At 33.5% G+C, this 144179-nt stretch overlaps 1 protein-coding gene across 1 annotated transcript; it reads left to right on the top strand.

Moving 5' to 3' along the window:
• Positions 1-44506: 44506 nt before the first annotated feature.
• On the top strand, positions 44507-130636 carry MINDY3 (MINDY lysine 48 deubiquitinase 3). Its single transcript, XM_051961842.1, has 15 exons — positions 44507-44873; positions 53718-53797; positions 55252-55312; positions 58730-58903; positions 62366-62417; positions 63454-63568; positions 65833-65906; positions 66801-66880; positions 81609-81679; positions 88260-88340; positions 106989-107061; positions 122560-122632; positions 125584-125671; positions 128263-128334; positions 129507-130636. Exons 1-15 carry the CDS (start codon positions 44780-44782, stop codon positions 129654-129656), a joined length of 1338 nt encoding a protein of 445 aa, XP_051817802.1. The 5' UTR covers positions 44507-44779; the 3' UTR covers positions 129657-130636.
• The last annotated feature ends 13543 nt before the right edge of the window (positions 130637-144179 follow it).

The raw sequence follows: 144179 nt of genomic DNA, 5'->3' as shown, positions 1-144179 counted from the left end.
AGTAGTATAACCTAGTCCAATGTAATAAGTATGTATTAGATGCCTGCTATGAAGAAGTGGGGGACACAAAGACAAACCAAGAACCACTCTCTGATCTCAAGTAGCTTATATTCTATTAGCCTAGGAAGCAACAACATAGAATTGGATGATACGGTAAAAATTTTTAAAAAGAGTTTTATTTCTTCATGATCTTCAGTTTATCTTGTCTATATCTTATTTGTACATAGCCATTTTCATGTTGTCTCCTCCATTACATTTTGAGCTCCTTAAAGCAGAGACTATCTTTTCTCTTTCTTTGTATCCTCAGTATTTAGCAAAATATTTGGCACATAGCAATAAATGTATTGCCTATTGACTGGCCAGCAGACTGGTAGTGATGAGGTTCAGCACAGGGAAGAGAGTTGTAGGAACCCTTTTGATTGGTGCAGATCCTTCATAAAAGAATTCACAAACCTGAAAAGTTAGACTAGCAAAAAGTTTGTTGGCATTGAGAAGTCAGCTTTTGCTAGGAGGCTAACTTCCTCAGTGGCAAGGTCCCGACAGAAAAGTAAAGATCTATCAGAGGAGTCCTGGCAGAAAGATAAACAAGGGGTATAGAGAAATCCTGGCAGAAAGACAAAGATGAGAGTTAACGCTGAGAAGACAATGTCTTCTCAGGAGGCAGAGGGTCCTCACAGGCAGTTATGACAAGGAGAGGTCCCTTGGCCTGGCATGTTCCTGCTTTGGGCCTCTGCAGATCCTGACAGAGACGTAGGTGAGAGAGATAAAGAGGGGTTAGCACTAAAAAGAAACTGTCTTCTCTGCAGGCATGGAGTCCTGAAAGGCAAGTCCTATGCCAAGGGGAGAGAGAGAGAGGTTGGTCCCTTGGCCTGGCATGGTCCTGCTTTTAGGTCCTCTCTGCAAAGAAATGAGGGAACAGAAACTTATTTTATTTTGGCTGGGGGCTGGGGACAGTTTGAGTTGAAATCAGACCAAAATCTTCCAATTGAATAGAAAATTTCCAATTTAATGAGTGGCCTTGGACCAATCTTCAACTCAATAAAGGGTATAATCAGTAGTGAGTGTTATCAATAGGGGATGTGCCAGTCTCCTCCAGGATAACAGAATGAAACTACTTATCTTGATTCCCTGGGGCAGGTCTTTCTCAGAGGAGAGCTTCAAGGAGTTTCTCAAGTGTTTACCTCATGGTCCCCCCCAAATCAGGACAGTTTTGGGATTCCCCCATCAGTAGCATGTTTGAATCCCACCTCAGACAGTTGTATAACAATAGCCAATTCATATTACTTCTCTCAGAGCCTCAAATTCCTCTTCTATAAAATGGGGATAATAGTACTTGTACTCTAAGATTGTTGTAAAGGGAAACATTTTATAAAAGTATTATATAAATGTAGAAAGAAAATTGGACCTGAGATCAAATCCCACATTTGACACTTATTATTTTTGTAACCATAGGCATCACATAACTTTCCCGAGCTTCAGTAAACAAGGCAGAATGGAGTTGAACTAAATGTCTGAGGATCTTATGATATAGTGAGTATCTACTATGTGCCAGGCACTGAGTAAAGCACTCAGGATAAGTGAATCTTTCTTCTCCCTCACTTCCCAAATAAAATCAGTCATGACATTCAGTTAATCCTCCTTAGCTATTTATCATATCCACAACTAACTGCACTGTTCTGGCTCTCATTATATGGATTTCAAGAACTATCACAACAATCTACAAAATGACCTCCCTTACACTTGTCTTTCCTTCTTCCATCTGAAACACTCTGGCCTGAATAATGTGCTAAAACATTGCTTTCATTTTATCATACCTACAGTGGATGGAGTTTTCAATTGTTCCCAAGACAATCCAAATCAACAAGCATTTCATTAGTCTATTTATTATGTGTCAAGCCCTGGGCTAAGAACCAGGGATACAAATAAATAAAACAAACAAATATTAAACCAAAATAAAATAACAAAAACAAAACAACAACAACAACAAAAAAGATATTCTCTCTCTTTTTTTTAATGAGTGAATTCCATTAATTTCTTTTTTTTTTAAATAACTTTTTATTGATAGAACGCATGCCAGGGTAATTTTTCACAGCATTATCCCTTGCATTAACTTCTGTTCCAATTTTCCCCTCCCTCCCTCCACCCCTTCCCCCAGATGGCAAGCAGTCCTTTACATATTGAATGGGTTACAGTATATCCTAGATACAATATATGTGTGCAGAACCGAACAGTTTTCTTGTTGCACAGGGAGAATTGAATTCAGAAGGTATAAATAACCCGGGAAGAAAAACAAAAATTAAAGCAGTTTATATTCATTTCCCAGTGTTCTTTCTCTGGGTGTAGCTGCTTCTGTCCATCTTTGATCAATTAAAACTCTCTTTATCGAAGAGATCCACTTCCATCAGAATACATCCTCAAACAGTATCGTTGTTGAGGTATATAATGATCTCCTAGTTCTGCTCATTTCACTTAGCATCAGTTCATGTAAGTCCTCTCTGTATTCATCCTGCTGGTCATTCCTTACAGAACAATAACATTCCATAACATTCATATACCACAATTTACTCAACCATTCTCCAATTGATGGACATCCTTTCATTTTCCAGCTTCTAGCCACTACAAACAGGGCTGCCACAAACATTTTGGCACATACAGGTCCCTTTCCCTTCTTTAGTATCTCTTTGGGGTATAAGCCCAGTAGAAACACTGCTGGATCAAAGGGTATGCACAGTTTGATAACTTTTTGGGCATAATTCCAGATTGCTCTCCAGAATGGCTGGATGTGTTCACAATTCCACCAACAATGTATCAGTGTCCCTGTTTTCCCACATCCCCTCCAACATTCCCCATTATCTTTCCCTGTCATTCTAGCCAATCCGACAGGTATGTAGTGGTATCTCAGTGTTGTCTTAATTTGCATTTCTCTGATTAATAATGATTTGGAACATATTTTCATATGTTTATAAATAGTTTCAATTTCTTCATCTGAGAATTGTCTGTTCATATCCTTTAACCATTTATCAATTGGAGAATGGTTTGATTTCTTATAGATTAGAGTCAATTCTCTATATATTTTGGAAATGAGGCCTTTATCAGAACCTTTGATTGTAAAAATGTTTTCCCAGTTTATTGTTTCCCTTCTAATCTTGTCTGCATTTGTTTTGTTTGTACAAAAACTTTTCAATTTGATATAATCAAAATTTTCTATGTTGTGGTCAATAGTGATCTCTAGTTCTTCTTTGGTCATAAATTCCTCCCTCTTCCACAGGTCTGAGAGGTAAACTATCCTATGCTCTTCCAATTTATTTATAATTTCATTCTTTATGCCTAGGTCATGAACCCATTTTGACCTTCTCTTGGTGTACGGTGTTAAGTGTGGGTCAATGCCTAGTTTCTGCCATACTGATTTCTAATTTTCCCAGCAATTTTTGTCAAATAATGCATTCTTATCCCAGAAACTGGTGTCTTTGGATTTGTCAAACACTATATTATTAAAGTTATTGGCTGTTTTGTCCTTTGAACCTAACCTATTCCATTGATCAACTAGTCTATTTCTTAGCCAATACCAGATAGTTTTAGTAACTGCTGCTTTATAATATAATTTTAGATATATAATATAATATAATTTACAGCTAGGCCACCTTCATTTGATTTTTTTCATTAATTCCCTTGAAATTCTTGACCTTTTGTTTTTCCATATGAATTTTGTTGTTATTTTTTCTAATTCATCAAAGTAGTTTTTTGGGAGTCTGATTGGTACAGCGCTAAATAAATAGATTAATTTAGGTAGTATTGTCATCTTTATTATATTTGCTCGCCCAATCCAAGAGCATTTAATATTTTTCCAATTGGTTAGATCGGACTTAATTTGTGTGGAAAGTGTTCTGTAGTTTTGCTCATAAAGTTTCTGATTTTCCCTTGGCAGATAGATTCCTAAATATTTTATACAATCAGTAGTTACTTTAAATGGAATTTCTTTTTGTAATTTTGTAACTCTAACTGTTGGGTTTTGTTAGTGATATATAAGAATGCTGATGACTTATATGGGTTTATTTTATATCCTGCAACTTTGCTTAAGGTGTAGATTGTTTCTAATAACTTTTTGGTAGAATCTCTGGGGTTCTCTAAGTATACCATCATATCATCAGCAAAGAGTGATAATTTGGTTTCCTCATTGTCTATTCTTATTCCTTTAATCTCTTTCTCAACTCTTATTGCCAAAGCTAGCATTTCTAATACAATATTAAATAGTAACGGTGATAGTGGGCAACCTTGTTTTACTCCTGATCTTATTGGGAATGGTTACAGTTTGTCCCCATTACATATGATGCTTACTGCTGGTTTTAAATAGATGCTACTGATTATTTTAAGGAAAAGTCCATTTATTCCTATACTCTCAAGAGTTTTTAATAGGAATATATGTTGGATTTTATCAAATGCTTTTTCTGCTTCTATTGAGATGATCATATGGTTTTTGTTAATTTGATTATTAATATGGCCAATTATATTGATAGTTTTCCTAATATTGAACCAGCCCTGCATTCCTGGTATAAATCCTACTTGATCATGGTGTATTATCCTGGGGATGATTTTCTGTAGTTTTCAAAAAAGACATTCTCAAGGAGCTCAAAGTCTGAAAGGAAAGACAATAAGAAAATAACTATGGACAGTAAATATACAATGGGACTCCCAAAAGTCTTAACTTTGTTATACAGTTTTTCAGCTTTAAGACTTTTGGGGGACACTGTATGCAGGATAAAATGGGTTAATCAACAAAAGGAAGATACTAGAACTAAGGGAGGAGGTAAAATGTCAGGAAAGGCTTGCTGTAGAAGCTGGGATTTATCTGGGACCCAAAGGAAACTAGGGAAGCTAGGGGGGCAGAGAGAAGGTGGGGGGGGGAGTTTTCCAACATTCTAGATATTGAAAATTCCCAGAGCTGGGAGATGGAACTTATTGTGTGAGTAAAAGCAAGAAGGTTAGTGTCATCAAATAATAAAGGATGTTGGGGAAGAAGAAAATGCAAAAAGATTGGCTAGGTAGGAAGGGGTAAGGTTATAAAAGATTTTGAATGCCAAAGAGCAAAAAGATTTTATATTGGATCATAGAGGTAATAGGGAGTTGCTGGCATGTTTTAATAATAATAATTAATAATAACTAACATTTATATAGTGCATACTATGTGCTGGGCATTATTCTAAGTGCTTTGCAATTATCTCAGCTGATATTCACAGCAACCCTTGGAGGTAAGTGCCATTTATAATCAGTATTTTACAAATGAAGAAACCCACGGCAAACAGAGGTTAAGTTACTTGCCCAATATCACATAACTAATAAGTGTCTGAGACTGGTTTTGAACTCAGGTCTTCAATACCAGGGCTGGTGTTTTATTTACTATGCCACTTAGCTGCTATTAAGTAAGGAAATGACATGATCCACACCACTTTAGGAAAATCAATTTGCCAGCTGAATGGAGGATGAACCGGAACAGGGAGAGACCTTAGTCAGGGACACAAACCAATAGGTTATTACAATAGTCTGAATCTAATGTGAGAACTTGCACCAGAATGGTAAAAGTATCAAAGTAGAGAAAAAGGCACATATTAGAAGTGTTATAAAGGTGAAATGACACATCTTGATACATGATTGAATATGGGTGGAGGAAAGGTAAAATAGAATGAAAAGGTAAGAGTGATACATACTTTGTGGGAGAATATGAGGATGACGATCCTCCATAATAATAGGAAAGATAGGGTGAACAGGCTGTTCAGGGAAACTAGCACCTCTAGTATGAGCTTGTCGAGCTCTGGTATCCTCCCAACTCATCCAACTTTCGTCTATGGCTCCAAGAAACTATAGCACACAAAATGGCCACACCTCACTAAACTGTCTCAGCAGATGGGCAAAATCAGTTCCATGATAACCAACAGGCCTCAAACCTGTCAGTGAGTTGGGGAGAATGCTTACCCCAACTATGTGAAGACTTTCCCCCATGGAATGGGTAAATGATAATAATTTGTTCCAATGGCCAGGAGGGCGGCTATGCAAGTGTTGTGGGGCACTTAGAGTTTGGTCATACGTCAGAAACACCAAGGTATTCCAATGCCATTACCAGTTATTTTGACTTCTGTCCGGCCACTGGACTTTGTTAACTCAGGGAGAGTGAAATTAATAACTTTGTGCAACACTGACTCACTTAAATACAATTCACATACAAATCAAGACATCACCTATAATGTCACTGGTCCTCTTTGAAAATGAAGAACAAGAAACAACAGTAGGAAAGAGAAAAAAGAGAGGGCATGGTGGGAGAGAAGGAGAGATGAGAACAATTTTGAACATGTGGAGTTTTAGATGATTGTAAAGATCTAATTTAAAATGTCCAATAGGCAGTTGGAGATATGAGTATGAAGATTAAAAAAAAAGTTAGGACTGGATAAATAGAAGAATCATCAGCATAGAAATGATCGTTGATCCATGATCTGTTCCAATGGGAACAAAAAAGGGGGCGGGGAAGAGGTCATGAGTGGGAAAAGTTTAAGAAGCCCTGCTCTAGAGAAGAGGTGATGAGGGTCTAAACAAGGGTGGTGACTGTGAATAGAGAAAAGGAGAAAGAAGTAAGTGATATCTTACAGACAGAAATGGGAACTTCTTGGATATCTGAAGGGAAGAAGAATGAGGATCACTAAGGTTCTGAATCTAAATGACCAGAAGAATTATGGTATTCTTGACAGTAATAAGAAAATTTGGAATAGGTGAAACTTTTTGAAGGAAATTTTAAAAATGTGAACATCACAGGCCATCCATAACTGCTTAAATTGTGCAATCCTATCCTATACAAATTTAAAAAATAAAAGCAGAGTTCTTACTTCAGATCACTACTCTAAAGCTTAGAGTTTGACATCAGAGGAATATCTGCCGTAGCCAGTCACATGGTGATCTTCAAATAAGGGAATATATAGGGACCTTTGGAGGGACTTTCTCTACGACACCTTTCTAGTTGCCATTAATTCTTGTGTGGCACATAGGTTATAATTTCCCCACAGACCCAATAGAGTTCAGAAGGTAAGAAAAGTTGAGAGTTTGCAATGTGAAGAGAGTAAGTAGAAGTTAGAGTGTGCTAAGAAATTAGTATTACAATAACTATATTGGACACATCCTCCACTATTGTGGGGAAAATAGGAGGTAATCCATTTTCTCATTCTCAAATTAGTTGATCACATGCCCTTTCTGGTCATATCACAGCCATTTAGGATTTAGCTCCTACTTTGGATTTAGAGTCCACTGATAAAAGAATTAAATGTAAATTCCTTGCCTTGATCTGGGCCCAAATGATCTTCCCAAACTTATTTTTCATTGCTTTCCTTTAATAATCCTTCACTCTAATCAGATTAGACTCTCAATGTCCCTAAAAATGTCACAATAACACTATTTCCACTATCTAAAATATTTCCCCACTGTTCTGCACATCTCTAAATTCAAATTCTATTGCAAAGTCCAATAGAGATATCAAATTCTCTATGAAACTTCCTTTATCAGTACAGCCCCAGTGCAGTCTTTCTACTTTCTGGCTACAGTAACACGCATAGCATATTTTGTTATACCCCAAGAGAACCCAAGACCAGAAGGCTTAACAAGGAGGATAGTTTTTGCCAGTAACCAGAGAGCTAAAGCACAATCTAGATTTCTAACAGTCTAGAAATTCCTAATCTTTTTGTGGCATGAATTCCTTTGGCAGTGGTCCCCTATTGGTCCACTTCTCAGAATGACTCTTTTAAATGAAGAAAATGCATAAAATTACCAAAAAAAAATCATGTTGGAATATAGTTATGACAATAAATTCCTTACTAAATAAACTCCAAATTCATTAATCTCCTGAAATCTATCTATGGACTCTTTAGGGACCTATGGACCTTCACGTAAGAACCTCTGATCTAGATGATAAAATGCTCTTCTCCCTTTTAGGTGAAGACAGAGCGTGGCACATAATACAGTTACCATCTACCTGTCTGTCTATCTATTTATCTATCTATCTCAAGAATCACATATAAAATGAATGAAAAGATGCTGGAATGGAGCTACATCAGAACAGAAACAAAGATACTGACAGTTCCAGAAGCCAAAGGTCTAATAAGAGAGGGAAGAAGGTGGGTATAAATCATCAGAATTGTCTTTAAGTATTTAAAGAGCTGTCATGTAGAACAAGGACCAGCAAACTACAGTCAGAGGGCCAAATACAATAGGCTGCCTGTTTCAAAGTCATTTTTACATTTTAAAAATAATTTAAATGAAGTATTTGACAATGTAAAAAAAATCTTAGCTGTGGAAAGGTCTTTATAAAAACAGGTATGTGTTTAAGGATAGGAGAGAGATTTGGAGAAATATGGCATCCTGGCTATGGTCTGCTGCTCTTGACGTAGAAAATAGGTAAGAATTGTTCTGTTTCCCAATCACCACTACTACCACCATCAACTAGAGCAAAACTAAGAACAATGAGGAAAGTTAGATTAGATGTCAGGAAAATTTTCTGACAATTGGAGTTGTCCAAAATTTGGAACAGGTTGTCTCAGAAGGTAATGTGTCCATTAATATGGGAGGTATTCACGCAAAGCCTTGATGACCACTGGGGGAGGGGGGGGGAAGGTGCTACAGAGTAGATTGTTGGGTAAAAGGTTAGACTAAGTAACTCCTAAACTCTTTCAATTTTGAGATTCTATGATTCTGTAAAAGTCAAAGGAAAAGATCCTAGGAGAGAAATCAAAGAAAACATGCATGAAGTAATCAGCAGAAATAAGTTGAAATTGTCTGAGGCAGTTAAAAATGACAATATTTGGGGAAAGGAAGGGAGATTGGAAAGGTTGGGAGCTTTAGCAATGTCCCAGAAAACCTATTCTCTTCTGATTCTAAAGGGCAACCCCTATTTAGTTAGGTGCTGCTAACTAGTCAAGATTTGACTTGCCTATGGTGTACTGACTCGTAACATCACTTAATTTTTATGTCATCAATAATTTTTCCTTTCTCCCTCCCCATCCCAGAGAGGAATCCACTTATATCCATGTAGAGTTCAGTGGTCTGGTGCTAAAGACTTCTTTTAAGTCATCTTGATAGTAAAAGATGAATGCACTTGAGTAAAAAGATTGAAGTGGGCTTCTGAATCTTGAGTAATATAATAGAAATACAAGACACCACAATGAAATTGTTAGGCACCATAGCAACCTGGCACTCAGGATTTGTCAAGCCTTATTTTAAATGCCAAGACTCTAAATTTTAACTACTTTGGATGGTAATGAATTGCATAAAAATGAATTGCATACTTTTCTGTCTTAATAAACAGGGAATACTGAAAATAAATTTACCTCTCTTGATGACTCAGGGTCATCATTTGAGAGAATTGATGTAAATAATTTTGTAGAACATAGAAAGCTATGTAAATGTCAGCTATTAAGATGATGATTAGAAGCACCAATTATTGTGTGCAGCTGTAATATAGTATTGTCTTTGAGGGCTATGGTAGTAGAAAGACAAAATGCCTACTAAGATACTCTGGTCAATATATATACTTCGTCATTCTCTATCTGCCCTGTTATCTACCCTGAATCTACTACTTAATGTCACCTTTGCTACTGCAGCATTCACCATTATCTTTACTTTTTTGTTGCTTTCTTCTTATGGGTGTCTGCATTTCCAGACATATTTTTGCCTTGGTATTTTCTTCGGGATGGCAAAACGATTGCATCATATCTTCTGTAACGTTTGTATCTTTGTTCTTCTATCTTTGTCTCTGAAACTACTTGAAAACTGTTTAATTTACTGAAATAACTATAAGATTTAGAACAATAAGAAACTTTTTGGGGTTTGCTGGTTTACTATTCTCATTAAAGATGAGAAAACTGTCTTTAAAAAGTTGACAAAGTCAAGAGAGTAGTAAAAAGTGGAATCAAGATTTGAATTAAGGTCCTATAATTTTAACTCACTGTGTGTTGTTGTTGTATTACTTCAATAATATGAATAATCTTAATGACCCCATATGGAGTTTTATTTGCAAACATACTAGAGAAGTTGGACATTTCCTCCTTCAGCTCATTTTACAGCTGGAAATAGAGGCAAAGAAGGTTAAGTAACTTGGCCAGGATCACATAGCTATTAAGTATCCAAGGCCAGATTTGAACTCAGGAAAAGAATCTTCCTGATTCCAAACCCAGTGCAGCAATTGTGATATAAGAAGGAGGAGCAAGGAGCAATTTCTATTGGAAAGATCAAGATCATCTCCATTTTAGATATGTTGATTTTGAGACCATGGTTGGATATCCAGGTAGAAATATCCTGTAGACAACTGAATATGAAAAAAAAATGTCACAAATTTGGAGTTATTTGTCTAGAAATGGTCATTGAACTCAAGAGAGAGAAAAGGAGAGAGAGAGACAGAGACAGACATATAGATAGATATATAAACACAGAGATAGAAAAAGAGAGAGAGAGAGAGGAAGGAGGAGGAAAAGGAAAGAATAAACTTGCCAAAGGAGAAAGAATAAATGGAAAAGAGGGTCCAGGAAGAACTCTTGGAAAACACTCAGGCATATAAACACATACCCATTTAAAAGGAAAGGAAGATGATGAAGATACAGTGAAGGAGAGATAGAAGGAAAACCAGGATACTTATGTTTCTAAAGAATACAGTATCAAGCATGGACCTACACTTAACATCGTACATCAAGATAAAATCAAAATGGGTCCATGATTTAGGCATAAAGAACGAGATTATAAATAAATTAGAGGAACATAGGATAGTTTACCTCTCAGACTTGTGGAGGAGGAAGGAATTTGTGACCAAAGAAGAACTAGAGATCATTATTGATCACAAAATAGAAAATTTTGATTATATCAAATTAAAAAGCCTTTGTACAAATAAAACTAATGCAAACAAGATTAGAAGGGAAGCAACAAATTGGGAAAACATTTTTACAGTTAAAGGTTCTGATAAAGTCCTCATTTCCAAAATATATAGAAAACTGACCCTAATTTATAAGAAATCAAGCCATTTTCCAAATGATAAATGGTCAAAAGATAATGAACAGACAATTTTCAGATGAAGAAATTGAAATTATTTCTAGCCATATGAAAAGATGCTCTAAATCATTATTGACCAGAGAAATGCAAATTAAGACAACTCTATAACATATTTAACATGTATAAGACTGCCTGCCATCTAGGGGAGGAGATGGAGGGAGGGAAGGGAAAAGTCGAAACAGAAATGAGTGCAAGGGATGATGTTGTAAAAAAAAAAAATTACCCATGCATATGTACTGTCAATAAAAAGTTATTTAAAAAAAAAAACAGTATCAAGAAGGAGTCAACCGAGGTGAATGTAAATATGGACCAAAATAAGTCACTGCGACTGTTGATTATGGGGAAAAAACAGAGCAGAAGTTTCAACAGAATTCTGGGGATTAAAGCTAAAATTCAAATGAGTGAGGTGGGGAAATAAAAGATATTGTACATGAATGTTTTCCAGAATTTGTTAGTGACACTAAAGGGAGAGAGATGGTAGTAAGAATGCATAGATAGGAGAGTCAAATGAAGGCTTCTTCAAGACCAGTGAAATTGTTTTTAGATTTGCCTAAGGAATTTCAGATAGCTCTCTAATGGAGATTTACTATATATAAATTGGGATATTCTGGCTGCCATGGATGTAAACTAATTCTTTTTTTAAGTATTGTTTTTATACAACTATCATTTCCCTCTAAGCATCCCTCCATATTAAATACTCCTACTCTTATAATACTGAAACAAAAGCAACTCACATGACAATAACTGACAACACAAACCACATCACATATCCAATTGAGGATTTCATTTCATCATCAGTTCTCTAAGACTGAAATTTGTTTGTTACAATTAATCCATGTTTAATCACCTTTTAGTGTTATCTACATTCTGACCGTGGGCAAATTGAATAATCTCACTGACTCTCAGTTTCTGCCTCTATACAATGAAGGAGTTGGACCACATAGTGTCTGAGATTCCTTCCAAGACTAGAACTATGAACAGTCTACAATACTCCAGTCCTTGAGCATCTTGTGTTCTTAGCTGTGCACTTTCTTTGCATCACTTCTCACAATAAACCAAGTTGCTGCTTATTCATTCAACAAATATTTATAAAATACCTCCTAAGTGCAAAGCTAAATACTAAACCTAATTCTTAATGCTTAGAGGGACTGAAGAGGTTACTATAACTTGGGGAAAATGTAACTTATAAGAAACTAATTCTGGCATTGGGACAATTTTATTCAATCAGATTATTTGCATACATCCTATCAATACTCTGGTGACAGATTTCTCCTGACTTATCATAATCTTCCATGTCATGCTTCCAAACTCCATGTTTTTCCCGCCTACCTTCTGCCAGTCTTTTCAGTTCCTCACAAAAGAGCTTTCTTTAACAGACTAAAATTAAAGCTTTGTATACAAAAATTTGTGCAGTCCATATTTGTCAATTGCTTCTTACAGGAAAAAAATTATAGGAATTACAAGTAGATTTTAATGAATTAAACTTTCAAGTTCCAAAATTTATTTATGTAGAGAACCAGGTGATTTTTTTTTCATTTTATTGTATGCCAACAAACCAATAAGCATTTATTAAATTCCTAATAGGTTCAAGGTACTATGCTGGATATTGAAAATACAAAGACAAAAATGAAATAACTTCTTTTCTTAAACATCTTAGATTTTATTGGAAGAACAACTTATATAAGGTAATATAAACTATCTACACAGTAAGTTTTAGGGGACTTGGAAGCTAGAAGGGTCAAAAAATGCTTCAAGTAAAAGATGCCTCTTAAGCTGAGTTTTATAGAGAACAAGGGAGTCTGAGAAGCAGTATCAAGGAAAGGGGGCATTTCCTGCATGGTGGAGAGACACTATAAATGCACAAAGAAAGGAAATGATATGTTTTCATATGTGAGGAATGGTCAGTTCTTCAGTGGGCCATTCTGACTGTGCTGTAAAGTGTGAAAAGGGGAGTGAAGCATAATAACCTAAGAAGGATAGATTCAAGTTAAATTGATAAGCATTTTAGATGCAGAGTTAATATTTCAACCTAGAGGCAAGTGAAACACTAGAGCTTTGTGAGGAGAAAAAAATGTAGTCAGACCTTTATTTTAGGGATATCTCTTTGAAAGCTATAGATAGGATAGTTTGGAAAAGGGAGAAAAAGCAAGAAGAGCAAATACAAGCCTAATGGGACAATACTAATAAGAGGTAAGAGTCTAAAGTTGGACACTGGTCATATGACTATGGAGAAGGGAACAAATGCAAGAGATGATGTGGAAATACTATGAAGACTTACCAATATATGGGTTATGGTAAATAATCCTTAGAAAAGACTCTAATGCTGAGAAAGATTAAAGGCAAAAGAAGAAGGAGATGGTGGAGGGTAAGATGGATAGATAGTGTCAAGGAAGCAACTAAAGAAATGAGCTTAGACAAATTGCAGGAGATGGAAGAAGATAGAAGGGTCTGACTGACATACCATAGTGTATGAGGTCACAAAGAGTTAAACACAACTGAATAACAACAATAATGAGCATGAAAAAAACAATGACAATGAAGTTACAAATTCCACTGACTGGAAGGATGACAATAAGGAAGTTAGGAAGAGGGGAGGGCTAAGGTGGTGGTAAAAATAATGAATTCTGTTGAAGGTATATTGAGTTTGAGATTTCCATGGAACATTCAATTCAAATATCCAGTAGCCAGTTCATCATGTAAGACTGGAGCTCAGCAATTTGGAACTATGCTCAAAAAGTTATCAAACTGTGCATACCCTTTGACCCAGCAGTATTACTACTGGGCTTATACCCCAAAGAGATCTTAAAGAAGGGAAAGTGACCTGTATGTGCAAGAATGTTTGTGGAGACCCTGTTTTCAGTGGCTAGAAACTGAAAACTGAGTGGATGCCCATCAATTGTAAAATGGCTAAATAAGTTATGGTATATGAATGTTATGGAATATTATTGTTCTGTAAGAAACTACAAGCAGGATGATTTCAGAGAGGTCTGGAGAATCTTACATGAACTGATACTAAGTGAAATGAGCAGAACCAGGAGATCATTATATGCAGCAACAAGACTATAGACAATCAATTCTAATGGATCTCTTCAGCAATGAGATGGTTCAAACCAATTCCACTTGTTCAGTGAAAAAGAGAATCATCTACACCCAGATAGAGAACTATGGGAAATGAATGCGGACCACAACATAGCATTCTCATTTTCTCTGTTGTTGTTTGCTTGCATTTTGTTTTCTTTTGCAGTTTTTTTCTTCCTTCTTGATCTGATTTTTCTTGTGCAGCAAGATAATTGTATTAATATGTATACATATATTGAATTTAACATATATTTTAACATATTTAATGCTTTGGACTATCTGTCATCTAGGGGAGGGGGTGGGAGAGAAGGAGGAGAAAAGTTGGAACAGAAGGTTTTGCAAGAATCAATATTTTTAAATTACCCATGCATATGTTTTGTAAATAAAAAGCTTTAATAAAAAACAACAACAACAACATGTGTCAGATGCAAGAATTGAGTCTAGGCATTTTGACTTAAAAGTATAAAATTCAATGTAATTATTTTTTTAAAAAAACATGGACTCATTTTTTATGTTTTTTTACATGGGAAATGCATATTATGTTTAATATTCACATCAACAATAGGGCAACTCAAAAGAAAGACTGGCAGAGTTAAGGTAAATAGAGTAGTCATGTTATACAAATAAGGTACAGAAGAAGAATAGACACAGAGACATTAGAGGGGGTAGAAGGGCTCATAGTTTTGAAGGCTTACCTCACATTGGGAATAGGTTCAATAGGCAGCACTATATATATACCATGAAGGATATAGCACCCTTTGAAATCTGTAAAGAAACAGGGGGAAAGGGATGTATTGATGAGGAAACAAAGGGTTTGGGAAAAAGGAAAGGGAGGGATCCTTGGGTAAGGGAAAAGTAATAGCAAGGCAACTTGTGGAGCAGAATTTAATTAAAGAATCAGCAAGGATAGAAAAGACATGTATATGAGGTATGTTTATATGTGTGTGAGTGTGTATATGTATGTATATATCTATGTATGTATCATAAACACAGCTTGCTTGGGGGTGATGAGCAGGATGGAAAGAGAAAAAAAAGAATAAAGTAAAAAAGGTGAGTAGCAGAGATCCAAAGAAAAATTTACAAGGAAGTAAAGAAAAATGGACATTCATGAATATAAATTCTTCTACTAATGGATATACTTTCTTGATCTGGTAATATGTTATATACTTTGAATCTTCCTTGATGTTCTGCTGGGCACATGACAATGTTCTCTTTTGTTCTGCTTTATTTTGTTTTGCATTTCTTTTCATATTTCTTTTTTTTTCAAATAAAATAAAATAATAATTTTTAAAAGACTGAAGCTCAGTAAAGTGTCTAAGTTCTTTCTCTGAATCTCTTTCTGTCTTAATGTTTCTCCTTGTCTCTCTGTCTCTGTGTGTGTGTGTGTGTGTGTGTGTGTGTGTGTGTGTTTCTTTCTGTCTCTCTCCATATGTATGTATGTACATATGTGGTTTTATGGGTATGTATATATGTGTGTGTATACAGATTTGAAGTCATTTTTATGAAAAGAAATTATAATTGAATCCATGAGAAAAGATTATTGAGAGGATACAATGAGAGAAGAGAGACCAATATAGAGCTTTTGAGTATACCCACACTTAGCAGATGAAACATGGATAATGCACCAGTCAATGATACTGACAAGGAATGAGCAAACAGATGAAGGCAAGTCAGAATAAAGGAAGATCTTTAAAAGTCAGAGGACATCTAAGAATAAACATTCATCAACAATACCAAATGCTGCAGAAAGAACAAAAATTATAAAGAATTGAGAAAAGAACAATGGATTTGGGAATTAGGAATTGTCAGCCAGGCTAGCATCAATTATTGTCAGATCCTATCTTCTATTTTAAGTTTCACTGTATATGCAATTGACCCTGAGCTTTTTAATTCTTAAAGACTACATACATGGAATTTCTGCTCTTACTGATCCACTATCCAAGCTGTAAAGTTTCTGAAAATATGTGAAGATTTAATTTATTACCTGAATTTCAGAGGAGATAAATTTGAAAAGGCTTAACAGAAAAAGATTGGCTATCAGATAACGACCATATTTGACCACAGAAACTTACAAAGACTGTCTATTAAAGAGAGATTTAAGTTTCAATTACTGAGCTGTTTTTTCTTTTCAATATTTTATTAGTAACTTTATTTTTTAGTCAGTTATTTCCTTATAGAAATTGTTTGAATAGATACCCCTGCTTACCCCAAGCAGAAGCACTTTAACACTGCTCTGAATACTTAGAAATTTCCCTGAGTACTCTCTAATGTCCTAAGTGAACTCTTCTGGACTCAGATATCAAGTACCTAAAGCAGATTATCTTAATCAGCACTAGGATGTAGTTTGAACTTACCACCATTCTTTCATCCCTACCAAGGTCACAGTTTGTTTTCCAATCTTTCAAGGATATGTGCTCACAAGGTGAGTATGCATAGCTTTCTAGGAAGCCCACTTTCACTTGAATCACTGTTCAGATCATCACATTCACGCTAACAAAGATGTCTGTGCTCATATCCATGCAAACAATCCACAGGAGTCCTGCCCCTCAAGCCTCATTCATCCTGTACTTAGCTCTACAGAACTCCACTACAATGCTCAGTCCCACTCACTCATCATTCCTACTCTATAATTTCCAATAATTAGCTATGGAAGAGATGTTTCCTAGAAGAGGGGACTAGATAGCTCAAGAGTGGGATAAGAGGTAAAGTGGAGGGCTTCAGGGAAAAAGAGCTAGTTCTTTGTTTAACTTGTTATCTAAATAAGATCTCATCAAATTATTGGCTGAACTATTTATCTGCTTCATAATTGGTCTCAGTAACTCAAATCTCAACCACACTAATTCATGTTCCACAGAGGTGTCCAACAGTAATCTGATAGTATCATTCTCTCACTCGATAAACTCCAGTAGCTCTCTGTTACCTCTAAAATCGAATAAAACTTTTTTGTGAAGCATTTAAGTTCTTTACAATCTATCCTTAGTCTACCTTCTCAACATTATTAGACATTACTCATCTTCTTATACTCTGCTGACAATTAAACTTGCCTCTGTACTATTTTGCATACACAGTATCAATTTTCCTCCTGTGTACTGCCTTTCCCTCATGCCTTAAATGCACTCCCTCCTCACTTCAGTGAATCTCTAGTTTTCTTCCAGACTCAGTTCAAGACATACTGAGTTTGACATGCCTAGGAATAGAGCTGGAGATGTCCAATGGGTAATTAGTATTGTGAGACAGAGTCTAGGAGAGATTAGGCCAGAAAAATCAATCAGAAAGTTACTTGCATAAATAGAATGATTGAGCCCATGAGAACTGATAAGATTACCAAAAAAAGATATAAAGACAGAAGAGAAGAGGGTCCACACCAAAGGCCTCAGGTATAGGCACAAGTAGGAGACTAAGTGATCAGAATAGAAAGATAATTAAGAAAAAGTAGTGTCAGGAAACCCAGGAAGGAAAGGATCCTCGAAGGAAAGACTAGTAAATAGTGTCAAATACTACAGAGGAGAAAAAGGATAAAAGACCAATGGATTTATCAGTGATGGAGAGATGGCAGAGAAATGTTTCAGCAGTAAGATGAGAAGCCAGATGTCTAGGGGGGAGGGATGAAAAATGAGTGGAAGGAGAGGAAAATGGAAGCAATGAGTTGAGAGAGCTTTTCTCTAAGAGTTTGGCTGTGAATGAGAGGAGAGACAGGATGATAATCATGAAGGGAAGGAAGGGTCAAGAAAAGAATTTTGGAGGGGGCTGTTTGTTTTGATTTTTATTTGTTAGGTTATCTTTTTTAAGGATGAGGGAGATCTTCCTATTTTATAGGTAAAAGTAAAAGTGATAGAGAAACAATAAAAATTTGTTGAGGAAAGTTTCTGAGATAGTTAAGGAAGGAATTAGAAAAAGAAAACGAGATATTAATCATTGAAAGTTCAAAGTGTATGAGAGTGATTGGGTGGAAACTGTTTATTCATCTAGTAATTTTTTAGGGCTCCACCAAGTTTCTGTTAGATTCCTTGGAATACAAATGATGCTTCTGATGCTGAATATTTTCTCCTTTTTTTATTATCCAAGACACTCATTTCACTCTCAAGATTCACTCCAAACCTATTTGACCACTTCTTTTAAGTAATCTTTACCATATCATCATGCATCTCTTGCCCCCTAAATTTGGTAATCCACAAATATTAATCACTTTCCTAAATGCTAATACCATATTGACCACTGCCTACTGGCCTTTTCTTAGAAGCCATATCAGACTTTATGTCTCCAAAATTTAAATCTAACTCCACTCCTCTTCAAACTTACTTGTTCTTTTGAAGGCGCTACTATCCTCTTAGGAATCTGGGTTATAGAATTACAAGAGTAATTTTTTATTCTTTTCTTCCCCACTGGCCAATCAGCTGCCAGATTTTGTTGGTTCTACTTGGATAATTGATTGGATATCGGAGAGGGGAGGGAAGGAGAGTGAGAACAAAGTAAGCATCTAGGATTACTCCAAAATTGCAAACTTGGATGACTAGAATGATGGTTAACAGAAATAAATAGAACAAAAATTTCTTAATAGAAATAGAGAAATTTAAAAATGGGTACAGAAAAGAAGAAAGATAAGGAGTAATGTTTCAGACATAGTGATACCTGTGGGAAATCTTGTTAGAGATGTCAATAGTAATTGGTGTTTTTCTACTAGGGTTGGTTGTCTTGGCCCATAAAGCCATCACTATATTCAAACCCTTAGCATCTCTTGCCACTCACTTATTTTCCCCAAAACCTTCTTCTCTTTTGAACTTCCCTGTTACCATTTGAGGGCATCAACTTCATGCTAGGCAATCAGGGCTCACAACCTCAGTATTATCCTCAACTCTTCATTCTTACTCACCCCACGTAGTTTAAGCCCTCATCACCTCTTTTTGTATTACTGTATTGTTGTTCACACTTTGTTCTCATGTCTCTCAATGACATTAGGAAAGTGATGTTTTGACTTGAAAGTAAATTGGATTTAAGTGAAGCAGAGCTGTACAAAGTCATCAGCTCCTCTCTCTCTTTCAGAGTCATCAGAATCCAGTGATAAAACATAGATCAAAATGACTGGTGATGGCCCTGGATGCAGTGGGAGATATTGGCCTGTTTAAAATAAAGTCTCAGTTTATCTGAGGCAACACGCTTTCAGTAATTAAAGGTTAGGTAAGGATTGAAGCAAAAGATGGCCCGATTTGCTTTCACAAAAGAATTTTTCTCAATGGACTCATTCCTATTTCATGTCTCTCCTACTCCTGTCCATCCTTCACTCCATAGCCACTCCTTTTCTTTTCTTTTCTTTTCTTTTCTTTTCTCTTAAATATAGCTTTTTATTTACAAGATATATGCATGGGTAATTTTTCAGCATTGATAATTGCAAAACCTTTTGTTCCAATTTTTTCCCTCCTTCTCTCCACCCCCTCCCCCAGATGGCAGGTTGACCAATTCATGTAAAATATGTTTAAGTATAAGTTAAATACAATATATGTATACATGTCTGTAATGGGCTGAAACTGAGCAGATGCACTGAGGTTCGGACAAGCAAGCACTTAAGGCTAATTACCAATTGCTTGGAAAATGGCCTGCCCCACCATTCTGTGCAGGCTCAATCTGTTGGTGTATAGAGAGATTAGGAGGAAAGATAAGGGGTGGAGTAAGAAAGCCAGAGTGACCCTTGGCCAGATTCATGTGGCCATTCCTCTCATGTCCACAAAGAATAAAGATCAAGGACTTCTGCTTATCCTGACTCTGGCTGATTCTAAAGTATCCAGGGTGCTAACGCAGTCATCACACATATCCATACAGTTATTTTGCTGTACAAAAAGAATTGGACTTTGAAAAAGTATACAATTAACCTGTGAAGGAAATCAAAAATTCAGGCAGACAAAAATAGAAGGATTGAGAATTCTATGTAGTAGCTCACAGTCATCTCCCAGAGTTCTTTCGCTGGGTATGACTGGTTCAATTCATTACTACTCTATTGGAACTGATTTGGTTCATCATATTTTTGAAGAGGGCCACATTCATCAGAATTGATCATCATATAGTATTATTGTTGAAGTATATGATGATTTCCTGGTCCTGCTCATTTCACTTAGCATCAGTTCATGCAAGTCCCTCCAGGCCTTTCTGAAATCATCCTGCTGGTCATTTCTTACAGAACAATAATATTCCATAATATTCATATACCACAATTTATTTAGCCATTCTCCAATTGATGGACATCCACTCTGTTTCCAGTTTCTGCCCACTACAAAGAGCTGCCACTCCTTTTCTAAGGAGTAGTTAGACAATGAGATAAACCAAATCAGTTCATTTGTTCAATAATGAATATAACCAGCTACACCCAGTGAAAGAACCCTGGGAAATGAGTGTGAACCACTACATAGCATTTCCAATCCTTCTGTTTTTGTCCTCTTGCATTTTTTATTTCCTTCTCAGTTAATTTTACATTATTTCAAAGTCCAATTCTTCTTGTGCAGCAAAATAACTGTATGGATATATATACATATATGGTAGTTAACATATATTTTAACATATATAACATGTATTGGTCTACCTGACATCTGGGGGAGGGGGTGGGGAGGAGGAGGGGAAAAGTTGGAACAGAAGGCTTTGCAAGAGTCAATGCTGAAAAATTACCCATGCATATATCTTGTAAATAAAATGTTATAATAAAAAAAGAAAGAAAAAAGGAGTAGTTAGATAAGGACATACTCCTTCTCAAAGAATTCAAGTATTTCTCTCTTACCTACAGGAATAAATATAAAATCATCTCTCTGCAACCTCTTTCCTTCCTACCTTTTCTGTCTTTTTATACTTTATTTCCCTCCAGGTACTCCACAATCCTGGGCCACCTAGGTGGTACAGTGTTAGAGCACCAGGCTATAAGTTCTCCATAAAACAGTCTTTTAGGCAAGCATTTGAACATTGTGGCCAAACCATGAGAGTTGTGCTCTCTGCAGTAGAGTTGGGTTCTTTGGCAGTTTAGTTCAAGAAAGGATATCAGTATTTGGTACCTTATCCTGCCAGGTGATATTCAAAAGTTTCCTAAGACAATTCAAATGGAAGTAATTCAGTTCTTAGCATGGTGCTCATATATTCAAAGGCACGACAATAAAGTCAGCAAAACACTCTGTAGTCCTTCAGTTTGGTAGTTAATCTAATACCTCTTCTCTCCCATGATTTCCTTCAAAACTTCCCAAACACTGAGCTAGTTATGACAATGTGGGCATCAGCCTCATTATCAATGTGTACACCCCTGGAAAATATAATGCCAAGATAAGTGAGCTTATCCATAGCATTAAAAATTTCTCCATTTGTTATAATCTATGGCTCCACATATGGATAGTGTGATGTTGGCTGATGAAGTACTTGTAGTTTCTTGATATTAATTGTCAGGGCAAAATTATCATAAGCATCTGAGAGTTGATCTATACTTTTATTATATCTTGACTTCATAGACTGCATTGAGTGCACAATCATCTAAAAATAAAAAATGAAAACTATGCACTTTAAACATCTCCACTATGGTTTTGGTTTATAGGCTTTTCAAGTTGATTAATTTATTATCAGTGTTTCAGCTGACCTTGATGCTATGTTTATCCCCATTGAAGATGTTTGACTATTAACATGGTTGAAAACATCATGCTAATAAGCATGGAAGCAGCTTTGTTTCACTCTATTGGTGATTAGGAAAGCACAAGAGCAATGACCATTGTCCAGAACCTGGGCAAGCATGCCATTGTGAAATTGACATATACTACTGATAAACTTTTCTGGGCAAATACATTTTGACATAATTTATCATATTTCATAATCCCTTACAACTGACAGTATTAAAGACTTTGCTCAGATCAAGTCCATATCAGAGACATAAAACTGAACTACTAGTTGTTTTCTCAGCTTTTTTCCTAACCCATGCATAATTGAACCACTGTCCTGATCGACAGTTACCCCATATCTGACGTACTATCATTGCTCCCTCTCAGGATCTTTCTTTTCTTTAATTTTTTAAAATTTAATTTAATTTATCCAATTTTAATTTAATTTAATTTTGTTTTATTTTAATTTAATTCATTTAAATTGCTCATTTTTTTTCCTCAAAACGTTCCTGAACCATCATTAGTGGTCTGAGCCTTTACAAATCACCTTGTATGTTTTTTGTACCTATGCTATATGCCTGAGAATGCATGAGAACCTCTCATGATTAGGACTATTTTTAGTCTATTTCCTATTTAGTTTATAATCCCTTTCTCAGATTAGATGCCTAATGTAGGCTTAATTGAATCATACTCCTGCTAAGGCCTTATAAACATATCAAAAATAGCAACAATGAAATCTTCTAAAATAACATACTGCTGATCGAGTACTAAGACTCATTTCATGGGTACAAATAATCATATCAGAATGTTATAACAAGAACTGGAAAGAGGCATTTGTGTACCTCAAGCAAGTTTTGAAAATTGTGCCCTTATGTCTATCCACAATAATCTACAAGAGGCTTTGAGCTTTTATTATTACATATTAAACTTGATTTATTACAAAATAAATATGTACAAGCTATAGAGAATGGAGTTTTCTGGAATGAAAAAATGCATTTGTTATAAAAGTAATATTAAGAAATAGCTCTTGTGCCTCCCATCGTCTGTTATACCCTAGGTAGATGTCTACTCCTAGTAATAGTTCTGGCTATAACCCAAAGTCATATTAATATAAATTAGCATTCAAATTAATAAATGCTTTGAAAATAAAGTCTAAAACCAAATATGAATGTCTTTTCTTAATAAGCAAAACATGCCCTCAAGCAAAGGTTGTCTTTTAGCTAGATCCATAGTATCATTTGCTATAGTAATGTTACAACATGTTTGTCAAATTTGTATCCAATTCTTGCTGTGTAAATAGGGATATTAATTTTTGTCAACATTTTTGAAAATGATGGAGTTACTTCTTGGTAAGAATCAATTTTACATGATGGTCTTTTTGTTTTGTGAGCTTTGAAAAAAAATATAGCCTTTGGTGATGTGAATATTGTCGATTTCCTACTGAGATTATTCTGTAAATTATAGCATTAACTTCTTTTTATTAATTCATCCAGCAAATATTACTGATTACCTTCTATGTGAATGACACTGTCATAGAAGTCACAGCAACAATGACATAATGTGAATTCTTGGGGGCTTATAGTCTCTTTAGAATGCAATGGAATTGTTTCTCAGTATTAATGGAAGTTATGGTATATGTTTTGGGAGTCAACAAATATATTCCTTTACTATAAATATTAGATAATTCAAACAATTAATGTTGTAAGAATCAATGCAATTTGGAGGCTTCATTTAATAAGAACATAGAAGATGTTTTTTTAATCTTTTCATTTCCACTTTCTCCAAAAGTGAAGTCCATTTTAAAGAATTTTGATTCCATTTATCTAAAATGCTCTAGTAGTATGAACAAGATTAAGAAAACTTGACATATTCCAATCTTCTGAGCTTCAACTCTGACTTATCTGATCTTCAAAAAGACAATTAAATTCTTTATGTTTGTTTCCCCAGCTGTACAAATCTGATAATCAGTTTCAAACATTGCTTAATGGTAAACTGCTTTTGTATGAAAAGGTTAGAGAAAGAACTGAAAACATAATTTTGTAAATCAAAAGCATTCTCACTACTTACAAAGAGCTTAAATTCTTAGAGGAAATGGATATATAGCTCACTGTGCATTAAAAATAGGATTCATTTTTTAACAGAAAGAGAAAGGACCAAATTCATCATGTAATTGATATTTATTAAGTACCTACTTTGTGCTAGACACTGTGATAAGTGCTGGGTATAAAAAGAAAAAAAGGAGGCAAGACAGATCCTGTTCTTAAAAAGCACCCAGTCCAATGGAGGAGAAAACATAAAAACAATAATATGAAAACAAGTGAAGTAGTGAGAAAAAGTGAAGGTAATCAACATCGAGAGATGTTTGCAAAGAGCTTACAGAAGAAGATGAGACATTAGCAGAGACTTAAAGAAAGTCCAAGGAAGCCAGGAGGTAGAGATAAGGAGGGAAAGGGTTTAAAACATAAGGGAGAGCCAGAGAAAAATGCCCAGTGTTGATATAAAGAGCTTGTATAAGGAATAGCAAAGAAGCCAATGTCACTGGATCACAGAGCACATGCTTAGGAGTAAATGATAAAAACACTAGAAAGGGAGGAAAGGTCCAACTTATGAAGGGCTTTGAACAACAGAAGCTTTTATATTTTATCTGGAAGTTGATAGTTATTAGAATTGATGATCACCAATCTTTAATTGAATGGTCAATAAGTGTTATGATAAGTCCTGAATCTTAAGAAGATTAATTTAACAGCTCTATGAAGACTGGACTGGAGTAAGAAAAGATTGCAGGCAGTTAGTTCAACCAGCAGGATATTGTAATAGTGGAGGCATAAGGGTCTGCATCAGAGTGATAGTCATATCAGAAAAGGGGGCATCTGTGAGGTAATTACCTAAGAAGCTGGTACTGCCCTCTATAATAATCAGAAAAGTAGGAAGAGGAAAGATTTGGGAGAGATGGAGATAATGAGTTCAGTTTTAGAAAGATTAAATTTAACATTTATAACTCAAAAATTACAAACACCACAAATTAGGGCTAGATTTATTGTTTTATTGATTGTCTAGATTTAAGAAAGTAATAGGAAAAATGTTAGTAATATACCAGACTTCAAAGTGTTATCTTTGTTTTGATGGCAAATTGTTAAATATTTATTAGAGACATATGGAGGTTAGAGTCTTTAAGAGAATATCAATCTATATGCTGAAGTTCCCTACTATAAAGACAAGAGCTGTTGGGAAAGAAAGACTGTAAGGCAGGCATTGAACAAATTTAGGAAAGGAGAGTGTAGTAGAGATCAATAGATAACAGCCTCCATAATCTTGATTGGGTAATAAATATGGATTGATTTAACCTCAAAGGAGAAAAGGTTACTGGGTAATCATAGTAGAGGAATAGCCTGGAGGTGTTAATGGGGAGCAAAGGAACATTCCAACTCCTCCACTTCTGCCAGGGAGTTAGGAAGTAAGACTGAAAATGAAACTAGTTACTAAAAGATGACTAAGGTGAAATGGAAAAAGGACTGGTCTCCCCTCCCCTCCCTCAGTCTTAGGTTAAAGGGCCTGGGACTCGCAGAGAAAGGTCTGCTTAGCTAGATTAAAGAAGGTATTTTGCACTTCAAAGTGTCTGCTCAACAATGAGGGGTATCTGTTCTATAACCCTGACCTATAAACTATGTTAAACATCTGCCATTGTATCTTTTGTCCTGTAAAGTTGAGTCACTGTTTAATGTCAAAATGTGCCAGCAAGGGTGAACAAGAATGCTTATAAGGCTGTCCCTACTTCAGTTGGGCACGGAACCATGCCAGAATCCTACTGGAGGTCTGTCCTGGCCATGCAGACCATCTAGGCCAGTTACAAATAAATTATTTCTAAATTATGAACTACTATGGCCATCCTGAATTTTGTTGCCTGGGCTATTTCAAAGGTAGTCTTTGACATCAAGAAGGAGCCAGGTCTGAATAAGAATCAAGAAATAATGAAAGGACAATGAAATGAAACTGTTTAAAATCAAAGAAAATATTCTAGAGTGCATAGTGAAAAGTGTAGGTAGCTTTAGAGAGGAACAAAGGCAGTAGTGGGGTATGAGAAAAATTGAGTTAAGAGGGATGAGAATAAAGAAATGGACAGTAGAGAGTGGATAACATGGATAGAATAAAGACTTCCAGGGGTTCAGAATCACTGCCTATGTCTCTATACCCATCTCTGTTTCTGTCTGTCTCTGTTTTCTTTTTCTCCTTTTATTCCTTGTCCCTCTTCCTTTCGTTTCCCCTGATCTAGTCTTAAAAGAGCCAAAACTAGTTAACTATCTGCACTCAGAAACTCTCTCTTCTTCCTCTGTGACAAAGTCATCATGGACTAGCTCAGGCTCTTAGTTTCATGGATACTACCACAGTTTCTTAAGGAGTCTTCCCATTTCTAAAAAGTTTCTGTTATCCTCATGATACAATCACCCTGTGTTTCAGTTACACAGTCCTATGGCAAATGAATGAGGACTATCTTTGTGACCTGGGACCTTCTGGGAAATGCAGTTCTTATCTTAGATATATTGCCATAAGATTTAAAGATATGATAAATCTGTATAAAGAAATAAAATGGTTGCACTGATATTGTTGCATTCTAAAGGCATTTAAGGATTTTCCCATTCTGTGTTCCTATAAAAATAATAACAGTGATTATTAGAGGATTTTTAAAGTTGAGATGGACCAAAAAGATTATTTAATCCAAATGATTCATTTTCACAGCTGAGAAAAATAAAGGTCCAGAGGTGAAGGACTTGCCAAACTTAAATGGATAAGCAGCAAAGCCAAAACTCAAAGTGAAGCACTTAGAGTACAAATGTAATGTTCCTTTTTAATACATTATGGGTACCTACCACACTAAAAATGCAAACTATGTTGAATGAATTTTTTTGTTGTTGAAAGAAAAGATTCTTAAAATATCTATCAAAAGAGCTGTCATTTTGCAAAATGTTCATAAATGCTGACACATCTAAATTAGGAAAATTGAGATGACTACATAGAATTAAATAGAAAAGAATGCTTCTATTCAGAATCAAAATAGATAAGTTCTGTTGTGCTCAAATTGAACTTTCTATCTACCCTTCTCAGAACTTCAGTATTCTGTCTACTTTGGACTATGTTTGCCATCAACTGGTCCATTCATATAAATGATACAATGTTTCTAAATGCAGTTGCTTTTAATTCTTGATATTTATCCTGATTGTAGTTTAATATTAGTTAGAATTTTATCCTATTCTCAATATTCAATTCAGTTCAATGAACATTCATTATTCACCTACTATGTGCAAGATTAGGATTGTCTACCAGTCAATATGTAATCAGTAAAGCCAGTCAATTTAGCACAAAAGTTTATTTTGCATGAATATGTCTGACTCTAAAATAAGCCCTTTGTTTTATTAATGAACACACAACACTCCTCAATCTGTTTTTTACCCTGCTTCCCTTTTTACCCCCTAATCTTTATAAATGGTATGATTTTTAATATTTACATTATTTAGAAAGTCAGTGTAGTATAGGGGAAATGACACTAGATTTGAAATTGGAGTGATTCAGGCATGACTGTGAATTTAACCTTTGCCACTTACTATTTGTGCAACCTTGGACAAGTTATTTTGCTTCTCTGAGTCTGTTATCTTAAATATAATAAGTTGTCCTAGATGATCTCTAAATCACTTTCCATCTCTCAATCTTATGATCTATTTGTTATTTCTTCTCAGATACAGTAAAAAATGCTTATCTAAACTAATTTTTTTTTTGCCAAACTGATTTTGATTTTTTCCATTATTTCTTATTTTAAAACGCAATCATCACCATTATCATCATCAAAATTACAGAAACAATAGCTAGTATTTTACATAATGATAAAAATGAGAGTTGTATACATATTTCATTTTTATTTTTCCAACACTCCTGCAAGATTTGCAGATGAGGAAACTGAAGCAAACATATTCACTGACTTGCCCAGGGTCGCACAACGAATCTAAATTCCGATTTTCCTGATTCCAAGTACAAACACCATTGGGCCACCAATTTGTGCTTTTGAGTATACTGAACTTTAGATGACTGTTGGAATCCTTACAAAGTGTTAACTCATTAGAGTTGATAGAGACAATAATTATCTAATTTAGCATTGTTCAGTATGATTGATCTGATCTTACAAGGAGATGTTATGGGCCAGAATTTGAAATAAGGTACTAAGTGGAACTGATAGAAACAATGCTTGTGTTTACACCTTTAGAGAGCTCATATAAGCAAGCAGCTCTTAGGGCCAAATAGAACTCTGGGACAGACATGGAGGCCCTCTGGGACAGACACAGAGCACTCTGGTAGGAAGCCCATAAGCCCACTCTTGGAGATGGAGTCAGATTCATTCCATTTTCCACCTTTGTGCTGGCTGGAAGCTGAAGGACAAACCTTTGGATTTAGAGACATTCAGAGGGAATTCTTAGAACCAATCAGAGAGATAGGCCACCAAGAAAACTAACCAGGCTATTTTGGAGGAAGCTATAAAAGATCTGAACTTTTAACACCTGGCTGCATTTGGAGTGATTATTATTCTGAACTGAAACGAAGGCTGCCTCCAGAAAACCTCCCCAAGAAACCTGCTCCCAGAGAGAATTCTTATATTATAAAAAAAAAAAAAGAGAGAGAGAACACCACAGATGACCATGTTCTTTTATAGTAATTTAAGATCTTGTTCATCTAATGGTTGTGAATTTCATCTCATTTATTACACATTTTAAAAATACAATGCCAGATTGTTTTTGCTAAATGTGTTTTTTCTTATACTTTAAAATCCTCCTTTCTATTTTTTATCATTTCAGCTAATTTCTCCAGATAAATTTTGCTATTATTTGTTTAATCCTAAAGCATATTGGTAATTTAATTAGGATAACACAAACATTGCATTTGGTTAGTATTTTCATTTTTTTATTATATCAGTGTAGCCCAACCACAAATACTGAACATCTCTACAATTATTTAGGCCTTCATTTGTTTCTTTAAAAAAAATCTTGTAGTTGTATTTATAAGTCATGTGTATATCTAAATAGGTTAGCTGCTATGATTTATTTTACTACAATTTTAAGTGGAATTTCTCTTTCCAGTTTTCTCATTCTCCTTATTTATTATCTCCAAGATGAAATATAAAATCCTCTGTCTTTTAAAGCCATTTTCTGGTCACTTCCAAATTTGATTATACTTAAATCTCTTCTATATACTTTCAATCCAGTGACAAAAACTTCCTTATTGTTCCCACACAAGACATTCTATCTCCCTATTCTATATCTTTCCCCTGGCTGTCTCCATTTCTGAAATGTTCTCCCTTTTTGCCTTTAGAGATTAGATCCATTTTATCCTTTATATATCTTGTATGAACTTGGTCTTTATCATGGTATAAACTATGAACTCTTTGAGGACCAGGACAGTGTTTTTGCCTTTATATGTGTTCCCAGCACTTGGTACAGTGCCTCAGCAATAATAAATACTTGCTTACTTGTTTAGAATATATAGAAATGATAATAATTTAGAAGAATTTATCTTATATTCCTCTACTTTGTTAAAGTATTATCTCAATTTCTTGATGATTATCTACCATAATATCTATAAATAGTTCTCTCCCTAGTTATCTTATTTACTTTTAAAAAATTTTATTCTTATAGCTAGCATTTCCATAACTATGTCAGATAAAAGTAGAAACATATTGCTTTATGCCTGAATTTATTCAGAAAACTACAGATGTTTTTTCTATTATAAATAATACTAATTTTTTGTTAAATAAAGCTGTGGACTAGCTCATGGGTCAATAGACTATAACTAGAGTGCCAGAATTTATCCCTCTTTTTGACCAAGTTAAGAATGGCTTTCACATTTTTAATACAATAAAATTTTATCTTAAAGTATTTTTAAATAATTTTAGAAATTTAGAAAAATGTTTTTGATCATATTAAGGATCTTTTTTATTCCTAAGCTTCTTAGAATGGTTTTTCTTTACACAAGTACTATATTTTGTAGAATATTTATTAATGTTTTCTCCCAAGGATTGTTTTAGTGACATCCAACACATTTTGATGTTAATTCTTTGTTATTGTTCTCTTTGGAATAACTATGTATCATTTATAACTACATTTATCATTAAGTATTATTTCTCTGATTTATTCTTTGATCCAGTAATTATTGAAAATATATTTAGTCTCTATCAATATAGTTTGTTCTCACCTTTTTTTTTCAATTTTCTGTAAAGGATATGTTTAATAATTCTGCATTTATGATCTGTTTATATCATTTACATTCTAAATTGTCAAAGGCACTATGTTATGCTATAAAATGTAAACATTTTAAGATTTGTATTCAATAATCATAAAAGTCTATCATGTATAATTTTTGAAATTTGTGTAGAGCTATAATTTCCTTCAAGTCTGTCAAGTTTCTTAAGGTTCAAAAGAGTAATGTTAAAAATCACCTATTTAAATAAGGGTTTTACAATCCAGTTAGATTTTTCTTTAATTATTTACATGCTTTCTCATTTGGTGGATTTTTATTACTATTTAACATTGAATTACCTTGTAATAGTAGAAGAACTTGAACAGCTCAATGAAACTATGATATACATCATGTAGGATTACCCAAAATTTAAATTTTTTAAAAGTAGGGGAAAGTATCACATCATATCAGTATGACCTAAGTAATATCCCTTGATAAAATGAAGTAGAAGTGATGACTAGATTTAAGGGATTATATCTGGTAGCATGTCTGTGAAACCATAGACAGAGATTTGCAACATTGTACAGAGATCAGTAGCAACAACAACAAAATTCTGAAGAAAAAGAGCAAGAGAACAAAGTGGCTGTCTGATGAGGCTCAACAAATAACTGAAAAAAGAAGGAAAGTGAAAGGTAAAGGAGAAAGGGGAAGATATACACAACTGATTGCAAAATTTCAGAGAACAGCAAGAAAAGAAAAGAAGGTTTTCTTACACAAGAAAAGGAAAAAATAGAATAGGAAAGAAAAGACATCTCTGCAACAAAATTAAATATATCAAGGGAAAAATTTTGTGCAAAAAATGGGCATGATAAGGAAAAAATTGTAGAGACAACAAAAGCAAAAGAAACTAAGAAGAGGTGGCAAAAATATACAATAGAACTATACAAGAAATATCTTTAAAAGACCAAAAACTGGCGTAGTTACTGGATCCCAAGGCAAATATCCTGAAGAATAAAGTCGATTGAAACCTTTGGAAGCATTGCTAACAAGAGTACTGCAGATGATGCAATTCCAGCTGAATTATTTAAAATGCTCAAATATGATGCCATTAAAGTGCTACACTAAATATAGCAGCAAATTTGAAAAACTCATCAATGACCTTTGGATTGGAAAAGATCAATTTATAGCCTAATCCTAAAGAAGGACAATTCCAAGGAATATTCTAATTATCAAACAATTGCATTCGTTTCTCAAACCAGTAAGGTTATACTTAAGATTCTTCAAGCAAAACTTCAGCAATATTTAAAATTGCCAGAAGAACAGGTTGGTTTTCAAAGAGGCAGAAGAACTAACGAACAAATTGCCAATGTTAATTGGATTATGGAGAAAACAAAAGAATTCTAGAAAAAAAAATTTTTACTTCTGTGTCATTTACCACACTAAAGGCTTTAACTACGTGCATCACAACAAAATGTGAGAAGTCATCAAAGAAATGCAAGGATCAGATCATATTACTTGTCTCCTAAGGAATGTATACATAAACCAAGAAACAAAGTCAAATGTAATCCATAAACCATTATGGAACTGAACATAGAATAACTGATTTTAAGATTGGAAAAGGAGTATAACAAGTTATCTTATTTATTTAACTTATACACAGAGTAAAACTATTTAACTGATAAACATGTGAAAAATACCAGGCTGAATAAATCAAAAACTGAAATTAAGGTTGCCAGGAGAAATATCAACAACCTCAAATATATAGATGATACCATTCTGATGGCATAAAATAAAGAAGAATTAAGAAGCCTCTTGCTGAGAATGAAAAAGCAGAGTGTCAAATCTGGCTTAAAGTTTAACATCAAAACAAAAGCTAAGATCTTAGCAATTGGTTCCATCGCATTCTGATAAATAGAGAGAGATGAAATGGAAGCAATATTAGATTTTACATTCATAGCCTCAAAGATCACTGTATATGGTGAACATAGTCAAGAAATTAAATGATGCTTATTCTGTGGAAGAAAAGCTGGACTGAATACCAAAAGCAGAGATATCACCTTGCCTACAAAGATCCATATAGTCAAAGCTGTAGTTTTTAGTAATAAATGTATTGTTGGACTGTAAGGAAAACTAAGTGACATAGAATCAATGCTTTCAAATTGTGGTGCTGCAGATTTTTGAGGAATCCCTTGAACAACTAGATCAAATAAGTCAATATGTAAAGAAATTAATTCAGATTCACTGGAAATTCAAATACCAAAACTGAAGTGTATGTACTTTGGTCACTCAATGACAAGAAGGAGCTTTTTGGAAAATACCATGACATTGGAAGGAAGGCAAAAGAAAAAGGGGACAACAGAAGATGAGGTGGATAGATAATATCATGGAAACAATAAAAATGAGCTTGGAAAGATTTCAAGAGATACTAGAAAATAGAAGGTCCTGGCATGCTGTGGTCCATGAGATCACAAAGCATCAAACATAACTGAAAGACTCAACAACAAAAACAAAAAAATTCCTATTCTACTAAGTTTGACAAAAAAAAAAAACAGTATTAATGTATGTCACAAGATTCCTACTAAATAACAAAGAGAATACAAATAAAATTGGCTTAAAACAAAAAATTAATTTTTAAAAATGGAAAATTAAGCTTATTTCAAAATGAACTTATTTTCTAAACAATGAGAGTCTTTGTACCATTATGATAACTAAAGTACTGTATTTTTCCCTTATAATCACTAAAGTATGAAGTAAAAGAAAAATAGGGGAAAAAAGGACTAAAAGAAGGAAATAAGTCTGTAGTTACTAAAATTGGACTCATAGAGGAGAAAAAACAGATTTCCAGAACTATTAAAAAACTTAATGAATATAAAAACTCAAAAGATAAGGAACAAAATTAGAATTATTAATGGAGAATTAATTCTAAAAGAAAAACAATGGCATAGAAAAAATAAAATTTTAATAAATAGTTTATATTCTGGCAAAAGAATGGTAGCAACAAGACACAAAAATCCAGAAATGCAACAAGAGATTTTTTTTCCCACAGTAGTATTTTATTTTTCTAAATACATGTAAAGATAGTTTTCAACATTCATTTTTGTATGACTTTGTGTTCCAATTTTTTTCCTTCATCCCTTACCTCCTCTCTCCCCAAGACAATGAGCAATTCTTTTAAACGTATTTTCATATTTGTCATGTTGTGCAAGAAAAATCAGACCAGAAGGGGAAAAAACACAGAAAGAAAAAACAAAGCAAAGTAAAAAGGTGAAAATACTATGCTTTGATCCACATTCAGAATCCATAGTTCTCTTTCTCTCTCTCAATGCAGATGGCATTTTCCATCCCAATTTGGAATTGCCTTCAATCACTGCATTATTGAGAAGAGCCAAGTCCATCAGAGTTGATCATCAAATAATCTTGTTGGTGTATACAACTTCACTTAGCATCAGTTCATATAAGTCTCTCTAAGCCTATGAAATCCCCTGCTGATTGTTTCTTATAGAACACCAATTTTCCATAACATTCATATACCATAAGTTATTCAAACATTCCCCAACTGATGAGTATCCACTCAATTTCTAATTCCTTGCCACTACAAAAAGAGCTGCTACAAACATATAGGTCCTTTCCCCTATTTTGTCATCTTTTTTGGGATACAGACTCAGCAATGACATTGCTGGATCAATGGGTTATGCACAGTTTTATGGCCTTTTAGGCATAATTCCAAATTGCTCTCAAGAAAGGTTGGATCATTTCACAACTCCACCAACAATGTATTAGTGTCCTAGCTTTCTCACATTCTCCCCAACATTTATCATCATCTTTCCCTCTCATCTTAGCCAATTTAACAGATGTGAAATAGTGTCTTGGAGTTGTCTTAATTTGTATTTCTCAAATAAATACTGATTTAGAGCATTTTTTTCATGTGACTAGAAATGGCTTTAATTTCTTCAACTAAAAATTGTCTATTCATATCCTTTGACTATTTGTCAGTTGGGAAATTCTTACAATTTATTACAAATCTGAGTCAGTTATCTATATATTTTTACAATAAGACCTTTATCAAAAACACTAGCTGTAAAAATTGTTTCCCAGCTTTCTGCTTCCCTTTTAATCTTGGCTGCATTGGTTTTGTTGGTGCAAAAACTTTTTAATTTATGTAATCAAAATGATCCATTTTGCATTTCATAATGTTCTCTAGTTCTTCTTTGGCTAGATATTCCTCCCTTTTCCACAGATCTGACAAGTTGACTATCTCTTGCTCTACTAATTTGCTTATATCACCCTATATGTCCTAGATCATGAACCCAATTCTATATATTTCTTGGTATAGGGTGTGAGATGTTGACCAATGCCTAGTTGCTATCATATTATTTTCATATTTTCCCAGGAATTTTTATACAGATAGTGAGTTTTTATTTCAGAAGTTGGAAACACTAGATTATTATAGTCATTAACTAGTATATCTTATATATGTAACGTTTTCAACTGATCTATTACTCTGTTTCTTAGCCAAGAAAAACCAAATGGTTTTGATGGCTGCCACTTTATAAAATAATTTTCAATGTAATAAGAAATTAAAGACAAACAATAATAATGTTAAGTCCTATTATTTCCTTATGCAGCACAATGGAGGCTATTATATAAAAGTTGACTTGTATTGGCTCCACTGTCATTAATGAAGAAAAAAGTTTGTTACAAAAATCCTGAATGATCTTTCTTATATTTTTTTAATTTGAGGGGCTTGTTTAGGGTCATAGACTTACTAAATTTCTTTGATAATATTTCTACCTAAAGTTTTTTCATTCCAAGTCTAACATAGCCACCTGCTACAAGACATCACCAGTAGTCAGGATTACCTAGAATACATTTGGAAAGAATAATTATAACCTTGTTCAGATCATCCATAGCAATGGAAGAATATTCATATTCATATTGTGCATATATTACATGTCTATGTGCAATTTTAAATAGCATTCTCATTATAATGGTAGCTTATTATTTGTAGGTACTATTCCTTTTGGCCTGTATCCCCAGCATTTAGCACAATGCCTGACACAGAATAAGTGTTTAAAATATGCTTGTACATTAATTATCACTGAATTAACCATATAACAAGCCTCAAACCATTCTGTGTCACAGTCTTGTCCCCCATTATTTTGCACAGTGATTACAATATGATTCATAAGTCACTTTGAGTAGAAGTTACCTATTCAAGGTCTATGGCAGAAAACAGCATAGGATGAAACTCTTTGGTCATCCAGTGTGTTATTAATCTGAAAGACAGTAAAGGAATAACTATTTCCAATAATCCCATTGTTCTCTCTTCCATTTTGAATCTAATTGTAGACAGCATATACAAAGAAAAAGAGCCATGTTTTTGATTGGCTTATTAAAGTACAATCATGGAATAGTGAGTATTTAGAGGCAAAAAAAACCAAAACGATCTGATCTGTCCAGCACAATGTACCATTAGTGGTGGTCTGGTGGAATGGCACTCTGTATTTGTTTCCTTGTCAGTCACTCAGTAACCATTTATTAAGCACTTTCTATGTGCCAGGTGCTATGCTATGTGCTGGAGATAAAAAGAAAAGTAAAATAGTCCCTGCTTTTGCGGAGTTCATAGTTTAATGGGGGAGATGACATGCAAACAACTATGCACAAACAAATATAAGGAATAAACAGGAAATAATCAAGAGGAAAGCACTAAAATTAGTAGGGATCAAGAAATGTAGGATTTTAACTGGGACTTGAAGGAAGTTAGGAGGAGGAAGTACAAAGGGAGAGCATTCTAGGCATGGGAAAGACCTAGAGTCCAGACATGAAGAAAAGCTAAGGATGTCATATCACTAGATCAGAATGGGATAGCCTTTCTCAGAACACACACATATATACATATGTGTGTGTGTGTGTGTGTGTGTGTATAAAATATATATGGGATATATAAGAATTATGGGATAGTACAGAGAAGTGGAATGAGAAGGGCTAAAGTATTAAAAAAAAAAAAAAACCCTAGAAAGATTTTGGGGAATGACTAGCAAGTTTGAACAAGAAGGAATTTATATTTGATGTGTCCCTAGAAAAGTCTTTCGTTAAGATTTGGATAGCAAGTGAATTTAATTCTTAGGCACAGGGAACATGAAAGAGTCATCTGATTACAACTCAGTCAGTGAAAAATCAATGCATCTACATCCTTGTCGGCATCTTTTAAATCTTTTCTTTTTCTCTAAGACATATCTCCTTCAGTTAGGAGCTTCAAAATTTAAATTTATGTTCCCATTTTATTATGGAATAGCCTTTCTCAGAACAGACATACATACACATATGTGTGTGTGTGTGTGTGTGTGTGTATGTATAAAATAGATATGGGATATATAAGAATTATGGGATAGCCTTTCAAAAAGGCTATCCCATAATTCTTATGTATAAAGATTTATGTCTGCATTTTTTCTGAGATGCAGTGTGACATAATAGAGTAGGAATAAAGGAAATCTGGTATAAAAGTTCACCTTATATACTCAATTGCAATAGTACCATCAGCAAATCATTACACACACACACACAAACACACACATACATACATAATGTTGACTAAATTTAAGAACTTTCTGAAAATTCTCAGTTTCTTATTATAAGGAAAACTTTTAATGCAATGATATTAGAAAATTATCTTCAGAATCTTAGATCTATGGTGTAAAGGGGCCTCGGAGGCCTTTGAGTTAAACCTCATTTTAACTAAGATCCAGGAAAGTTAAGTGACTTCACAAGTTACCAAGTTAGTAAACTCAGATCAGGAACTGAAATCTGATTTGCATTCCATTGTCCATCCTCTTTTCACTATTCTATACTTCCTTTCTTTGTGTCATTTTAAAGGAATTAGAGATGGGGACAAAATCTATAGTGCCTTTCTAACCTGACAAAAGATGTTAATATATACATATTGTTTCATTATGTCAGGAAGTATAACCATTAGATCCAAATATCTATTGCTTTAGCAAATGAATAAATTAAAAGTTTCAAGTACTATTAAATAAACTGAAAAATGAAACAACCTAACTCAGTAGTAAGTAACTCTTAAGTACCTTTTTAAAAGTGTGTATACATGTGTGTACACACATATATACATATAAAAGATTGCTTGGCACAGTGGACACAGGGTCAGTTTTGAAATAATAAGGAACAGATTGTACCTCAGATGGACATGTACTATGGTATTCTAGGCAACTCTGTAATTTACTCACCTATTTGGTTGGAATAAGTCCCTACACTAGGGGTTTCCTTCCAAACATTACAGATACCTAACAATGTGACATGTGATATACATAAAATAAATTCAACTGTAACACAATGGCACCACCTGTTGATGTATTGGCAGAACTGAAATGAACCAGAACTAAGAGCAGTGTTGTCTATCGAGATACACTAAGAATGTCAGTAATGATCTCCTCCCCTTCTCCCTCCCCAATAGACCAGTTTATATACCATAGTTTGCATTATGGCTAGTGCCTTATCTCCTTACTAAATCACAAGCTCTTAGAGAGCAGGAGTCATATCCAATTTCATATTTCTCTTAGTGCCTAGCACAGTGCTCTCTGCATTCTGATAATCATAACAAATGATTGTTTTAGAACATTAATTTGGTACTTAATATTCAAAAGAATATTAAATAAGAAAAAATTGGACATGGTGAATAATGAATATTATCATAGCAAAATGAAACTTAAATGAAAAAAATTAAAAGGTGACTGGTAATTGGCCTGAAGATAATTCTGTGCAACAAAATCAACAAATTAGAGTAAAAATCAACATCAAAATCAAATTCAATTATATCCCATTTTAAAGGATTTTAAAGGAGGGAAAGGAACCCACGTGTGTAAAAATGTTTGTGGCAGCATTTTTTGTAGTGGCTAGAAAATGGAAACTTAATGGATACCCATCAATTGGAGAATGGTTAAACAAATTATGGCATATGAATGTTATGGAATATTATTGTTCTGTAAGAAAAGATCAGCAGGATGATTTCAGAGAGGCCTGGAGAGATTTACGTGAACTGATGCTACATGAAGTGAGCAGAACCAGGACATCATTATACATGGCAACAACAAGATTATACGATTATCAATTCTGAATGGACGTGGCTCTCTTCAACATTGAGATGATCCAAACCAACTCCAATTGTTCAGTAATGAAGAGAGCCATCTATACCCAGAAAGAGGACTGTGGGAACTGAGTGTGGTTCACAGAATAGCATTTTCAGTCTTTTTGTTGTTGTTTGCTTATATTTTATTTTGCTTCTCTTTTTTAATGGTTTGATTTGATTTTTCTTGTGCAGCACGATAATTTTATAAATATGTATACATATATTGGATTTAACATATATTTCTATCTTGTTTAACATATATTGGACTACTTGCCATTTGGGGAGGGCCTGAGGGAAATTGGAACACAAGGTTTTGCAAGAGCTAATGTTGAAGAATTGTTCACGCATATGTTTTGAAAAATAAAGTTTTAGGAAAATGAATGGGTGCCCATCAATTGGAGAATGGCTGGGTAAATTGTGGTATATGAATGTTATGGAATATTATTGCTCTGTAAGGAATGACCAGCAGGATGAATACAGAGAGGCTTGGAGAGACCTACATGGACTGATGCTAAGTGAGATGAGCAGAACCAGGAGATCATTATACACTTCGACAATGATATTGTATGAGGATGTATTCTGATGGAAGTGGATTTCTATGACAAAGAGACCTAACTGAGTTTCAATGGATAAATAATAGACAGAAACAGCTACACCCAAAGAAGGAACACTGGGAAACGAATGTGAACTATTTGCATTTTTGATTTTCTTCCCGAGTTATTTTTACCTTCTGAATCCAATTCTCCCTGTGCAACAGGAGAACTGTTCGGTTCTGCAAATATGTATTGTATCTAGGATATACTGCAACATATTTAACATATATAGGACTGCTTGCCATCTTGGGGGGGGGGTGGAGGGAGGGAGGGGAAAAAAACGAAACATAAGCGAGTACAAGGGATAATGTTGTAAAAAATTACCCTGGCATGGATTCTGTCAATACAAAGTTATTATTAAATAAAATAAAATTTAAATTTAAAAAAAAATAAAAAAAGAAAAAGAAAGTTTTAATAAAAATATTTTAAAAATTCAAAGAAGGGATTAACAAGAGAAAAACTGCATACAATGAGAATAGTCTTATCTTAACCTATCCAAGCACGTTCTTAATGCTAAAAAATGAGAAATTTATAAACTGAAATTCAAGAAATCAGACTATCACTTTTCTTACAGAAGTTTACCAATATCATCACAAGAAAGAAGTCAGTAGAGCCCAGAAACTATTTCAGTCAAGAAACACTTTTTTTTATTATACTTTTTTATTGACAGAATATATGCATGGGTAATTTTTCAACATTGTCCCTTGCAATTACTTCTGTTCCAACTTTTCCCTTCCCTCCTTCCACCCCCCCCCACAGATGACAGGCAGTCTCATACATGTTAAACATGTTAAAGTATATCTTAAATACAATATATATGTATATACTTTTACAGTTCTCTTATTGCACAAGAAAAATCAGATTTAGAAAGGTAAAAATAAACTGGAAAGAAAAACAAAAATGCATGCAGTCCACATTCATTTCCCAGTGTTCTTTTTCTGGGTGTAGCTGGTTCTGTTCATCACTGATCAATTGGAACTGAATTGAATCTTCTCATTGCTGAAGATATCCACTTTCATCAGAATTGATCCTCATATAGTATTGTTGTTGAAGTATAATGACCTCCTGGTTCTGCTCATTTCACTTAGCATCAGTTCATGTAAGTCTCACCAAGCCTCTCTATATTCATCCTGCTGATCATTTCTTACAGAACAATAATATTCCATAACATTCATATACCACAATTTATCCAATCAATCTCCAATTGATGGGCATCCATTCAATTTTCAGTTTCTAGTCACTATGAAAAAGACTGCCACAAACATTTGTGCACATATGGGTCCCTTTCCCTCCTTTAATATCTCTTTGGGATATAAGCCCAATAGTAAAACTGTTGGATCAAAGGGCACAATTTGATAACTTTTTGAGCATAGTTCCAAATTGCTCTCCAGAATGAGTTATATCCATTCACAACTCCACCAACAATGTATCAGTGTCCCAGTTTTCCCACATCCCCTCCAACATTCATCATTATCTTTTCCTGTCATCTTAGCCAATCTGACAGGTGTGTAGTGGTATCTCAGAGTTGTCTTAATTTGCATTTCTCTGATCAATAGTGATTTGGAGCACCCTTTCATATGAATAGAAATAGAAGAAACTCTTTTTTTGACAAATAGAGAGACAGAATAGCCACATACCACTAATTGGTGTACTCAAAAACATAGAGAAAAGCAGAATATTGCAAGCAATATCATCTCACAAAACAACAAACAAAAAAGTGGAGAAGTAATATAGGAAATATTGGTCCTCCAATAATTTAGATTCAATACTAGAATTAAATGTAAATGCTCTTATAAAATTTGACAGCTAATAAAGATATACTTAGACACAGCAGCAAAGGGATATTGAGTAGGAATATTCAGTGAGGACACTCTCATGGTTAAGAAGAGGGCAGTTCCTTTGCCTCTGTGCTACCTATGTCAGCCTTAACCATTAAACCTCAAGACCCAGTTTGTTACTCTAGGAGACTAGGAAGCCAAATTAATATCCTGAGTCAATTAAATCTTAAGGAAATCTATGATACTTTCTAATAAGTAAAACTAATCTAGCCTGAATGGAACAAGGCCTTAGAATAATCTTTCCACCATAAGCAAAAAAAAAAAAAAGAGTCTGGGAAATAATTAAGGAAAATCATTCCAAGATAATTATGCCCAGAATTAGCGTAAACGCAATGAATAAAAAGTATGGACAAGATTCATCAGCATTTCTACAATTATCTATTCTTGTTATTGATCTCTGCCATATTTGAATTCTAAAAATCTCAGAACATGATATTCAACGTAAAGAAGGAAAAGGCAGTTAGGATCATATATTTAGAGCTCAAAAATACCTTTAAGGTTGAGTCCAATCCCCTTTTTTTATATGAGGAAACCATGGCCCCAAAATTAATATATTGTTCAAGGTCACACAGCTGGTAAGTAGCAAAAGTAGGATTTTTATTCAGGTGTTTTTACTACAAATGCAATGCTTAACAAGATGAAATTGAAACAATCAGCTCAAGCACACACAAAAGGATTCTATACATTATAGGAAGGAAAGCTAACAGATCAGTTGTTACTGAAGGCCTTGACTAATTTCTTGGCATCATTTTCCTAGTTTGCTCCAAATTGCTTCTTTCTATGTCTATTATAAAGTGAAATGATACTGATTTACTTTGAAATATAGTCATTAACATAAATTAAGAAAATAATTATAAAATGTGTATATGAATATTTTAGCTTAATAATAGCTGTATGATGTTGATATAGAGCCTTCTTTCACTGATGTAGATTATACCAAATATGTCTTATATTATATGACTTTTGTATATATCCATAGATCAATTTGTCATGCTTAAAGTCATCTTCAATATATTTTTCTGTCTTTTGATCCAATTGTAGCATTGAATTTATCTCTCAGTTATTCCTTGTTCTCTATTTCATAATCATCTCACCTCTTTTTCTGGTCATATGTTTTTTGTATGGAATCTCTTATTTGCATGCAAATCATTATTCCTAACATGCTAAAACTTATGCCCACCAACCTGACAGTTTTTAAAGCACTGAGGAATCACTTTTCAAGATATATTAAAGAAGATGCCAAATAATGAAATTATAATTTGGTGGGGGAAAATGTTTGAAAGAACATTAAGAACCACTTGTCCATGTGACAATTTTCTCATCTCAATATAATTATGAAAATAGGGTGCACACTAATTTAAATTATCTTTGATGAAAATGTAAGCCTGTTGTCAGGCTGTCTGAGATGATTTGCTACAAAAGACCAAATCTTTATATATTTGTGACTGGAAAATATACATCATGCAAGATCCTACTATGTTTAGTAATCATTTTTTACAAAAATTATTTGATTAAGAAGAGCAAAACATAGCTGCAAAGGATCTCCTCCAACAAATTTTCTACCATGCTTATGTTAACATATAAAATACTTGGAAAAAGTAACTGCAGAGATAACTGATAGTATTTTTTTAAATTATTTTTATATCAGTCAATATATAAAATAACTAGGGACATGCTTACCCAATGTCTGCCATTGTCATGGAGAATGTCCTACTTTTATAATCCAGCCAAAGGAGTAATTCTATTTAAAAAAAAAAAAAAGATTTTAAAAAAGACTGTTTGAAAAAAAGTGGCAAACCTATCCACAATTGTCACTGATTCTTACAACTCAATAGCTATGACCTCAGGTTCTGCTCCAATTTTATAGAAGTAAATATATACACTAAGAAAATATAAATTATCTGGCCCTCTGTGAGTTAAGGGGTTGAGTATAAAATATTTTAATTGAATTAATCTAATTTAATTATAAATTTAATCATCATATGTAAAGGAGGACTACAAAATTATATGAGGTGGGAGGATAACCATTTAGGTTATAGGTTAAGAGATAGAATAATGCTTTTTTCATATTATCTTCTTATTGCTTTGATACTTTGAAAGTGGTAATACTCTGTCTTGAAATGGAAAATGAACAAAGAGAAACTTCATTAATATCTACTGACTCATATTTTCCTGGTTCCTACCAACCCAATAGTAAGGAAAATTATAGATCAAATGTTTTTCCCTTTTGCTCCCTGACTACTATCATACCTTCTTGTTGGCCTCTCTGCTTCAGGTTTTCCCCCTCTCTAGTTCATCTGTCACTCAGTTGTTGTCACTCAGTTGTCTAAAATATAGATCTGATCATGTCACATATTACCTCCCACATCATAATTCTTTTCTTCAAAGCTCTCTTCATATCTTTCTAGTCTTTTTAGACTTGCACATACTTTATGAGTCAATGACTCTGAGCTTCTTGCAGAAGACATTTCATCTCCCTTCTATCCATTTTCACTAACTATTGGAATCCTTACAAACTGCTAACTCATTAGAGTGGTGATCTTCTTCTTCTCAAAACACAACTAACTATCCTGTGTATCTGAAATTCTTTACCTCTTCACCTCCACTTTCTGGTCTCTCTGTCTTCCTTTTTTAAGTATCAGAAAAAATCTCTTGTGCAATAAGCCTTTCCTAGTCATCCTTAATGTTAGTGCTTTCCCTCTTAGAATTACTTCTAACTTGTTTGTACATATTTCTTTGCATATCATGTCCCCCATTAGATTGTGAGTTTCATGAGTGTAGGAACTTTTTTTTTGTTTTCATTTGTATCTCAGTATTTAGCATATCTATCATGTACTAGGGATTTAATAAACAGTGACTATGTGACTTTTTTTAGAATACTTTCATTTCTCATATTTGCCTATCTATAACAACTGCTTTTTAATTAACCTGTCATTTAACTAAATGTCAATATTATTACCTTATAGCCACACACTAAACTGATAATTCACATTCAAATTTAAACAGGAAATGTAGAAACATTCGTTTTGCAATTTATAGGCTTGTAGAATTAGACATGTAAACCTCAGGGATAGGTCACCTAGTCCAAATCCCACTTGAGGAAGCAGAAGTCCAGAGATTTGGGGACTTGTTCCACACAAGTACGCAAAAGGAGAGCTTAATTTGGATTCAATTTCATGTGGATGAGGTTTTTCCATCAGAATTATCTAAGGATTCCTAGAGGCTTTGAGCAGCCTAGGTTCAACACAGAAAACAACAGAGCTCAGATTCATAGTCCCATGGCTCCAAGTTTAAGGCTTGTCCAGATTTATAACAGTAGGTCTTCTGGACTGCACCTGGCTGGCTCTCTCCCACTATAAGTCACATTACTACTGCTACTACTACCACCCCCACCACTCCTGTCACTGCCACTGACAATACCTAACACACAATACAGTAAGAGGTGGAGAGAAAGAGCACAAAAGACGAGTCGGATTCTTCAGGGACTGGGAGGTGTCCATTCTTTGGCGAGGTTAAAATGCCCAATTTTCATCTGCTTATCGGGGTTCCCCATAGACTTGACAGAACAACAATGTTGTTTTATTATTATTGAATAATACTTTCACAGACAAAGGGAGCTCGGACCTTGCCTCCAGGCGAGCCTTGGAAAGCCCTCTTTAGGGATATGACTGAGGCGCTGTGGGATGGGGAAGGGAATAGGAGACACATATAAGGGGAAAAAAGGACGGTGGCTGTCTTCTAAAGAAACTTCCCCAGCAGGTGCCAGTCTCGATTCACCCACTAAACCAAGGATAAGAACTGGCTGGACAGCTCCCCAAGTTCAAGAAGGAAGGAGCGCCTCTAGCACTCCGGCCACTTCCGCTTCCGGGAAGGGCTCCCCGAAGCCGTCCCCGCCTCCCAGGCTCGGACGGGTGGGTGGGGCCAAAGGGAGGAAGTAGAGAAGAACAACTTCCGGTCCTGCGGAAACTCGGCGCGGTGCCTTGGCTGACAGGCACCGGATTCCGTGCAGAAGTGCCCGGTCCCTTCCATCCTCTTCCCGGTCCTCGTCTTCCTTCTCCTCCTTCTTCTTTCTTTCCTCCTCTTCCTCCTCTTTCTCTTTTTTCTCTCCCTCCTCCTCTTTTGCCTTCTCCTCTCCTTCGCCTCCGCTGCCTCAGCCCGAGCCTTCCCAGCCTCCCCAATCCCCATGTTTCGGGGCGGGAGGCCTGGAAGCGAAAACCCGTTCGCCGGCACTTCATCATGTCCGAACTGACGAAAGAGCTGATGGAGCTGGTATGGGGCCCCAAGTCCAGCCCCGGCCTCTCCGACACCATCTTCTGCCGCTGGACTCAAGGTACCGCGGGGCCCGCGCCCCACCCCCGGGTCCCGCGGGGCTGGTCGCCCCCTTGGCCTGGGCCCTTCGGGCGCGGGGCGGGCAGGTGCCAGATCTCGGGGACCCTACTCCACTGGGGCGGGGAAGTCCCAGCTGAGGCGCTCCCAGAGGGCGGTGGTGTGGGCTGGCTCCGAGAGCGCTGCTCCATTTACCCGGAGTCCGGGAACTTCAAAAGAAAGATAACTTATGTCCATAGGATCGGTTTCCTTTGTAATCTTACACTGGGTAAAGCATTTTATCAAGTGAACAAGCAGAAAACTAAGCCCTTGTGATGTGTCTGGCACCTTGTGAAACGTTAGGAATACAATGAGAGACAGCCAAACAAAATGACCCTGCTCCCCAGGGGCTTAGTTTATGGAAAAACGTTACGAGAAAGGGAAGTGGGCTTCTTCAGACTGCCAGAGTGGAGCATGGTACAAAAAGATGAAAGATCTCGGGTGTACACTTTTCATCCGCGTCAGTTTCCTAGAAAAGGTCGATTTAGTTGGATTGTTCTAGACTAAGGTTATGGAGCCTCATGTCTACCCTCCATTCCTGTCAGTTTCAACTTTTAAAAGGGTGACCTCATCGAATTATTCTAGGCTAAGGTTAAGAACCCCTTGACTACACTTAAGTCCTCATTAGTTTCCTATAAAGATTCCCTTTAGTTGGATTATTCTAGGCTTTGGTGAAGATCCCCTTGGCAACACTTTGTCCACACCGGTTTCCTATTTAAAAAAAAAAAAAAAAAAGATTTAGTTCACCTATTTTAGGTTAAATTAAGAACCTCCCTTTTCCACACTTTTCACCCTCATCAGTTTCCCGTTTTTTAAAAAAAAAATTGGCTGTGATGATTTAATTGTATTGTTTTCAGCTTGATTCAGAACTTTTTGTCTACATTTTGTATTCTCATTAGTTTCCCATAGAAATGAGTGACTAAGTTGGAATATTTTAGGGTAAGGTTAATAAAAAATTCTTGGTTCACACTTTGTACCCTCATCAATTCTCCTCCACCCTTCCCCACCAAAAAAAGATGACTCAATTAGATTGTTCCAGACTGAGATAAATTAAGAAGCCTCTTTGCTGTTCACATCAGCTTTTTTCTTAGACTTAGATTGTTTGTGTTAAGGGAGGAAAATAAGAGGTGGATAGGTGGTCAGAAGAAGCTGTTTTATTACAACTTACATGTTGTAATTGTTTGTGGTATGTCACTAATGTTCAAGGTGTGGTACAGGATATAAGATTACACTATATTATTGCCTTCAAAGTTTAGATGAGAGGACAAGACTGTTTTCTTGTGGAACATTATATCTCTCTTATGAAAGGGTGGGGAATTTTATCTTCAGAGCCCAAGGGAGCCAATAACACCAAACAGTTTCCCTAGTACTGTGGTAATTTTGGCAGATCACATTTGGAATTGTATTTCTTGGTATGAGAATAAAAGTTTGTGGTTACTTTTTAGACAACCTTTTTAATATTTTTTTTAAAAATTCTAACAGCTCATTTATGGAACAAATATCTGCTTGAGAAATGATTATTGAATATTTAAAATTGAAAACAGAATATACATCATAAAAAAAAGATAATAATCCCTTTCTTGGAATTGTTTCACTATGTTTCAAAATAAGAACTATAGTATTTTAGAGTTGGAAGTTTAAAGATGCTTTACTCCATTCTTTCTCTACTTCATTTTAGGACAGCTGGTTTTTATTTAAACTGAGAACCTAAAATAGTGTGTTGACAGCTGCTTAATATATATTTATTGATTAATGACAATTTAGATATTGGTTCCTTTCCCAGGGTAAGTGGCATGTCAAAGTCATAGCTCTGGTTAGTAGTAAAATCATAGAATCTTTAAATTGGAAGTATTCTCAAGTGGCCAAATAGTCCAGTTTATGTCTAAATAAGAATCCTTCTGTGTCATACTAAGTTGTCATCTCAGTACTTCCAATGAGAGGGAACACAATACCCTCTTAGAAGCCCATTTCATTTTTTATAATTCAAATGGGTAAATTAGTCAGTTTTTCTTTTATTTGAACCTAACTATCCTCCCTTTCCCCCCTTTTCCTTTTATTGTAACTTCTATACTTTGGTTCTACATTTGGCCCTCTTGGACCAGAAAGAAATGCCTGATCTTTCTTCTATATATCAGTCTTTCAAATACATGAACACAGCCATTCATATACCAGTCTCCTCCATCCTTAAATTTCCCAGCTTTTTCAGTGACCAGTATATGATCTGAACTCTTTACTAAATCATTTCCATTTAAACTGTTTGCTATTCCCCACTTTAAAACACCCCCCACCTCTAAACCTTTGCATAGAATATCCTCCATACCTGCAATACATTGCCTCCTTCTTAGAATCACTAATTTCTGTTCTGCATGAGATCTATACTGATTTCTGCCTTTTCTCTTCCTTAGTATTACTGTTACTCCTCAAACTTACTTTATATTTGGTTTAGGAATTGTGGTTGTTGCAGTGGTACTTTTGCTAGCATAGTGCTTGGCACAAGTAGATACGTAGATACTTTGAATAAATCTTATGTCCACTCTTTTAACCCATCAAAATCTTTGAATTTTGATTTTGTGTTAGAATTGCTTCTCAGTGTTGTTTCATTTGCAAACTTAATAAAGGCTTTTTTTTTTTGAACAATTGACAATCTTGTCATCTATACCTCTGAATATAAATGCTCATGTTTATCATAAGATTAAGCATCAGTTTTTTAGGGCCTTGAAGATCTCCTTTAAGTTGACATCAAGTCATCACAGTTCTATTAAAATACAGCTCTCCTTATTTTCTGCACCATTTTCATCTTATTGTTTTGATGGAATTTCTGATCGTTTTCTCTCTCTCTCTCTCTCTCTCTCTCTGTATGTATGTGTGTGTGTGTGTGTGTGTATATATATATCTTGATGGGATGTAATTGGTCTAAAATCTTGCATTTTCAAATCTTATCTTAAATTTTATATTTTCCTTTTAATTACTCTTTGGATCTTTGCATTTTGATAACAAACATGAATAAAACTGGTGATATTTATGCATAGTGTTGAAATAAAAAAAAAAACTTAATGAAGCATTATTTTGCTTGCCTCAAAATTCACCATCTAATCTGTGTGTAATCTGTGATAATGTTTTACCTTACTAAAATAAGGAAATATTAAACTTTCATTTTGAACTGTTAAAATAAACTTACAGTGTGGTTAATGTAGTGTGAAATAGTTGAATTGTGGGCTTTATCAAACTTAGAGGACACCAGGTTTTTAGACCAGAAAGCTACCTTAGAAATCATCAAGCCCAACTGCCTTATTTTACCAGATGAGAAAGCTGAAGGAAAGAGATTTTAGATGGGTGCTCTTGTCCTCAAGAAGCTGTCAATCTCTAGTTCCAAATATAATGTTTGAGAGAATATGTTCTCTTATATTTATCCTTTATAAAATGTAAAATAAAATTAAACTTGACAAGTTTTCAAGAGGAATAATAGTGATGAAGCATATCATTTTCTTGTAATAGTGTTCTTTTACATTAGATAGTTTCACCCTGTTGTATTCTCAGCGCTGAAAGAAATGCTTGTGTTTTCAAGTTTTCTTTGACAGTTACCCACACCTAAAGAACTACTACACCTACTTCCATTTTAATGCTTTAAGGTTTGTGGAATGCTTTCTTCACTACAGCTGGTTGAGATAAATAGTATCACAATTAATTTTTTTTTCCTTTTTTTGAAGTGGTAAATTAGCTAGGGTTGTCCAGTAGGTGGAATACTTGTGGCCTTCTGCTAGTAAGTGCTAGTAAGTGCATGCCTGTTATCTATGATTCTAACTTTCTATAAGTCTGGACCAAGACTTTAATCAAATTGAAAAGTACATACATTTCAGCATGAAGATATGACTAACTAATGGACTTTTGGATTATTTGCAGATACAAGATTATATTTATAAAATTGCTGAAAAGGACTCATTGAAATATTAATTAGAGTAAATGCCCTTACAGGGAATAATTTAATAAATATCACTTCAGAATTTAGAATGTTTCATATTCACTTAGAAAAATACTTAACAGAATAAAATGCTTAGATGAACAATTCCAAACATTGTTAATGTTTCAGGGCAACTAAGTATATGCATTTGGTGATTAAATTGGTTACACTGAAATGAAGTTTGGAGTTGGCTTTTGTTTTATTTTATTTATTTATTGAAGTTCCAGTTGCCAGAGATTGCTCCAGTGGTCATTTGGGATATCAGAGTAGACAATGAGACTCCACTTTGCTGCACTTAAAATGCTGCATTAGTGTTCTGACATCAACTCTGGCATTGTTTCACAAATCTATAATGGTACTTAGTATTGGATTGCATTCAGATTTTTGAGCCATCATAAAGAAACAATTGATAGATTTAAGATTTGCTTTTTGGTTTGTTTGTTGTTGTTGTTGTTGTTTGGGGGGGATTGGTTTGTGTGTATGATTTTGTTGATGTTGTTCGGTTTTTAGAAATAAGGCTTTTTAAAAGACCATGTTTAGAGGATGTTTCTCTTCTAGAATTGCCACTGGCTAATCAAATGGAGAAATTTTGAAATGTAGTCAGAGCATAGGCATCTATATTCTGGCAACTGCACTGAAGTGAATTTTGAAATGGCAGAATTCCAGTATAAATTATTTTCATGAATATCTAGAAATGAAAGTCATCCTTATAGACCTTATAGATCTGGCATAATGTTGTCAAAAATACATTGACAGGCTAATCTCATTCCTTTTGATTGTTTTGGATTGCATTAATTAGTATCAGAAGGATTTATAAGTGTGGTTTATGGTTTACCTAAGAGTAGCAAAATGTTTGATAATTTTGTGAACAAGATGGAGAAATGTGGATTAAATGATAGGTTAGGGAGGGAGAAAGGAAGCTCATTAAAGAGCAGAACAGAAAGATGAGTCATTAGTACTTTGATGGTAACTTGGTGATTGTATTTAGTGACTTACTCTAGAAATCTTTTCTTGTCTCTGTGTTGTTTTAATACCTTTATGACCTGAATATAGGTATATGTTTATATGCTAAATAGAGAAATGGATTAAATATATATGTGTGTGTATGTGTGTATGTATGTATAAGATGTGTATTCTAAATGTAAACATGTTATAGTTAAATATATATAATGCAAACAGCAAATATATACATATATGGCATGTGCATATGTGTTCATGTCAAATATGCAGATGCATAAGGTAGGAGAAATAGCTAATACACTGATAAAGTCAGGACACAAAAAGTATTTGATAAGCTACAACATTGATCTCTGCATGATGAAATTTAAATCAATGCTTTGTTTTGCTTAAAATATACACACACACATATACACATACATATACACATGTATATGTATGTGTATATGTGTGTGTATATGTATATGTGTGTGTGTATATATATATACACTTATATATGCACACAGTATACGTGTGTGTGTGTGTGTGTGTGTGTGTGTGTGTGTGTGTGTGGAGAGTATTACAAGGGAATGTTTCTGTATCGGGATAGAGATAAGTTAGTGAATAAGGATTGCGACTCCCCCCAAAAGGAAATCATAACATTTAAAATGCACAAAACAAACAAAAAGTATATAGAAAGGGATATAAACTAATGGTTTTTACTATTTTTACAATTTGCATATATTTAGGAAAAACTACATTAGAAATTGTTTTGTTTCTCATTCTTTGCAGAAATATTTATGGTTTATTAAAAAGATGCTGTATAAAAAACAGGGACATGGAAAGCTTTTTATTATCATAAAATCAATTTTAAAAATACAAGATTGGAGATGGACATGGAAGAGTTTTTAGTGGACTTTAGATTCACTGTGCATAGTATGAAGTCTAATGTCCAGGACTAGGACAGTGATAGTATCATTGTACTACTTTCCCCTGGTGAGATCATATCTTATATTCAGTTCTGCATTCTATATTTTAGGAAAGTCATAGATTAAGTGGAAAATGACTAGAGAAAGTAATGAGGATCGTAGAATTAGAGCTAGAAGGGATCTTAGAAGCCATGTAGTTAAACTCTTAAGATGAGAGTTGATGAGATGAGAAAATTGGGGCCCAGATAGTTTAAGTGACTTGCCCAAAGTCAGGCAAGTCGTAAGTGAAAGAAACTTGATTTGATTGAAGTTTGCCTTCCTTTACTTCCAGTGTTTTTTTCCTCTGTACAGTCATAATTGGTGAAGGACCTTGAGTTGCCTACCGTATATTTTCCCTTGTTTACTATTTCCAGTTTATCCTATAGCTTATTTGTACATAGTTGCATGTTTTCTCCCTCTTTAGACTGGAAACTCCTTAAGAGCAGGGTTTACTTTTTGCCTTTTTTTTTATTATACCCCTTTCTATAACTCCCTCCCTCCCCCCCACTCCCAGAGATAAGTAGTGTTTTGCAAAGGGTACTTAGTAACTATTTATTGAAAAATTCCGTTTTGCAGCAAAGGAAGGGAGATGTATTTTCTCCTTTTTTAAGTTTCAACATAATTATACGACATTTAGTTTTGTTTTGGTTTTTCTCATTTACATTGTTATAGTCATTTTGTATTTGTGGTAATTGTTTCATTCAATGTCAGTTCATTAATGTATTTTTCAAAGGAAATTATTTTTCATATGTTTGGCATGTATTCTTACTTAAAGTTTATGAAAAAGTTCATACTAACACATACTTCTTTTTTCTGTAACTTAAATTCTAACACGGGAAGACATAATAAGAACTGGTGTAGAATAAACTAAAAACAAGGGGGCATATTGGTGAAGTGGAGAGAGCACTGTCCTTGGAGTCAGGAGGACCCAAGTTCAAATTTGGCCTCATACACTTAACCCTAACTGTCTCACAAAAATAAATTAAAAATAAAAACATCATAAAATATCTAATAGCTACAAAATGTAAAAAACAGAACAAAAAAAAAAAAAAACCCTACCATTTAAAGTTCATGACATAATAATTAATTGTAATGACCAACATGGGTAAAAAACAGCTAAGTAGTACAGTAAATAGAATGTTGGACTTCAAGTTGGAACAACTTGAATTCAAGTCTGCTCTCACACTTAGTACATATGTAATATCTACTTCTTGAGGTTGTTGTGAGAATCAGATAACTTGATATTTGTGAAGTGCTTAACACGGTGCCTGGCCCTTAATATGTACTTAATGAATGTACTTGATGTATTATTCTTTTCTTCTCCTACTGGAAAAACTAGCCACAAAACATTACCTTTAATGGTTTGAAACAGGTCATTTAAATCAAACCTGCCTCTTTTCAATTTCTGCTTCTTGCTCCTAATTCAGCATTTTTACATCAAACAGAACAAATTAATCTCTTTTCTAATTAATAGATTTTCAGTACTGAAATATTCTTTTCATGTTCTTCTTAAAATTCTTTTTCTCCTAGGTAAACACCCTAAGTTTATTTAAGTGACCCTCATATTATGGCATCAATTCAACTCCTGTTTAAAGTTCTTACTGGCATCTGACTTTTACATCATCTTAATTTCTGATCATATTCCCTTTTCAAAGAACTATTCCTTGTAATAAAGAATAAAAGGGGAGGGGGAAGAAATTAAGCCAACTAATAAATTAATCAACTAAGTTGGATACTAACTGCTCTTCCCAAAATTACCAGTGATCTGTTCACTAAATCTAATGACCCTTTCTTAATCCACATTCTTCTTGACCTCTATAGCTTTTGACAAACTTGATCAGCTTTATCTCCTTGATAACTCAGAGGTTTTCATGACAGTATTTCGCAGTCTCCATTGATGGATCTTTATCCAGTGACTGACCTCCACTAATTGTGAGTGTCCCTCAGGACTCTGTCTTTGATTTTCTTCTCATCTCCCACTAGATCCCAGTTGACAGTTTCATCAACTTTAATGGAGTTTCAAATCTTCTTATTTAACCCTAACTTGTCTCCTAACCAATAGTCTTATATCTCAAACTTCCTTTAGGTCATGTTGAACTGGATGTCCTATCTTAAACATTTCCAAAATTGAATTAATTATCTTTCTACTCAAATTCTCCCCTCTTCCACACTTCCCTATTAATGTTGAGGGTACCATCATCCGTATAGTTACTGGGGCTTACAACCTTGGTGTCATCCTTGATTTCTTCTCTCTCATCCCCCCAATATAAAATCTATGGCAAAAGCCTGCCTGTTTTACCTTCATAAAATTTTTCGAATGTGACCCTATGTTTCTCCAACCCTGCTACCACCCTTATCTCATATCTGGACTATTAGTTGGTCTTCCCACTCTAGTTCATCTTCCATTTAGCTCTCAATGATCTTCCTTGAAATTAAGGTTAGAGCTTGTTACTTCTTTCCTACTTAGTAAACATCTATGGCTCCCTATCACTTCCAGGATCAGCTATAAAATTAATCTCTTTAAGACAGTCTTACTATAAGAAGAATGCATTTTGAATTTTTTTTTTTAGGAAGGAGCAAAACCATTTATTAGACTCCTAATTGTTATATAGATTTTGCCTATGCACAACTTTTATGATAGGCAAAACAAACTTTCATAATCCCCAGAAGAGTCAATAATGACGTTTGTAAATAAAGGTAATCCTAGGACCTCTGTCATTTTTTGCCCACTCTGTTTTTGTTTGAGTATTGAGTAAATATTAAATAGTAAGCTTTAGAGATTCATCACCCTGAAACCAAACTCAAGAAGATCTTAAGGCATACTTAATACTAATAATAATAGATTTGAGGTGTCTCCAGCCTTTTATTCCACTAATCAATGAACTCCATAGATATTTTGCTTGCTCTTCATGGTCTTTTTAATCATTTTATTTATTTTTACTTTTAGGCTTTGTGTTTAGTGAATCAGAAGGTTCTGCACTGGAACAACTTGAAGGTGGCCCCTGTGCAGTTATTGCTCCTGTTCAGGTAATATGTGCTAGTGATGATTATTACAACATACATGGTGAGGAGACTCCGTGTTAAATCTGAGGGTTGTTTGTTTTTATAAGGGGGTTCATCTGGATCTATATTTGCATTGCTTTAGGGAACTTCTCAAGCAATGTACATATCTCTGGGTATTTCACCTATAACTTAAAATTCTAAGTTTCCTGAGGCACTGAGGGTAAATCATTTGCCCGTGGTCACATAAGCAGAGGTGATCTTGAATCCAGGTCTTCTTGCCTTCAAAGCTGCCTTTTTACCTATTATGCCTGTGCCACACTGCCTCCCATATTTGCAAAGTTATTGGTTTACAAAAATTTGTATAATTGTTAATCATGGACATAAGGCTCTTACTAATCTTGAACCAATATAAGGTGCTATATAAGCCTAAAAGGCTAAAATGCTTATTTATAAATATATATTTCTACAAGGTTCATGCATGTACTTTGAATACTTAAAGAGAAAATTTGTCATATTACACTTTACCATCATAGAAACAAATACTTATTTATGTAGCACTTTCAAGTTTGCAAAGTGTTTTGAAGGTTTTTATCTTATTTGATAATCTAGTGAGGTAGGGAAAACCCAGGGTCAGAGAGGCAACATGTTTGATCATAGAGCTCAGAAATGTCAGAGGTAGAATTTGGACTCAAATCTTTTAAATTCCAAAACCAGTATGTTTTCCACTGCACTAGTCTGCTCACTATGAACGAATAATTAATTGTCAGTCAATAAAATTTTACCTGCCAAGCATTGTGCTAAATGCTTGGCTTATAAATACAAAAAGGAAAGTCCCTGCCCTCCAAGAGCTTATAATCTACCAGGAAAGATAACACACAAAAGGAAAAGGAGTGGAGAATAGATGACTGGCTTGAGTATCCTCCTTAAGTGGAAGTTTAGAGAAGAGCTCTTCACTGTCTAATCAGAAGCGTCCTAGGGACAGAGGATATTGATTTAATGTGAGTAGAAAAATAGTCTTGGGGGATGATGAGGTTCCTGAGAGCATGGTGGAAAAAGTCTAAATGAGACACGTAATTGTAAAGCTTTTTGCTTTCATTCACTTCCATTTGTTGAGAATAATATGCCTGACAGAAGAATATGCTATTATGCTCTAAATATATATTGTGTATATAAAAATATAATATATAGTATAAACATATGTAATATACAATTGTAATATTTTTGAATTTCTGTTATTGCAAACTTAGTTTTAAAATTAAATGTAACTTTAAATCAGTTTTAGCAATTAAAACAAGTTCAAATGAAAAAAACCTTAAAAGAATGTTTTCATAGAGAGGAAATTTCATTTCAATAGAAACTTACAAAGTATAGTTAAAAGATCTGAACAGAGCAATAAGAAATTACTTATACTTTAAAATTAGAGATTGAGTTTTTGCTATGTTATGTATTCTAATAATTATTGCTTCAATTTCATAAAGGCATTTCTTTTGAAGAAGCTATTGTTTACTTCTGAAAAGTCTTCTTGGAGAGATTGCCAAGGTACTTTATTTTTTTTTTGTTGTTAATTATTCATCTTGGTTTTTAGAAACTTACTTTAAATGCATTTTATCTAATCAACAAGTATATTATAATTACATCATTTTTCCACTTAATAGTATTTTATTATTTTTCAATTATATGTAAAGATAGTTTTCAGCATTCACTTTTATAAGATTCTCAGTTCCATATTTTTCTCTCTCAACCACCTTCTCTAAGACAGCAAGCAATCTGATATAAATAATACATGTACAATCCATGTTTTCATGTTTCATGTGGTGAAAGAAGAATCAGGGAAAAACTACAAGGGGAAAAAGTAAAATAGTATTCATCACTTTTTTTTAAATAATTTTTTACATTTTATAAAATATATTTTCTCAGTTGATTCTTTGAACTCTACCTTTCCAATTTACTCTTTACTACCCTGTTCAGTTCAGGAAGAACATTATCTTAAATAGGCATTATCCTAATTTTACAGTTTGAGGAAACTGAGATTAAGAAATTAAAACTTGTAACAGTAAATAAGTACAGCACAGAATCAAGTGCATGTGTTCATGATCTATACTATGTGCTTTTTCTAGCACACCATTTGGCCTTAAAATGAGATCTCAGAAAATATCCTTAAATAAAATGAATTTTTCTAAAATAAGTTTTTCCCAATTTATAACTCTTCATATTTAATCTTTTGTGTGAAAAATTTATAAATCAATAAAACTGTATTAAGAAATGCACAGAATGTATAATTTTTTAAAGTTCATAGTTGCTGTTTTACTACTAAATATGTACTTGACTAATATATACAAAATCTTATTCAAGAAGTAGTAATGCCTACTTTTGATAAGCAAAAAATTATAAAAAAAAGCATAGACATAACTCTATTATATAATTATATAACATATAATATCACTTCAAGTCCTTTCCAGAAAGTTTTAAATATACATAAAATCCAAATAGAAAAGTGCTTTTTTTCTAGAATATTTCCAAAAACATGGTTTTAACTAAAGATCTTATTTAAATCTTATAGAACATCAGATTATACATGTTATAAATATGTCAGTCCTTCATAATTGGAGCTATCATATGGCACAGAATCAGGTGTTTAAGCCTTGCCTCTCAGAATCCTCCAGTAAGCACTTAACAAATAAATATATGTTGATTGAACTTATTTTTAAGAGTACTACAAAAAAATGGAAAATGAAATATGAACAGTTTAAGAAATAAACATTATGTTCTGAAAATGTGATCAACCAACTGCTTATAATTTTGTAGTATTTTTAATATGCACTCATATAAACTGTAATTTCCCCATAATTGGAACATTGAATAAATGTCTTAACTTCTTAAATTAAAAAAAACTTTCAGTAAAGAAACTTTCTCTTTTTATTTCCTTCCTTTGTTTCCACTCTTTATCCTTTCCTTTCTGCTTTCCTCTTTCTTTCACTCCCTGACTTTCTTCCTGAGATTTAGATGGTACTCTGAGAAAAAAGAAATGTTTCAATCCTATAATAGCTGACTTTTTTTCTTTTTAAAAAAGTGTGTCTGTGTAATGCAATAATATAAAACAATGAAAATTTTCTCCTCTCTCACTTATCCCCTTAGTTTATAGCCAGTTATAGCTACCCAGTTCTCATCTTTAAATCACTTCTACCATTTTTCACTTTTGTTCCTGCACATGTGCTGCTCAATGAAGGTAGAGAAAAGCCATACACTGTTCTGACTGGATCATTACAAATTTGTATTATAAAATCTCAACTGGGCCCTCATTGCTGTCAGGAAACGTGCTGTGTACCTCCCTTATCACCTCACCATCCCACTCTCCAAAACAGCTTTTTCAAACTTTCCATGGCTCCCCGTCCCTCTACTCTCTCAGCTGAGAACTTCTTATTTTAAAAAAAAATAAAGGCCTTTCACTATCACCTCCTCTTCCCTCTTCCTCCTCTTTCCTCACTCAGATGTCTTCTGCCATTCTGTTCTCTCCTTTCTCACATTATGAAGTGCCCTGATTCCTTACCCTTTGCTTGTTCAGGCAATTCCATTCCATGCAGTTTTCTTCAACAGATTATCTCTCAGCCCACTCTCTTATTTAACCTCCAACCTCTGTCATGTTTAACAGATCCTTCTCCAGAGCATGCCCTCGACCACAGATGTCCGTAAAGGTTCTGTCCTTCTCTTCTCTGGCTCCTGCCTACCTCGCTTGGTGAGCTCCTCGGCTCCCATGGATTTAATTATCATCTTTATGCTTTTGTTCAGTCAAGTTCAACTCTTCAGAAAACCATGTGGGGTTTTTTCAGCAAAGATCTTGGAGGGTTTTGCCATTTCCTTCTCCAGTCCATTTGACAGATGAGGAAACTGAGGCAGACAAAGTGAAATGACTTGATCATAGTCAAACAGCTGGGAGAAATATGAAACCACATTTGAATTCAGATCTTCCTGACCTAGCACTTTTCTGTTACATACTTGCCTGCCTTCATGCTAATGATTCTCAAGTCCACCTCTCCTGCTGCAGATTCTCTGCTGATATCTAATCATGAATCTCCAGCTGCCTTTCAGGCTTCTTTAACTGTATATCCAGCAGACATCTTAAACTCTGTTCATCTAAAATATGGCACATTTTCTTTCCACTTACTGCTGAGGACAAGACCATCCTACTCGTCCCTCAGGTTCCCTACCTTGGCTTCATGCTGGATTTCTCACTCTTTCTCTTAATATCCAAGCCCTTGTTAAGACCTATTTCACTTGTTCTCTCCTCTGACATTGACCTTACCCGAGTATCCGGGTCCTCACATCCAGATTACTGCCATTTTTAACCTATTGCTGGGTCTGATGCCTTTTAGTCTTTGCAGGCTCCAATCCATCCTCCATTCAGTCACTACAGTGACTTCCCTATAGCTCAGGTCCAATCATGTCACACCCTACCCAACAATACTTAAGAGCTTCCCATTCATTGCCTCCTAGACCAAAAACAAAATACACAATTTGATATTCAAAGCACTTCAAAGCCTAGCCCCCTTGCTATCTTTCCAGTTGTCAGACATCTTATTCCACAACATGTATATACTCTTTGACCCCATAACACTGGTCTCTGGACCATTCCACAAACAAGATACTCCATCTCTCAGCTCCATGCATTTTCTCTGATTGTCTCTGATATCTGGGACAGTATTCTTCCTTCACTAACCATTGAACTCTGCTGTCTTTTAAGTTGCAACTAAAATCCCATCTTCTACAGAACCTTCTCCAGCCCCCCTTGAATGTTTTTTCTTCCCTATTATTTTTATTTCTCCTCTATACACACACACACACACACACACACACACACACACACACTTTGATGGTTTTATAATTCATGACAAGATACAATGTTTAGTCTTTCTTTAGAGGCAATATTTATTATAACTTTTTAACTTGTGTCAATTTTAGAGGAAGAACGGAAGGATCTTCTTTGTCATACCCTGTGTGATATTTTAGAAACTGCCTGCTCTGAGAACTCTGGATCTTACTCCTTGGCAGCATGGATAAGAGGGAAGACTACAGAGGACACTGCAAGTATTTCAGAAGGCCCTGCAGAGTCTAGTTGTCAAGAAGAACATACTTGTAAGATGCTACTTTATTTTGATACTAATGGAATTTTGCACTTTATTTAAATTTTCACAATTTAAGAAAAAAAACCAACCTTTGTTTTTATGTTTTATCTTCATTTGTGAACCTAGAGTTTGAATACTGATACTTTTTGAATAAGGCTTTCATTTATCTAAAGGCAAAGAAGACATTAGCTTTCTTTTAGTAGTCCTCTTTCATTTTTACTTTTTCAGAAAGGGAAAAATACATCTATCAAAAGCAAAAATGTTTTAATTTTGGTTATCTTTTCCTTTATTACCATGGATTGTACTTTCCAAGCTTCATCTTGTGAGCTCAGTCTATTAAAGTATCTCTTACTATACACTCTCATCATTATTTGTAATTAACATTCTTCTCAGGTATTCCAAAAAGGAAGATTAAGATAATCTACAATAAAGTTCTTACTGTATTTTACTACTTTTAAAAATATATGTATCCTTTGTGTTTTTTAGATCTTTGCTAAAATAAAGTTAAGGGAATTTTTTTACATGAGACATTTCTTACCAGATTTTGTCAATATTATTTGTCTGTCTTGTTTATGCAAAACAGATTTTTTTTTTCCTTGAAGTACCTGGCGTTACAATTTTAAAAGAGTAATTTAAAAAAAAGAGTTTTAAAGTATCTTTATTTAAGTATGTCAAAGTACAGGGTGGTGACTTTTATATCTAAAGTGAAAATCCAAGAAATTCTTAGCTATTTTTATTAGACATTATTATTATTTTTTTAATCCTGAAAATAGACTCTCAATTTCTGTGTGCCGATTGGCTGAAATTCTCTAAATGAGTTTTGTGATATGCTATCTTCTGGTAGTAAAGAAACCACTTCTAAATTTGTTTTATTTCAGATATTGAATTGCTTATAGAAGTCAGTTGATAGTTATAAAGACTTAGTTTTTGTTCAACAGTCAGTTCTAGATAACGCCTTAAAGCATTTGACAATCTTAAGCATTTTACACTATTTCAATTTTCAGCCAAAGAAATCAAAGTACTAAAAAAAATTTAGAAATTCTCTCTATTTTCTCTTTCCATGTGCTTCTCTTTCCTATATCCTCTCTTTCTCAAAATTGGGTGCCAGATTTCTAAAATATTAACTTTTTTATTCTTACAATATCTATCCTGATTCTTTCATAATCCCATTCCACTGAACTCTGAAAGCTATTTATTGTAATTATTTACCACATCAATATAGTCTTTCATTATTAAACTACAGAAAAAAAGATATTTCCTCTTTCAGTTGATAAAAGTGGCCCTCCAAATTTTTAAAATTATTTTTGTAGTTGATATTTGTGTTGAAGGAAAATTTTAATGTTTATTTCCTGAGTGAAAATAATAGACCTAGTTATGATTTATATTATGTGTATTGTTTTATAGCTAATGTAACGACCATTTAAATATTTAATATAATATTCTTAGGTTGAGATATAGATGGTATGTGGGTATTCAAAGTATTTAATTTCAAACCTAATTTATTTAAATGACCATTAATCAAATATATTATTTTAATAAGGCTCTTATATATATGAGATGTGCTAAAACCTGAGTACCTTGTATTTTTAAAATTAATATTATGGATTAATATACAGTCTTGTTTTCTCGAGATTTTACCATATTTGGTAAGACATTTAATTTAGGTATCTGGTCTAGAGTCTTTCTAAAAATGAGATTGGTACTTACTTAACTAATTCAATTGAGGTCCCAAGATACTTGGTATCATACCAAAGCCTTTTATGTAGTAAATTGATATTGTAGTATTTTGCAGCCTCATTTAAAAGTTTATGACTCTGCATGATATTTCATTCAAAGTATAATTTTTTTAAAAATTTAAGGTAGTATTATATCCTTCAAAATGATTCCTGAAATTTGGAGAAGTTGTTTTTTTTTTTTTTTGGGGGGGGGGTGAAGTTGTTTTTGTTGTTTTCAGGAAGTTTTGAAAATTTATCTTAAATACATAAAAGTGAAATAGACTTATGTAAAATATTATTTCATCATAAATATTTTCTTGTGCTGTTATTTCCTGTTTTCTATGCTTTGTTCTGTTTCTTGTATTTCTGTAATATCTTTCCATTATTCTTGCCTGCTAAGCTGTTTTGTCTTGTTCTGTTTTTTTGTTGTACATTTTAGTATAAATTAACTCTTTTTGTCTGCTTTCATGGGATATAGTGCAATAAAAATTATTGGGATTATCAGCCAGTATAATTAATTGTATTTGTAGAAAATTAAGCACAATCTTTTAACATTTTAGTACAAATTATTTGTTTGTTTGTTTTTTCTGAATTGCATATTTTATTCTGTGTAAGCATACCAATTTTAGTGGCTTATGTGATGTATATTTGTGGCTTATTAGTAAATGCACATTTGTTTGCAATATTAGAGTCTCAGGTTCAATTACAACTTTGTTTCCATGAGTAATGTATTTGATATGTGAATTCACCTCTCTTCTTAATTATTAAAATATCTGAAGTTTTTGTCTTTTCTGACAGATTCAGGTTAGGTTTGAACTGAATTCAGAATCTTTCAGCAGGAATTTTTCATAGCTGGTCACTGAGAAGTTTTGTTCATTAGTTCTATTTTTTTTTTAAATGCTAGAATTTAAGGCCTCTTTATTTTAAATGAAATGAGGCATTTGCATTGATACAAGACTTTTAGGGACATTGTTTCCTTTTATTTCATTATTTTGTGGGATTTTTTTTAAATTTATATTTGTACATTCTTAAAATACAATTTAAAGAGGTAAATTGACAAAAGTACTCAAAAAATTGTTTGAATAATTGCAAGGAAACAGATCTAAAGCAGTTGTTGAACCTGAATAGACTCAGATTGCTATGTCTTTGACATTTGAGGCATTTAACACCAAAAATTAATAAGATAAAGGAAAAAAGTAATGAAAGAATATTTTACAATGGATGGCAAAATTTTAAAAATAAGAATTTTTAAAAGCAGACTTACTAAATTGAATGCTAGATATTTTAACTTTTAAAAAATAGAATTCCTGCGTTATAAAATGATACTCGCCTTTCTTTAAGAAGTAATTTTTTTTTAGTTGATTATAAAGTGTAACTTAGTTAACACTGCTAATAAAAATTTTAAAGGTCTGAATTTATGCTTACAATTATAAATTGGGCAAAACACTAACCTGAAATTTCTTCCCATTCTGCAAGCCCTCCTAGCTTAGCTTAATTAAAAGGAAATGTGACTATCAAATTAGTATTTTGTAATTTGTGTCAAAAATATTTTAGTTTAATCACAAAAATTTAAATGCCAAAATGTTTTATTTCTTTATATAATAATAAAATTGAAGATAAACTGGTAATCTTAAGCGGGGGAAGGAAATAAGAGAGAGACATTATGTTTGAAGCTTGAAAATATTTATAGCTTGCTGTGTGTATCTTGTGTCATTTATTTGCCATGTGTAGTGCTGAAAAGTGTCTTTTATGTATAGCTGCCTTGGCTGTCGAAGAGCTTGGCTTTGAGCGGTTTCATTCATTAATTCAGTAAGTAACATGTTGGAACATTTAAAATACTTATTTTGTGGGCACATTACTTTTTGAAATTCATTCATGCTATGGAAAGGGGAAAGGTGCTTAAAAACATAGTATTGAAACTATTGAATGTGAATTTTAAATGAATACTTTGAGAATAACTTTTTATATTGTATTTAAAGGATAGAAAATAGTATATGCTTATATATTAAAATTTCCCCAATTATTAATTATTAAAATTAATAATAATTTATTTATAGAAATTATTTTCATAGTGAAAATGGAAAAAAAGTAATTAATGCTAAATTACAGTTGCCTTTACTCTAAGAGAATAGAAGGATTTACGTGGTTCCCAACTTCTTTTCAATTCTTTATTATATGATAAAAAAGTAGATATGCTTCCTTATTAATTTATTAAAGTGAAGTTTGGATCAGAATTTAGACAGCACTTTCTTTGAAATTAGCTTAATTGTGTCTTGGTTTCTCATATTCATATCTATAATAAATATTTTTGGGGGTATTTCAGGAGGTGGGGTTTTTTTTTTTTTTTTTTTTTTTTTAACTTTTCCAGCGATTTCATAATTCTAAAAAACTTCCAAAAAAGAAAATTTTTGTAACCATTTGAAGTATACTGTTTAGCAAATATTTTTATCATGAGAAATTCAATATTCTTTTTGACTGAATTGCATCAAATCTATCTTATTTTATAAATTACACATACACACACGCATGCACACACACTTATAATTGAATAATGTTAATCCCAGACATTACCCACATAATGTTTAGGTCCGCAATACAATGATGTTCCTCCCAGGTAGCAAGTCTGTCTTACTGAATTCCATGTATTGGGCAAAACCAATAGTCTACTCATCTCTGCTGAAGGATATGATTGTATGAGAACCTATTTAATACTCAACATCTTATTTGTTATAGTTTTTTAAACATATAAAATAATTTAAAATATCCACATTCTGCCTTTTCCTTGATTATTGGTTTATACTTTTTATGAATAAGTTACTAATGTTCATTTCCTTTTTTCCCCCAGCAAAAAATCATTCAAAAGTTTTCCTGAGCTAAAAGAAGCTATTTGGGATCAGTATTCCATGTGGGCAAACAAATTTGGAGTATTGCTTTTTCTGTATTCGGTGATACTCACAAAGGTTTGTTTAAGAAGTGAATACCTGTCACTTGTTAATTTCAGTTGAGTACTTTATTTCCTTTTTGAGATGAATATTATTTAGTCTCAAATTTTAGATGTTTTTGTTTTAAAGTTTAGAAATGGCTATATTCTTTTTCATATTATAGGGGAAAATCTTCATCTATTTATTCTTTACCCTTTTAAGAGTTAACTTCCACACTCTCAGACACTATAGTGAAGTAATCAGTAGAGATTGCCAGTAACTTTTTAATGACCAAATCCAATTGTTTTTTTCTGAGATTTTGTTCTCTTTTATCTCTTTTCCCCACCACCTTTTACTTAGCATTCTCTTTCCTTAGTTTCTATCTACTTTCACAGGTTTAATGATCATTTTTAGCTGGATGATTCCCAAATTTATACCTCAAATCCTGTGTTCTCTAGTTTTGGCTCCTCATCTTTAATTTCTTACTGATCATTTTTACTTTAATATCCTGTTATTTCCCGAAACTCCCCGAATCTAAATAGAACTCATCATTACCCTGAAGTGCTTTCTCCTCCTGGCTACTCTGTTTCTGCCAATCATTCTCAGAGGCATGTAAAATTCAAAACCACAGTGATCTTTAATAACCTTTTTACCTTTCTTCTTTAACCCCAATATTGAATCAGTCAGCAAATTCCATTGATTATTTGTTCATGATGTTTCTTGCATCTGCCTCTTTCTTTTATCCCACCTCCATCAGTAAAGGTCTTTACCATCATTATTTCCTCACTTTTCTCAAGTCTCTCTACATTCCAGTCCATCTTGTAGCTAGCCCTCAAACTGGTTTTCCTAATTATTGTTTTGATCAAAAGCTTACTGGGATTCTTCCCATGTAGTATGACATTTTAAGTCCCTTTCTAATTTGATTACCTACTTTTTCATTCATACCTCTCACTACTTAATTACACAAACCCATTACATTATCTATGCACATTGACCTATTTTGATAAACTATCAGGACCATTCTATATTGAGCTTATGATATTTTACCTGCCTAAAACTTTGTTCTGCCTAATTTCTACTTATTTGTCAAGCTTAATGGATCAGTTGGTTGAATGTGAAGCTTTCATAGATTATTTCATTACAGTGATCTCTCCCTCCATATTTGGTAATTACCATGTACTTTTATGCCTTGTGAGTTGATCAGTAAAAAGTTCACTGAGATTATTTGGTTTTTGTATCCTCCTGCAGTACTTATGAGTGTTGGAGGTATTCAGGATGCATTTGATATTGGTTTGTCATTACAGTTTTACAGATAGCTATTAGCCTAATCCAACTATATCTTTATCTTGGTTTGAGCATTTATCTGAATCTATTTTTTTTTTTTTTGTAAGCAGTGAATTAAGTATCCTGTGTCTTTGTTACACAAATACATATAGTCTATTCATAAGTTAGGAAGTCATATCTTCTTTTCTTTTTTTTTTAATACTATTCAACTTAATTTTTAGAAGATTGTGTTAATACAAGATCAGATTAAAGCTTTTTTTTTTTTTTTTCTTTTAAACTCCACTGTGTAGGGTAAACATTTCCTTTTACTGTGGGTAATTTCTTTTGCCAAATATAATTAGTGTATATTTTAAGCACACAGAATTCTCTGAAATATACTTGGGCATTTCTCATTTAGGTACCATAATCTAATTTATATCTCAGTAGATATAATAGGTAAACTGAGAGACTGTGAATCATAATTAAAAAAATGTTAGGCTTGATGTTAAGAAGACCTGTGTTCAAGCCCTGCCCTTGACACATACTAGCTGTGTGACCATGTACAAATCGAACCTCTCAATGACCTCAAGCAGTTGTCTTACACTATACAAACAAGTTAAATTCCCAGATTGTGAAAGCAGTTTCTACATCAGATTTTCCCCACTAATAAAGGCATAACTTGAAATGTTTCTCTCCTCCTCCAAAAAAAAGCAAAAATTAAAATGTTAAGTAATTTTTCTTCTATTACCTCTTAAATTCAGGACATAATTTAAATCTTTTAACATAAGAAATATATCTCATTATCCTTCTAAGTTCACTGAACCTATTTAGCCTCTCCCCCACCCAAAAAATAATGTTAAGACTTGTGTTCCTTTCTAATAAAGTTCCTTGTTCTTTTTACTTGAGATGTCTCACCACAAGCAGCATTATTTGTTTTTCATATTTGTTTATTTTATATTAGTGATTGATCAGTGTAAAACACTTTTAATCTAATTTTAAAAAAAAACATGCCAATGAATTGTAATAATTGGTTTCTTTAGGGTATTGAAAACATAAAAAATGAAATTGAAGATTCAACAGAACCTTTGATAGATCCTGTATATGGACATGGCAGGTAATGAATTAAGATGTCTTTATACAGTCATCACATAATATAAGCCACTGTACTAGGAACTAGTTAACAGTATTGTTTTCAGGAACATAACTTGTTCTTTTATGACTTGATTTCCTTATATATAAAGTATTGAATGAAGTTTTCTTCCATATATTAAAGATATTTACATTTCACAGGATAATACTTTTGCTTTAGGAAAATGAAACTTAGTGATTTTTGAAATTCAATTTTGTTTCCATTTCATAGATGAATATTTTTCTTTATTTTCCAAATAAAATTTACCTCTTCTTAAAAATGAAAATTAGTACCAATTTCATCCCATCTCTCTAACCTTGACTGTTTAGCTAATTCTTTTCTTCACTTTATTCTGTTACCTTTATTCAAAATAATTTTCAAGAGATGTGGAAAGAAAATAGCAAAAACATTAATCCCGTCCATTACATTGTTGTAGTCACTAATTGTCACCTATTTTCTTGACATCACATAGACTTTCTCGGGTGAATTCAACATATGTGTCAATACCTGTAATTAATAATTTGGATATTCAGTAATGAAAGTAAATGGTATTAATATTAAATATTATCAGTTCAACATTCTCTTCACTTATATAATACTATCTTTTGTAAAGATCTTAAATTTATATAGAATATGTAATATTCTATATAAATATATAGAATAGGGAATAAAGTTTAAGGATCAAGTGACATTTAAGAAATGAAAAATTTTGGAATTAAGACATCCCTACCCTTCCCTCCTCCCCAAAATCATAGAATTCAATACAAAGAATTCAAAGTTAAATGATATGTGCCTTTGAAATAATTTTATTCAAAAACAAATAATTGTTTGCTTCTGGGTTTTTGTTTATTAATTATAGATTTTTTTTATGTTAAATAGCCAAAGTTTAATTAACCTTCTACTAACTGGGCATGCTGTTTCTAATGTATGGGATGGAGATAGAGAATGCTCAGGAATGAGTAAGTATATTCTTTGTTATTTGTATAATTTTTTGTGATTGTATAATTTTTGTCTAGTGTAAATTGATTATTTTTTCTATCTGTTTTCTAGCTTTCCATTACCTTGTAGAGGACAAGAGTGTCCCAATAGTAGAATCCTTTACAGGGTCAGAGGTACTTATAATCTACCTAATTTTCTTAAGTTGAAAGTATTAAAAAAAAAAAAATCTGAGAAGCCTTTATAAACAAGAGTATGTAGAGAACTCTCACAAATACTCACAATTTTGAAATTCCTATGTCCCATTATTTGTAAGTTAATATTTTTGCTACTTTAAATTTTTTAGATTATATTTAATAATAAATCTGATCACTTCATTTCAGAAATCTAACATTTTCTCCCATTTACTATTAATGCATTGCAGAAATCATTTAATCAGTCCAACTACTCAAAGAAAGACAATTTTCCAATTGACTACAGTTGGAAATAGAATAGGCTTGACTTTCTAAAAGAAATTACCTAAAAAAGTGTGAAAAAGTTGGATAGTAATTGCCATAGTTTGCCAATGCATGCCTTTCATAAAATGATACTTAAATTAAATTATGGTTTTCTTTAAGAATAAAGCCATACAATAGTAACTGTATTTAAAATGATGACATAATTTTTCTTAATCATTATTTTTTATAATAATCGTTTTGTGTGTGTGTGTGTGTGTGTGTGTGTGTGTGTGTGTGTGTGTGTTTATTGCAAGTATGTATTAGAAATGTCCTAGTTCCAAATAGCTGAAAGAATACAATTTCATAGAAAAAAACCCACAGAAACATATCTTTCTTTCTTCCTAAATTCCCCAAATCACCAGTTCTAGAATTGGAAGAGAACTTCAGGATCATTTAATTCAGGCTTCTTGTGTTGCAGATGAGGGAACTGAAACCTATGGAGTTTAAAGGGATTTAATGGCTCCGGGTCATTCAGTCAGTTATTGGCAAAGTTGGGTGGCGATTCTAATTTTCTTGACAATCTTAATTCATTGTTCTTTGCACTATGCTACTAACTCCTTTCTTTCTTCTTTGTAACATGAATTCATTTCCTTGAATCACTTAACCCAACTGTCCCCTGTACTATACTGGAAATTAGATGGCATCCATCACTGTACATAGATCAAAAACATAAGATTAGAAGGCTTTGTTCATCATAGTGACAGACTTTTAAGGAGAGAGAAGATAATGCTCATAGTTAGGAGATTTACAGTATGCTGAAGAAGGTATAATTAGGTGGTCTGGTTGATGCATCCCCTTCATCTAGTTCTTATACTAAATACTAAAGTCCATACGTTTGGCCAAAATAATAAACAGAAAATTGTTAACTTTAAAGCTGTCCAGTTCTATGGCAGTTTCTCTCATTTGACTTTCTTTTCCTTAGTCCAGTTCAGGGGCATTTTTTAACATTTATTTTTGCAAGGTATTGTGCTAGGTTCTAAAAAATACAAAAAAAGAAATGATCCCTGCTTTCAAAGGGAAGGAAGAATACATGTCCACAAATAAATATAGAGTATTTGCTAGAGTAAGAGAGTGTTATCAGATGATAGCAATAAAGACTTTGTAGAAATTATCAGCTGAGCTTTACTTTGAAAGAAATTAAAGACTCCTGTGGCCCAGAATTTAAGGAGAAATTTAATTCTAGACATGAAGAACTTCCAGTGCATAGATATGGGAACTATAATATCTTGTCCACAGACTATCCAGCTTCATGGACAAGAAGAGAGAATTGATGGCGTAGAGGAATAGGAAATAAATCCAAAAAATAGGTGGAAAACAAAATGGGAAGAGATTGAAATACCAGGCTAAGGAATTTGAATTTTTTTTCCTAGAGACATTAAGGAGCTTTTGGAAATTTTGAGTAATGGGTGGTCAAATGTGTGTCTTAAGAATATTAATTTTACATATTTGTGGAGAATTGATTGGATTTTGGAGAGACTAGAAACAGAAAGCCTATTGTAGTGGACTTGGTGAAACTTGACGAGAATTCAAACTAATATGGAGTCATATACAGAGAAAGAGGGGTTATTGTGAAGTAAGTTATGGAAATAAAAATCAACAGGTCTTGACAAATGATTAGATATAATCTAATATCTTAGCTAAGCATGGCTTCAAGAATATACACTCGGCTGCATAGATGGTAATGATTATAGGAGAAATAAGAAAGTGTTGGAGGAGGATGGTTTTAGGGAAAATATTATTTCTCTTTTATACATGTTGAGTTTGAGATGCCTCATTGCACATGTCCAACTGGAAATTGGTATTGTGGGATTGAAGTTCAGGAGAACCCATAGGAGCTGATGAAATCAAGGGAGCGACTTGCAATATAGGTACAGCAAACCCAACTTAGCTAATTTGTTCCATTAAGTTATAAACAGCAAAAACATTAATTTTAAAGGGTATCTGGAAAAACAGCATTATAGAAGGGTTTTTAAACATTATGGGATTTTGAATATAATATATAATAATAATGTGAAAAGTTAATGTTCAGGGCAATATTTTGCCATTATATGACAGACATTTTGCTTGTTTTCCTTATGTTCTTGCTTTTGAGTATATTGTAGATATTCTGATTTCAATAGAGAATTGGTGTACCACAGTTAGTGAACTGGTGTCAAGGGTTAATGAAAATGAAAAATGAAGCTATTTTCTGTGAGCTTTCAAACTCTCAGTACTGTTGTGGAAAATGTAAATGAATAGCTTTAATAAATTAACATAGATGATTCAGATACATATTCTTTTTCTCTCAAAAATATAAATTAAAATGTAGTATGAGTAATTGGAAGCTGTCTGTTAAGGTAAAAATAATCCTCTTTTGGGTAATTGCCTTATACTCATCCATTTACCCCAGTTTGGGGGAGGAGGCATGTTTCATTTTGGTTTTTTTAGTTCCAACTTGATACTGGTTTTTCTTAGATTTAAAGCAATTTAAACAATTTTGTTTTAGTCAATCTTATTTACTATTGTTTTAGTGATTGCTTTTTATCCTTTTGAGTGTTAGTGTGGCAAAATACAGGAAAAGCTATACAAATAAGAACAAAAAGTGCCCAGCCGTCTGGAGCTATAATAGTTTTAAGCAATTATCCTTCCATACCTCCAGAGTTAGATGTAGAAAATATTGAAATGGGAATAATTGGTTCATAATAATATCCTGAGCCACCAACAAAAGGTTCAGTTTTGTTACATTATCCTCTGATCAGAAAGTATAATATTAACAAAAACAATAAAAATAGCTCATATATATATATGAACTTTTGAAAACTGATATATACAAGGGATACGATGGCTTAGTGCATTGAAAACTAGCCTCATAATCAGGAAGACCTGTGTTTAAATCCTGTCTAGCACATGGTAGCTGGGATCCTGGTAAACTTATTTAACCTCTTAATGCCTCAATAGCACTTGAAAATTGTAAGTTGCAGAGAAGGTAGCCACCTACATTGGTAGAATTTCCTTATCCAAAAAGTATTTCTCTATACTAGATAAATCACAGATCTAGTCTGATCACAGGACCAATCTTATACATAGATATACACATGTGCACGTGTATGAGGCAGGTGCTCATGGAGAACTAAGACAAAGAGGAGCTAAATACATGCATAAGATTACATGGATGATAAGTGCTTGAGGTAGATTTAAACCTACATTTTCCTGACTCCCAAGTCTAATATTTACAGAACTGTTCATCAAAAACAAATAAAAGAGGTTCTGATGAGTAATGGATAAGCACTTAATTCTCTAGAAAATTTTGCTCTCCAGAATAACTCTATTCCAAAGTGTTTCAAATGCACATTTTACTATGTGTAAATAGTTTGTTACAGTATTTCAGGGTAGCTGCCTATTTAAAAAGAAGATTTCATATTTTCCTGGTTCACCTGTAATCCTTTAGTTGTCTTCACATTCTGTTTTGGGATGAATGTTTTGCTTATATGGAGATCGTGTTCTTTTAAGGTTATTGTTTTTTTTTTAACCTCTCTTTGCATTCCCAATCAGTTATTCTGTCTTTTGTTTCTTTTATGAAAATTGCTTCTATAGATCCAAGGTGTTTTTTGTTTGTTTGTTTGTTTGTTTTGTCCTGCTACTTATTTCTATTGTGCAGGTCATGAATTTTGCTTTCCCAATTCTTTTTTTTTCTCTTTTGAACCATTTAGGAACAGCCAGCTGTGGTTCCATGCCCTTTCCAGAGAGTCCCTACTGATTCATTTTCCTTTATCTTGCAATATTTATTCATAGATGAATTTGTGGGAGGACTTATTCTTTTCTGTTATTAATAGCTTCCCTGTTGATTTATCTTCTTGTGTTCAAGGTCTTTAACTGAGTTTTCTTCCTCTTGAGATCTTTGGTAATCAGGTTTTGTTTTTTTTCTTTTTTTCCCTTCCTTGTTGCTCACTTTCTACCTCCTTCCCCTTTGAAGATATTCCCGGGCTTTAGAACTCAAAATTCTGGACAATTCATATTTCACAAAAGGCAGTTAAGTGACTTGGTTTAGAGAATACCTGGCCTGGAGAGAAACCTACCCCACTTTACATTTGGCCTCCAACACTTAGTCTTTGAGCCTGGGCAATCTGCCTCAGTTTCTTCAAATGTAAAGTGGGGGTAATGATAGCAATTAACTCTTCAGGTGGTTAGCACAGTAATTAGCACATGATAAGTGCTTAACAAATGCCTGTTTTCTTCTTTCCTTTCTTTATCAGCCCTTGTTCGGAGCCAAAGTGATTTTTGGGGGAATCATGGGGGGAGACAGTACTGACCCAAGATGGATGGTAGGCTCTTTCCCTCTAGTTTACTGGAGTACCACATAGACATATACCATGCCCTGCCCCAGTTCCTTTTAATTCTCATTTCTCTGGTTGACCTACAAAATAACACTGTCTTCCCTACTAGGATAAGCTTTTGTCTTTTGGTTTCCAACAACAGAGGGGGAGAATGCTTAAAAGTATTGTAACCCCACTTGTGCAGCTCTTCAAAATCCTGATAGATGGTTGAGATGAAGATACTTAGCAAGTATATTACGAGTTAGGATTAGCTTTCTCTGTTGTTAGTTTGTTGGATTGTTTCATTGTTGGTGTCCTAGACTATGGATTACAGATGAAATTATTTTCTTTCTTTTACATGATTCCTATTTTTAGTAAGGATTTAGAGGTTGTGAGAATTGGACAAAAAGCGTAGTTCTTTATCTTAATGATACTATTTAAAATTACAAAGCAATAGCTAATGCAATTTTTAATCTTAACACTAGGTGGTGGTAATTGATTTAGAGAAATAACTTAGAATGTGAAATTTCTCTTTCCCTGTTTCTTCCTCTCCCTCTCCTCTTCTCTTTCTTTTTTAACATTCATAAACTTTAAAGCAATTTTGGTTTGAGGTAATCTAAAGACCAAGAAAATCATGAGCTGTGCTTTTATTTGACCTACTTCATTGCTTACAGAAAAATTTCTGGTTCACATAAATAAGTGAAAGTAATTTTTTGTTCTCTTCGTATAAAAAAGACTTGCAGATAAAATGAAACTTGGTTTTTACTCAAATAAACATTGTTTTATAAGGCAAGGAAAAAATACCCAACTTTCTTAACATACCATTTATCAAAGTATAAATCTTCCTGCATTAGGGTGCTCTTAATTTTTCTTATTTGTGATCTTTCCATTCCTTTTGTTAAATTATATTTATTCAGCAAAAAAAAAAAAAAAAGCCTTCCCTCCCTCTCACTTCAGCCAACTTTCCTTCCCCCAAATGAGAATAAAAGAAAAGCAAAAAATCTATTACAAACATCTATAATTAAACAAAGCAAATTTCAGAATTGATCATGTCCAATAAAAATGTCTCATTCTACACTCTTGAGTACTTTCTCTCTACCGGGAGTCTGGTTAGCATGTTTCATCTTTTGTCTTCTCAAAATCATGATTACTCATTTTGCTGATTAGAGTTCGTAATGCTTTCATAATTGTTTGTCTTTACCATATCATTGTTATTTTTTTTAAAGCTTTTTATTTTTAAAACGTAATGTAATGCATACATGGATAATTTTTCAGCATTGACCCTTGCTTGGCCTTGTGTTCCAGATTTTCCCCTCCTTCCTTCTACTCCCTCCCCTAGATGCCAAGCAATTCAACATATGCTATACGTGTTAAAATATATGTTAAATGCAATATGTGTAAACATATTTATGCAATTCTCTTGCTGCACACGAAAAATCAGATCAAAAGGGAAAGTAAATGAGTAAGAAAACAAAATGGAAACAAAGAAGAGCAAAAAGAGTGAGAATGTTATGTTGTGATCCACATTCAGTTCCCACAGTTTTCTGTCTGGGTGTAGATGGTTCTCTTCATCAGAAGATCATTGGAATTGGCATCATCTCATCTCATTGTAAAGAGTCAAGTTCATCAAAATTGATTGTCATAATCTTGTTGTTGCCATGTATAATGATCTCCTGGTTCTGCTCATTTCACGCAGCATCAGTTCATGTAAATCTCTCCAGGCTTCTCTAAAATCATCCTCCTGATCATTTCTTAGAGAACAATAATATTCCTTTACCTATACCATAACTTGTTCAGCCATTCTCCAACTAATGGGCATCTACTCAATTTCTAGTCTGTTGCCCCTACAAAAAGGTTGCTGCAAACATTTTTGCACATGTGGGTCCCTTTCCCTCCTTTAAGATCTCTTTGGGATATAAGCCCAGTAGCAACACTACTGGATCAAAAGGTATGCACAGTTTGATAACTTTTTGAGCATAGTTTCAAATTGCTCTCCAGAATGGCTGGATGTATTCACAATTTCACCAACAATGTATTAGTGTCCCAGTTTTCCCACATCCCCTCCAACATTCATCATTATCTTTTCCTGTCATCTTAACCAATCTGAGAGGTATGTAGTGGCATCTTAGAGTTGTCTTAATTTGCATTTCTCTGATCAATAGTGATTTACTGTATCATTGTTATTTAAATTGCCTTGCTCATTTTATTCACATCATTCTGCACTAGTTCATAAAAATCTTTCCTGAAACCAACCTTTTTTAAAAAAAAATTTTCTTATAGAACAACAGTATTCCATCATATTTATATATCACATTTATTCCCTATTTTATGAGCACCTCTTCAGATCTACATTCTTTGCTGCCACAGAAACAGAATTATAAATATTTTTGTATATCTTGAATTAGTCTGTTTCAATTAATAGTAATTCCTCTAATTACCCCTTCTCCTTTCTCTCTTTCCTCTTCTATTGCCTTGTTTAGTGAAGTATATTTCTGTGCTTAGCTGTGTGTGTATATGGTTCTTCCCTTCTTTTACCAGTTTAGGTGAGAATGAGATTGAAGTGACAGCCGGTTCTCTAGTCCTTTCCTTGTAGGAAAGTGTGTGTGTGTGTGTGTGTCTATGTCTGTGTGTGTCTGTATGTCTGTGTGTCTGTGTGTGCACTTGTGCACCTTGATTATGTGTGATAATTTTCTTTAACTTTATCCTTTCTCTGTGCCTTCCATCTAGTATATTTCTCTTCCTTTCTATTTTTATTCTTTTAAGATCAACAAGACTTTACAAAACCAATTGTAGTATCTAACTATACTCTTGAGTCCCCTGATGATGATAGAGTTCAAAGGGACATAAGTACATCTCTCCATATTTGAATATGAATAGTTCATTCTTTTTTTCATCTTAAGATTTTTCATTTGTTTGTCTTTTTTATGTTTTTTTACATTTGAGTTTGAACTTCAGAGCTATGCAACTTTGTTCTTTTCGGCAGAAATGCTTGGAAGTTCTATGTTTCATTAAAGGTCCATTTTTTTCCTCCTGTAGGTTTATATTCAGTTTTGCTGGATAAATTATTCTTTGTTCTAAGTCTATATACTTTCCTTTCTGAAATGTTTTATTCCAACCTCTTTGCTCTCTTTTGACAGTGGCTGCAAATTATGTGTGATACTGACTGGCTCTTCAGTATTTAAATTTTTTTCTTTTGGTTGCTTGCAGTATTTTTTTCTTTGACCTATACAGTCTGGATTTTAACATCAGTGTTCCTGGGAATTGGGTGATTCTTTCAGGATGTGACCTATGAATTCTAATCTTTCTTAATCCTTTGTTGCTAAGAGACCTGAGTAGTTTTCTGAGATTTCTTTGGGAGCCAATATGGTGGAGTGCAGGCAAAAACCAGGCCAAGGTCTCCCCCCAGATCCTTCCAAGTTATCTCTAAATAATGACTCCAAACAAATTTTAAAGCATCAGAATGCACAAAAAGATGGAATAGTACACTTTTTCAGGTGAAATTGGCTTGGAAAGTTGCCTGGAGCATGGCCCCAAGTTCAGCAAGGCAAGGTGGGCCTCCAAGCCTCTAACTCAGCAGTGGCAACAATCTCCAGACCTCTCAGCTCACAGACATTAAGGACAACTTGGAAGGTCGGCAAGGAAGGTTTGTCCCATTAGGATGTGAAGGGAGCCCCAACAAATCAGGAGCAAGTTTTGGAAACCACTGAATGGCCATAGTAGTTAGAGCAGCAATTTCTGGAGATCTCAACTGATAGATGGGAAGACAAAGGGTTTGTCAGAGGGAGATTGTAGGGGCCTCTTTGCTGACATTGAAATAACACTCTGTTGCTTTGTTCATATTCAGATCTGGGTAGCAGTGCTAGCTCTCACAGTACAGGTCTCTAGAAGGATCTTTGAAAACAGCTGCACAAAATCTCTGGATCCTATGTTGCACTCTCTACCCTGGAAATAGAAGCCCAGTAATAAACTGAGAAAATGGGTATACAATAGAAAAAGATTCTGACCATAGAAAGATACTTTTGTGACAAGGAAAATGAAAATACACACTCAGAAGAAGATAGCAAAGTCAAAGTTCTTACATCTAAAGCTTCCAATAAAAATAGGAATTGCTTTCAGATCATGGAAGAGCTCAAAAAGTATTTTGAAAATCAAAAAAGTTAGAGGGAAAATTAGGAAGAGAAATAAGAGTGTTGCAAAAGGAAATATAAAAAAGTAATGAGGAGAAGAGTGCCTTAGAAAGCAAAATTGAATGTAAAAGAGATACAAAAACTCAATGAGTAAAATAATTCCTTAAAAATTAGAATCAAGCAAATGGAAGCTAATGACTTCATGAGAAATCAAGAAACAATAAAACCAAAAGAATGAAAAAATAATAAGGAAAAAAAAAAAACATTGTGAAATATCTCACTGGAAAAACAACTGATCTGAAAACAGATCCAGGAGAAATAATTTAAAAATTATTGGTCTACCTAAAAGCCAAGAGCCAAAAAAAAGAGCCTGGCCATCATCTTTCAAGAAATTATCAAGGAAAACTGTCCTGATAGTCTAGAACCAGAGGGTAAAATTAGAAATTGAAAGACTCCACCAATCACCTCCTGAATCTCAAGATGAAAATTCCCAGGAGTATTATAGTCAAATTTCAGGATTCCCAGGTTAAGAAGAAAATATAACAAGCATCCAGAAGAAAACAATTCAAACATGGTAGTTACAGTTAGGTTAACACAAGATTTAGCAGCTTCTACATTAAGGAAATGAAGGACTTGGAATATGACATTCTGGAGAGCAATGAAACTAGGATTACAATCCAGAGTCGCCTACCCAGCAAAAATGAATTTGATCCTGCAGGGGGAAAGGTGGATATTCAATGAAATAGAGAATTTTGAAGCATTCATGATGAAAAGACCAGAGATAAATAAAAAATTTGAATTTCAAATACAGATCTTAGGAGAGGCATAAAGAGATAGGAAAAGAATATCATAAGGAACTTAAGATTCATCTGTTTATATTCCTACATGGGAAAATGATACTGACAGAAAAGGAAAGAGTGGGAAATTATCTGCCAGAAAAGAGGCAAGAAAAAGCTTTTCCAGTAGAGAAAGAGGAGAGGGAATGAGTGAATTTGACTCTCATCAGATTTGGCTTTTTAAAATTTTGTATCATCTATTCTGGGAAATCAATTTGAATTTATGCCTTTGGGTTTTTCTTTTAGACTTTGCTTATAGGTATTTTGTAGTAGTTTTCTTCTTTTTGTGTGTCTTGAACATCAATTGTTTTTTGTCATGGGATTCTATTTTTTATTTTCTCATTCTTCCATCTTTTGACTTTATTTTTGGACCTATTTAGATTATGCTCTGCACATGTCTGGAGGAATGAACTGGGTTTGTCCCATTGCTGTTTTCTTGAAATATTGAATAGTAATATTATTATTCCAGCTAAGAATTAGGATTTGTAAGCTTTCAGTTCTCCCAGAATGCTCTGATTTAGGATAATATCTAATTGCTCACCCTCAGGCCTGAGCTGTGTAAGTTCCCAAACTGGGGTTAAATCTAAACAAGAGTAGACACTTTTGGACTCAGCTACTGTCAGCCATCTAGAAAGCTCTCCTAGCCCTAAGTGATAAAACTTTGTGATGTAACCAAGGCTTTGCTTAGGTCTGGGATTCTTGTCCTGATTGTTCTGCTGCAGATTTCAGATTGGGCTGGAAGTTGCAACAGAGACCTTGCTCTGTTGTTTTTTGAGGGAAGGGGGTGTGATACCAGTGTTGGTTATTTCTGCTCTTCTAATAATGAACATTCTGGGACCTATGACTCTTTCCTCCCCAGGAACACATCCAGGACACAGGCACCCTCCTCTGAAACCCTGAATTTGTGACCTGGACCTGGATTAGTAGGTGCCCGAAAAACTAGCATATTTTTCTTCATAGTGCCATGGTGTAAGCCTACATGCTGAATTGACAGTCTGTGGCTAACTTGCATTTGGAACGTGTAACCAATAAAAGATAGGTTTAACAGAAATGTCCTTTTTGATTATATAGTTATGATTCATAAAACCACCATGATTTCTAAGAATTTGTGCATCTCCTCAGGGATAGTGGTGAGATTCATGTGTTTGACAAAAAGAGACTATAAAATATTACTGATTATTCAAGAGTTATTCTGAGAGATGATCCTTTGATAAGCCGAGGATCATCCAGTAAAGGGCCTCAACAGGTGGGTAGCTGTCTGATTGGAAAGAAGAGATTAATGGTAGAATAAGTGGGGATTGTGTGAAGAGCATTTTGCCAGCCTTGATTAACTAAAAAGACCGACTATACTGACCTGTGAGTGAATATTCAGCCCTCCTTTATATACTTTAGATAAAAGTGAAATTCTTCACAGACACCCTACATAGGAGAAATGGCAAACTCCTCTCCCTTCTTTATTTCTTCACTGATCTATTCCTTCTTCATAACTTTCTTCCTCTTTCTTCTAAGACCTCCAGAATAGAATTAATGTGTCACTATCATTTCAAGACATTTACCTTTTTGAAGAAAATATTTTTCTTCTCTCCCATTAGTATGTTAGCATTATAGTATCTTACAGCACCTTCTGTTTATTCAAGTAAATGTCTTTCTAAGTTTCTCTGGGCTCTTTGAATTTCAGAGTTTCTGCTCACCTGTGATCCTTCCATCAAGAGTACTTGAAAGATCTCTGTTCTATTAAAGGCTCATTTTTTTCTCTTTATAATATTATGCTTATCTTTGCAGGTTAAGATATTCTTGGTTGTAAATCTAGTATTTTGTCTTTTGGGGATTCCAAGATAATGTATTTTTAGTAGAATTAACAGATTTTATTTGATCTTCAGCATAGATCCTTAGTACTTAAACTGCTTCTTTATGTTTGCTGTATTTTTTTCTTTTGGTTGTAGCCTGGATTTTAGCTGTTTTATTCCTGAGACTTTTGGGATTTCTTTCATATTTTATGTGTATTATGTATTATGTATGTATGTGTATTAGTGTATTCCTTTAGAACCTGTGGTCCTAATAATTCTGGGCATTTTCATTTATGATATCTTGAAATATGGTATTCATGTTTTTGTTTTTATTTTAAAAGACAGTTTTCAGGGAAGCCCATGACTTTTTAATCATCTTCACCTTTTTTTTTTTTCAGTCAGCTCTTTTTGTTATAACATTTTATATTTTAATACTTCACAGTATTTGGTTTTATTTATTCATCTCTTCAACTTTAGCTTCTGAAATGAGATTTTCTTCTAAGACCAAGCTCAGCTTTCAGATGGAATTATCAGCCCTGTTCAGTCTTGCCCTGAGTCTCCTACCTTCTTGCACTTATTCTGTCCCCCAGGAAAACCCTGGCCTGGATCTTTGAAGTTCAGAGTATGGAATCTTTAAAGCCTTTGTGAAGTCCCTGATCCCATTGGCTTGTGTCCAGCAGAAGATAGTGGATTTTTGTTGCTGATAGAGTTTTGTAGGCTACATGTGTCCCTGATCACCTCTGGTTTTAACTTGAAAGTTACCCTATGCTAATGCTGGCTTTGCTGGTGGTGGTAAGGGTTGGCTGATTTTTATGGCATTGTTCAATAGGAGAAATTCCTTTTTTTTTTTAAATTAAATTTCTTGGTCTTTATAACATCTGGTAGAATTTCCGGGGTTTGTTGGTATAGATATGTAAGGAGTACATTGCCTATATTCTTAGCGGCCTGTTGCTAATTTTTCTCTTCTAAGTTGAATTCTGTAAGTATATGGCATAACTCTACAAAAGCTTAAATATTTCTTTTAAAGGAAATGAGAACTTTTCTACATAGCATAAGTTTCAGCTACAATCTTTTTGAATTACCTGAAAGTCATTATGAACTAACAAGGTTATTTTTCTTTACATTATCCTGCTATGTAGGTTTAAACTAAAGTAGTCTTGTGAAATCCAAATATGAAATTAGCAATATGTCACTTTTTAAAATTCTGAATTTTGCTACTAACAGTTATACTACCTGTTTGGATAATTTTGAAGTTTCAAGGACTTTAATGATTATGTCACATGTCATTGTCACATAAGATTTTGTGATTCATCTGTAGTTCTTTGAGAACTTCTAAGTTTAGTGGTTTCAGAAATAGACATTTTAATGTACATGTTTTTCCCTAAAAGAGAATGATCATATTTAATATCGTAATAATACTTGGAATCGTGGAGTTTTTAATCTACGATCAAATAATTTATTTTAACACCCTTATTTTACAGATAAGAAAACTGTAGCCCATAGAAATTATAGTTTGGTCAAAGTCATGCAGCTAATTGATTATACACACAGAACTAAACTCCAGATCTCCTATTCTTTCAGCTAAGACTTTTTCCATATTCTACACAATGTCCTTACTACTTCCTTCAGCATCCTATTTTATGAGATGAGGAAGATTGTATGCCAAATCTAATTTTAAATCATACCATTCTTGGATAGTAAATTAAGTAGTTAAAAAGATCTAATTATGTATAGGTAAATTATTTTGACTCTGGTTTGAATTCTGTTTATTTTATGATCAAGACAATTACAATACAAAGTTTCACCCCTCATCAACAGAAAAATTTGATTGGACAAATCTTGCTAGAATAGGTTGCAAATTTCCAAAATTCTGTCAAATGAAGTATTAGTTAGTACTTGGCTTTTGATAAGAACCTAAAAACACTTGAGCTACTTTACATCATAATTAAAATGGATTTGGGGGGGTGGGGCGGGGGCAATTCTGACAATGAAAATTAAGCTGTTAAAAATTCATGTAGTCCTCAGGCAATAAAAAAATTTCAGTTTTGCTTGTATTAATTCAGAATTTATAAAGTTTAAACAGAAAAAGAACTGGTAGTTATCTTTGTACTCTTTCTAAATTGTTACTAGAATGTCTGCTATTCCAGTGCCAAAAAATTTATTTAACTCATATACAGTGCACAATCTCAACTAATGGTGTAAACGGGATTTCTGGAGAACTATTTAAATTATTTGAAAGTATAAATTTTTCTAGTAAAGTTCATAATTCAAGCTTTTCATTAATTCAAAATTGTATACTCCTTGTTTGGTTTTGAATTAATGAGGTTTTATTATATTTGCATTTACTATATTACAATGAATATCCACAATTTTGGTAATGTGCAAGTACACAGTGGAAAATTTTAATTTTTATTGGAAATAATAAAAAGAAATAAGGATCAAACTACATTAGTATTTTGCATAAATAGTAATTAAATGTTTTTTTTCTCAGTAGTTTACGGATTTTCAGTATTTGTTTTGTTAAATGAAGAAATTGAATAAATGAATAAAAAGCTTCTTACTATTGGGAAGATTTTCTAAAGATGTTTAATGTTTATACTTAAATTTAAAATTTTACATAATTTGCTTATTTAGTTCGATCAGTGGATTTGTGCCAAAGAATACAAGTTCAGCTGTCATTTTGACTAACTCCTTAACTATATAATTTCAGCAAGTGACTTGGCTTCTCTGGGTATCAGAGTCCTCATTTAAAAGGAAGAGGTTAAATTAGTTGATCTCTAAAATCCTTTCTAACTTTGTTTATGGTCTACTGTTATCTCCTATGGTGAATTTGCTGTCATCTGAATGAGTAGTATATGAACCTATGAGAGTATTAAAAACATACATATGTAACATATATGTATATATTTCATATACATAAAATATTTGTATGTGTGTGTATATATGTATGTGTATCTCTGTAAAATCCCACTATATTGGATTTTTTATGTTTATCTTTCAAAAAATGCCTATAAAATTCACGTGCTAAATTTGAGCTAATAGCATATGGTAACAAATAGGTAGTCTATAAGACCTTATTATAATGTTACTAAGAGATAGGAATTAAAACCTTATTAAAGAGAAAGAAAGTGTTAGTTTTGAGCCAAACTGAGAAAATATTATGCATATCTTTATAGTAATAAAATAATCTTTCTTTTTTTCCTTTTAAACAGAACTTCTTGGCATACATAAGCAAGCAACTATAGGCTTTTTAACATTAATGGAATCTTTAAGATATTGTAAGGTAAGTTGATTTTTTTAAAATACTGAATATTAATAACTTTAATATAATTTTTCAAATGTTTGACTGCTTTAAAGTGTATTTTGTTGCTACTAGATATGTTGAGAGTATGTTGTGGATCAAGAGCTAGGCAATAGTGACTCTAAACATATAATGATCCATTTCATTTCCTGAAAATAACAAATGAATCTGTACCTATATGTTGATTTATCTCATGAAGACAAACATGTTTTGTATTGCCATGAATTGCAAGCCTTTGAAATGGGTAGAGTTCAAGTCCAAAGTTTTCATGTTTCTCTCCAAAGCAAATCCAGAGCTAGTAGAAGTTTTACTAGTTTATGAAGAAAGGAAAAAAAAAATTGAAATTTGAATCTGAATTTCTTATTTTTATCTTTTCCAACTGCAAAAGCCATTTAGCACTCTTATTTTGTTATCCTTCATATCCTTTCCTTAGTAATAAAATATATCCATGAACTTAATTTTTGAATATTGACAATATTTATTTTATGGAGCCATGATATCTATAAAGGTTTATATTTATGGAGATATCATTTTTGGGGGGAAAGGACAGTTTTAGGAAAAATGTTTCATCTATCTTAGGTCCTTGGTGATGGTAGGATTTTATAAGAATAATTTTAAAATATAGTAATAATCATTTTCCTTCCCTCCTGATTATTGTTCCCTTTGTGTCTTGCATTCTTTTAGTTTTTGTTGACTTTATTCATCAATAATAAAAAAAGGCAAAATTGTCTTACAGATCAATAAATCTTATAACAGTGACTTCCTCCGTATAAATTAGTTCATTCTCTGGTCTGCAGTTTTGACCCTTCCCACTCAGTTCCCATTTTACTAACCTTCAACAGTTGGCATACAATAAAGCCAGGTGACTTTCCCACTAGTGCATATAGGAATGACTTGAGAAGCATTTATTAAATGCTTACCATATGCAAAGTTCCATGCTAATAATTCAAAAAGAAGATCAGAATGGCCCCTCCACTCAAGGTGTTCACAATCTGATGGAGAGTGGAGATTGCAAACAATTTATATAGATATTTAATTGGACACACTAGGCAGAGTACTTGATCTTTGTTATCTAATGTGATTTTTTTTTTGGGGGGGGGTGTCCATATCTTTCAAAAAATGCCTATAAAAGTTCCACCCAATATATGAGGGATCTGCTTTTGGTTGTAATATTTTGTAGATCCTAGGGAAACAGCACTTGACCTGTCCATTTCCCTTACTGTTGCTACTTTTAGCCTTATATTCATCATTATGAAATTTTAACCTTGTATCTGAACATATCAGCTACCAGAATCTTACAAATCTAAAAATATCTATATAAATTGTTTGCATTTATTGGAAGGTGGCGGGGAGAGGACTGAAGGCTTAGCATGAGTTAGTCAATGATTATTAATTCCCAACCCCATGCCAAGTACTCTGCTAAACCCTAATAAATGCAACCCTTCTCCTAGATAGCAAGCAATCTAATATATGTTAAACATGTGTGATTATGCTAAATATATTTCCACATTATGCTCTACAAGAAAAATCAGACCAAAAAGGGGAAAAAAAAGTAAGCAAACAACAAAAAATGGTGAAAATACTATGTTGTGATCCACATTCAGTCCCAACAGTTCTCTCTCTGGATGCAGATGGCTCTCTTCATCACAAGTCTATTGGAACTGGCCTGAATCACCTCAGTGTTGAAAACAGACATAGCCATCAAAACTGGTCATTGTATAATCTTATTGCTGTCTCTCACTTGAACATAAAGCTCTTATTCTTGCCAGTGCATAATGTTTCTACATGCATAAGTGATACCATTCCATCCTCTCATTTCCAGCGTATTACATCTTCTAAAATTCTCACTTGTCATTTATCTTCAGTCTCTCATGTCTACTGGCTGCTTTCCTATTGCCTACACACATACCCATATTTCCTCCATTCCTAACAATTATTTGATCCATCCCCACTAGCCTATTGTTCCAGATGTCTTATCCATTTTTTTTTTTTTTTTTTTTACAGCTAAACTCTATGAGAAAGCCATATACAATCAATTTCTCTGCTTCTTTTCCTCCTATTCTCTTCTGTACTATCCAGTCTGGCTTCTAATTATTCAACTGACACTGCTATCTCCAGTGTTACTAATGATCTCTTAATTGCCAAATGGAATGGCTTTTTCTTAATCCTTCTCATTCTTGACCTCTCTTCAGTCTTTAACACTGCCAGCCATCTACTTCTCATTGATACTCATTTCTTTAAGGTTCCGTGACACATTCTCTTTCCTGGTTTTCTTACTTTTCTGACCACTCCTCATTTTCACTTTTTTGTATCTTCATCAAGGTCATGCCCAAGGTTGTCTTCATCCATTTTCTTTTCTACCTTTATAACTATTTCACTTTGTGATCTCAGCAACTTCCATGTATTCATTTAATTCTGTGCTTCTTGAATTTACTAATCCAAATCTTGACTAGTATCTCCTGTCAGACATCTTGAACTGGATCCCTTGGACATCTTAAACCCAACATGTCTAAAACAAAATTTAATACTTTCTCAGTCTTATCATCTTATAAGATCTTATAAACCTTGGTACTCTACCTCATCACTACTTCCTTTCTCTTTAATTGAAGAATAGGGCCATAAACTCCAAATCTTTGTTTAAGGAAAGAACTCTGCTCAGACATCTCGTTTCTCACTTGGTTATGCTATTTTGGAACTTCTTTGCAGGACATTTCTTGTACCTTCTTTTCTTCCTCTAACCTACCTTTCCTTTCTGGCTTCCTTTTGGGCATTGTCTTCCCCCATTATATGGTAAGGTCTCTGAGGGCAGGGAGGGACTGTCTTTTTTTTTTTGTACTTGTATCCCTAGTTCTTAGCACAACGTTTGGTAAATAGTAATTGCTTAATCATTATTGACTATTGATCTTCCCTATTACTGTTGAGGTGTCACTAACCCACTAGTTGTGCAGATTTGCAACCTGGACATATTTTTCTATTCCAAGCTTCCTTTTCTTTCTCTGCATCAAATTTGTTGCCAAGTTCCATGACTTAATTTTGTAATATCCCTCATATATATTCCTCTTTTCTGACATTGCCACCATCCTGGTAGGTCTTCCATCATCTCATGCTTGGAATAGAACAGTTGCTTTTTAGTCATTCTCCCTGCCTCAACCTACTCATCTACCATAGTCTACTATGTACATAGTCTCGTACTAAGTTTTCAAGTTGATCTTCTAAAAGTACGGGTCTGACCATGGTGCCTTCCTTCTATCCCCATTCATTTAACTCTCAGATCTTTTTCATTTTGAGCATCAAATATGGAATTCTGACATTCAAAGTCCTCCCTAATCTGACTCCTACTTAACTTTTCAGTCTTATACCTTATTCCCTATTACACTCTCTTTGATTCATTGACACCACCTTTCTCTCCATGTATGAATATTTTTCTTCCTCAACTCCATGTTTTGGCTTCTTTCAGGTTCCAATGAAAATCCCATCATTCACAAGAGGTCTTTACTAATCTCTCAATGCTGCTACATCCCCTCATTTTATTATCTCTAAATTGTACTATATTTATCTTATTTGAACATAGTTGCTTGCATGTTTTCTCCCTTATTAGGTGGAGGCAAGGAGGAAAGATGTTCCAGCCTTGGGGAATAGCCAATATAAATTACACATAGTACTAAATTTAAATAGGTCAGGGGAGCTGGGTTGGAGAGTATGAAAAGGAGTCTGTAATGTATGAAAAGACTGAGGAAAGGGATTAAGGAGCCAGATTATGAAAAGTTTTAATTGCCAGAGTTGTTTATCTTTGTTCCTAGAGGCCATAGGGAACCACTGGAGTTTGGTGATCAGTGGAATAATATGAGTAAACTTGCTTTTGAGGAAAATTCCTTTGTTTTCCATATAGAGTATGAATTGGAGAAGGCAAAAGACTTGAGATAGAGAGACCAGTTAGGAGGTTATTGTAGTTCAGCCAAGAGGTAGTAAGGGCTTGACTTGGGAGATAGCTATGTAAAAAGTGAGGAAGAATGGAGTGTGTTGTATAAATAAAAGCAGTATTTTATAACTTAATCTGATGCCTAGGATGACCAAGATGGCGAATCTGAGTATTGAAGAAGATGGTGGCACCTTCAGTAGTGATAGGAAAGTTCAGAAGTTAAGGAGGGAGATCAAAGCTGAATATAAACAGTTTACTTTGAACCCATTTGAGTTGATAAGATTACCAAGTGGGAGTGTAGAGAGAAAAGGAGAGGGCCTAATACAGTCTTGTTAGGGACTGCAGTTAGGGAGTGTGATCTGAGTGATGTATATAAAAAATATAAATACTCTTTTATAATGTAAGCTTCTTAAAGACAGAGGTGGCTTTGGCTTTGTATCCCCAGCATTTGATACAGCAACTGCTGTGTAGTGAGCATTCTGTAAATGCCTTTTGGTGAATTGTTGATTTGACAAAGGAAATTAAGAGGAAATGTTCAAATAGATAACAAAAGAATCGGTGAGAGCAGTATTACAGAAACCCAGAGGAAAATGTATTGGTGTGGCAGGGTAGGAGATTGGGTGAGAGGTGTCAAATAATGCCATTGGTTTTGGCTATTAATTACATGTATCAGATTTTTCTTGAAGCTTTTGCAGTATCTAATATTGGTCACAAAAAAATATAGGATAATGGAACTAGGTGACCCATAGTCATCTTTCCATGTCCACAATTGTACTCATCATCTTTCCCTCAGGCTCTTTTCCCTTCCAAATATCCCTATTACTGAAGAGGACCTGGCCACCTACCCAGTCATCCAGGCTTTCACCTCACTCTCTGTCACCCCAACTCCTTCCCCCTGACCCAATATCCAGTGTGCCGAAGCCTAAACATTTGACCTTTGTAATATCTTTCCTAGTGGTCTCTGCTCCTCTCCCGCAGCCAGATCAGTCCATCATCCCTACCACCAGCATGATTACAGGAGTCTACTGGTGTCACAAGTCTCTCCCTGTTCCAATGCTCCCTCCCCTCAGTTACCAAAGTGATCAATCTGATCATGTCCTCTCCATAACCAGTTACAGGGCTCTGGATCAAAACTATTTAACATTCAAAGCCCTTCATAATTGCTGCCACTCAACCTGTTTTTCCAATCTTCTTACTCCCATGCTCTTCTTCCACCACATACACTGATCCCAAGACACTGGCCCCAAGCTGTTCCATGAACTAGACACTCCTTCTCCCCATTTCAGGCCTTTTTCACTGCCTGTGCCCCCAGCCTGGAATGCTTTTACTCCACATTTCTATTTTCCAACAACCCTGGCATCCTCAAGTCCCAGCTTGAACTCTTTCTCAATCCCTCCTAAGTCTCATGACCTCCCCTCTTCTCCCTATCTATAACCCCATTAGACTGTGAGATCCTCAAAAACAGGGCCTGTCTTGGCTTTTTTTTTTTTTTTTTTTTTGGTGTCATTAGCCCCTAACATAGGGCCTGACACCTATTAAATATTTAATAATTATTATTTGATGAGAAAATACTGGGGTCTAAGAATGAAGACATCTACATTGTAAGTCTAACTCAGCCACTTTTAGTATGAGCAGATCATTTAATCAGTTAATTTTCTTCAAAATGGGTATAGCAGCACCCCCATTTTAGTAATGAATCTGCCTACCTCATAGATGAAATTGCTTTGAGGAGTCAATGAAATAATACATATGGAAACATTCTGTAAAATTTTAAGTACTATACAAATGTCAAATCATTTTGTATTTCTTTGTCGTGAATTTTTTTTGGAAGATAACACATTTTTATATGCTTTGATTTAATTATTTCTTATTTATGATAGTTAAAATTATAGAACACTGTGCTACAGTGAAAATATTTTACACACTTTCTTTTTTAGAGAGATATTCATTATAAGCCTGTTATTACAAGGGTGTTTTTGACTTAAGATCTGCATTTAGAAATTCTTTGTAATAATAGAAGAGTCATTCATCACTGCACTGCTTATTACTGATGGAATTTTAAGTTTTGAGGTATTTTGCATATCATACTGTCCTGGAATTTAGGGCGTAGCTTTCTGAATAACTTTTCAGCTTAGACAGCTTTCTCAGAGCTGTTCTGGTTACTTCTAGTTGAGGTAATGCTGCTTCCTCCTTTTGCTGATTTAACAAGGAGTAGTATTGTATTATCTTTTTTTTTATTCTGTATTGTTCTATTTTTTCTAGTTATAAATGTATACTAGCTTTTTAAATACACATTTCCTTATGAATCATGTTGAGAAAAAAGTTAGAACAAAAAAGAAAAATGACAGCAGAGAAAAAATAAACAGAAAAAAAAGTGTATATAGCTTGTATATAACCAACAGATTACATCACATTCAGTTTCCATACTTCTCTTTCTAGCTGCAGAATGGTATTTTTTATCTAAAGTTTATTGGGATTGCTTTGGGTAGTAGTGTCTTATCAACCAGACTAGGGATACCTAAATCTGCAGAAAATAAAAACTTCCTTGGTAGTAAAAGTATTTAATAATTTTATATACCTGTTATCATAATGAAATAGAACAATCCACCTGACCTGTTATTTTTGTTGCTAAATTTTCCCTAGGTTGGTTCTTACTTGAAATCGCCAAAGTTCCCCATTTGGATTGTTGGCAGTGAAACTCATCTCACCGTCTTTTTTGCCAAGGTATGATATTTAGATATTTTGATTTTTTTTTTTTTTTGTAATAAGATTTCTACAATACAGGTACAATATGGCCTTGTTAAATCGAGGTCTTTGTGCAAACTTTATTAAATCTTTTTTTCTAAAACCCATGATTAATCTCATGATTACCTCTTCAAAAATTATAATAATACATGTTCGTTTTTCTCTATTTTCTTTTGTTAGCTAATTATAGAATAATTTCAGTTATAATTATTTATCTTTTCTAGCTTTGCAGTTTTTGTCTCTGAAGTTTCACAGAAATTGTTCAACTTATAAAGGCTAAATGACTAAAACATTGAGAGTGCTCTACTAGTAGAAGTAAAAAGTAATCTATGCAATACTAAACAATTATGTTAGTAATATCAGCAGTAAGAATAGCAATAATACCAAATTGACATTTTGTGTTTTACAAGTTCTTTCCTCATAACAATTTTGTTCCTCAGTATATTATTACAATATGTGTGTGTGTGGAGGGGAGGAGAAGAAAGAGGACTAAGGCTTATAGAAATTAGATACCTACAATAAGGATTGAAATTAGATTCAAACCAAGATCATTTGATTCCAAGTCCATTCTTCTTTTCATGTATTCTAATATAACCCTACCATTTTACAGATGCAGAAACATCCAGCAAAATATTTTCCACAGTCACACAGGTAGTACATGTCAGAGACATTTAAATCTATGTCCTCTGATGCAAGATCAGTATTCACTATGGTAGAGTAGAGGAGACAAAATATTAAAATATGAGATTGGAATCAGGAGAGTTCTAAGTTTGATTTCTGCTTCCGACACAAGATGTGTGATGATGAGCAATCATGTCCCTCTTTTTGCCCCAGTTTCTCATATGTAAAATGGTGAGAATACATGAGCAAAAAAGCAGTTTGAAGTGCTGCTTAGTATGTCTGACTGTGCTAGAGATGTAAATACAGAAGGACAAAAGTCCCTCCCCTCAAAAAACTTACATCCTAATAGGAGGAAACAGCATATAACAGCATTGGCTAGAAGGGTAATTTGGTCAGGGAAGTAACAGGAATGGTTGGATAGAGCTTTAGGGAAGTCTAATGACAGCCTTTTCAGAAGCACCCCTGACACTGATGTGATCCTTGTTTCCAGAACTAGGAGAAGAAAAGGAATATGCATAGCAACTTGGAAGGAAGGTGGTTGAGATCAAACCTGATTGAGAAACTAGGCCAGCAAAAGGAATGAATGAATGAAGCATTACTGGGGCATGGATGCAAAGCACTGTGCAATGTTCTGGGAATATAGAGAGAAAAGTAAGGTGCTTCCTCCTCCCAGGGAGCTCCTATTCTAAGGAAGGAGACAAATTTATGAAAGGTTTTCACTGCAAATCAGATGGAAAATCCCAAGATTGCTAGGGTACAGTGACACAGCAGATGATAATGGTTCTTCTTTAAAGTCATTTCTATCAATAAAATCATAATTGGTTTATGATGTTGATCTGTTTAACAGTGCCAAGGGCTTTATTGACAAGAATTTTCTTTCCTGGGCCTTCAGTAGCTATGGCCACTTTTATCATATGCAGGATCAGTTGCCCTGTTATATGTTGTTTCCTCCTTTTAGAATGTAAATTTTTTGAGGGAAGGGACTGTGTTTTTATATTTACATCTCTAGCACATAGCCAGACATATTAAGTAGCATTTCAAACTGCTTTTTCTTTCTACAAGGATTGATTCAGGTTCAGATTATTAGACTGTATCTATCAGGGTCTAAGGGAAGATAGTGGTCAAAAGGTTGATGGTTTGACTTGCCTGGCATCTGCTGCCTCCTGTTTCTTCTCTCAGGGTACTTTGCTGCTTTAGCTAGACTGGCTTGGCTACTCTGTGAGTTACCCTGCAGCTGATTGGCTGCCCCCTTTCCATAGTAGTTGTTTCCCCAGATGATGACTGTAAAAGTTGGACTGGGGCAAGACCACTTGTTTGGGTAATTCTGCCACTAACAGGCTTGGGTACTAAACCCTGGAATAAGTAGTAGGTAGTCTTTACTAATCTCATTTTGTGGATAGAGATTAAATAATTTACTGAAGGTCCTAAGTGTTTGTACTGAAGTACTGAGGCCATAAGTGAGGCCACATTCGAACTCATGTCTTCCTGACTCTAAGGTCAGCACTTTGTATGTAGTATGCCACCTCACTGCCTCTGGTGATGAGGTGAATTTTGATATTTCTTTTTAGATAGACAAATAGACAAAAGTACTAAGACTTTACTACTTGTGTCACTTTATAGAAATACTTTAGCTCTCCTCGATCTCAGTTTCTACATATGTAAAATGAGGAATTTCAGCAAATGATTTTTAGGTCCTTTCCAGTTGTAGATCTGTGATCCAAAGGTATAGATTATGTAGCCTATATTCCTGTATTCTTATTTTCTTTCATGTAAATTTGTCAGTTAATTGTCATCTTTTCTTGAGAGTTCATGCAAGAAGCAGAGCCAATTATGTCATCCATCATGTTATGAAAATGAAATTAGCTCCTTTTATAATCATTACAGTTAAAGAATTTTGAATATCTTTTTAAAAAAGAAATGACCATGAACAAAGAAGACATCTGTGTTTCAGGGGAGGCAATGTTAGATAACAGAATAAATGTGAATGGGACACAGTCCTACAAAAATAGTATCAGGAATACTAAAGCTAGGATAAGTTGAGGTTGTTGAGAGAAATAAAAGTGAACGAAAAAGTTTTGTTTTGTTTTCTAATTATACTTTAATATGTTTTATTTCATCTCTTAATACTCATAGGATGAATTTGATTGATCTTTTATGAAGTTTCTTACAGTCTCATTTTTTTCTCCCACCACTTCTGACTCTTATGAGGTAATGCTGATCATAGAGTCAACCATCCTTCATAAGATCTTAAAAATGAGTTATACTCTAAATAATTGTTGCCCTGAGCTATTTTTTGACTTTGTAGAGATTAATTTACAATGCTTAAAAGAAAAGGCATTTGAAAATCGTAGCCCATTTTTCTTTTATGGATTTCCCATCACTTAAAATAGGTCAATTTGGGGTTGCCACAGTTGTATACAATGTCTTCCTAGTTTATTCATACTACTAGTTTCATATTGACTTTTATCTTTGTTTCAACGTATAAGGTAGCCTCATTGCACTTAAATAGCTAACTAAGACATAATTCCCACATTTGTAATTAATTATTTTCTCTCCATTATAACTAGTTCAGTTTTTTTATATTATTACTCAGTGTTCTAGTGCTTTCTCTTCTCTAGAAGGAAGCATTCTTGATATATAAAGTTGTGACACTTCTTTATAGTCTATAATCCTTTGACTGCTCTCATTTCTCTTTCCTGAAACATGTTTTCCAACCTTGTCACTGCCAAAAATGTGAATCAGTAGTCAATATTCACTGTCACTACTTAATCTCTATTCACTCAAAACTAAACTCTTTTTGAGCTTCACTTTTGTATTGAAATTGCAATCGTAAAAGCCATTAGTGACTTTCTAATTGTCATATCCAGTGCCCTGCAATTAGTATTCATTTTCTCAACTTCTGTAATTTTGAACATTCTTTTAAACCTGTTCTCCTTCATTCTTCTCCTTTTCTTCAGATTCTATAACACTGCTTCCCTCCTGTTTTCCTAGATATGCCCTAGGATTCTAAACTGGATTTTTCTAGTCTTCTTATCTCACTCATCAGCTTTCATTTTTGTGATGATAATTTTCACATCTTTAGCCCTGTTCTCTTTTTCATACTTCAATTAGGCATCTCCACCCAAATATCTCACCATTATCTTAATTCCAACATATCTAAAGTGGAATTCATCAATTTTTTTCCCTCAAATTTTGATCTCCTTCCCTTACTTTCTCTACCAGTGATACTAATTTTCTCTTCCAGGCACCAGAATTCATAACCTAAGAATCAATTTTAACTTCCATATCATTCTCCCATACACTCATTCTCTCTCCAAGTCCTGTAGATTCTCGACCATAGTTAAGTTTCCCTTCCTTTCCTACAATTCTCACTGTCACCATCCTGTTTCAGATTCTCCTTAACTAGAATACTGCTTAGCAACAGATCTTTCCACCCAATCCATGTGAATTTTACAAATTGGTGGAAATGATGTAGAAATATGTTTTTGTTACTTTATTGCTTATAAATATTCAGTAACTCCACCCTGAGTTTGGAATAAAGGTAACTCTTCTTAGCCTGACATACAAGGCCTATCTGTTATATATCTAATCTTCCTTTTCAGCATAATGTTCCCCTCATTCTATACACAACCCAAGTGTTTTGTTCTATATTTTCCAAACATTCCTGATGCTTTGTTGTCTGCTGCCTTTGTCTCTTATTCTTACAGGGTAAAATAAATTTTTCTGGTCACTATCTATAGATTTTCTACCCTTGCTTGAAGCCCGGTGAGTCTTCCTCTCCTTTCTCTCTGCCCATTCCCTTTCCTCAAGCTGGAAGTGATTTCTTCTTCCTCTGACCTCATAACGTTTTCATTCTTCCTGCAGGTCAGGTATTCCATGAACTTTCCAGAGTCCCACAGTTCTTAACATAGACATAACATTATAGTAAAGGAACGACTCCAACGATTTTCTCAGGAACTGACCTCTGGTCCTTTGATCAGAACTTTCCCCTTTCCCTCTGGGTGCAGATGAATCAGATCCAGAGCAACAGACATTGAAGGCACAAAAGCACACAAGATACTACTCGAGGATTCTAATCGGCAGAATTCTTCCGATATCATTCTCAGAATGAGTGTTCACCTATAGACTCTTACTGATATATTAGGTACATAATATAATAAGAATTCTCACCAAACTTCAATCTTGATCTCTTTCTATCTGTATGTTTCTCTCTCACTTTTCCTTGTTCCTCTTCTCTGTCAGGTGGATATATGATCAGTACCAATTATAATGAAGTACAGGAAACTGTACAGTTTATAGTTCTTGACTTTTGTTTTAGTGTTATTCCAACAAAAATAACTTAGTATTCTTTATTTATGTGTGTGTGTGTATGTACATATCTGCATATACATACACATACACACACACATACATATATATATATATATATATATAGTTTTTTATTGATCATTTAATCAAAGCCCTTCTTAGGATCTCAGCTTTATCATACAACCACACAATTATAGCCATTCTATGTAGTTATTTTAACCTATTTATTGAATTGAACTAACTTCTAAAGTTATACTCTTTTTACTCCTTTCTAGTTTTTTTTTTAATTTTGTTCCAAACATGTAAAGCAATTTTTCAAATTAAAATTTAGTAATTCCTTCTAAACTAAATATGTTGTTAATAGAGCTTGTCACATTATATACACTCTAAATAGTTTGTTTAAAGTTAATATTCATGGTTGGTTGATGTTAGACCATGAAAATGTAATTGTGTGTTGCCCTTAGATGAACAAGAAAATTGTTTCCTTTTGGGAAAATGTCACTTATCCATATGTTTTGTGTTTTCTCTTTAAGATGAGGTGTTTAACACTTTGAATTATAGTGTTAAACTCCAAGAAAATGTTGGTTGTACAAGTTCATGAGTCTCAATTTGAGTGCTGACCTAAGTTATGATTTCATATATTTGAGAAGTCCTATTGGATGCTCTTATTTCCCACCAAAGTATTATATATAATGAGGACCTACCCTTCTGGAATGGAAATAAAGGTTTTGTTCCATGTTGATGAAAACCCTCATTTTCTGAGCTGCCTAGCAAAAGACTGAGTAAAATAATTTTGATAGTTCTGGGAGAGAAGGTAAATTTTGGTCAGTTTAATTTTAAATTTACAGTTGTAAAAAGATACCAAGAGCTTTTAAAAATTATAAAAGAAGAATTCATAAATGACAAATTTTAATAGCTATCCTATTTACACAAAATTTACACAAAATAGTCATATTTGAATCTTTGCCTTTTCAAATAGGACTTTATCTTTTCTTATTAGTGTATAGTAAATTTGCCATCATCTTGTTTCATATTGGTAGTTAAAATATATGCATATTTAGATTTTTTTTTTCTGACAGATGTTTGAAATTGCCTAGTAAGAATACTTAGATGACCAAGGAAAAAACAAGTTTTCATTTAATTTAGTTATCCTCTTAAAGTATTCATCAAGGAGTCAGAAAAATTATTAGCCTTCTTTATTTAGCAGTGTACATCTATTTTCCATAGCATTTTTTTGCCTTAAAAAGATGCAAAATTCACAAATAAGTTATAAAATCCAATTCAGAAAAATCTTGTTTTTAGAGTACATGACCTATACTATTACAGAATTATTTTGAGTGTAGGTTAACATTAGTCTACCTATGTAGGAATGATATTGACAAAGATCTAAAAAACTGTTATTGTGTGATAAGATTTGATCAGAATTCAGTAGAATAACTGTGAAGTAGTTCTGCTTTCTTGACTCACATGTTTAAACAGCCGTCGTGTTGCTTTCTATTCTGCAGTTCCTAACAAATAAAATACACTGTTCTATATTGAAATATTTTGAACAGATTAAAGAACTTAATTTTGCAATCCCAAGGTGATATTATTTTGCAGTAACTATTATTGGTGCACATTCTGGCATGGAGAAAAATTGGTATTCTTTTGTAGCAGAATTGTCAATAACACTTGCAGATACCTATAATATATACTTATTTTACATATACATATATATAAAGAGAGAGAGAGACACAGAGAGACACAGAGAGAGACAGACAGACAGACAGATACAACTTGTTCCATGTCCATGGCTGAATTTGTTGAAAATTAAAATAAATTTATAAAGGATGCCATCAAATAAGTGATTAATGCAAAATAATTAAAACCCATTATTTACTTTTTAAGGGCAACTGTTAAAAAATACATTTAGTGTATTCTTTTCATAATATATAACCTTTGTTTAATGTTGTTTTGTAATTGCACCTTTAATAAAGTTTGCAACTGTAGTAATATCTTGTCATTTTGTATAATCCATGAAAATATAGATAAATCCGCCGTGGAAAATTAATAGTTCCCAAAGGTTTAATTTCATGTTTGTACGACTAATTCACAGATCTATATATTCAGCCTCTGAATCCAGATCTTGGTCTTCTAAAGTGATCTAGCAGCACCTCTTCCTCCAGACTCTTCGCTGAAGCACCCTTTTTCATACTTTACAAAAAAAACAAGGCTATTCAACAAGATTTTCCTCCTTTTCCATCTTCCTCATCTTACTCAGTTACCTTTTCCCCATTATCTCCTTCAGCACTGTCTAATGAAGAAATGTCCTTTCTCATTGCCAAGGCAAACTTCTGTATGCTTCCCTGATCTCATCACTTCCTGACTTCTCCAGCAGGTGGCCCCTCTTGTTACCATGTGCTTTGTAATCTTCAATCTCTGACTACAAATTTCTCCTGTACAGCACAGAAATATGCTTATCTTTTCTCTATCCTTAAAAAAAAGAAAAAAAAAGTTCATTGGGTCCTCCCTTCACTGCTAATTTAACTATACTTATTAGCAATAGCTTTTTTATGGTTCCTTGTATGTAGCCTTCAATCTCCTGGCTCTGCTTTTTCATCAATTTTCTTCCATTCCTTGAATGCTCTCCCAACTCACTTCTCCTCCCTGGCTTCCCTGGCTTTCACTAAGACTCAATTTAAATCTTACTTTTGGTAGGAGATATCTTGGACCTACTTCTTGTTCCTCACACTATTAGTGCCTTTCCTTTAAGGTAACCTTTCATTGCCCATGTGCATACAAGATAAATGCTGACGTGTCATTTCACCCATTGAATTGTGAGCTCCATGAGGAATGACACTATATTTTGCCTTTTCTTTGTATTGCTTGCACTTAGTAGAGTGCCTAGTGTACAGTATTTAATAGATGCTTTTTAATTGTTCACAAGAAATGGAAACATTGGTTATGGAGAGATAGACAATTCTCTGAAGGGCTTAATAACACATGAAAATAATGCAGTTCCATTTCTAGTGATTTAAATACACAGTTGAAAATATTAAAGAACTGTGAAAACTTTGACAGTAGCTGTTTGAGTAGAGAAAAGAAGTTCCTCATGAGAAATGTAAAAAATAGAAATGAAAAGGCTAGTGAGAATAAGAGTTTGGATGACAAGAGTAATTGTGATGACTTTGACCAAAGTTTGTAAGAAGTGGGGTTTGGTTTTTTTGTTTTTTTGTTTTTTTTTTGTTTAGTTTTTGGTGAAGGACAAGGAGAGAATGAAGATACTAAGTTCAGTGTTGCCCACATGAAATTTGAGGTGAATGAGGTGAAAAATGTAATTTATAATTACTTTCACACTGATGGCAGCCCAACTTATTATATCAGTCATTTTCTTTATTAAGTAATGAGAATCCAGAATTTATGAAAATCGTTCAGTGTAACAAGAACAAGACCCCAGTGCTTCTATAATTCCCTATTTCTCTTTCTTATTAGGTTAAAAATAACAAACATAACCTATTTAAAGATGGAGAGTTGTTCTTCAAATAGAATTAAAAGATTTCATTATCATGTCATCAGAGCTATCTCTAACTACAGTGAGACTTTTATGTGAGAAACCTTCAGCTCACCTAGCAATTATATAAGGGATTTGAAAAAGCAATTAGGAAGCAGGGAAGGGGGGAGGGGAATTATTCTGAAAGTTATATTTTTTAAAAATAGCCCAAACCACCTATAGTTTTTTAAAGTCCAAAGCATTATGTATATACATACTCCTTTGCAAATAAATAATTTGTAGATGACTTTGACCATCATACACACATGTAATCAGTTAGAATTGTATTTTTATCCAACCCATTTCCTTTTTAATTCCAGATGCTGAATATTGAATGTAATTCAGAGATTGTTGTTACAGGTGTTGAGGAGTAAAGTGGTACTTTTGGTGTCATAAGTTAAACTATAAAAAGCATATTTATAAGAAATCCATTTTGTTAGGTAGTCTTATCCATATTCATCTTTAAAGTATATTGTTCTTAATATGAGAAAAATTGAATAAAGGGAAATATGAGGAATTAACAGTTGATTTCAATCTTAATTAGTGCTTTTTTTGATTCTTTGAAAATTCCCACATGTAGATATATTTTATATATGGATATTTCTCCAAATAAAGAATTTTTGCCTTCAGGTTTCTCCCTTTTGTTCTTTTTTTTTTCCCCATCCCTAAATTTACTTTGTCTCCCAGAATTGAATTTGGGGACATTTTTTAGTCTCCTTTATTTTTTGTGACAATTTTTTTTTTTAAAGAAAATGTGAATAATTAAAACACCACAAAATTGTTACTGATTTTAAAATTACATTAATAAGTGGTAATTGAAATCCTTTTTTTTTTCTCATGTGACAGAATGATTGGGCATAAGACCTTACTGTGTGGTGTTACAGCTACTGATTCAGTAACAACAACAAACATTGAAACCTACCTATGGCATCTAGTTTCACTCTTCGGAAGCTGGGTGACTAAATTTACTTGGAAATCCATTTCAAAGTTTCTTTTGATGTGGCAGGAAATGATGAGTTTTGCTTTCATCCTTTTATTATTCCCTTTTCATGATTACATAGGGACTCTTTGTACATATACAGAGTACTAACTTTGACCTTTCTTGTGATGAAGCAGTTTTCCTTTCAGATTGAGGGTACATTAAAACACATTAAGATCTAAACTTTAAATATGTAAAGAAACTAGTTTTATGTGAGAGTAAGAGAGAAAGAGAGAGATGCATTTGACCTTTCTGGGTTTGTTGACAATGTTCTTACTGTGATATCTATTACTGGGAGACTAGATAGGATTGTTTCTGCAGTCAGGCTCTTTTTGTCTGTTATTTGCTTATGTAATATTAGAAATCCATTTAAAACCTTTTGCTTTTAATTTTCTGGAAGAAGGAGGATATGTGGGTATTTTGAGAATTTGATGTCCATTTTACCACTTCAGTAAATTTCTTTACATTTAATGTAGCAAAATTCCATTATAACATTGATTTCTAAGGGCAGTAATGTGTTATTTTTTTTATTTTTATTTTTTTTTACAGAGAAAGATGTGTTACTGTAGTTGGTTGGCCTGGCAATCTGGGACCAAATAACGATGGGGTTTTACTGTGTTTTAATACCTATGACTTGCTACACTTTCATTTTTTGTAGGGGGAAAAATGCGTATTTAAATTTAACCCTTTGTATTCCAAGGGGAAATGTAGAAGAGTTTGGGTAGAAAATTATATAAAATGCATACATACATACACACACACACATATATATATATATATATACATACACATACACATATACATATGTATATGTATGTATGTATAGAGAGAGAGAGAAAGATCTATATCTATATATATGACAGTTTTCTGGAATCACATTTAAAGTGACCTTTTTTGTTAAAAATCTACATGTTCTTTAAATTCTAAGCTTCATCTCCTCACTGCTTAATACACTTTGGGGATATGTCTTCACTACCCAGAAAATGAATATTAATTTTCTTGTCAGCCTAATTGAAACATAATTAAAGTTGTAAGTATGAGGTAATACAATCACATAATGCTTTCCAAACCAAATATAACAAAATCTTGACTATCGGGAACCTTTCAGAAAAAATTAATCATTTTGGAACAATCAAATTTTCTATACAATTGATTAATCATATTGATGGAAATTTATTTTTAAAAAATTACAGGTGTCTTAATATGTTTAATAAAATGTTCTGGGGGCAGCTAGGTAGCTCAGTAGATAGAGCACCAGCCCTGAAGTCAGGAGGCTCTGAGTTCAAATCTGGTCTCAGACACTTAACACTTCCTAGGTGTGTGACCCTGGGCAAGTCACCTAATCCCAATTGCCTCAACCCAAAAAAAAAAAAAAAGTTCTGAATATAATTTAATCTTTATTACTCAGTCATTAAAAGAATCAAAGAGTAATACAGTTGAAAAGGATGTTGGAAATCATCAAAGAAGTTCAATGACTTGGCCAAATTCATTACTGTAGTTGGCTACAAAACAGTGATGACCTCATAAACTACTTAAGAGCAATTTTTCCTTATTCCAAGTGACCCCAGCATGATATTTTTTTGAGTTTTTGTGATTTTTATAGTGTTCTTTCTCCTTTGTTTGTTGTTATTGTCTACTGTTGATAGTATGTCTACCTGTAGTAGCTTTTTTTCTCCACTTTTAATTTTCCACTTTTGCTCTTTGAGCTTGGATATTGAAATTCATTAGCATTGGGGTTGTTCAGTCATGTCCAACTCTTCTTGACTCCATTTTGAGTTTTTTTGCCAAAGATATTAGAATGATTTGCCATTTCCTGCTCCATCTCATTTTACAAATGAGGAACTAAATAAATGGAGTAAAATAATCTGCCCACATTTGTATAGCTAGTATGTATCTGGAATCAGATCTGAACTCTGGAAATTGAATCTCTGACTTCAGGCTTGATACTCTATCCACTGAGCCACCTAGCTTCCCTTGTTTGTATACATGTATTAAAAAAAAATAGCTCATATGGTTATGTATATTTTAGATACTTTGAGTGACCAAAAAAAAAAAAAAAAAAAGACTTCCCTTTGATTTCTGGTACTTGCTATATTCCTGGATAGGTGAGGTGACCAGCTTGATTAGGTTACTGATTTTAAAAAAAGGTTTACTGTTTAAGGGATTTTTGTTGTTGGAATATATTTTCTTTTTTCATTTCAATGGTAAAGTAAGTAGTGCAGAAAAGACACTTCAGTGTATTTAAGGCTTTTCCTTGAGTAAGATGGAAAATTAAATTAAAAATTCTTTTATCTCATTCTTTATTTCATAAACATATTTTAAAATTCTTGTTTTGTTTGGATTTAGATTTTAAATTGTATTGAACTAATGTTCAGTAACTAATTGAAATGTTATTCTTTAAATGATTACTCGTAGCATATATGCATTTTCTCAATTAACAGTTGTAATTTTGATAATCTTGCTCAAAAAATTTTTAATTAATCTTCATTGCCTTACACACACACAAAAGCAAAACTCTTTGACTTGGTATTCCTGGCTTGTTGTAAGCTGAAAAACAGCAATGTATAATCTAGACCTATGCACCTAAAACTTCTTGTTGTGAATCTTACCTCACATACTTCTTAGCTTTGTCTCTTAGCAAACCACTTAGTTCTCTGAGAATCAGTTTTCCTAATCAGTAAAATAAGTTTAATTATAGCACAGGACTAATTATGAGTATCATTTGAAATAATTAATGTTTATTGCTTGTAAGTCATAAACTACAAATAATTGTGATTATTATCTTACGCATATCAAAACCAAACTAAGAATTTCCCTCCAAATAGCCACTTGTTCCCCATAATTTTATTTTCTACAGCTGACATGGTTCCTTCCTCTTTTATCCCTATTGAAATTTCAGCCATCCTTCCAGGCATAGCTCAAACTCCAACTCTTTCTTGAAGTTTGGAAGATAATCTAGATTTATAATGAACAACTTTTACATAGCTCATGGAAGGCCTGGGTGACATCTTTTAGTTTAAATTATTACAAAAGAACTGAACAAAAGGAGGGGAAGTGCTTCATGTTGAAATACAAAAAGCAATTCCAGTGAGATAGAAGAAGAAATTATCTAAAGCTACTAATGGAAATAATGAACATTTTATCTTTTATTGTTCTCAGTTGTCAGGCATTCTTTTTTCTCTTCCTCACATCCTCCCTATCTATTGGAAAGAAAACAGAGAAAAGGGAAGAAAGCAATATTTTTCTTTATCACTTCTCTGGAATTATAGTTGATTAAAATTCACATATCTTTCTTAATGGTTCATTTTATTGTTGCTCTGGTTCTGTCCTCCTCACCATGTATTAATTTAATGTTTCTTGAAACCTTCTTCCTCATTTTGTTACAGTTCAATAGTCTTACATTATATTCATTTACCACAGTGTATCCAGCCATTCCCCAAATGATTGGCATCTCCTTAGTTTCTTCTCCCTACCCCTCCCACAATGGACTTTTCTCCATTGTTACCCTTCTTCACCTCTGTGTAGAATTTGACGTATTGATCACCTTCATCCCCTGGATGCTATTTTTTTTTTTAGTGACAATACTTTGGGTACACTACGTTCGTCTAGTCCTCCTCAGTCTCTTTAGCTTTTTTTTTTTTTCCATTTCTGTATACCTATAACCATGGATATCCCCTAATTCCTGCCCTAGTCCTTTCTATTTTCATGCTGTACTGTCTTATTTGGTACTCTCATCAGCTACCATCAGATTAATATCTTCATACAGATTCTTTCCAAATATTTATATCCAGTCAGTATCTCTCCTGAGTTATAAATCTGTATTACCAAATGTCTTTTTTTGGATATGTCATACAGTATGTTCCATAGGCATCTCAAATTTAGCATGTCCACCCATAATAAGTAAATTATTCATGGCCTGAAAATATATACATCATAGCATTATCAGTTTAGAGCTAGAGATTATCATAGAGGATGTCCAGTAATCAGCCAACTTAAATTGGGAGATGTGATTGCTAAATTGTTGATAGTGATCTTTAAAAGATTATGGGAAATTATGGAAGTTCCATAGAACTAGAAAAGGATAAATGTCCTAATTTTACAAAGGGGAAATGAATGCTATCTGAAAAATATAAACCATTGAGCTTTACTTCATTCCCTTACAGAATTAGTTATTATCTTATCAAAGACATCCCCAAAATCTAGCATAATTCCTGGAAAATAGTAAACATTTAAAATGCAGATTGCTTTATATCTTGAAAAGGGAGTGGTATTCAATTGAGCATAGTATAACTTCTTTGAGAATATCTAGTATGCTTTCTCAATCACAAAAATTTAAGTAGTTATGATGTTCAGAGAACTAGCATTTGGGATACAAGGAATGGCATAAAATGGTTTCTTCCCTCAAATTATTAATAATAACTAAATACATACAAGAAACATATAAAATAAATGGGAGGTAATAGGAGGGGATACATTAGAAACTTCTTTCAGAAGTCAGGATTTGAGCTGAATCTTGAAAGAATCTAGAAAAGTTAAAAGATGGAAGTGAATGAAGCAGACATTCCAGTCATGGTGACAGCTGGTGAATAGGCATGGAGATAAGAAAAGGATGTACTCTGTTTGAGCAATAACAAATAGATCAGTGTTACAGATTTTTGCATGGGAGATAGTAAGGGATTTAAATCAAGAGCTAAGATGGTTTGCAACTGAAAAATACTAGAGGCTTTCCCATTAGAAATAGGTAAAACTAGAACATATCTTTCTTTTCAAATAATGTAATTACTTAGGAAAACTCCAGAGAATCAGCAAAGAAACTAAATGACTTGCTTCAGCCTAGTAGCTTGATATAAAATCCACAAAAATCAGCATTTCTAAACAGTACTAAGAAAAAAACAGAAACAGGCAATAAAAGAATTTCCATTCAGAAGAAGAACAAAGTACATAAAATATCTGGGAGTTTACCTACCAAGAAAGTTTTAATCTAGAATATTACTACAAAACACCATATAGAAATATGATGAGACTTAACTGGAGAGCTGTTCACTGCTTGTGGATATGCCCTGCCAATATAGTTTAATAAATAACATAAATATATTTAGTACTCAAATTACTGAGTAGAGCCCTTTTGGAATTATACAAAATGTTAGCCACATTTGTTCAAAAAAAGTAAGTTTAGAATTTTAGAGGAAATAAAGAGAAGTAAAGTATTAAGGAAGGGGCATAACATCACATCTCAAATTGTATTATAAAGCAGTAAACATCAAAGCTTTTTAATACTATTTAAAAACAGAAGAGCAAATTAGTGGAACAGACATGTAAATTTAGACTTTTCATGTAAATAAGGTCAGAAGAGAAGAAAAGTTATATGCATCAAAAAAAACATAAAAATTCAAATCCAAAATATATAATGAATTGATATAATTATATGGCACTAAAATTTATTTCTGTTAGTCAAAAGGTGTGAGCATACAATTTCAAAAGAAATTCAGATTTTAAATGCCTATGAAAACACATTCTTCCAATAACTAAGAAAAATGCAATTTAAAACAATTTTGAGTTGTGGTTTTAAGCCATATATATTGACAAAGATCATAGATGAGAATATCAATGTTAGAGAATGTCAATGTTAAAAGGACATATGAGAATGTAAGCATTCTTATCCACCATCATAGTGATATCACTATGAAGTGATCCAGGTATTCTGGATTCCAGTTTTTAATTATACAAGAAAAGTATAACTAAATCAGAAGTTTGTAATCTTGTGTCATAGACACAATATTTGTAAATGCATAAAACAAAATAGAATTACAAAGGAAACCAGTTCTATTAAAGTAGAGCTATAATGGCAAAACAAGATTATACGATGATCAATTCTGATGGATGAGATAATTCAGGCTAGTTCCAATGATCTTGTGATGAAGTGAGCTATCTGTACCCAGAAAGAGGACCATGAGAACTGAGTATGGATCAAAAAATAGCATTTTCACTCTGTTGTTTGCTTGCATTTTGTTTTCTTTCTCATTTTTTTCCAGTTTGATTTGATTTTTCTTGTGCAACAATATAATTGTACAAATATGTATGAATATATTGGATTTAACATATATTTTTACCATGTTTTACATATATTGGATTACTTATCATCTAGAGGAGGGGAAAAATTGGAACACAAGATTTTGCAAAGTGTTAATGTTAAAAAATTATCCACACATATGTTTTGAAAATAAAAAGTTTTAATATAAATGAATGAATGCATGAATGAATAATAGAGCTGTAAAATATTTTTAAACAAGTTGTAGACCCCAGGTTCAGAGCCCAAAGAGCTAATTCTCTTTGATCCAGTGATCTTGAGAAACAAAGAAACAAAGATCTATTATATAACAAAAAAAATCATAGCACCCTTTGTGGAAGCAAAGAACTGGAAACAAAGCTAGTGCCCATCTAGTGGGAAGTGGTCAAATAAACTGAATTCATAAACTGTTATTGAAGAGCAAAAAATTATAAATATGAGGAATTCAGAGAAACATGAGAAGATATTAAGAAACTATCCTAGTGAAATAATCTGGATCAAAGAAACCAAGCTGAATGACTACTGCAATATAAGTGAAGTGATTACTAAAAGGACTTTAAGTAATGGGTAGAAAAATAATAAAAATTCTAGGAAAAAAGAAAAGAAAACATACTTTCTTCTCCAGAGTAGAAAAGTGGGGGATTATTACCAGGCGAAAGTATTTTATATGGTTAGAGATGTATATTTTAATTTGTTATACACATGTTACTTAGACTGTAAACAAAAAAGCCATCTATTAACATTGTAAATATTAATGAGTGATATACCATCTCTGAAGATACTTTGCTAACTTCCTATTTTTATATTCATAACAACCTGTTTAAGAGGGAATAGGTTTAAATTGACTCACTAGTTTGATCAGACATAAGCAGATTGACTAAATATTAGAATAGGTTATCTAGAGTAGTTATACACTTCATCTTTACATATTTTTTTAAAGTAAGCCTTTTAAAAATATGTGGGCATTCATTTGTTTTTGGCAAGGATTCCAGGTCTTACTTTCCTTTCAGCTACATAATTTTAGAGTTTTGGAAAAAGTAAAGTCATCTGAAGAAGATGGGTTCAAGGAAAGAATTACATGAGATGGTGATAATGATTATATGTCCTCTTCTCTGAATAACTATTCAGAATGATCGCTTACTCTAACTAATAACTAACTGAATAACTTACTCTAGCCTTTCAATGAGCTTGAAGTTTTGATCTAGATTGTCCTTTTTTACATTCCTTATCCCCATGGTTACTATTTTGTTAAAATTTCTACTTCTTTCTTATCCAAACCAGAGGTTAGAAAAAAGTCTTCATCTTTAGCTCTCTTTGAAGCATTTTACATTGTTGATCATCCAGTCTTTCTTGAAAGATTCTCCTCCAATTGTTTCTATATCATTCTCCTGATTATTTTCTGATCTCTTTGATGAATTCTTATCTTTATTCCTTATTTATTAATCATGCTTCACTCACTGTGGATATTGCAAAAGACTTGAGTGTCTACTATGATTTTATTTTTTAATTTAAGCATCTATATAGTGGAAAGCACAGTGGGAAGTAACAATTCTTGTCTTTAAGGAACTTAAGCACTTAAATGAAAAATAAGATATGTCCAAAGATAAATATAATTTAGTGTAGTGAGAGCAAAGGAGATTTCCAAACAAAATGCTACACACTTTGAGCCAGGAAAGTCAGAGGGAAGACTTTGATGGAGATGACCTTAATTCTGATATAACACTGCAGTTCAGTTATGTAAGATAGACCTCACGAATTCAGAAAGGATAAAATAAGGGAACAGATAGAGATATAGTTTGTGTCAGAATTTAGAGGAGAAGAATGAATAAAGTTGAAAATGTTGTTTGGAGCCCAATTTTAGAATACCTTAAATGTCAAGTTTACCGTATGTTTTATTATCCTTTGAACACTGGACATCTGCCAAAGTTTTTTGAGCAAAGAGCTATGGAGAAAGGTGTTCTAGTCACAAATGTGTATTGGGAATATTTTTCTAGAAACTTCTTTTTTTAAATGAATTTTTATTCAGATACTTTGTTTTTATATCACCTAGATTTCCTTCTCTGTCCCTTTACTCAACAAACTATCCCTTATAATGAAAGTTTTTTTTTTTTTAATTAAAAAAAATTCATCAAGAACAGTGAGTACATCAAAACTATCTGACATTATTACAGGATTTCAGCACTTGTAAAGTGCCTTCCTTCCTTCCCTTCGGCAATGAGTCAAGAAAAGTTTTTTTTCCTCTTATTTCTTCTATGGAGCCAGACTTGTTCTTTACAATTTCACCACATTTATTTTTGATTGTTTCAATTACTCTTTCCATTTTTATTGTTGTAGTCATTTTGATATTGTTTTCCTTAGTAGTCTTACCTCCATTTTTCACCAATTCATAGAAGTCTAATTATGATTCTCTGAAGTCATCATGCTTAAAATTTTTTAGAAAACAGAATTATGCTGTTAAATTTGCCTATCACAATTTGTTTAGCCATTTCCAAACTGATTGACATCCACTTTGTTTCCAGTTATTTGATGCCACAAAAAGTACTGTTGTAAATATTCTGAAGTATATGGAGCTTTTCTTTTTGTCAGTGCTCTTATAGTAAATGTTTAACCTTAGAATCTCAGGGTCAAGAAGATCTAAATAATTTTATTGACTTTATTTGCATAATTACAAATTGCTTTCCAGAGTGATTGTGTTCATTTATAGCTTGACCAAAAACATATCAGTACACTTAGCTTTTCACAACTCTACCAACATTGACTATTCCCATCTTTTGATATCTTTGCCAGTTTGTTGTGTGAGCTAAAACCTCTGGTTTTTTTCTTTGCTTTTTTCTTATTAACAGATTTTTTTTTCACACCGTTTTTAATAGTTTGTCAGTTTTACTTTAAGAGCTGTTTGTTCTTACTCTTTGATGGTTATTTATTGGGGAATTTTGGTCTATGCGGAGGCATAAGTAGTGAGGTGGAATAGTGAATAAAACTGATCTTGGGTAACTTTTACTTCGTTTGTTCCTGTCTCTTTTTTCTCCCCTCCCCTTTTTTTTTTTTTTTTTTTTTAGTAATAGCTCTACTCCTCTGAGTTGTTGATTTGAATTGACTATTTAAATTTTTTTATCTTTTCAGGATATGGCCTTAGTTGCACCTGAAGCTCCTTCAGAGCAAGCTAGGAGAGTTTTTCAAACATATGACCCTGAAGGTAAGAAACGTCATTGTTTTCACTTTTGTTGACTTTATTTTTCTATGTCCCTACATAAACTGATACTTAGTGATATTCATCTCAGTCTTACCAAAAATATTTAATAAATTGTTTATTTGAAAACATTGTAAAAAATAAAATACACTTCTTGCAAAGTGGAAAATAAAACAGAAAAAGAGTAGTCATACTCAACACTTAATAATTAGGTGAAAATTATGAGTTAAACATTTTTCAATAAATCTGTATATTTCAGTAGACAACAAAAATTGTATATATGAAACAGATTTTCTTATTTTGTTTTCAAATATGTATCAAATTTAACTTAATAGTAATAAGAAGACTCAGAGTTGTTTTCATTTTCTTTTGTATATAATTTTGTATATAATGTTTTATTGATGCTTTTTTAGCTGACATTGCTGTCAGTATTAACTTCTCTTCCTCCAAGTAGATTTGTTTAATTGTAACAAATATAGTTAAGGAAAATAAATCAAGATATTAGTCTTATTCTTTGCCTCTACTCTGTTACCTCTCTGCCAATATGTGGATCAGTTGCCTAAAATCTTGATTGTTTTCTAATTTGATCAGAATTCTATAATCCTTCAGAGTTCCTTTTCTATAATTAACTTATAAGTTTTTCTGTCTTGGTTCTTCTTATTTCATTCTGAATCAGTCTTTCCAAGTTTCTCTAAATCCATCAGATTCATCATTTCTTAAGATACAGTAATGTTTCATTATATCCATAAACTATAATTTGCTCAGTCACTCCCTAATTGATTAACACTTTTTGTTTCTAATACTTTGATACAACAAAAAGGACTGATACAAATATTTTCGTTTGTATCTGTCCTCTCTTAATGTGCCTAAAAATGTTATCATTGGATTAAAGCATATGCAGAATCGTTGAACTAGTTCACAGCTCTACCACACTTATATCAGTGCCCCATCCTTCTATGGTTCCTCTAGCAGTTGCCATTTTATTCTTCTATCATCCTTGTCAGTCATGTGGATGTGAGATAAAACCTCAAAATTATTTTAATTTACTCCTTTTTTTTATTGTGATTGCTGATAAGCTCCATGTAGTAATTTGAAGTTATTCATATTTTTCTACTAATCTATCTAGGAATAGTTCTCATTTTATATTTGTGTGAATTTCCTGAAAATTTGGACACTAGGGGAATTTGTTTAAAATTTATTTTTAAGTGTTTTTTTTTTCCTCTAGTTAACTATTTCTTTTTCATCCTATGTTCATTTTACTTGTTAGAAATTTTTTATTTTGGATTATCAAAATTTGGGTTATACTAGCACTCAAACCTTGGGCACAATCTGAAAGGAGTAATATTACTTTCTGAGTAAGATAATGCCAATATTTTATTCATGTGTTACAAATTTCAAACTACAGGTTTTAAGTGAGCAGTTTATAAACTCAGAACTTCAGAAAGAAATTATATAAATTAATGTTATATTAAATATGGTCACAGTATCAGATTAATTTATTTACATTTGCTAAACATTCAGAATGTTATATCCATATTTAATCTGAAAATGATATTTCCAAATAACCTCTGGTGTTATGTGAAAGTGTTATTACATGGAAGACATTTGCCAAACTGTATGTGAATGTAACATGAATGCATTGTATCATAAAAAGATGATGAAAAGAACAAATCCAATGAATTTGTGATTTATATGAATTAGGAAGATTTACATGAACAGCATTGAAGTAATCAGAATCAGGAGAAATAAACAATGACAACATTGTAAAGGGGGAAAAAAACTGTAAGACTCAATATCCATGATCAATGTAATGAGCAAACACAAATCCAAATAACTAATAATAAATCATTCCCCTAATTCATTGTACAGAGATTATAGAGTAGAGCTGCTAAAAGAGATAGTTTTTCTAGATACTGCTATTTTGTTGATTTGTTTCTCTTGGCTTATTTGTAACAAGAGAAGATTTGAGAGATTGGATGAGGAGGGAACAACCTCTAAGGAAAGAAGTAGACAAAGTTAAAGGTTCTAAGAAAAAAAGAGGAGAATGGGGAAAAAAACAGCAGTGACACATTAAAAAAATAAATAAAAGAAGGTAGTTCAGAAAAAGACAAGTGTTCCCTTTATGATTCAAAAATTTCTTCCTCTTTGAGCTTTATAACAATTCTATTATAGCATTTTCTTCCATTCTTTGTCTTTGCTATGTTTTGACCTCCATGATTACATTCATTTTTCATAGTGGCTTTAGCACTTAGGCTCTTCTCTCTGTCCCTGACATCTTTGTCATGATTTTAATATTCACAGGAAACCCTTATTTATCAATTCTCTAAGGAATTTATTTTACCTCCAATGATGGCAGCTTCCCTTATACAAATCTCCTGGCACCTTTCATATATTATTCTTAAAGCCTTCTAATTGTTTGCCCTTACTTGATCAGTTGCCAAATATTCATCCCAAAGGCATAGATCAAACCATGTCCTTCTTATGCTTAATAACCTTAGCAATAAAATATAGGTTCTTTGACAAGATCTATTTCATCTTTGTCTTTGTTATCTAAATTATGAGAACACACACACACACACACACACACACACACACACACACTGCGGTTGGGGAAAAAAAATCCTAATCTATTTTTTAAAAGTTAGGAAAGACAAATGACATTGACATCTATTGTTGTAATTTTATACAGAATTTTAACTGATAGGAATTCATTGCTATAAAAAGCAGACCAAAAAACCCTTAAAAGCCTTAATCAGAAAACACGACTTGCTTTTCAAGAAAGATTATGGTCGAAGATAATACCTGTTTCAAATAGAAGTATATTTTGCTTGACTGTGCTTCTATGTGCATGTTTATACATGTGTGTGTCTATATATATGTATGTACATGTATATTTCATTATTTAGAGGAAAGAAGTAACTATTAATAGGCCTACCAAAAAGGAAAAGAAAAGAAAGAGAAATACTACTTAAAATGTAAAGAAAGACAGAAAGAAAAACAAACATAACAGAACAATTTGTAAAGTAACAAGTAACATATCAGACATCAAGAGGTCATTCATAAAGACAAAGTCTCCATATATACCAAAATCTTTATAGCACCAATTATTGTGAAAGCAAAGAATTAGAAACAAAGAGGATGCCCATCATTTGGAGAAAGGCTAAGTATTATGGCACATAAATGAAGTGAAATGTTACTATGCAGGAAGAAATGATGCATGTGATAAGTACAGAGAAAAATGGAAAAATCTATTGGAACTAATGGAGAGGAAAACAAGTGGAGTCACAAGAAAATGGTACATACCCTGACTGCAAGAAAATGAATGAAAAGAGCAACCACAAAGAATAACACAATAACAAAGACCAGTCCTGGCTCCAAGAAGCCTGAGCTAGAATATCTTCAGGAATTTACAAAACTTCTTGAATGACCCAGACTTCATGCAGAGACAAAACCAAATCCATTAATTTTGGTACTCTGATAATGTTATGGATACAAGACATGAAACAGTATGGACTCAGAAGGATTGAAAATAAAGATCACAGAAAGTAGACCATACTTGGGTCTAGGTGTGGGCCATCAGACTACAACACAGAAATAGCCAGTAAGAGACTTCAAAGAGGACTAGGATTAAAGAAACCTATCAAAGACATGTATAACAAAAAAAGAACATAGGTGAGGCTCATGATCGGAACAAGGGACTTAGAGTGGATCACTGATGTCTTTGCAGTGCATCAAGAAATCAAAGAAGGCTTCTAACACGGGTATACTTTTTGTGCTGAAATTATAGTGGACGTAAATGGGAGTTACACATCTACAGTCATGGTTGCAATTTTACATTGTGAAAGCAAACTTACAGATCAGTGAGATAACAGATTTGGGTATATGCCTTCCATATAGTAGGCACTTAATATTTTTTAAACTGAATTGAAATGAAAAACTTCATGGGGTCCCTATATATTACTCTCTAGGATAAATGCAGACTTCTTCCTTACCTGACATTTAAAATGCTCCATAATCTTACTTGCATATCTTCACACATAATGTTCCAGCCAACTAGACTACTTAGATATTCCCTGAATTTTAAATGCCATCCACTGCCTCCCTGCATTTCCACAGGACATCTTCCATATCCAGATTTTAGTATCCATTCTTCTCTTTCTCCCAAGCTCAACTCAGTTTCCCTATTATCATTGCCTCTTTCACTGGTTCCCTTGAAATTTCCTTAGAGCACTTTTAATTTTAACCTAGTGGAAGACAAAATACAGTAGAAAGTGCTGGATAGGCAGTCATAAGACCCGGATCTTATTATAAGCTCTGCCACTTAATAACTTCCTTTAACCTCTTTTGTTACCAAGTTTCTTCAGCTATAAAAGGAAAGAATTGGATTAGATTAGGTCTCTTTGCCTGAGAAATATTTACATGATCCCAATAGTAAGTAAAACAAGTATAAAAAAATCAAGCATTTACTGATAATAAATCATAATTTTGTGGCCATCACATCAGACCCATATGAGGTCATGATCCATAGATTAAGAAGCTTTGAATTACATGACCTTTGAGGTGCCATCTCTGTCCTGCAATCTGTAACAAAAATGGAGGACATTTCTAAAAATCCTACTCTTCTAATTTCCTCATTCCTTCTGATATTGGCTATATGCCTATAGTGTCCTTGACTCTGCCTTTTCTCCCATTTTCCACATGTTCTCATTTGTCAGATCTTTGCAACTCAGCTCTACCTTAATAATGTCATTTTCTCTCTTCTTATCTATTTGCTCTGCAGTCGTTTTTGGCTCTTCCTATCTCTCACTTTTCCATAAAGACCTGCCTTGTTATGTCATAGTGACATGAAAATGACCCCAACTTTCTAAAAGACTTTGGAAACAGTATAAGCTCTAGCAGATCATAACGTGCCTGGAAGTACAATGCTAGTCGAAGGACCAGCTTAGGTCTACTACCAGTAGCTTGGCCACCTGGTGCTTATATGCCCATTTAAGAAACAAAAATACAAAATCATCCCTCAATTTTGAGCCACTTCACTTTTAGGAGGAGGCAAAGCAAGAGGGAGGCAGCAAAAATTAATATCTAAAATGCCTATAAACATTAACTTAGTGATATGTTAAGTGTTTAAGAATAATATATTAACTACAAATAAATCTTAAATACTAATCTTGTTGATGGTAGAAGTTTAGCTGAGACATTAAGGAAGCTAGGAAACTCGAAAGGCAGATGTGAGAAAAGAGGACAGTCAGAAAATGTTATATACAACAAAAAACAAGTTATTTGAGTTCACAAAGGGCATTTCCATCCATTTTTTATTGATTTTTTACAACAGTCTTATGAGATTTGGAGAGTTTATTATTATCTTCATTTTATAGTTGAAATTTCAGAGTGACTTGTCTGAGGTCACACTGTAGTAAGTAATAATTCTATGACAAGCAGGTAAGTTTTCTCTCCCCCTTACCCCAAGCATTTTATTTATTTAAAAATTTTCCTCAGTTACATTCAAAACAAAACTTTATATTTACATTTTTTACAAAAAAATTTTGAGTTCTAGTTTCTCTCCCTTATTCCTTCTCACAATTAAGAAGTCACAGGTGAAGTTAGGCAAAACATTTCCATAAAAGTAAAGTTGTAAAAGAAAAATCTTGTACCATAATGAAAATTAAAAAAAAAAAAACCCTCAAGAAAAATAAAGTTTTGTTTTGTTTTGTTTCTTTTTTTAAAAGAGAATGAGAAAATGCTTCAATCTGTATTCAGAAACAATCAATTCCTTTTCTCTGGGTATGAATAGGATTTTTCATCACAAGTCCTTCAGAGGATAATTGTACTACTGAGAATAACAAAAGTGATTTACAGCTGGTCATCCCAGAACATTACTATTATTTTGTATGTGGTATATTTCACTTTGTTTATGGAGGATTTTCCAGGTGGTAGTGGTTTTTTCTGAGAGCATCCTGCTCATCATTTCCCAGAAAACAATAATATTCTATGACAAACACATACCACAGTTTAGTGAGCCATTCCCTAACTAATGGACATCCTCTCAATTTCTAATTTGTCTTATCCTTAGAAGAGAGCTGCTTTGACTCTTTTTTGGTACATATATATTAGATAATTTCCTTTTTTTTTTTTCTAATCTTTTTTGGTATTCATGCCTAATAGTAGTGTTGTTGGGTCAAAGGATATGTGGGAATTTTTAGCCCTTTGGGCACAGATCATATCTTTTGATATCACCCTTCCTTCCCATATCCCATTCTCCTATTTTCCTGCAAGGTAACATAGATTTCTATATCCCTATTGATTATATGTGTAATTTCCTCTTTGAGCCAGTTCTGATGAGAATAAGGTACACTCACTCCTCCTGTCCTCCCCCTCTTTACTTTTACTGTAAAAGCTTTTTCTTGCCTCTTTTTTTATGGTAGATAATTTGCATCATTCCACTTCTCCCTTTCCCTTAGTACATTCTCTTTTTGCTCCTTAATGTATTAATTTTTCAAATAGATATTATCCCTTCATCTTAAACTCATACCAATGCCCGGTGCCCTTTGTCCATATATGCTTCTTTTAGATTCCGTAATAATGAGAAAGTTGTAATAAGTTACAAGTATCTTCCTCCCATGTGGAAATATAAATTGATAAATTTTATTAAATCCCTTATGATATCACTTTCCTGATTACCTCATGCTTCTCCCAAGTCCTGTATTTGAAAATCAGATATTCCATTCAGCTCTGGTCTTTTCATCATGAATGCTTGAAAATCCTCTATTTCATTGAATGATCACCTGTTCCTCTGAAGGATTATATTCAGCTTTGCCAGGTAGGTGATTTTCGGTTGCAATCTTAACTGCATTGCTCTTGGAATATCATATTCCAAGCCTTCTGGTAGAAGCTGCTAAATCTTGTATTATCCTAACTGTGCTCTAATATACTTTGAACTGTTTCTTTCTGAATGCTTGCAATATTTTCTCCTTAATCTGGGAGTTCCAGAATTTGGCTATAAAATTCCTGAGAGTTTTTATTTGGGCATCTCTTTCAAGAGGTGATCTATGAATTCTTCAATTTCTGTTTTTTCCCTGGTTCTAGAATATCAGGCAATCTTCTTTGATAATTTCTTGAAGAATGATGTCTAGACTGCTTTTTTTGATCATGACTTTCTGGTAGATCAATAATTTTTAAATTTTCTCTCCTGGATCTATTTTCCAGGTCACTTGTTTTTTCCCAATAAGATATCCCCCTCCCTTTTCCCCCCTGTTTTTGTTTTGCTTTATTTTATCTTGATTTGTCATATAGTCATTCACTTCCATTTTCTCAATTCTATTTTTTAAGGAATTATTTTCCTCAGTGAGCTTTTGTACCTCCTGTCTCAGTTGGCCAATTCTGCTTTTTAAGGCATTTTTCTCATTAGCTTTTTGTACCATTCTTAATTCTTTTTCTAATTTTTCCCCTCTCTCTCCTTCTCCTTCTCCCCCTCTTCCTCTTCCCCTATCTCTATCTCTCCCTCTCCTTCTTTTTCTCCCTCTCCCTCTCCTTCTCTCCCTCCTCTGTGTGACTCTGTCTCTCTCTCTCTCCTCTATCTCTCCTCTGTCTCTTTCTGTCTCTCCTCTCCTCTTTCCTCTTTCTCTCCTCTTTCTCCTTTCTTTTATTTGTTTCCAGGGTAGAAGGTGCACTATCTCAAGCTTCAAGGGGTTTGTGCAACTATTTTCATAAATCCTTCTAGGAATCTGACCACAAGCACTCTTTTCTGGAGCTGTCAGATGTATCCCTGCCCCACTGTAAGATCTAGTGAGCTGGCCTGAGCTGGGGCTATGGCACACTCCTACTCTGGTCTCACAGATCTTTTCTGCTGGCCTTCCATGTCCTCTTTGGTGACTCTGAATTGAGAGGTCCAGAAGCTGCCAGTACTACCGCTGATTCAGAGGTCAATCTGAGCTGGGGCTTGGGGTCAGGGTCGGGGCTTAGACCTAGGCTGTGCTGAGGTTGCACACTAGACTCCCACCCTGGGGTCATAGACTTTTTTTTTTTTTTTTTTTTTTTTTTTTTTTTTTTTTTTACTGATCTTCTAAATTGTCTCTGGCTGAAAAATATTCTACTCCATCTTTTTGGATGTTCTGATGCTCTAAAATTTGTTTAGCATCATTATTTAAAGGAATTTGGAGTGGTTTAGGGGAGAGGTTGCCTTTACTTCCCCATCTTGACTGCCCCAAATAGGTTTTCTTACCACTAGTATACTGAACCATTTTTTTCTTCAATCCCAGTATTTTAAAAGAAAAATACACAAATGACAACATTATCCTTCTCAAATTTATGCATGTAGTAAATTTTATTTTTTATACTTCATTTTTCTTTTTAAAATGTTGATAATAGCTTTTTATTTTCAAAATACGTACAAAGATAATTTTCAATATTCACTCTTGCAAAACCTTGTATTCCAAATTTACTCCCTTCCCTAGACACCAAGTAATCCAGTATAGATTAAACATGTACAATTCTTCTAAACATATTTCCATATTTATGTGCTGCACAGAAAAAAAAAAGGAAAGTGTGTTTTGAAGGGAAAAAGGGGAAAAAAAAGTGAGAAAGGGGAAAAAAAAAACAAAAAAGTGTGAAACTATAGAGACTGATTTTAACTCTCAATTTGTCTAAGATCAGGATATGCTTCTCATACTTTTAAAAATAAGATGTAAGACATATATATTTGCATACATGATATATTTTTTTAAACTGTTTATTTCTTTTTTTGGAATCCTACCAATATTTTAATTTTAGAAAGACCTTGGCAGATCACCTTCCATTATTCACTTCCTAGCCTATGGAGTAATTCTTAATTCAAAGTAAAAATAAATACTATCCCATGTGCTCAAGGTCTAAATTTAGCTAATTAGACAAACTTAATAAAAATCAGGTTGTGGACCTAAGGAAATGTAATAGTTTGATTGCTTTTTTTTTTTTTTTTTTTTTTTAGTTCCTATTTGTTTCTGTGTGTATATAAATTCAAAAGTATGTTTTCAGAAACACATCAGCAAATGAAAATGGAATCAGAATACATACTGAGTAGCAAATGTCAAATAATTTTGACAGATCTGATTTTAAAAATGTTTTTCAAGAATATTAAAACTTATACTTGTATACATGTTCTTTGAATCTAGAGCTCATTGTAGAACAGGAATCATAGCAATCAAAAACACTTAATTCTGTTGAATTATTGGATAGCAATTTAATAGACTCTTAATGATTATCCCAGTGTTTCAGCTCGTTATATATGCTTTGGTGAGCTAAAAGTTGACTTAAATTCTCTCATTTTTCAGTCATTATGGTTGAAAATGTTTCTAATAAATAATATTGTGTGTGTGTGTGTATCTGCACACATATACACATCTATGAAGGGTGAGGCTGCTTCTCTTACAGTGATTGCTGTGATTCTGTCACTGCTTTGCTAATTGCTATACTCATAAGCATTTTTCTTCTTTGTCTTAGCAATCATACTTTTCTTGACACCTGTGCCATATGCTTTCATCTGATATTTTTGGATTTGCAAAGGAATCCCTGTAGTTTATTTTCACTTTTGTACTATGAATACAAGTCTAATTACTACCACCATCTGAGTTATAATGATTTCCTTTTAGTTCGGTAAACCCCATGATTTATTTTTTCTACAAGCCCAGAGATCTCTCTTTTTTTCCTCTGTTAAAAATATGTTTTTAATTAAATAACTTCCTTCTTATCGTTACTTACTTTTTAAAATTTAAAGTAAGCTATAGTAACAGTACAAAATTTAGAGAAACACAAATAACTTCATTACTAAGTCATTAAACAATAGCAATTACTTAAATCTGTTTTCCTCTTCTAAGAAAATCTATATTTTGTCTCACAGTAGCTCCAAACATTTGAAAATTCATAGATGATCAACCTTAACTTAGTTTCCTGGCAAATTAATTTATAGCTTGAATATTTAAAAAGCCTTTTATTCTATTGCATGAATTAATTGAAAGTCATTGATGCCTTGATTTCCTTCTGCTCGTGCTCATGCTCATCTCTCAGTAGCTAGTGGCTTTCCTGAAAGCATGCTATCATTGTGCTAATCTTAGTAAAGGCCCCAAACATTTCCATACATCCTCTATCCTTTTGATCACTTATATATATGATTGAAAACAGAAAAAAATGGAGGAAAGAAACAGTACATCTTTTCTGTCTTATCTGTGTAAAGTCCAGCTTTGATTTCCTTCTGGTTTCAAATCAGTCATATTCCCAACTCCCCTATTCCATCAGGACTCACTTAGCAATAATTATTCTTTGACTTTACAGTTTCTGTGGTTTTTAGTGACTGGATTTCTGCCATTTTTTAATTGCTTTTTTCTTAAGTGGGGCATGTCTTTTTTTCTCTTGGAACCTTTAAAAGTACAATTCAGAGGGAAGTTTTTAAAATGAGTTATGCAGTGTTTTCCTCTCATCCTCTCTTTTTACCTTAGTGTGGCTAGTGTGATAATATTAATATTTTAGAGCTAGAAGAGACCTTAGTGGCAGTCAAATCCAACCCCTTTCATTTTACAGACATGGAAACTGAGACACAAATCAAGTAAATTACCTGGAGTTTCATAGCTAACTTAGGTACGATTTGAACTCAGGTTCCTGACTCCCAAGTCCAGTGCCTTTCCATACTATGCTATATTTATACATAACACTACCTCACTTCTGAGCTCCAACTTCTGTAGGTCTTGGCTTTTGTAATTTTATGGTTAGATCACAAACCAATCAGATTTTCAACTCTACAGAGGTTCCTAGTTAGGTAGTGAGATTTTCTTTTAAATTTCTTCGAAATGTATATTTTTGGTAACACATGTATTCCTCAATCTCGTCCTATTTCCAGTTTCCCCATTGTGCCAATTTTTAAAAATGTTGGTTGCCTGGCTACTGGATTATTGAAGTTTCTATATTTATATTTTGAGAATTAATATTTCTGTTCTCTTTCTAAAAGTAAATTCTTCTACTCAAGTCTTCATGATTGAATAGAGTATGAAATAAAGAAAAAAACTATAGATATTCTGTACCTTGGTCATCTCAAACTGTTTTCTTGAACTAATGAATGAGTTAGGATATTTTCAGTATGTTTTTAGTTTAAGAATGAGATATGTGGAAAATAGACAATATTGGTTTCACTTTATGTACATACATAGGTAGGGTAGATCTGCATATTTATACTAACTAAGGAATTAAAGTAATGTTATGTAGAGGTTGTTTAAATGATACTAAGACTGGAGCATGCTGTAGATCAGCATTGTCAAACTCAGGACAAATTTATGTAGTCTGCATATCAACTTAGAAAACTACAAATTAGCATTATCTGTAGTATATTGCATTTTTATTTATTTTAGTAAACATTTTTCAATTACATTTTAACTTAATTCTTTTTGTACTTGGGAATTTTGTAGATTAAGAGTTTGAAAACTTGTCTATAGATGGAGTGTGGATTCAATTCTCAGGAAACCCAATAAGCTTTGTATGCATCAACAAATGGAAAATTTCTTTAGCATGAAATTGTCAGCGGCTTCATAGATAGTTGCTATTCTACCATATAGAAACTAGGTGATCATGCATGGATAGTTCAGCATCAATCTGTTAATCTTACTAAAAAGATAATTATTAGTATACACAAGTAGGGTTGGGCCATATATGCTATGCCCTATGAACAGAAACTTGCTCATTTTCATATTGAGATGTCTTTCTCTAGGTAGTTTAATAAATAAACTCTATCCAAATGTGGAAACTTATTTAATATTATTAGTTCTGAACACAACTAAGCAAAATAAATTGTTGTAAGCCTTTTTTTTTTTTGCCCACTAGAGTTTTCTAAGCCTGAATAGTTCATAAGTACTTTACTTAAATGTTTTCCTTTTTTAAATTTCTGCTTAACTCTATGTTAAGATACCTTGGCATGTACATTACTGTAAACCACTTAATAGTATATTGATTTTGAAATTTATTAAATGATTCTCATTACTTAATCAGGCCCCACTGATATATTTGTCCAGATCAACACATGGGCTTATTTTTGCTTATGAGCCAAAAAAAATACCATATTGAGAAGGAAGCAGTACAGTATGTTCCACATTTTGTTGAAGAGTAACTAAATCTTACTTTGCAGTGACTGCTTTGTTTGATTATAGAAGCCGAGCTCTTAAATACCCTATTCTACTTGGCAGGATGTAAAACTCTGCTAAGCAGTATATTTTATGCAAGGTATTTTAAAACTGAGAAAATCCTCAGGAATGAATCAATAGGTATGGGGAAAGGGCAGTGTACATTTATGGATATAAAAAGATGTCTCTTTAAAACTGCTTTAATTTTAAAATATCTTAGAAACATTTTTGTGTCATATTTTTCCTCTGTTGAGTATGATTTGGCCACAACTCATATAGTTTTCCCATTGTGCCAAAAAAGGATTTTTTCCCATAAAGTGGTCTTTATCCACATTAAATACTATTCTGCATTTAAACATTGTAATATTCTTTAATTAGATCCAAGTAAAGATTTTTGATTTTTATTTATTTTATCTAAAAAAATAACATCACTGAATTCCTTTCAGAAGTTAAATATATGTTTTATGGGGGGGGGGGGAGGTGATAGTATTTTATAATTTGTTTCAACAATAGTAAAAAGAAAACTTTTTATTAAAAGATATGCTTAAGTAAACAGGGCTACAATGTCAATGTGGGAAGAAGCAGTACAGTAAGTTCCACTTCAGACTTCTCCAAACAAAGTGAGAATTTGCACCAAACCAATTCCTTATAGGGAAATCAGAAAAAGTCACAATGAGCCTTTTTGTCCAGCTGAGCTCAACAAAGAGTCAGACACATATATGTGCACTCATTGGGGACTAAGTTTGCCGGAAACACCCTGCAAGCAGCAGCTTGACATCCAGGGAGAGAGGAACCAGACAATAGGAGGTCTCAGGGCCACCGGACCCATATTGTGGATGACAGGCAGCCTCTTTGTGGCCACTCCTGGAGCACAGAGCCAGGGAGGACAGAGAACAGGTATGAGGACAGTATTTACTTTGTTTTCAAAGAGTTCCCATGACATCATGGGGTGGTGACTTGCACATGAATTGAAATTCTGTGGAGCAGACTGGCACCAAGTCATCAGCCTCACTCTCTCTTTCTGAGTCCTTGTGGAGTGAAAGAACAGACGTCATGTCAGCCAGCAGCAGCCCAGCATGAGCGGACATCTTTAGATTAAGATCTAAGCCCTCTGTGTTGCCCACCTCAGCCTCCTTCATGGCTGCTGGAACAAATTTTTATTGGCTGTTTCCAGGAAATTTAGTGGAAATCATCCACTGCTTGGGATAAACATCGCCTAACTCACTGACAGATTTGAGACCTGTTAGTTACTCTCAACTGGGTTTAATCTGCCTACCAAGATGGTTCAGTGAGACATGCCCACTGAACATGCTATAGGTTTTTGGAGCCACAATTGAGAATTGGATGAAACAGGTGAATACTAAAGGTGGGTGAGTCCTAAAAAGAACTCAGCAAGACTCGAGAGGTACTAGTTTTCCTGAACAAACCTGTGCATGGATAGAGATGGCCCAGAAAAGGAGGTGCTACTGAGAGGAGAAAGCCCTAGAAGCCAGAAGAAGCAGTATTGCTCAGATTATAGACAAAGTCTCGAAGCATCTAAGCTTGTTTGTAAAGGAATAGTCAAGTAGGAATCCCAAACCAAAGAGAAGCCCACTCTAAACCAAAAAAGTTTTTTAACTGGCTGACAGGAGCTTAATCCAGTAGTGGTCTACTCTTGTTCAGCCCTTCTCTCAGCTTAGGAGCATGTAAGAACTCTGACTAGGAAGCCAAATCAAAATTTTTGTGGATCAGCCCACTTTGGAAATACTAGAAGCTTCTGTGTCCTAGCCTTTCCCTCGAGTTCCTGGAATAATACAACACTCAGTACCCTAAGGAAACAGGAAAAGCATCAGCCGAAAAATCATACACTTCAAGACAGACATTAAAGAAGAAAATGATTCCAAAACATTTACAAGCAAAGCCTCAGAATAAGAACATAGCTTGGGCACACACTCAGCTAGAATTCCTGGGAGAGATGAAGCAAGAGTTTAAAAAATAAAAAATCTAAAATATTTTTTATAATAGAATGAAGGTGCTTGAAGAAAAAACTTAAAGAAAAAAAAAGAACTGAAAGCCATGGAAGAAAAATTAGAAAGTGAATTAATAGTTTGGCACAAGAGATACAAAATCTTGTCTGAGCAAAAAACTACCTTGAAAATTGAAATGGACCAAATAGAAGCCAGTGACATCCTGAGGCAACCAAAAATATTAAATCAAAATCCACAGAGTGTAAAGTTTCTCATAGCAAAAATATCCAATGTAGATAACAGAAGAGGAGAAAGAAAATTTTAATCATTAGACTATCTGAATACAATAACTTAAAAAAGAGCATTGACATCATACTTAAAAAAAAAAAATACCCATATATCTTAACCAGAAAGCAAAGAAGAAATAGAATCCCTTCAATGGATTAATGCTACAAGCAAAGAAAAAGCATTTGAGCATTAGTGAATAATAATCAGGATCACACAGAATTTACCAACCACTTTGAAGGAACAGAGAACTTGGAATATGATATTCTAGAAGGCAAAGATTTAGGTTTAGAGCCAAGAACAACTTAGCCAGCAAAACTAAATATGATGCTTTTTTGTGGGAGGAGAAGAAGGGGAAGAAGAGGAATTTTAAATTAAATAGAAGACTCCAAACTTTTCTGGTGGAACTACTAGAGCTGCTTAAAAACAATGAAGTTCAAAAATACAGATAAAAAGAAACATTATAAGGTAAACAAGAATGAGCATTGATAAAGGATAAACTGTTTACATTCAAATATGGAGAGATTTGTCTCTGAACCTCAGCGTCATTAGGGTTCACCAATTAAATAAGGTCTTGGAGCAGTCATGTCATATCTTGATGATCTGAGAAGAAGAATATACTAGTGTTAAGGAGAAGGAAAGGAAGGTTAGGGAAAATTATCTCAATTAAGTTTTACAAGTAGATACTGGTTCAAACAAGGAAGGGCAGTAGAGAAAAATAGTTGACACATGAAAGTCAATTTCATCACAGCTGGTCCAAAGTAGGAAGAACAAATAAGAACAGAGTTGGAGGTGAAAATACATTTCACATCACAGGGAAATTGGAAAGAAAAGAAAGAAGGAATAAAAGGGTGCCCATAAATTGGGGAATAGATGAACAAGTTAGGATGTAAATGTAGTGGTACTATAATAGTGAGCTCTTGCCAGTAAAATTAATAGCCATGGAAAGTCCAAGTTAAGCGAAATAAAAGTCCAAATGAGGATGTGACAAAAACTTATTAAAATAAGTTTCATGTTGTTTTCACTCTTATTTGATTTTTATGAGAATTTGTGTGGCTACAATGATTTTTGAAGACTATTTTTAAAAGATGATGTTGACTTTTTCTGTCATAATTTCTTATTTTCTGTTATTTTTACAGATAATGGATTTATACCTGATACACTTCTAGAAGATGTGATGAAAGCTTTGGATCTTGTTTCAGATCCTGAATAGTAAGAGAATAGAAAATTAAAGTCTTTATTTAACCATAAATAAAGCTTCCACTAAAATCAAAATTTACCATACCATCATTAATTATTTTATTGAGATATGCATTCTACACAATGTGTTTATTATACACAAATGTCATAGTGGAAAATAGTATAATTAAAGGAATAATCAGTTTGGATTATGGATAAAAAAGCTTTTAAAACTTTATTTGAATTACCTTTCTTGTTTATACTCTTGTCTCTTTTATTAGGCATTTAAAAGTTGTGTTGGAGTTTTGTTTATTTTTGTGGAGATTTTTTTTTTTTTGAAATTTTAAAGTATTGTGCTGTTAACTATTAAAACTTTTGAATATTATTTTTTTTTTCTATTTTGAACTTGGTTTGGACAACTTTGAAGGAAATTATAACAGTTTTCTTTATTATAGATAATAGTGTTTTCCATCAATAACCAGCCCCCCTTTGACTCTTCAACCATATATATTTAAAGGTAGTCAAAAATATTGAATACTTCTAGATAACTAAATGATCTGGACTAAATAATGTGTCAGTATATGAAGAATCAAGTGTTCATTTTTTTTCTTGTCCTCATAACATTGGTGTTATGCAGTGGCACTTTTTAAATTATATAATAGCTTCCTTTAAAAAGCATTTTCTCATTTTGTTTCTCCTTAGGGGTAATTTGCATTTTTATTATGCTAAGTGAAATATTAATCAAACATGAAATTGAATCTGGAAATTTGACCAGTTTCTTCTGAACTAAATTAGCATGATAGCTTCTAATGTTTTTAGGCTCTGCACGTTTTTTAGCTGACAATAATAAAATAAACTTTAACATGTTAAGTATTGCAACAAGGAATTTCACTATAAGCAACGTAAACAATATTGATATTCACAATTCTGTTCGTGTTTTTTAGATGAATTTCAGATGTGATCTCTTTGCAAATATACAGCCACATATAAACACATATACTAATCAAATCTAAATTAATATCTAAGAATCTTATTAAATTATGACTTAGTCATATTCAATAGGTAAGCATAGGTAGAAATAAAAGAGATGTCTAAAGGAACTTCAGCTATTTTAGCAAGTAATATGATGGTGGTTTGCCAGGTTTCCTCTATACTATTTAGGTATAAGAATGACAATGTTGTGTAGTAGAGCAAATGTTGGACTGAGAATCAGAGGCATTTAAGATCAAATCTTTGCTTTCTTCACTTACCCCCACTCCCATGTCTAAATTCATTTTAAAATTAATCCACATTTCTCATGCCTTACTATAATATTTGGTGGTATCCTTGCTGTATGAAGTAGGCAACAGTAATCTGTTTAAATTGTTTTCTAGCTGTATGGAGGGATGAATTAAAAGGTCTTCATGCCCACTCTTATGGTTAGCATTAGACATTTTTAAAATGACTGAGGTCCAGTCTGTGGTAGTAGAATGACTTGTTCCCTTCTGGAGAGTCCATCATTTTTAAGTAGGCTAGAATCCATGAGTCTGATCTCATTAGCCTCCGGTTCAAACCTACTTATCTAATCATCTCAGACCCATTAGATAGAATATGATATTCAGATCCTTTATTTTCTAAGATAGTTGGTAATTTGATATCCTTATTCTACATGTAAAAACACACAGAGAGACACACACATTTTAAAGGACACAGCAGAGAATTAAAAAATGAATAAGAATAACGTTTTTATATTTTGGTATTCCAAAAAACCCTAAATTGCTGGCTTCAAAATAGAAATTTCAGATTCGAAGGATTTTATTTTCTAACTTTCATTCCACTTTCTCTTGTCAGTCCTCCTTAGTATTGGTGTGCAGTGTTCTTTCTTCCCAACAGATAAGACTTGGAATAAAAATGGAAAAGTGGGGCAAAACACAATGTGGTTTGTCTTTATGGTCTTTAGCAACTAGCCTAATATATATTCCCACTTCAAATCATATCACATTTCTGTTTCTGGAATGAATAATTTCCTTTTTCTACCCCAAGATTTAGAGGTTAAAATTTTCTGCTGCATGGGCTTACTTTTTTGTTCTTAAAAGTGACTTTTTTTTTTTTAAATAAAGAATTGAAAAGAATTTTTTTTTTTTTAAGTGTGTGGTAAAATTAACTTCTTGTTATGAAGATCTCATGTTTATACACTCCACTGATATTGTGTTTCTTCACAACAGCCTTGTGAGGTAGTTAGTATAAATACATGTTAGTATAAATGCCTTTTTATAGATGAACAATAACCACAGAAAAGTCTGTGATCACACATCTAATGAGTGTTGGAACTGAGATTTGATCTCAGCTGTCTCTAATTCTTTGCCCAACATTCTTTCTACTCTATAACACTGTCATTCTTATACCTAAGTAGTATAGCATGATCAAGCTTGAAGGACCCTTATTGAACAAGTACAAGCTTTTATTTCACAGATCACGAAATAAAGCCTAGAGAAACTGATCTGCTCAAGATTTCACAATTAGATACCATAATAGCCGGGAACAAAATCTTGGACTTCCAGTTCAGTGTACTTTCCACTCTGCCAGGAAAGAGAAGAAGAAAAATTAGATGAATGATTTGTATTTTCACAGTGAAATATACTTCTATAAAAATTGTTCTTTAAAAACAGACAAAAGAAAGAAATTCTTTTTGGCAGGGGGCAGTGCTGTGGATCTAGGCTTATAAACACCCAATTTTAAAATTACTTTACCTAATAAGGAACAAACCTTCAAAATTATCTTCACATTTTAAATTGTAAATGTTAACAGATTACTCTGATTTAAAAATAACCACATTTTGGCAAATCAAGTGCCATTCCTATGTATTTGTCATTAAGGTTCTAAAAAGAACAACTCTCAAAAGTTTTTGGCAGTGAGATGTGTTGTAATGCCACATATTTTAATCATGTAAGAATAAAAATGTACCACTGCACTTATTGTTTTTGTATTTTTTGATATTGTTCTAGTGTCAACCTCATGAAGAACAAATTAGACCCAGAAGGACTAGGAATTATCTTACTGGGTCCTTTTCTCCAAGAGTTCTTTCCCGATCAGGTAATGTAAGGAATTGTTAGTTGATTCCTAATATGGTTGAGGTCCTCAGAGATCATGGTGGTAATTTTCCTACACATTTAAAACTATCCTGCTTATAGATTTAATTTATGTCGAGAGTCTTTTAAAGCTTCTCATACTGATAATATATGTGCTTGTGTGTGGACATAGTTAAGTTACATTGTATTTAATGGAAAGATTTTCTCGAATTCCAAATATTTGTATATGTTCACTTAGTTATGAACAATTGCTATTTATACTGCTCTTGCTTATTTTGTGATTTAAAAAATAGCATTTCATAATTGTGTACTAAAAATACATTGTAGCATGTAAAATCACTGCATAAAGTAGGATACAAGTGAGTTCTACTCAATCTGAGGCTCATAACTAGGATTATATGGCAGCAAGGTTCCTTCTGCCAGTTCCCATATCCTGGAATCTTTAAAATTTAAATGATCTCTTTGCCAGAAAGAAAGCCAAGGCAGCAAATAGTAAGAATTCTCCCAAGGACAACTTAATTATCTTAAGGATACCTTCTTTCTTCTGGAGGGCTAGGTGGGTTGTAGAAATCACACACACACACACACACACACACACACACACACACACACACACTGTTTGCTCTACTGCAAACCAGTTTTGACTTTCCCTTCTTGGTCTCCTATGAGCCATTGAATACTGGGCAAGTTAACTACTCTCCTGTAGATTGTTCCTTATCTCTTTTCTAATGTAAGATTTTGTCACTTAACTGAGTTGCTCAGTTACCCAAATATACTTTGGTCCTTTACTCTTCAAATAATAACACGATTGTAACTTGAAGTTAAGTTTTGTAAAATTACCCATATCATTTTCACCACTATTACAAAAAGGAGATAGCTGCCAAGTAGAAAAATAACTCAGAATAGAAAGGAAAAAATGCTAGACTTAATAGTCATTTAGAAAAGTTTAAAAGAACTTAAATTGTTAATCCCACATGTCAGATTCATATTTCTCTGAATTATAATACTTAATATTCTTAAAATGGTAATAGCATTATGAACATAAAACTTTGATCATCTTTTAAATGACTAAAGCACCTACTTTCTAAAACTGTTACTGCCCCAGAAATTTGAGAAAGGAAAAAAGAATGGAGAGTGTTGTTGTTTTGTTTTGTTTTGTTTTTTAAATAGAGGTTCAAATCCTAAACTATTGATTAAACATTCTTTGCAGTTACTTAATAATGAGAAAGTTGGAAAAGTATTTTCCAGTGATTTCCAGTGTTTTAAATTGTAGCACTTAAAATGTTAGGCTTCTTAATAAGTATTTAAGTTTTATAGATTTCATCCTCATTGTTTTCTGTAGTTGAAATAAAAATCTGATTTTTAATTAATGCATTTCTGATGTGGTCTTAAGTATATTTCTCAATGACATCTTAAATTAAAAAAAATATATAGTCCCACCTATATAATATTTAATTTTGTGTTATCCTACTAGAAAGATTCATAAAAATGGATCTTATTTTTAAATCTTAAAAAAAAATTTTAATGTTTGAGGTAATTTCTAACTTTTTTAGAAGTAGGATAGCCTCCTATTTAAAATTGTACTCTACCCCGCCCCTCCCTTCCCCCCCAAAAAAGTTCTAGGGCTATGTATTTGTATAGAATTGTATTTAGAAGTCGGATTATATGTTTGGATGCATTTTTTCAAATTATAGTTTATTGACACTGTCAGGTAATTTATTAGATCATTTCATTTGGTCCTTATAGATTTTCTTGTTAAAATGCTGTCATTAACACACAAGCTAGATATAAAATTCTTAAAAAAAAAAAAAAAAAAAAACACTATTGAGCACCAGCTGTGCAAGACATACCAGAGAATGCAGAGCAATTAGGATACTGTTTGCTCCCAATAGCTACTTACACTTTATATCACACTTTATATAACAAAGCAAGAGGTAAACAGTCACCAATGAATGTTTCAAAGAATTTCCATAGTAATTAAAAGGAGAAGGAAATCACTTCTCAGTGGTCAGTGGACATGAATGTGACCTGGATTTCGAAAAAAATAGACAATGTTCATAGCCCTTAGAAGGGTTGAAATTCCAGTTGATAGTCTGGTATTAATAGTTAGGAAAATTGTATCTCAAAGTGAAAGCATTTTTGAGGGAAGAGTGAATAAAATACCTGGGCTGTGGCAGAGTGTTCATGAAAATTAGTCACTGAAATAAAGCCTGGAGAGGTAGGCAGGGACCAAGAGTACAGAATGCTTTGAATGCCATGTTAAGTAGTTTGTTCTTTACACTTTAGGCAGTAGGGATTAATCACAAGGTTTTTCAGGGAATTTACAGTTAGCTAGAAGTCACATTCCAGATGGCCATTTCATGTAGAATAACAGCCTTCATGGGACATTCTATGCAGAGAATCCAAAGTCTGTGCAGTAGAATGAGCACAACTGCAAACAAGTCTGGATTTAGAAGAGAATAAAATTCTGGAGTGCATTTTTCTAGATACAGCTTTTTAAAATCCTTTTCAAGTTGACATTTAAACTTTCAGTTACTAATTAGAAACAATTTGGTTTGTAATAGAAACATATAATGATACTTTTACTTGTCATAGGATTCCAGTGTGCCAGAGTCATTTACTGTATACCACTACAATGGATTAAAGCAGTCTAATTATAATGAAAAGGTATGATTATTTAAATAAATTATTTATTTTTATTGGTTCAGAGGATATAAGTATATAAGAGCTCTACATTACAACATGATCTCAAAATTCTTTTTATTTTTCCTTTATTCTATCTGCATTATTCTTTGCAGACAATTGGGTCAGAATTTTTTCTTTTGTTTTTCATTTAGTCTTATGTTTTAGGGAGTTCAAGCTACTTATCAATCTATTTTTCTTTCTTTCTATGGTGTGTATGTAGTTTCTCCATGTAAATATTTTCTGACTGCTATTCCCTTCCATAAAATTATTTTTATTCTTATGTGTCTTTCTTCCTGATATCCTTTTTCCAATTGCTTCCAATTTCTTTTTTTAAAAAACATATATACCTATTCACTCTTTTCTTTTTTCATATAGTATTCAAATAAGATATATTTTTTGGCTAAAATTTATTGAAATATGATCTATTAGAGATTCTTCTATAGACTTCCCATTGACTCATACTATTAGCCTGTGACGTAATTTTTTAGTGTACGAGGCCATTTTCTAAGTCTACGAGTTACATGTCATTGCTGATCAGCATCAGTAAAAATTTGCATACCTTTAATTCTCTACAATGATGAAGTCACAGGTCCATACTCAATGCAAAACAAAATTAAAATTAAGGCAAAAAGAGTCTTTTAGGATATGTCGATTGTTACTGCATGAATATCTGATCATTAGAGTTATAGTTTCCATATATGTGCAACATATAGACTATATTATATGAAGAAACATATAGACTATATGATATATATAAATATATAAAGTTTAAACAACCAGAAAAAAAAATTATTCATTTGAGTTCTTCTTTCTAGATGGACTAGAGATCTTTTGCATATTTTCTGTGAGGTCATAAATATTTTATATATTTTTAACTATTAAACTGGAACAAACCTGTTAGCCAGGCATATGCTATTGCATATATACACATTATTCTTTAGTTCTGGGTTTTTTCTAGAAACATCACAAATGCACCCAGTCTGTAGCCTAAGAACAGATAGTTTTATGCATAATTTCTACTGAGACAAAATCAGATGTAAGGTTTTGTACCCGAGTGGAAGAGTTATCTTGCTTATCCTAAAGATTGCTTAGATCCCTCGTGGAGTATCTCTGAACACATAGGCTAAATTTGTAGGTGTCATCTTTATTTACAGGTCATGTATGTTGAAGGTACAGCAGTTGTTATGGGCTTTGAAGATCCTATGCTTCAGACAGATGACACCCCAGTTAAACGCTGTCTCCAAACCAAATGGCCGTATATAGAGCTGCTCTGGACCACAGACCGTTCTCCTTCACTGAACTGATTTGCCCAAGTGTTTATAAGGAAAGTGGTACATACAAATGCTTTACGGAAGGATTGAAAAATGGCAGTTAGATGTAAAATATTATACTTTGGCTAAATGAAGATATACACTGGTATCATTGATAAATTGTAAATAATTTTAAAACACTTTTTCAGTGTTTGGAATATATTTAATTTATATTTCTTTTTAAATGTCTTCTGTTAAAGTTTATCATTTGGGGCCATTGTGACATTGACAATAAAAATTAATTCTAAGCTTTAAATAAAATGTGTTTATTCTAGGACAATTCGCCATCCCTTAAAGTCTAGGATAATTTGCCATCCCTTACAGGCAGATTATGAAGGTCCAGCATTGTAACATCTGCATACTGGATATCAAAAATGAAAACATTATTACATTACAGTACATTAGAAAATTGAAAAACTTCACTTCTGCTTGTATTTTTAATTCATCCAAGCATGTTTTATTACTTAAATAATGCTGGCTTACATCATATCATAGCTTAGCCTCAGCACTAAAATGCATAAAAGTTTGGGTTTTTGTTGTTTCTTTTCTAAAATCCCTTTTCAACTAAGTAGCTCGTACAAATGTTGGTCAGATGGTACACTTCAGAAATATTCCTATGTAACATAAATCATCAACTCCATCTTTTGACAGTTATCTGTTGCTTAAGCTTAATTATCTGGCATGTTGAAAGGCAGAAATTTAAGGGGATGATGTATTAATTTATTCAGAGATTATGAAAGGAATATAAAAATAAGTTCAACAGATTCTGTTCTACAATTGTAACTGTTCACTTTTATTGTATTGCCAAATACTCTTCTGAATTTGTCCCAACAACTATGTAAGCCAGCTTTCTTGTATATTTGTAACTGTGTTAACTGCATGAGAACATCTGTTATTACATTAGTATATTACATTATTTATTATGATCCTAGTTGATGGCTCTAAATAAAACAGACTTTTTTCCTGAACTATAACCTAGAATTTCTTTTACATTAATTATCCAAAATGAATCTCTCTTCTTACATTCAGATGTGTTGATAATCTCTAACTCGGTAGTAGATCTCATAAACCAGCAAAAATACTAAAGGAGCCAAGTCAGGAGTTTTTAGATTACCAAGGTTCTTATCTTCCTCTTGAGAAAATGCCCCCACTCTGCAGAAAAGGACCCAGAGCAAATAACATCGTAATTCGAGGCTGAGTAGTACTCACATGGACATATTCCTTATCGACCTACCTGGTCAACAGGAATTCTAGAAGGATCTGCCTCTAATATCAACAATAACAGTAACTGACATCTGTGAGATGCTTTAAAGTTTGCAAAGCACTTTACAAATGTTTCATTTGATCTTCCCAATAATCAGCAAAGTAGATGCTATTATTATCTCTTCTTTACAGTTGAAGAAATTGAGGCAGACAAAAACTTGCTTGATCATGCACCTACTAAGTATATAAGGCCAAATTTAAATTCATCTGCCTAACTCCAAGCTCAGCATGCCACCTGGCTGGGTGCATATATTTAAATAACCTTATTCAAATGATGTGAATTAGCATATGTACTCTAAAGGCAAAACTTTTTTTTAAGCTTTTTATTTTCAAAACCTGCATAGTTTTTAACATTCACTCTTGCAAAATTTTGTGTTCTAAGTTTTTCCCCTCCCCTAGACAGCAAATAATCTTATACATGTTAACATGTACAATTCTTTTATACCTGTTTCTACAATTATGCTTCACAAGAAAAATCGGATCAAAAAGCAAAAAGAGAAAACAAAGGCAAAATTTTCAGTATGACTTAGTCGGGGCTTTGAAACATAGTCTACCTTTTTTTTTTTTTTAATTCAGTTGGGAATTATTAACATCTACTGTTACTATTTCTTCTATTATATAGATATAAATAATGCTTTTGTCATTTTATGCCAGGTCCTAGTTACCTATATTGCTTTAAATCAAACTGTTTTATAGGCACTATTTACTCCTTTCTCACATGTAGCTTGGTCATTACACTGCTTGAAAATTCTTATTAGCTCTTCTCTGTGGCCTTTAGAATAAGGTCCAAATATTTGAGTCTCATAGTCAAGGTTCTTCACAGTAAAATTTCAATTTACTTTTCAATCCTCTACTACCACACTTCACCAAAAAAGAAAAAAAAATCCTAATCCAGTTGAGCTAAAAACTTTCTAAAAACATTGCACACTTTCCCTTCTTATGTTCACTGCATCCCTATATTTAGACTGCTCTCTCTCCTCTCCCTTTTTCCTGATGAAATCCTTTCCCTCCTGGGAGGCATATCTCAAAAGTCATTCCCTTTATTATTAACCTGTCTCCAAATTTGCCCTAACCAAAATCTCCATCTAGATGTCTTGTTCATACCTTTTTTTTCTTCTTTTTTTTTGGTAATTTTGTAAACTGCAGAGGTAATATGTTTTTGTGCTACAACATCTGACTTGTACTAGGTCAAAAACATCTTCACTTCCTTTTCCTCGTTACTAATTTTAGATGATTAAATGAATGAAACTAAAGCATTCAAAGTTTGAGTATAGAGAAGCCTAAAGACTTTTGTTTGCCTTCAGAGCTATGAATAAATCTGAAATCTGTCTAGCAGATGCCTGTCTGAGATTTTGTTTGTTTTTAAGGCACATTTTCATTGCAATGGTTAAATAGTTGTTAACACAGAAAGAAGTGATGCAAGTTTGTATAAACTTGGAAACATCTCCTATGCCCGAGTATAGAGCTAGCTACTATAATTAGATCTGGAAAATGTCAAGAGCTCAGTCCTAGCTTTACTGTGTTCAACCAAATGTAATGGCAATATTTTCATCTTAGAATAACTCTTTTAAGTAACCCAGTTCCAAATTGGACTTTATTACCTGCCTATATGAACACAGAGATGAAGAAAGGAAAAATTGTGAAACTTTCAAGTATATTTTGGGCAGATATATATGTAAAATGTATGTAGAAAGCAAGAAAGGAAAAACAATTGAGGAGTTGAGTTCCCACACTTCCAATGGGAAATCTCTTTCACTGTCTGATGTATATTTTCATGTATATCTTCTCTAATTTCTGTTTTGCTATTGAATTGAACAAATAGATTTCTTTGCTACTTCCTCTGCTCAATATAAAACTGGTATTTGGTGGGAAGGGAGTCAAGTCTTGGATATAAAGCTTGGGGTTCTTCCTCTAGTAATGAAACTGGTCAGAAGTAGCTTGAATTTGAAAACCCCCAAGTTAAAAATATTTAAGGGAGAAGATAATATTTTAGCCTAGTATCCCTGCTCTGTGAGCCCAGTAGAATAGCCAGATTTCAGTTGAATCTAATCTACTTTCCCTCCTGGCTGAATTAAAAGTTTCCCTTTTAAGGTGGGGAAGGGGGAAGGAGAGAGAAGGAGCTGAAGATATTTATTATGATTCCATTCAAACCACATAAGGACACTTCTATGATACATGCAGGGAATTGCCTGAAGTAAGACATGGGATTTGGCTAAGTGAGTAAGATATTGGTGAGAGCATGCCATTTAATCAGTAACTGGCAAAATGGAAAGAAGCAATTTATTGCATGCACAGAATTAGTCTCAGGAAATAAAAAGATATCCTTGAGGCCGTCAAATCTGACCCATATCTGAAAAAACAATCCTCTTATCACACATCCATTGAGTGGTCATCTACCCTTTGCTTGAAAGACTTTTACTGACAGAAAACCTACTACTAACAATGCTGGAAGCATTGGCGAGGTAAGAGCAGTAGAGGAAAAACTGAGGAAAAAATTAGAATGGTGCCAAAAAAAAATTATGAAAAGAGAATTAAGATCATGGCAAAAGAGGCATAAAAAATACTGAAGATAACACCTTAAAAGACAGCATTGGTCTAATGGTAAAAAAAAGAAAAAAAAAAAGAAAAAAAGCACAAAAATTCACTGAAGAAAAGAACTCCTTAAAAAGCAGCCTAGGACAAATGAAAAAGAAGGTACAAAAATTAACTGAAGAGCACTCCTTAAAAAGCAGAATTGGCCAAACTTGGGGGTGGGGAGAGAGACACAAAAGCTTACTGAAGAAAATATTACTCTAAAAATTTGACTTAGACAATTGGAAACTAATAACTCCATGAAACTTCAAGAAACAATAAAACAATCAAAAGAATGAAAAAAAAAAAAGAAAAGAAAATGAAATATCTCATTGGGAAAAAAAAAAAAAAAGTGACCTGGAATTAAGAATTAGTGGACCACCTAAAAGTTATGATTTAAATAAATAAAGATCTCAGACATATTATTTCAAGGAAATTATAAAGGAAACCTACCCTGATATTGTAGATCTAGACAGCAAAACAGAAATGGAAACAATCTATCAGTCACCTCCTCAAAGAGACCCCAAAGTGAAAACTTCCAGGAATATTAAAGTCAAACGCCAGAGCTCTCAGGTCAAGGGAAAAATATTTGCAAGCAGCCAGAAAGAAACAATTCGGATATTGTAAAGTCACAGTCAGAATATCATAAATTTTAGCATCTTCTTCTGATATCTTTTCAAAATATATAGAGAACTGACTCTATAAGAAATCAAGCCATTCTTCAATTGATAAATGGTCAAAGGATATGAACAGACAATTCTCAAATGAAGAAATTGAAACTATTTCTAGCCATATGAAAAGATGCTCCAAGTCATTATTAATCAGAAATGCAAATTAAGACAACTCTGAGCTACCACTACACACCTGTCAGATTGGCTACAATGACAGGGAAAGATAATGATGAATGTTGGAGGGGATATGGGAAAACTGGGACACTAATACATTGTTGGTGGAATTGTGAATACATGCAGCCATTCTGAAGAACGATTTGGAACTATGCTCAAAAAGTTATCAAACTGCATATCCTTTGACCCAGCAGTGTTACTACTGGGCTTATACCCCCAAAGAGATCTTAAAGAAGGGAAGGTGACCTGTATGTGCAAGAATGTTTGTGGCGGCCCTGTTTGTAGTGGCCAGAAACTGAAAACTGAGTGGATGCCCATCAATTGGAGAATAGCTGAATAAATTGTGGTATATGAATGTTATGGAATATTATTGTTCTGTAAGAAATGACCAGCAGGATGATTTCTGAAAGGCCTGGAGAGACTTACATGAACCGATGCTGAGTGAAATGAGCAGGACCAACAACAAAATTATACAATGATCTATTCTGATGGATATGGCCCTCTTCAACAATGAGATGAACCAAATCAGTTCCATTTGTTCAATAAAGAATAGAACCAGCGAAAGAACTCTGGGAAATGAGTGTGAACCACTACATAGCATTTCCAATCCTGTTTTTGCCTGCTTGCATTTTTTATTTCCTTCACAAGTTAATTGTACATTATTTCAAAGTCCGATTCTTCTTGTGCAGCAAAATAACTATGAATATGTATACATATATTGTATTTAACATATACTTTAACATATTTAACATTGGTCTACCTGCCATCTGGGGGAGGGGGTGGGGGGAAGGAGGGGGAAAAATTGGAACAAAAAGTTTTGCAATTGTCAGTGCTGAAAAATTACCCATGCATATATCTTGTAAATAAAAAGCTATAATAATAAAATAAAATTAGCATCTTCTAAGTTAAATGAACAGAATACAAAATATATTCCAGAAGGCAAAAGAGTTAATATTACAACCAAAAATAATCTTTCCAGGAAAACTGACTATAATCCTCAGGGATAGCGATGGGGGTAATGGATATTTTATGAAATAAAGGATTTTCAAGCATTTCTGATGAAAAGATGAGTTGAAAAGAAAATTTGACAATCAAGCACAAGACTCAAGAGAAGCATAAAAGAGTAAATATCAGTGTAACCATGAGTATCAATAAAGTTAAACTGCTTACATTCCTATATAGGAAGATGATACATGTAAAAACTATTATTTTTTATGATTGTAGGAGTCTATGTAGACGCAGGGCGTTATTTTGGGATGATCTCAAAAAAAATGAAGGGGTGAGAAAGAAGAATGCAAGTGGTGAAAACAGAAGGGAGAAATAGAATGAGGGAATTTTCTTACATAAAAGAGGTAAATAAAGGAGTGTTTTTATAGTGGAGGGAAAATTTGAGTATCGAAATCTATTTTATCCAATAGAGAAAATAAAAGGGAAGGGAATAAGAGATGGGAGATGGGAAGGAGTGGAGTGTAAAGGTGATATAAAATGAAAAGTGGATTAAAGGAAGCAGGGATCAAAAGCTAAACAGGCTTGAGAAAGGATAAGATAAAAAAAAATTAAAAACAACAAGAAAAGAGAATAGAGGAAAATACACAGCAATTATAACTGTGAATGGGATGTTTATTCTTAAAGTCAAGAGCAGAATGGATTAGAAATCATAATTCAACAAAGGACACAAGAAAGACAGCGTTAAATAACTAGAGCAGAATCAATTATACTTCAGGTGCTATTAAAAAAAAAGTAGTAATGATGATCTCAAAGTAAAACATCTAATTAAATAGGAAAACTACATTTTGCTAAAAGATACTGTCAACAATGGGATAATATTTTAAAAAGTTAACAAGTTTTTCTAACCAAGGCCTTACTTCTTAAATATATAGGGAACTGAGTTCAATTTGTAAAAAATGAGACCCACTCTTCAATTGATAATGTTCAAAGGATATGAAAAGACATTTTGCAAAAGAAATAAAGCTATGTAAAATCAAAGTTATATGACAAAAGTTCTCTAAATCAACATTGATTAGAGAAATGCAGGTTAAAATAATGCAGGATATTCATCAGAAATGACTAATGCTGAAGGGGATGAGGAAATGTAAGTACACCATATTGGTGGAGTTGTTAACTGGTCCAACCAGAACAATTTGATGTACCCAAAGGGCTATAAAACTGTGCATATCCTTTTATCTAGCAATGCTACTACTTGCTTTGTATCCCAGAAATTAAAAAGAAAGGAAAAATACAAAGAACTAAACATCTGAAGAATGGTTGAACAAGTTGTAGCAAATGTGATGACTTACTATTGTATTGATGAGGGGAGTGGTTTCAGGGAAAACCAAAAAAAAAAAAAAAAAAACTTATAAGAACTGACGCAAAGAGAATAAGAACCAGGAGATCATCTACAGTAACTGTAAAGTTGCAATGATGATCAACTGTGAATGATTTGGATCAATAAAATGATCCAAAATATGCATGATGAAAAATGCTATCTGCCTCCAAAGAGAGAAAATAGTACAAACTGAAGTATAATTTTCTTCACTTTACTTTTTTGCTTCTTTTTTGAGTTATAGCTAATATGAAAATTGTTTTGTATGATTTCATGTACATAATTAATTGATACTATTTTGCTGCCTTTTCAGTGTGTGAAGGAAGGGTGAGGGAGGGAAAGAATTTAGAACTCAAGTTTTAAAAAGGATAGAATGGTTAAAAATAAATAAATAATAATTTTAAAAAGAAAAAATTGTAATTTATGTAGGTGAATTCAAATATTATCCAGAGAAAGAATTTATGTCATCTGAATACAGACCAAAGCATACTATTTTTTTATTTCCTTCTTTCCTTTCTCCCTCTTTCTTTCTTTCTTTCTGTCTGTCTTTCCTTCTTTCAGTTTTCTTATACAAAATGACTAACATGAAAATATAATAATAATAATAATAATAGCAAAAGTGTAGCCTATATCAGATAACCATCTCAGGGAGAGAAGAAAGAAAGGAGGGAATTTGGAAAATTTTAAAAAACGAACGTTAAAAATTGTTTTTACATATAATTAGGGAAAAAAATTAGATATTATCTATAACTTTTTTGAAAAGAACTTCTGTTCTGCCTGTGGAAACACTGTCAAAAGGTCCAGAAAAAAACAATATCCTTTTATACTTGCTCCATGAGACTGAAAAAGGTGGAGTGAAGTGGTAAACTTCCTTCTGAAGGTCTGTTTGAATATCCACAGATGATTTTCATTCAAATGCTTAAATAAAAAGGCTTTGAATGTTTTAGTAATTAACTGTAAATTCTCGTGTTGAATTAAGCCTTTCACATATAGAATTTATTATTAGCTGTAAAGAAAAATATAAATCTTGTTTTTCCAATTTGAGATTTCTTTCTTATAATATTGGGTGACAAAAGAGCTCATTTTGTGCATCAGCTCATCAAGAATCCTTTTTAAGATCTTCCTAAGAAATTAAAACCATTTCTAGTCATATGAAAAAAATGCTCTAAATCACTATTGATCAGAGAAATGTAAATTAGGAAAATTCTGAGGTACTACTACACACCTGTCAGATTGGCTAAGATGACAGGAAAAAATAATGATGAATGTTGGAGGGGATGTGGGAAAACTGGGACACTGATACATTGCTGGTGGGACTGTGAACTGATCCAAACATTCTGGAGAGCAATCTGGAGCTAGTGCTCAAAGGATTATCAAACTGAGCATATCCTTTGACTCAGTAGTGTTTCTACTAGGTCTATATCCCAGAGAGCTCTTAAAGGAGGAAAAGGGACCCACATGTGCAAAAATGTTTGTAGCAGTGCTTTTTGTAGTGGCAGAAAACTGGAAACTGAGTGGATGCTCTTAAGTTGAAAAATAGATAAATAAATTGTGATATATGAATGTAATGGAATATTACTGTTCTGTAAGAAACTATGAGCAGGATGACTTCAGAAAGTCCTGGAAAGACTTACATTAACTGATGCTAAGTGAAGTAAGCAGAACCAAGAGAACATTATATACACAGCAACGAGATTGTGTGATAATCATTTCTGATGGACATGGCTCTTTTCTTTTTTTTTTTTTTTTAAATTTTTATTTAATAATTACTTTATATTGACACACGTTTCCGTTCCAATTTTTTTTTCCCTCCCTCCCTCCACCCCCTCCCCTAGATGGCAAGCAGTCCTTTATATGTTGGATATGTTGCAGTATATCCTAGATACAATATATGTTTGCAGAACCGAACAGTTCTCTTGTTGCATAGGGAGAATTGGATTCAGAAGGTATAAATAACCCGGGAAGAAAAACAAAAATGCAGATAGTTCACATTCGTTTCCCAGTGTTCTTTCTTTGGGTGTAGCTGCTTTTGTCCGTCATTTATCAATTGAAACTTAGTTAGATCTCTTTGTCAAAGAAATCCACTTCCATCAAAATATGTCCTCATACAATATCGTTGTCGAAGTGTATAATGATCTCCTGGTTCTGCTCATTTCACTTAGCATCAGTTCGTGTAAGTCTCGCCAGTCCTCTCTGTATTCATCCTGCTGGTCATTTCTTACAGAACAATAATATTCCATAACATTCATATACCACAATTTACCCAGCCATTCTCCAATTGATGGGCATCCATTCATTTTCCAGTTTCTAGCCACTACAAACAGGGCTGCTACAAACATTTTGGCACATACAGGTCCCTTTCCCTTCTTTAGTATTTCTTTGAGATATAAGCCCAATAGAAACACTGCTGGATCAAAGGGTATGCACAATTTGATAATTTTTTGGGCATAATTCCAGATTGATCGCCAGAATGGTTGGATTCGTTCACAACTCCACCAACAATGCAATAGTGTCCCAGTTTTCCCGCATCCCCTCCAACATTCATCATTATTTTTTCCTGTCATCTTAGCCAATCTGACAGGTGTGTAGTGGTATCTCAGAGTTGTCTTAATTTGCATTTCTCTGATCAATAATGATTTGGAACACTCTTTCATATGAGTGGTGATAGTTTCAATTTCATCCTCTGAAAATTGTCTGTTCATATCCTTTGACCATTTATCAATTGGAGAATGGCTTGATTTCTTATAAATTTGAGTCAGTTCTCTATATATTTTGGAAATGAGGCCTTTATCAGAACCTTTAACTGTGAAAATGTTTTCCCAGTTTGTTGCTTCCCTTCTAATCTTGTTTGCATTAGTTTTATTTGTACAAAGGCTTTTTAATTTGATGTAATCGAAATTTTCTATTTTGTGATCAGTAATGGTCTCTAGTTCATCTTTGGTCACAAATTTCTTTCTCCTCCACAAGTCTGAGAGGTAAACTATTCTATGTTCCTCTAATTTATTTATAATCTCGTTCTTTATGCCTAGGTCATAGACCCATTTTGATCTTATCTTGGTATATGGTGTTAAGTGTGGGTCCATGCCTAATTTCTGCCATACTAATTTCCAATTATCCCAGCAGTTTTTATCAAATAATGAATTCTTTTCCCAGAAGTTAGGGGCTTTGGGTTTGTCAAACACTAGATTGCTATAATTGACTATTCTGTCTTGTGAACCTAGCCTTTTCCACTGATCCACTAATCTATTTCTTAGCCAATACCAGATGGTTTTGGTGACTGCTGCTTTATAATATAATTTTAGATCAGGTACAGCTAGGCCACCTTCATTTGATTTTTTTTTCATTAATTCCCTTGAGATTCTCGACTTTTTATTGTTCCATATGAATTTTGTTGTTATTTTTTCTAGATCAATAAAATATTTTCTTGGAAGTCTGATTGGTATAGCACTAAATAAATAGATTAGTTTAGGGAGTATTGTCATCTTTATTATGTTCGCTCGGCCAATCCAAGAGCACTTAATATTTTTCCAATTATTTAAGTCTGACTTTATTTGTGTGGAGGCTTTTTTATAATTTTGCTCATATAATTCCTGACTTTCCTTTGGTAGATAGATTCCCAAATATTTTATGGTATCAACAGTTATTCTGAATGGAATTTCTCTTTGTATCTCTTGCTGTTGGGTTTTGTTGGTGATGTATAAAAATGCTGAGGATTTATGGGGATTTATTTTGTAGCCAGCTACTTTGCTAAAATTATGAATTATTTCCAATAGCTTTTTAGTAGAATCTCTGGGGTTCTCTAGGTATACCATCATATCATCTGCAAAGAGTGATAGTTTGGTTTCCTCATTGCCTACTCTAATTCCTTTAATTTCTTTCTCGACTCTTATTGCTGAGGCTAGTGTTTCTAATACGATATTAAATAATAATGGTGATAGTGGGCAACCTTGCTTCACTCCAGATCTTACTGGGAAAGGTTCCAGTTTTTCCCCATTGCATATGATGCTTACTGATGGTTTTAAATATATGCTCCTGACTATTTTAAGGAAAAGTCCATTTATTCCTATGCTCTCAAGTGTTTTTATTAGGAATGGATGTTGGATTTTATCAAATGCTTTTTCTGCATCTATTGAGATGATCATATGGTTTTTGTTTGTTTGGTTATTGATATAGTCAATTATGCTAATAGTTTTCCTAATATTGAACCAGCCCTGCATTCCTGGTATAAATCCTACTTGGTCATAGTGTATTATCCTGGGGATGATTTTCTGTAATCTTTTTGCTAATATTTTATTTAAGATTTTAGCATCAATATTCATTAGGGAGATTGGTCTATAATTTTCTTTCTCTGTTTTCAGCCTACCTGGTTTAGGTGTCAGTACCATGTCTGTGTCATAAAAGGAGTTTGGTAGGACTCCTTCAATCCCTATTTTTTCAAATAGTTTATATAACATTGGAGTTAATTGTTCTTTAAATGTTTGGTAGAATTCACATGTAAATCCATCTGGTCCTGGGGATTTTTTCTTAGGGAGTTGATTGATAGTTTGTTCTATTTCTTTTTCTGAGATGGGACTGTTTAGGATATTTACTTCTTCCTCTGTTAGTTTGGGCAAGCTATATTTTTGGAGGTATTTTTCTATTTCATTTAAGTTGTCGAATTTATTGGCATAAAGTTAGGCAAAGTAACTCCTAATTATTGCTCTAATTTCCTCTTCGTTAGTGGTGAGTTCTCCCTTTTCATTTTTAAGACTAACAATTTGATTTTCCTCTTTCCTTTTTTTAATCAGATTTACTAAGGGTTTGTCTATTTTGTTGGTTTTTTCATAGAACCAACTCTTAGTTTTATTAATCAATTCAATAGTTTTTTTACTTTCAATTTTATTGATCTCACCTTTTATTTTTAGAATTTCAAGTTTAGTGTTTGACTGGGGGTTTTTAATTTGTTCCTTTTCTAGCATTTTTAATTGCAAACCCAATTCATTGACCTTCTCTTTCTCTATTTTATACAAATAGGCCTCTAGAGATATGAAATTTCCCCTTATTACCGCTTTGGCTGCATCCCATACATTTTGGTATGATGTCTCATTATTATCGTTTTCTTGGGTGAAGTTATTAATTATGTCTATGATTTGCTGTTTCACCCAATCATTCTTTAGTATGAGATTATTTAGTTTCCAATTATTTTTTGGTCTACTTCCCCCTGGTTTTTTGTTGAATGTAATTTTCATTGCATCGTGGTCTGAAAAGGATGCATTTACTATTTCTGCCTTACTACATTTGAGTTTGAGGTTTTTATGTCCTAATATATGGTCAATTTTTGTATAGGTTCCATGAACTGCTGAAAAGAAAGTGTATTCCTTTCTGTCTCCATTACAATTTCTCCAGAGATCTATCATATCTAACTTTTCTAGTATTCTATTTACCTCTTTGACTTCTTTCTTATTTATTTTGTGGTTTGATTTATCTAATTCTGAGAGTGCAAGGTTAAGATCTCCCACTATTATAGTTTTACTGTCTATTTCTTCTTGCAGCTCTCTTAGTTTCTCTTTTAAGAATTTAGATGCTACCCCACTTGGTGCATATATGTTTAATATAGATAGTGCTTCATTATCCATGCTACCCTTTAGCAAGATATAGTGTCCTTCCTTATCTCTTTTAATTAGGTCAATTTTTGCTTTAGCTTGATCTGAGATCAGGATGGCTACCCCTGCTTTTTTGACTTCACCTGAAGCATAGTAGATTTTGCTCCAACCTTTTACCTTTAACCTGCATGTATCTCCCCGCTTCAGGTGTGTTTCCTGTAAACAACATATTGTAGGATTCTGGCTTTTAATCCATTCTGCTAACCGCTTCCTCTTTATGGGGGAGTTTACCCCATTCACATTTATGGTTAGAATGACCAATTCTGTATTACTTGCCATCTTGTTAACCCCGGTTTATGCTTTTCTCCCTTCTTTCCCCTTTCCCCCCCTTCCCAGTATTAAGCTTGTGAGCACCACTTGCTTCTCACAGCCCTCCCTTTTTAGTATCCCTCCCCCCACCTTAGAGTTCCTCCCCCTATCTTACCCCTTTCCCTCCCAGTTCCCGTATTCCCTTCCGCTTAGCTTATTCCTTCTCTTTTCACTTTTCCCTTCTCACTTTTCAATGAGGTGGGAGAAGTTTCACCATAGATTGAATATGTCTTAAGATTTTTCACTTAAAGCCAATTCTGAAGGCAGTAAGATACCCACTATATTCATCCCCCTCCATTCTTTCTCTCAGATATAATAGGTTTCCTATGCCTCTTCATGAGATGTACTACCCCCACTTTACCCTTTTTCTGATACAATGTCCTTTCCACATCAATTTCTAGAACAAGGTATACATGTATTCTTTATACATCTATATAGTCAAAATATAGTTCCCAAGATTAATCTTTACCTTTTTAGATTTCTCTTGAGTTCTATATTTGTAGATCAAACTTTTTGTTAAGTTCTGGTTTTTTCATCAGAAATAGATGAAATTCGCTTACTTCGTTGAATGTCCATCTTCTTCCTGGAAAAAGATGCTCATTCTCGCTGGGTAAGTTATTTTTGGTTGCATACCAAGTTCCTTAGCCTTTCGGAATATCATATTCCAGGCCCTTCGATCTTTTAATGTGGATGCTGCCAGATCCTGGGTGATCCTTATTGTGGCTCCTTGATACTTGAATTGGGTTTTTCTAGCCGCTTGCAATATTTTTTCCTTCATCTGAGGGTTCTGGCATTTGGCCACTATATTCCTTGGTGTTTTGATTTTAGGATCCCTTTCAGTGGGTGATCGATGAATCCTTTCAATGTTTATTTTTTCCTCTGTTCCTATGGCTTCTGGGCAGTTCTCTTTGATAATTTCCTGGAAAATAGTGTCCAGGCTCTTTTTTTCATCATGTTTTTCTGGGAGTCCAATGATTCTCAGATTGTCTCTCCTGGATCTGTTTTCCAGGTCTGTTGTCTTCCCCAGAAGGTATTTCACATTTTTCTCCATTGTTTGATTTTTTTGGATTTGCTTGACTGATTCTTCTTGTCTCCTCGAGTCATTCAATTCCACTTGTTCAAGTCTGATTTTCAGTGAAGTATTCTCTTCACTCACTTTTTTAAAATCTTTCTCTAATTGTCCCATTGAGTTCTTTTGTTCTGTGGAATTTTTTTCCATTTCGCCAATTTTGTTTTCCAGTTCACCAATCCTATTTTTCAAGGATTTTACTTCTTTATCCACTCTCTCTTTAACTTTCTCCAGGCTCTTTTGCCAAGCCTCCCTCTCCTTTTCCCAAGCCTCCCTCTCCTTTTGCCAAGCCTCACTCTGCTTTCCCCATTTTTCTTCTAGCTCCCTTGTGAGAGCCTTTTTAATTACTTCTATGAGGTTCATCTGTGCTGAGGAACAGATGATCTCCTCTTTTGGGGATTCACCTGGGGACTGCCTGTTTTTAGTCTCCTCAGGATTTAGAGTCTGCTCTCTATCTGTGTAGAAGCTGTCAAGGGTTAAAGTCCTCTTCAGCTT

This window comes from Antechinus flavipes, chromosome 5 (genome assembly GCF_016432865.1).
Source record: "Antechinus flavipes isolate AdamAnt ecotype Samford, QLD, Australia chromosome 5, AdamAnt_v2, whole genome shotgun sequence".
Lineage (NCBI taxonomy): Eukaryota > Metazoa > Chordata > Mammalia > Dasyuromorphia > Dasyuridae > Antechinus > Antechinus flavipes.
The sequence above is the reverse complement of the archived record's forward strand: the minus strand, read 5'-3'. Positions and strand labels throughout refer to the sequence as shown.

Excerpts from the sequence above, each read along its gene's own strand:
- MINDY3 (XM_051961842.1), top strand. The coding sequence starts at position 44,780 with ATGTCCGAACTGACGAAAGAGCTGATGGAGCTGGTATGGGGCCCCAAG. Across the intron at positions 125,672-128,262 it reads AAGAGTTCTTTCCCGATCAG|GATTCCAGTGTGCCAGAGTC; the intron begins GTAATGTAAGGA and ends TACTTGTCATAG. Across the intron at positions 128,335-129,506 it reads AGTCTAATTATAATGAAAAG|GTCATGTATGTTGAAGGTAC; the intron begins GTATGATTATTT and ends CTTTATTTACAG.